The 140,703-nt window shown below is 48.2% G+C and overlaps 5 protein-coding genes and 1 long non-coding RNA gene across 14 annotated transcripts; 2 read left to right on the top strand and 4 right to left on the bottom strand.

The window, feature by feature from the left end:
- Positions 1–75,207: 75,207 nt before the first annotated feature.
- ZBTB9 (zinc finger and BTB domain containing 9) lies at positions 75,208–78,229 on the bottom strand. The gene is made up of 2 exons (XM_019985236.2): positions 77,966–78,229; positions 75,208–77,710 (listed from the first exon to the last, which is right to left on the bottom strand). Exon 2 carries the CDS (start codon positions 77,702–77,704, stop codon positions 76,319–76,321), a length of 1,386 nt encoding a protein of 461 aa, XP_019840795.1. The 5' UTR covers positions 77,705–77,710; positions 77,966–78,229; the 3' UTR covers positions 75,208–76,318.
- A 119-nt stretch (positions 78,230–78,348) lies between these two features.
- Positions 78,349–82,814, top strand: LOC139178933 (uncharacterized). Its single transcript, XR_011563339.1, has 3 exons — positions 78,349–78,697; positions 81,068–81,170; positions 82,693–82,814. It is a non-coding gene; the product is annotated as an uncharacterized lncRNA (long non-coding RNA).
- Positions 79,000–109,174, bottom strand: SYNGAP1 (synaptic Ras GTPase activating protein 1). Of its 3 annotated transcripts, none has more exons than XM_070777832.1 (19): positions 108,780–109,174; positions 105,512–105,633; positions 103,304–103,409; positions 97,200–97,291; positions 96,679–96,800; positions 94,802–94,955; positions 94,483–94,581; positions 92,493–93,119; positions 92,214–92,358; positions 91,855–91,999; positions 90,135–90,371; positions 89,810–90,011; positions 89,451–89,629; positions 88,869–88,910; positions 87,484–88,561; positions 86,965–87,138; positions 85,651–85,862; positions 84,491–84,581; positions 79,000–80,893 (listed from the first exon to the last, which is right to left on the bottom strand). In XM_070777832.1, exons 1-19 carry the CDS (start codon positions 108,844–108,846, stop codon positions 80,747–80,749), a joined length of 4,041 nt encoding a protein of 1,346 aa, XP_070633933.1. In that variant the 5' UTR covers positions 108,847–109,174; the 3' UTR covers positions 79,000–80,746. The 3 variants fall into 3 exon arrangements, with proteins under 3 accessions (XP_070633933.1, XP_070633934.1, XP_070633935.1); XM_070777834.1 differs by lacking the exon at positions 79,000–80,893 and adding an exon at positions 83,552–83,631 and having other exon boundaries at positions 108,780–109,169; XM_070777833.1 differs by lacking the exon at positions 88,869–88,910 and having other exon boundaries at positions 85,651–85,856.
- A 1,799-nt stretch (positions 109,175–110,973) lies between these two features.
- On the top strand, positions 110,974–112,569 carry CUTA (cutA divalent cation tolerance homolog). 3 transcript variants are annotated; one of them, XM_019985242.2, is made up of 7 exons: positions 111,000–111,086; positions 111,168–111,219; positions 111,478–111,686; positions 111,838–111,897; positions 112,008–112,053; positions 112,182–112,231; positions 112,348–112,569. In XM_019985242.2, exons 2-7 carry the CDS (start codon positions 111,178–111,180, stop codon positions 112,472–112,474), a joined length of 534 nt encoding a protein of 177 aa, XP_019840801.1. In that variant the 5' UTR covers positions 111,000–111,086; positions 111,168–111,177; the 3' UTR covers positions 112,475–112,569. The 3 variants fall into 3 exon arrangements, with proteins under 3 accessions (XP_019840802.1, XP_019840801.1, XP_019840803.1); XM_019985243.2 differs by lacking the exon at positions 111,168–111,219 and having other exon boundaries at positions 110,974–111,086; XM_019985244.2 differs by lacking the exon at positions 111,000–111,086 and having other exon boundaries at positions 111,203–111,318.
- Positions 112,570–112,674: 105 nt separating this feature from the next.
- Positions 112,675–118,433, bottom strand: PHF1 (PHD finger protein 1). Of its 3 annotated transcripts, XM_019985233.2 has the most exons (15): positions 117,901–118,148; positions 116,990–117,164; positions 116,825–116,906; positions 116,631–116,726; positions 115,755–115,855; positions 115,512–115,660; positions 115,254–115,349; positions 115,007–115,075; positions 114,728–114,851; positions 114,554–114,621; positions 114,290–114,394; positions 113,992–114,181; positions 113,815–113,909; positions 113,465–113,545; positions 112,675–113,310 (listed from the first exon to the last, which is right to left on the bottom strand). In XM_019985233.2, exons 2-15 carry the CDS (start codon positions 117,146–117,148, stop codon positions 113,022–113,024), a joined length of 1,704 nt encoding a protein of 567 aa, XP_019840792.1. In that variant the 5' UTR covers positions 117,149–117,164; positions 117,901–118,148; the 3' UTR covers positions 112,675–113,021. The 3 variants fall into 3 exon arrangements, with proteins under 3 accessions (XP_019840792.1, XP_019840791.1, XP_019840790.1); XM_019985232.2 differs by having other exon boundaries at positions 113,465–113,542; positions 113,992–114,394; positions 117,901–118,433; XM_019985231.2 differs by having other exon boundaries at positions 113,992–114,394; positions 117,901–118,155.
- A 136-nt stretch (positions 118,434–118,569) lies between these two features.
- Positions 118,570–134,054, bottom strand: KIFC1 (kinesin family member C1). Of its 3 annotated transcripts, none has more exons than XM_019985227.2 (11): positions 133,879–134,049; positions 126,669–126,809; positions 126,487–126,580; positions 125,912–125,965; positions 125,746–125,796; positions 125,157–125,554; positions 123,713–124,492; positions 122,401–122,691; positions 122,233–122,306; positions 122,042–122,117; positions 118,570–119,355 (listed from the first exon to the last, which is right to left on the bottom strand). In XM_019985227.2, exons 1-11 carry the CDS (start codon positions 133,888–133,890, stop codon positions 119,311–119,313), a joined length of 2,016 nt encoding a protein of 671 aa, XP_019840786.2. In that variant the 5' UTR covers positions 133,891–134,049; the 3' UTR covers positions 118,570–119,310. The 3 variants fall into 3 exon arrangements, with proteins under 3 accessions (XP_019840786.2, XP_019840787.2, XP_070633932.1); XM_019985228.2 differs by having other exon boundaries at positions 118,571–119,355; positions 126,669–126,806; positions 133,879–134,054; XM_070777831.1 differs by lacking the exon at positions 133,879–134,049 and adding an exon at positions 131,870–133,781 and having other exon boundaries at positions 118,572–119,355.
- Between the last annotated feature and the right edge of the window lie 6,649 nt (positions 134,055–140,703).

Below are 140,703 nucleotides of genomic sequence, written 5' to 3'. Positions count from 1 at the left end.
TCACAGCTTCCACTTTTTCCCTTTCTATTTGCCATGAAGTGATGGGGCCAAAATACACATTATATGTACATGTACATACTATATTCTTTATATAGTTTATCTTGTTTAATTTTCACAACTTTATGAAATATACCCATTTAGAAGATAGAGAAATTGAGGTTTAGGATGACTAAGTAACTCTCCCAGAGTCTGAGTGAAAAAAACAAGCATACTACAAACTAGCACTTGCCAAGGGTATTTGCCTGTGACTGAACAACAAGGGCATTTGTCAGCTGCCTCTGCAGAGACTGAATCCTGTGCTGCTGCGGCTGCTGACTTTCAACACACCCGGAAGGGAGTTCAGTGTGGAGAGTGAGGCACGTTGTGCTCCAGAGAAATTGGTGAAACAAGACTTCAGATAGTTACATATTCTCAGGAACTGATTTCCCCTTGCATCTCCTCATTTGGGCTTCCCTTATAGCTCAGTTGGTAAAGAATCTGCCTTCAATGCAGGAGACCCGGATTTGATCCCTGGGTTGGGAAGATCCCCTGAAGAAGGAAATGGCAACACACTCCAGTATTCTTCCCTAGAGAATCCCATAGACAGAGGAGCTAGGCAGGCTACAGTCAGTGGGGTCGCAAGAGTCCAAGAGTCGGACACGACTTAGGGACTAACCCACCACCATATTTTCAGGCCCTGATTTCATGACCCTCTTACACTCCTCGTATCTGGAGAAGCACTAAATCCCTTCATGATGACATCAGCTCCTCGTGACTAGCAGATAACTTTTTGTATGAATAAAATAAGTGCTTGATTGTATTGAACTCCCCCTTCACCAAAATCATATATATTGCCTTTCCATCACTACCTCTTTGGAGCAGTTTCTCAGAGCTATCTGAGGTGCTGTCGGCTGCAGTCCTCATTTTGAACCAAATAAAACTTAACTTGTAACTCTCACGTTGTGCATCTTTTTTAGTTAACATATTAGAACCTAAGATTTCTCTGAGGTCTATGATCTTTACCGTTATGTTATTCTGCTTTCTTTTTATTATAACTGGGAAACATAGTTATTAGGGATAACAGAAGAAAAAACTAAAAATCACCACAATTCATTTTTCTTAACATTTGTCTAGTCCTTTCCTAATCTTTAAAAAATGTACATTCATAACCAATAACCATGTATCAGGTAGTTATTGCTACGTAACAAAACTATCCCAAAGCTTAGCAACTTAAAACAAAAATCATCTATTAGTTCTGTGGGAAATGTTAGGTAGGTAGAATAGGGAAAAGGAGTCCAAAATGGCGGTGGCTAAAAGACAAGGAAGGTCAAAGGGAGGTCCAAGGACCAGAGTGAAGACTTCAGGCAGAACAAACAGCACTCCTGGCTAAGCCCAATTTGCATAGGGCAGGCCCAGGTGGAGGAAAAAAACGTAAAAGGAGGAGGCAAAGAGCTCTCTCACCGACTCTCTCTCCCACGTGCGTGCGCCGGCTTGCTCGCGCGCTCTCTCTCTCTTTCTCTCTCTCTCTCTCTTTCTCTCTCTCTCTCTCTTTCCCCCGTGCGTGCGCGCTCTCTCTCTCTCCCCGCCCCGCCCCCCCCCCCACGCACTCCTCCATTCTCTTCTCTTCGAGTCTTGGGTTCTCCTGCTATCTTCTAAATAAAATGGAGCTGTAACACTGATTTGCCTAAGAGCTGTAGCACGGTTTGTCCAAGACCCGAGAGCTGTGACGCGCCGAGGACTTTAATGTCCGTCGCTCCAAATCTTTGTTGTGACGAGACAAAGAACCGAGGAACATATACTCGCGTGACAGAAATATTTATTTTTTTCCACAGATTATGGTTGAAGTGGACAATTCTGCTGACTGGGCCAGGCTTAGCTGTTCTTAGTTGGGTACATTCATGCCTTCGTCATCAACCGGCAGGTCTGCTACCATCTGGCTTGTCTAAGATAACCTCAGCTGGGCCAGCTCAGTTTCCGTCACGCGTCGTCCCTCCGCAGCTTAAGCTTGGCATGACCTCACATTCACATGTTCTCATGGCGGTCACAGAGGACCAAGAGAAGTAGCAGAATCACACTTGTTCTAGCCTCTACTTTCGTCAAGTCGGCCAACATTACTACAATGGCCACAGCAGGTCACATGGCTAAATTCTAATTCTTCAAGAGGTTGGGGAGGGACTTCCCTCGTGGTCCACTGGCTAAGACTCCATACTCGCCATGCAGGGGGTATGGGTTCGATCCCTGATCAGGGAACTAGATCTTGCATGCTGCAACTAAAGGTCTCCCATGCCACAGCAAAGACCAAAGATCCTGAGTGCAACAAATAAGGCCTGTCAAATAAATAAATATTTTTCATTTATTTTATATATTTTTATAAATATGCAATATATGTTTTATATAAAATACATATTTTAAATAAAGGTGCAGTCAAATAAATATTTTTCAAAAAAGAGGGTGGGGAAATTGACTCTGCTTCTGTTATGCAAATGAGAGAGTTAATTCTTAGGTTGATAAGAAGTCCTCCACTCCTCTGAATGGGGTTCAGAGGAGAAAAGGACAAACTTTCTTTTCTGCATTGCTTTCTCTTAGTCACTTAAGACATTATTTTCTTTAAGCCCGGAGCTAATGATTACACAACAAAACTCATCTTTCTCAAGGGTATGTTTTTCCTTAAGTTCTGTGCTAATGATTATACAATAACAATGTATCTTGCTTGAGGACATGTTTCTGCTTCTTAACAAGAACCTTCTGACTAATCTTGTTGTCTTAAGACCTATGTTGTGGGAGTGGGTCTGGTAAAAGTATATAAGGCCTTGATAAGGAGGGCACTCTCCGTCCCCCTTCTGACGTCTATGTCAGAAGCTTTCTCAGTCCTTTTTCACTTTAATAAAACTCTGTTACCCAAAAGCTCTTGAGTGATCAAGCCTGTTCTCTGGTACCGAAGCTAAATCTTCCAAGATTACGAATCCAACATCGTTCACCATAAGCTATCACAAGAAACCACAAATTTACAGGACAAAGGAAGTGGCTATAGGGAAGAGTGATGAGTTGGAGCCATCAATTAAATCAACCTACCAATCTGTCCTCCAACAATTATTTCTGTTCTCCCTCCAGGCAAAGTATGCTCATCCCCACTTCAGGAAGCCATAAAGAGGCATCAATCATGACATTAAGCCCAAGGTCCAGGATCTTGTGATCTACATCAGGTCTGAACGCAGCTCTTGAATGGAATGCCTATGATCTAAAAAGGCAAGTTATTTATCTCATACACACCCAAAATACCATGGTGAGTCTGGGCCAGAATAATCACAATAGACACTCCTCTGAAGAAGAATAAGGAAGAATAGTTGGCATACAGAAGTCACTGGTCCAGAACACTTCTGAAATTGTTGCAGGGAAGGGCCATTTCTGACTCCAGGGTGGATCTGTTTCTTTAACCTCCCCCCCCACCCCCCCCCCCCCCCCCCCCCCCCCCCCCCCCCCCGCCCTTTGGTGCTTTCGTTATTACAATCATATATAATGGACTGCCTCAGGGAATCCTGCCCCTCTGCCTGACTGTTAAACTAAAAGTGACTTTGTTCAGCTCAGAGGCAGATCTGACAGGTACCCACCTGTGAATGGCTACAAGAATGAAGCAACACATCCCCTCCTTGAAGTTAAACATTCCAAGAGATCAGTTCAGTCCAACTCTTTGCAACCCCATGGAGTGCAGCGTTCCTTGTCCATCACCAAGTCCCAGAGCCTGCTCAAACTCATGACCATTGAGTCAGTGATGCCATCCAACCATCTCATCCTCTGTCGTCCCCTTCTCCTCCAATCTTTCCCAGCATTAGGGTCTTTTCAAATGACAGCTCTTTGCATCAGGTGGCCAAATTATTGGAGCTTCAGCTTCAGCATCAGTCCTTCCAATGAATATTCAGGACTGATTTGCTTTAGGACTGACTGGTTTGATCTTGCAGTCCAAGGCGATCTCAAGAATCTCCAGAACCACAGTTCAAAAGCATCAATTCTTCGGTGCTCAGCCTTCATTATGGTCCAACTCTCACATCCATACATGACTACTGGAAAAACCATAACTTTGACTAGATGGACCTTTGTTGACAAAGTAACGTCTCTGCTTTTTAATATGCTGTCTCAGTTCAGTTCAGTCGCTCAGTCGTGTAAGACTCTTTGCGACCCCATGAATTGCAGCACGCTAGGCCTCCCTGTCCATCACCAACTCCTGGAGTTCACTCAGACTCACGTCCATCGAGTCAGTGATGCCATCCAGCCATCTCATCCTCTGTCATCCCCTTCTCCTCCTGCCCCCAATCCCTCCCAGCATCAGAGTCTTTTCCAATGAGTCAACTCTTCACATGAGGTGGCCAAAGTACTGGAGTTTCAGCTTTAGCATCATTCCTTCCAAAGAAATCCCAGGGCTGATCTCCTTCAGAATGATCTCCTTGCAGTCCAAGGGACTCTCAAGAGTCTTCTCCAACACCACAGTCCAAAAGCATCAATTCTTTGGCGCTCAGCCTTCTTCACAGTCCAACTTTCACATCCATACATGACCACAGGAAAAACCATAGCCTTGACTAGACAGACCTTTGTTGGCAAAATAATGTCTCTGCTTTTGCATATGCTATCTAGGTTGGTCATAACTTTCCTTCCAAGGAGTAAACATCTTTTAATTTCATGACTGCAGTCACCATCTGCAGTGATTTTGGAGCCCCAAAAATAAAGTCTGACACTGTTTCCACTGTTTCCCCATCTATGTCCTATGAAGTGATGGGACCGGATGCCATGATCTTAATTTTCTGAATGTTGAGCTTTAAGCCAACTTTTTCACTCTCTACTTTCACTTTCATCAAGAGGCTTTTTAGTCCCTTTTCACTTTCTGCCATAAGGATGGTGTCATCTGCATATCTGAGGTTATTGAGATTTCTCCTGGCAATCTTGATTCCAGCTTGTGTTTCTTCCAGTCCAGCGTTTCTCATGATGTATTCTGCCTATAAGTTAAATAAGCAGGGTGACAATATACAGCCTTGACGTACTCCTTTTCCTATTTGGAACCAGGCTGTTGTTCCATGTCCAGTTCTAACTGTTGCTTCCTGACCTGCATACAGGTTTCTCAAGAGGCAGGTCAGGTGGTCTGGTATTCCCATCTCTTTCAGAATTTTCCACAGGTTATTGTGATCCACACAGTCAAAGGCTTTGGCATAGTCAATAAAGCAGAAATCGATGTTTTTCTGGAACTCTCTTGCTTTTTCAATGATCCAGCAGATGTTGGCAATTTGATCTCTGGTTCCTCTGCCTTTTCTAAAACCAGCTTGAACATCTGGAAGTTCACAGTTCACGTATTGCTGAAGCCTGGCTTGGAGAATTTTGAACATTACTTTACTAGCGTGTGAGATGAGTGCAATTGTGCAGTAGTTTGAGCATTCTTTGGCATTGCCTTTCTTTGGGATTGGAATGAAAACTGACCTTTTCCAGTCCTGTGGTCACTGCTGAGTTTTCCAAATTTGCTGGCATATTGAGTGCAGCACTTTCACAGCATGATCTTTCAGGATTTGAAATAGCTCAACTGGAATTCCATCACTTCCACTAGCTTTGTTCGTAGTGATGCTTTCTAAGGCCCACTTGACTTCACATTCCAGGATGTCTGGCTCTAGGAGAGTGATCACACCATCATGATTATCTGGACTGTGAAGATCTTTTTTGTATAGTTTTTCTGTGTATTCTTGCCACCTCTTAATATCTTCTGCTTCTGTTGGATCCATACCATTTCTGTCCTTTATCGAGCCCATCTTTGCATGAAATGTTCCCTTGGTATCTCTAATTTTCTTGAAGAGATCTCTAGTCTTTCCCATTCTGTTGTTTTCCTCTATTTCTTTGCATTGATCGCTGAGGAAATAGCATTAATGCTATTTCTTTGCATTAACCGCCTGCGCTTAGTCAATATGCTGTCTAGGTTTGTCATAGCTTTTCTCCCAAGGAGCAAGTGTCTTTTAATTTCATGGCTGCAATCACCATCTGCAGTGATTTGGGAGCCCGAGAAAATAAAGTCTGTCACTGTTTTCATTGTTTCCCCATCTATTTGCTATGAAGTGATGAGACTGGATGCCATGATCTTTGTTTTTGGAATGTTGAGCTTTAAGCCAGCTTTTTCACTCTCCTCTTTCACTTTCATCAAAAGGGTCTTCAGTTCTTTGCTTTCTGCCCTAAGGGTGGTGTCATCTGCATATCTGAGGTTATTGATATTTCTCCTGGCAGTCTTGAGTTCAGCTTGTGCTTCATCCAGCCTGGAATTTCACATAATGTACTATATATAAGTTAAATAAGCAGGGTGACCATATACAGCCTTGACATACTCCTTTCCTGATTTGGAACCAGTCTGTTTGTTCCATGTCCGGTTCTAACTGTTGCTTCTTGACCTGCACACAGATTTCTCAGGAGGCAAGTAAGGTGGTCTGGTATTCCCATCTCTTTAAGAATTTTCTACAGTTTGTTGTGATCCACACAGGATTCCAGGAGATACTTGCAAGATAATGGCCTTTTAACTTTACTTCCTCAACTCCTTCCCCTCCCTGTTCTATAAAAGAAACTGGCCTCCAGGCACCGACAAGATGGTTATTTTGAGACACTAGCCTGCTATCTTTACATCAGCTGACTTTTCGAATAAAGTCATTTTCTGTCCTAAACACCTCATCTCTCAGATTCATTGGCCTCTTGTGCAGTGAGCAGAGTCAGCTTGGACTTGGTAACAAAATCAGCTAGGCAAATCCAGCCAGGTCCCCCTTCTCTGGGGTTGGGGAATATTCCTTGATGAGACCTGGTTTTTCTCCTTCAGAGTGGCTTCCCAATCTGTTGCAGGAAGGGAACTCCTTCCAGGGCCTAAGAGTGGGCTCTTGTCTAACAATCAAAAGACATGCAAAAAAAGCAAAAGACTTTACTGTGAAGGGGTGCCCGGGCAGATAGCAGCAGGGCGAGGGAACACAGGAGAACTGCTCTGCCACATGGCTCACAGTCTTGGGTTTTATGGTGATGGGGTTGGCCTTGTAACAGGAGAGAAAAGGGCAGGGCACAACTTTTGAAAGAATGGCATAGCCCAAAGACACAATATAAACCGATTAGAATCAGATGAGTCCAAGCTGGCAGATAAGTCTTTGAACGTCAACTGGCAAGCTAGTGACATGCCAGAGGTGCCATGACAGCTCCAAAAGTGAAAGTGAAAGCCGTACCCAACTCTTTGTGGTCCATGGACTATACCATGGAATTCTCCAGGCCAGAATACTGGAGTGGGTAGCCATTCCCTTCTCCAGAGGATCTTCCCAACCCAGGGATCAAATCCAAGTCTTCCACCTTGTAGGTGGATTCTTTGCCATCTGAGCCATCAGGGAAGCCCAAGAATAATGGAGTTGGTAACCTATCCCTTCTCCAGAGGATCTTCCCGACCCAGGAATCAAATCAGGGTCTCCTGCATTGCAGGTGGATTTTTTTACCAGTTGAGCTACCAGGGAAGCCCTATGACAGTTCCAAGGCACTGTCAAAAGACCAGGGAGCGGGTGGTGGCCCAATTACTGGAAATCTCTAGCCCTTCCCCAAAACAATTGGAATAATCCTCCCACTTATTAGGAGGTGAAATTAACTAGCCCATAAAAACTAACCATGCCACATTTTGTGGCTTCACTCGCCCTCTGCGATGGCCCACACTCTGTCTGTGGAGTGTGCTTCTCTCTGAATCTGAATAAACCCACTTCTTACCTATCACTTTGTCTCTCACCGAATTTTTTCTGTGATGAGACGTCAAGAACCAGAGCTTCATTAGGACCTGAAACCATGGGTTTTGGCTGGGTTTGAGTCCCAGCACAAGGGTTCAAGTCCCAGTCTGAGGTAAACAGTTTCAGTTTCTGAGTTGTCTCTGGCCAATGACTCCAACTCAGTGTCCTTCCTGGTGGCACACATCACTCATCCAGGATGGAGTCCAGTGAGAATGATTCTGGGAATTTGGTAAGATGTGTGGACTGGAGTCTCCTCTCTCCTGCCCTTTCCTGAATGCTTCTGTTCTTGACAGCATTGGGCTTCACTTTCACCACTAGACATCCACAACAGAGCATCGTTTCCACTTTGGCCCAGTTGCTTCATTCTTTCTGGAGCCATTAATAATTGCTCTACACTCTTCCCCAGTAGCATATCGGGCACCTTCCAACCTGGGGGGCTCATCTTCTGGTGTTATATCTTTTTGTCTTTTCATACTGTCCACGGGGTTCTCTAAGCAAGAATATCAGAGTGGGTTGCCATTTCCTCCTCCAGGGGACGACATTTTGTCAGAACTCTTCACTGTGACTCATCTTGGGTGGCCCTGCCTGTCATGGTTCATAGCTTCATTGAGTTATGCAAGCCCCGTTGCCACGACAAGACTGTGACCCATAAAGGGGAAATTGGACGTTGTCAAGCAGGAGGTAGCAAGAATGAACATCAGCTTCTTAAGAATCAGTGAGTTAAAATGGGTGAGAATGGGCGAATTTAATTCAGACAATCAATATATCTACTCCTGTGGGCAAGAATCCCTTAGAGGAAATGGAGTAGCCCTCATAGTCAACAAGAGTTCAAAACACAGTCCTTGGATGAAATCTCAAAAATGACAGAATGATCTCAGTTCATTTCCAAGGCAAACCATTCAACAGCACAGTAATCCAAATCTGTGCCCCAACCATTGATGCCAAAGAAACTGCAGTTGATTGGTTCTGTGAAGACCTACAACACCCTCTAGAGCTAATACCAGAAAAAGATGTCCTTTTCATCATAGAGGGTTGAAATGCAAAAGAAGTCAAGAGATACCTGGAATAACAGGCAATTTTGGCCTTGGAGTACAAAATGAAGCAGGGCAGAGACTAACAGTGTTTTGCCAAGAGAACACACTGGTCATATCAAACATCCTTTCAACAACAAAAGAGATGACTCTACACATGGACATCACCAGATGGTCAATACCAAAATCAGACTGATTATGTTCTTTGAGTCAAAGATGGAGAAGCTCCATACGGTCGGCAGAAACAAGACCTGGAGTTGACTGTGGCTCAGATCATGAGCTCCTTATTGCAAAATTCAGGCTTCAATTGAAGAAAGTAGGGAAAACCATTAGGCCATTCAGGGATGACCTCAGTCAAATCCCTATGATTATACCGTGGAGGTGACCAATAGATTCAAGGGATTAGATCTGGTAGACAGAATGCCTGGAGAACTATGGATGGAGGTTCATAATATTGTACAGGAGGCAGTACCTAAACCGTCCCAAATAAAAAGAAACGTAAGAAGGCAAAGTGGTTATCTGAGGAGGCTTTAGAAATAGCTGAAGAAAGAAGGGAAGTGAAAGGCAAGGGAGAAAGGGAAAGATACACCCAGCTGAATGTAGAGTTCCAGAGAATAGCCAAGAGAGATAAGAAGGCCTTCCTAAAGGAACAATGCAAAAAAATTAGAGGGAAATAATAGAATGGGAAAGACTAGAGATCTCATCAAGAAATTAGAGATAGAAAGGAAGTATTTCATGCAAGGATGGGCACAATAAAGGACAGAATTGGTAAGGACCTAAAAGAAGCAGAAGAGATTAAGAAGAGGTGGCCAGAATACACAAAACTATTCAAAAAAGATCTTAATGAACTGGACAACCACGACTGTGTGGTCACTCACCTAGAGCCAGACATCCTAGAGTGTGAAGTCAAGTGGGCCTTATGCAGTATTACTACAAACAAAGTTAGCAGAGATGATGGAATTCCAGCTGAGCTATTTTTTTTCCTTTGTTTTTCTTCTATTTTTGGCTGAGCTATTTAAAATCTTAAAAGATGATGCTGTTGAAGTGCCCCACTCAGTATGTCAGCAGATTTGGAAAACTCATCAGTGGCCACAGACTGGAAAAAGTCAGTTTTCATTCCAATCCCAAAGAAGGGCAATACCAAAGAATATTCAAACTACACTGTAATTGTGCTCATTTCACATGCTAGCAAAGTTATGTTCAAAATCCTTCAAGCTAGGCTTCAGCAGTACATGAACTGAGAACTTCCTGATGTACAAGCTGGGTTTCAAAGATCTCTGCAGAGGAAGCAGAGATCAAATTGCCAACACTCGTTGGATCATGGAGAAAGCAAGGAAGTTCCAGAAAAACATGTATTTCTGCCTCATTGACTACACTAAAGCCTTTGACTGTGTGGATCACAACAAACTGTGGAAAATTCCTAAAGAGATGGGAGTGCCAGACCACCTTATCTGTCTCCTAAGAAATCTGTACGTGGGTCAAGAGGCAACAGTTAGAACCGGACATGGAACATCCTACTGGTTCCAAACTGGGGGAAAGGAGTACGTCAAAGCCGTATATTGTCAGCCTGCTTGTTTAACTTACATGCAGAGTACATCATGTAAAATGCTGGGCTGGATGAATCACAAGCTGGAATCAAGATTGCTGGGAGAAATATCAACAACCTCATATATGCAGATGACACCACTCTAATGACAAAAAGTAAAGAGGAAGTAAAGAGCCTCTTGATGAAGGTGAAAGAAGAAAGTAGGAAAAAATGGCTTGAAACTCAGTATGAAAAACTAAGATTATGGCATCTAGTCCCATCACTTTTCGGCAAATAAAAGGGGAAAAAGTGGAAGCAGTGACAGATTTTATTTTCTTGAGTTTCAGAATCACTGCTCACAGTGACTGGCATGAAATTAAAAAACACTTGCTCCTTGTAAGGAAAGCTGTGACAAACCTAGACAGTGTATTAAAAACCAGAGACACCACTTTGCTGTCAAGGGTCTGTTTAGTCAAAGCTTGGTTTTTCCAGTAGTCTTGTTTGGATGTGAGAGTTGGACCATAAAGAAGGCTGAGCACCAAAGAATTGATGCTTTCTAACTATGGTGCTGGAAAGGACTCTTGAGAGTCCCTTGGACTGCAAGGAGATCAAACTAGTCAATCCTAAAGGATATCAGTCCTGAATATTCATTGGAAGGACTGATGTTGAAGCTGAAGCTCTCATACTTTGGCCACCCGATTTGAAGAGCTGACTCATTGGAAAAGCCCCTGATGCTAGGAAAGATTGAAGGCAAAAGGAGAAGAGAGTGGCAGAGGATGAGATGGTTGGATAGCATCACCGACTCAATGGACATGAGTTTGAGCAAACTCCATGAGATAGCAGAGGACAGAGGAGCTTGGGGTGGACATGACTTAGCGACTGAACAACAACAAACTTTGTCTTAGACTTGTGATTTGAAGCTGAAAGTTATTAGATAATTTGATTTCATTTGTAAACGGCATTGAAATCTTGACGATAACTTGACTTTCCATAAGTAGACTCTTGAATTAATAGGTTTTGGGGAATTATTACATGATTAAGAAGATTTTTTTCTTGCTTGACTTGTAAATCTGTCCTACGAGGCATTTGAAGTGCTTGAAAAAAAGCAAGTATATTAAATTTGTAAATGCAGCTTAAATATTTAAGAGAACCTAATTAACTAACTTTGTAAATGGCATGAATAATGTTCAAGCAAATCTAATATGTCAAATCCACTGACTAATTGAACATTAATCAAGGAACAAGCTCTTGCTCTAATTTTTACACAAAATTTATAATATTTCTAAATAGAACATCAAAGTTAGGTAAGTTAAACTTAAGAAAATTTGTTTGTAAATTTACAACTTTAATTAATTGAAAATTAATTTAAATAGAAGCAACTACAAACAGTCTTTTCTGCTCTCAGATGTGTTCCTAGGATGCCCGCCTCCTTGGCACTGGACTACCTCCATCTCTCAGTACTGCCCTTCCCCTGGTCTGTGACAGCCCTTATCACTGGGAAGTCTTTCACTGGGTCCTGTCCTTTATGGTTATGTAACTTTTATCGGATTGCACATTCATGGATTTGGAGAGCAGGACTAACGTGAGGAGTTTGGCAAGTACCTGACTTTGAATAAACTCTCAAAAAATGTGACATCTCCCCCTCACCTAATCATCTCTCTATCTGGCAGCATCCACAAGTCTCAAGAAAGACTCACTGAGCACTTCCCTGGGGGTCCAGTGGTTAAGAATCCACCTGCCAATGCAGGGGACATAGGTTCCATCCCCGGCCCAGGAAGATCTCACATGCCACATGGAACTAAGCCCCTGTGCCCCAACTACTGAGCCTGTGTTCTAGGGCCCAGGAGCTGTCACTACCGAAGCCCGGGCACCTAGAGCCCATACTCCCCAACAAGAGAAGCCACTGCAATAATAAGCCCATAAATTGCAACTAAGAGGAGGCCCTGCTTAGCACAACTAGAGAAAGACTGTGCTCAGCAACAGAGACCCAGCACTGCCAAAAATAAGTGAATGAATAAATAATTTTAAAATTTAGTTAAAAAAAAGAAATACTCATTGAATGTCCTTTATCTTGACGCAGCATCTTCTAAGAGTTTGGCTTACAGAAAAACCTTATTAGAAAAAGCACTTTATGGTCAAAAATGTTCATCTGTGGCAAAATTTCAAAGAGTTAAATATTAGAACTGTCTATTTCACCACTAGGGAATTGTTGAGCATTTTTAGTTATTCCTTTATATACTGCTGCTGCTGCTAAGTCGCTTCAGTCATGTCAAACTCTATGCAACCCTATGGACAGCAGCCCACCAGGCTCCTCTGTCCACAAGATTCTCCAGGCAAGAATACTGCAGTGGGTTGCCATTTCTTTCTCCCCTTTATATACTACCTTGTTTCAAAAGGGCGCACAGCGGCCTAAACCAAAGAAAAAGGTAAAATATGCTTAAGGGCTTCCCTGGTGGCTCAGTGGTAAAGAATCCACCTGCCAACACAGGAGACGGGATCCCTGGTCGGCAATGCCATGTGGTAACTAAGCCCGTAGGCCACAACTGTTGAGCCTGTGCTCTAGAGCCTGGGAGCCGAAAATACTGAGCCCGCATACATCAGCCTGTGAAGCCCATACACCTCTGCTCCACAGCAAGAGAAGCCACTGCTATAAGCGTGCGCACTGCAGGGAAGAGTAGCCCCTGCTCGCTGCAACTAGGGAAAGCCTGTGGGGAGCAATGGAGACCCAGCACAGCCAAAAATAAGTAAATACATAATTTTTTTAGAAATTAAAAACAAAACACTTAAAACAAACAAGAAGTATAAGGCAAAAGGATAAAAAACAAAATCTGCAAAGCAGGAGAGGGGCTAAGACTACCACTAGCAATACAAAAAAATACACGTGCTAAAGTCGTATATTCTTGATCCAGAAGACTTGCTTTAAGCTTTCTAGCAGCCAACACGACTCAAATTCAAAACTCAAAGGATCCACGTGTCCAAAACTAACAAATTGCTTTAGAAAAGTTCAACTCTTCTGGAAAGCTAGATAATAAGAAGGTCCACCTTTGAGTAGAGAGAGGCTGAGTAAGAACTGGCACGATCGTCAAGAGCTTTATGGAGAAAACACAAAAACAAGCTTGAGCACCTCCCAGAGGACAGGTAAACAAACTCAGTGCCACCACTCTAAAGAAGGCTGGCACTCCCAGATCAATCCACGTGATCTGACATAGAATGAGTAGATGAAGGATGTGCAGTTCAGTCGCTCAGTCATGTCCAACTCCTTGCGACCCCATGAACCGCAGCACGCCAGGCCTCCCTGTCCATCACCAACTCCTGGAGTCTACCCAAACCCATGTCCATTGAGTCGGTGATGTATCCCACCATCTCATCCTCTGTCATCCCCTTCTCCTCCTGCCTTCAATCTTTCCCAAAACCAGGGTCTTTTCCAATGAGTCAGCTCTTCGCATCAGGTGGCTAAAGTATTGGAGTTTCAGCTTCAACATCAGTCCTTCCAATGAACACTCAGGACTGATCTCCTTTAGGATGGACTGGTTGGAACTCCTTGCAGTCCAAGGGACTCTCAAGAGTCTTCTCCAACACCACAGTTCAGAAGCATCAATTCTTTGGCACTCAGCTTTCTTTATAGTCCAACTCTCACATCCATACATGACCGCTGGAAAAACCATAGCCTTGACTAGACAGACCTTTGTTGGTAAAGTAATGTCTCTGCTTTTTAATATGCTGTCTAGGTTGGTCATAGCTTTCCTTCCAAGGAGTAAGCGTCTTTTAATTTCATGGCTGCAGTCACCATCTGCAGTGATTTTGGAGCCTAGAAAAATAGTCAGCCACTGTTTCCACTGTTTCCCCATCTATTTGCCATGAAGTGATGGGACCAGATACCATGATCTTAATTTTCTGAATGTTGAGCTTTAAGCCAACTTTTTCACTCTCCACTTTCACTTTCATCAAGAGGCTCTTTAGTTCTTCACTTTCTGCCATAAGGGTGGTGTCATCTGCATATCTGAGGTTATTGATATTTCTCCCGGCAATCTTGATTCCAGCTTGTGCTTCCTCCAGCTCAGCATTTCTCATGATGTACTCTGCATAGAAGTTAAATAAGCAGGGTGACAATATACAGCCTTGACGTACTCCTTTTCCTATTTGGAACCAGTCTGTTGTTCCATGTTCAGTTCTAACTGTTGCTTCCTGACCTGCATACAGGTTTCTCAAGAGGCAGGTCAGGTGGTCTGGTATTCCCATCTCTTTCAGAATTTTCCACAGATTATTGTGATCCACACAGTCAAAGGCTTTGGCACAGTCAATAAAGCAGAAATCGATGTTTTTCTGGAACTCTCTTGCTTTTTCAATGATCCAGCGGATGTTGGCAATTTGATCTCTGGTTCCTCTGCCTTTTCTAAAACCAGCTTGAACATTTGAAGTTCTAGGTTCACATATTGCTGAAGCCTGAGAATTTTGAGCATTACCTTACTAGCGTGTGAGATGAGTGCAATTGTGTGGTAGTTTGAGCATTCTTTGGCATTGCCTTTCTTTGGGATTAGAATGAAAACTGACTTTTTCCAGTCCTGTGGCCACTGCTGAGTTTTCCAAATTTGCTGGCATATTGAGTGCAGCACTTTCACAGCATCATCTTTCAGGATTTGAAATAGCTCAACTGGAATTCCATCACCTCCACTAGCTTTTTTCATAGTGATTCTTTCTAAGGCCCACTTGACTTCACATTCCAGGATGTCTGGCTCTAGGAGAGTGATCACACCATTGTGATTATCTGGGTCATGAAGATCTTTTTTGTACAGTTCTTCTGTGTACAAAGGATGATGATCCAGTAAATGGGCAATTATTACTTGGGTCATAGTACGGGATGTGGAGAAGGAGTGCTCCCGTGAAAGAATTAAGTGTGAAAATTGGAGATGACAAAAACACAAAAACATCAAACTATGTGTAGAATATCATCAGGGTAAAATTCACTAAGATAACATACGTTATTTCCATATGTTAGGGATATCATTGCTTTTTTGTTTCTATTTATTATTATTTTTAAGGTGTCCAGTGGGAATTACACTGGGTAAAAGTATTTTGAAAGATGACTTACTTAAAATGTGACTAGGCCAAGGCTTGCAGCAGCGTCCGGGCAGCACGTTTCAGGTTAAGGCCCGGACTTGCGGTACCCACGCATCCCACGCCGCCCACAGACACTCGGGGTCTTCCAGGCACCCTGGAGAGGACCGGAAGTCGACTGGGGGCGGAGCCGAGGTGGTCGGCTGGTGACACCACGTTTGACAACTGGACAGGCGTTGATAGAATCCATGCAGAGGACAGGCTGGCTGCGTTCTACCCCCATGCACCCCTTGACCTCGCCTCCCAATGCTGCCTGTGCCCCAGGTAACAGTGGGCGTGGGTCCCGAGCCCCCAGGCTTGGGGTCACGGGGGTTCTACCCCTTCAGTGGTCCCTGTCCATCTCCCACTTCTCAAGTTTGCAGCCCTGCTGATCCTTGGCAAAGCAGGTGATGGGATGACCCTGGGCCATACTGGACAAACCTCCAGTTCCAGGAGCCTGACCTTGGATGATGTAGCCATGGACTTCAGATACAAAGAGTGGAAGCCTCTGGACTCCCCTCAAGAGGCCCTCTACAATAGACTTGATGCCCAAGAATTTTGGAATTGTTATCACACTGAGTAAGGACTTTCCTCTGACCCACAATTGGTCTAACTGGAAGGCTTAACTGTTTTTTTCTAATGGATCTTCCTTCTGCCTTCCCCCTCTCCTGTGCTATGAAATGTTTCAGGGACTGGAAAGCTTCCAGAATTTGTCCAAGTAGACCTCTGAGCTTAAGTTTCTAATTTTTTTTTTTTTTGGTCTGCATTTGTTTTTTCTGTCTGTATTTCTTTTCTGCTTTATTTCTTTTTATGTCAGGCAAAAGGCTTGGAATGTGCCGGTGTCCCTTATTGACTTCCCTGGTGGCTCAGACAGTAAAGAATCTGCATGCAATGTAGGAGACCAGGGTTCGATCCCTGAGTCAGGGAAGATCCAGGGAATGGCTACCCACTCACTTCAGAATGTCACAACTGAGTGACTTTGACTTCCACTTATTGGTATAAGGGCTTCCCTGGTGGCTCAGTGGGAAAGAATCTGCCTGCCATTGCGAGAGAGGAGGGTTTGATCACTGGGTTGGGAAGATCCCCAGAGCAGGAAATGGCAACTGGCTTCACAACTGAGCACGCACACACACTTACTCTGGTGAGAGTGTTGCTGGCTGAAGCCGTACATTTCTTGATCCCCCAGGAAAGACAGAAACCATTGAGGGGCTCCTTGGCCCTGAGGCAAGATATTTCTACTCCTCAACTCATGTCTCCAGATTCTTATCTGTTAAAAGTGTGCAGTTTTTGAGCATTCTCAGTTACTGCCTTTCTTATACCTGCAGTTCTTTATAAACAGGATCACAGGCCTGGGAGCAACTGGTAGGTTTCTAGGGTGGCTGTCCACGGCTGTTGTCTTTCACGTCATCCCAAGCACTCAGAGGGCTTCCCAGGTGACTCAGTGGGTAAAGAATCCACCTGCAATGCAGGAGACACAGGTTGGATCCCTGGGTCCGGAAGATCCCCTGAAGGAGGGCATGGCAAGCCATTCCAGTATTCTTGCCTGGAGAATCCCATGGACAGAGGAGCCTGGTGGGCTACAGTCTTTAGAGTTAAAAAGAGTTGGACACAACTGAGCTGCTGAACATACTTGCACACAGTCATACAAAAAAGATGTGCTCACCAGGACCACACTGGTTTCCCGGCCTCAGTATATTCTGACCCTCCAGAGAGAGTATATTTTTCCAAATTCCCAAAATATAATAGATGTCTGCTGGGAATTCCTTGGCAGTCCACTGTTTAGGACTCTGTGCTTCCACTGCAGGGGGGCACAGTTTTGATCACTGGTCAGGGAACTAAGATCCTGCAAGCTGTGTGGCATAGCCGAAAAAAGAAAAACAAAACGAATCCTTAGTGCCTTTTGTTACTGTAATCATGTAACAGAATTATTTAATTAGATTAGATGGAGGGGGGGACATTAAGGTGGAAGACTCCTTTGCCAGCCCCTCTTACTGTGAGTTCCCACGCCAAGAGTTGGAGAAAGTAGTTAAGAATGGAGTGATAAGAGATTCCCAGGATAGCATCTTAAAAAAGGAAAACCGGGAACTTCCCTGGTTGTCCAGTGGCTAAGACTCTGAGCTCCCAAAGCAGGGGGCCTGGGTCCAATCTCTGATCAGGGAACTAGATCCCACACACCACAACTAAGACCCAGGGCAGCCAAATAAATAAATAAATGAAAACCAGAAATACGGTAGACCTTTGAACAACTTGGGTTTGAACAGATTCATTTATAAGCCAGATCTTTCCCTAAATACCTCTTGCAGTACTACTTGATCTGTGGTTGGTTGAATACGCAGATGCGGAACCACGGATAGTGTGGCCTCACTCTATAGTTATAGGGGATTTTTGACTCTCAGAGAATTGGTGCCCCTAACTCCATGTTCAAGGGTCAACCATAAAGACAAGACTTTACTTACCCGTTGTCTGTATTTCCATAGTGACCAGCAGAAAATTTTTATCTAAGATTTTTTAGGTGAGAGTGGACGGCAGAAAAGCCAAAATCTGGAAAGTCTTCAGCTTGTTCTGGGGAGAAAGGACAGAAGGAAGGAAGTGAGTATCTAGAGCCTGCAGGAAGGAGCCAGCAGCAGGGACAAAGAGGACAGTCTTCTCAATTGGAGCCCTGGGATCAGGGGGCTCCCCATCAGAGTTGCCCTGATACCCTGATTTCTTGACATACTGACCCTTTTCCTTACTTACAAATAGGGTTTGCAGTTTATAAACCTGAAGTGTTAAGCCATTTGGAAAAAGGGGAGGGCTTGTGTGCCTAGACACAAGGGCTGGACAAAGAACCTGAGCCAGATGGGTGAGTGCAGGAAGGTCCTGGGGCCACTGACCGGCCCTGCCTTCAACTCGTGCTGATTATAGTAATTCCAAAGCAACATGAGTTCCGTTGTTAAGGATATAGGCTCATTTGTAAGAACACAGGCTCCTCCTGGTTGATCTTACCGTTGCCAGTGATTATCCAGCCTTTCTCTCTCAGGTCTCACTCTGGTTCACGGTTCCTATGAAGGAAGACTCAAGGTGGGGTCTCTTAACACCTTCATCAGGGCCCAATGGACTTAGGATTTCTAAGCGAGCAGAGTGTAGCATTTACAGTTTTTGTGTGCTCTATTTCGAAGCTGCATTGTCAGTTTCCTTTGGAAATAGAAGCAGAGTTGAGAATGGCTCTTGGATAGAGAATCCCCACATTCTCAGAACCTCCATGTTCAAATAATCTGCTGGTTCTGAATCCAGTGGTCTCTTTTCTGACCCTGGACTGAGAAAAGGTGTCTGCGTGACGGTGACGGGACCTCTAACAGCCCTCCTCACCTCTGTCCTCTTGGTGAAGCTGAGGCAGAAGGTAGGTGGACCCCAGGCTGGGCAGCCACAGTTTGTGAACAGATACTCCAAAATAGCAGGAGCGAGAGAAGAGCTCAGCCCTGCCCAGTTAAGAGGTGAAAGTCCACATAGTCCTCATTCTTGACGTCAAGGAGACCTTCCTGACTACACATGCGCAGAAAGTCTCCTTGATGGTCAAGAAGGGAGAGAGCGGCACCTTGTAGTAAGTGATGGCAGCCTACTCCCAGGCCTCTCCGCTGGAGTCCGCCTGGGCTGAGATGTGTGTGCACACACGGAAGGCCCCTGAGATACACTAAACATGGACTCAGAACCAGGCAAAGCAAGATGATTGGCCGAGAGGAACCTGGAAGCAATGCCCCACAGAAGTGAGTCAAACAACCACGAGGGTGTGTCTCTTTCTCTCTTGGCCGACCTGTGTGTCTGTCTACCCGGACTTCCCACCTCTGTGAAAATTCCTTTCTACACAGTTGATGGGTCACAGCCTTGTCACTGGCCACTGGTCCCTGTGTCCCGTGATTAGGATTTGTCACTCTTACTGCCGCAGCCTGACATGGATCTCTGAATAGTAACTGAAATCCTGTTTCCAGGGGAATGGGAAGAGGACTGGAAAGTTCTCTCAACAGGAAAGGCTGTTTTGGCCTTTAAAGATGGAGACCTTCCCTGGTTTCGTGGAGGACCAAGAGCCCTCGCCTGTTTAAGGCACTCCTGGTTGCTGAGGAATTGGCCCTGGCTGTAGTGCAGGACGGATGTGCTCCTGTGCAAGAGAGACAACTTGGGTTCATCCTCTCCACAGGTCTCCTAAAGGTAAAGGATAACTCCAACCACCATTTAACAGTTGTGGCTTTATTGCTGATAAGGTTAACCTAAACATTCGACTTACATTGATTAGACTTTGGGGACTTCCCTGGTCGCCCAGTGGCTAAGACTCCCACTCCCAGTGCAGGGGGCCTGGGTTCGATCCCTGGTCAGGGAACTAGATCCCACAAGCCCCCAACTAAGAGTGTGCATGCTGCAACGAAAGATTCCACGTGCCACAGCTTGAAGATCAAAGATCCTGTGTGCCGCAACTAAGACCTTGAGCAGCCAAATAAATAAATAAAAACAAATATTTTTAAAAAGTGATTAGACTTTTAACAACTAAATCTAATAAAGTTATTGTTTTTATTAATTTTTGTCTCCACGGTCTTATGAGTAGAGGAGGTTGCCAACACTGACCCTTTCCTGGCTTAAGAATGAAAATCACACCTTCCAGAAAACCTTGTATATCTGTTTAACCAGTGCCTCCAGGACTACAAATTATCAAGTAACCAATCAGAATCAGAAACTTTAAAAGTTAAAGATCACTTTCGCAGCATATATTAATAGTAACAATCTCTGAAGTCCAGGGGTCTTGAAAGACTACTTAACAATAACCTTGGCAAGAGCAGCTTTACAATACTGAATAGTATTTGCTTTTCAGCAGCTATAGGAGAATAGAGAAACTTTTTTTCCCCTTGCTGAGACTTTTTCACCAGCAAAGTCAGACTTGGTATCCTGGTAGTTCTGGTAGTTAGGACAGGAGGAGGGAAAAGAAAGGCAAATCTGAGAAGCTCAAACTTCACAACCAAGAAAGGAAAAGGGCTGAATGGGATAATTATCAAACGGAACGTGGGGATGTAATGGAATCCTGTTTTCCATCTGTCAAATGTGGAAGATTCTTGTTAGGTGGAACACACACCAAACTTAAGCCCCAGCTGATCCCAGCCATTCACAAGCTCTTTAGGTCTGTAATCATGACCTCTGCTATCACTGCTGTATCAGTGGGTTTTGAGCCAGTGGCTGACCCGTAAGCCCTGGGGTCTAGTGAGGAAAGGGGAGCAGAGGCTGGCTCATGGGGTGGCCCTTGGCCCGCTGAGTCCATGTGGAGCTTCTGCTCAGACCCTCTCCTGCCCTCCCCCAGGCTGGTATGGGGTCAGGAATCTCAGGAGGGACCAAGGAACTGAGAGTCACAGATCAGCTCATCACTGCTGCCTTCCCTTCTGTCCAGGATGTCCAGAGGGAGACCCCAAACTTGTGTGCAGTCGAACCTTGAAATGCATCTTTGAGTTATTTACTTAAGATCCAGTGTTTTGAAGAGAACTCTTCCCGCCACCTAAGTAGACAGTTTTGGTAAAGAATATGCCTGGCAATGCAGGGGACCCAGGTTCAATTCCTGGTCCAGGAGGACCTCACATGCCACAGGGCTAAGCCCAGCCACCAAAACCACTGAAACCCCTGTGCCCTAAAGCCCATGCTCCACAAGAGAAACCACTGTGATGAGAAAGCTGAGCACTACAATCAAGAGTAGACCCAGCTCATTGCAGCTAGAGAAAGTCGGCGAACAGCGGCAGTGACCCAGCACCGCCAGTAAATGAATTAATTTACAGAAATGAAGAAGCAAAATGAGTTGAATTATAACACACCATTGTAAATCAACTATACATCAATCAGTCAATAAGCAAACTGAACTGAGGTACTTTTGGGCAGTCCCCCATCTCCAGGGATCCATACTGCTGCTGCTGCTGCTAAGTCGCTTCAGTCGTGTCTGACTCTGCGACCCCATAGACGGCAGCCCACCAGGCTCCCCCGTCCCTGGGATTCTCCAGGCAAGAACAATGGAGTGGGTTGCCATTTCCTTCTCCAATGCATGAAAGTGAAAGGTGAAAGGGAAGTTTTTCAGTCATGTCTGACGCTCAGCGACCCCATGGACTGCAGCCTTCCTGACTGCTCCATCCATGGGATTTTCCAGGCAAGAGTACTGGAGTGGGGTGCCATTGCCTTCTCTGCCAGGGAGCCATAACCTCCCACCAATTTGTCCGATTCCAGCTGCTTCACTCACATTCACCTTTACAGCCTAAAGAACTGCGAATTTGTCAGCTCAGCTCTAAGCTTCCTTTTCTGTCTGTTACCTGTTGTTCACAGGAGGGAGAAGCCTGCTGGTCTCTCGGCCTGGTTTGACAAGCAGGGTCCCCCCAGGTGAGACAGACTGGTGTATCCGCAAAACTATGCTATTTTCATTTCAGCGCTACCCACTAACCATCGCTGAGCAACGCCCGCCTGCCCAGGGCTGCTCTAAGTGAAGCATTTACCTGTCTGGGTAACCTTAAGGGGGAGGTGCTTTTATCCCTATTTTACAGTTAAAGTAATTGGCATGGAGAGGTTGATTATCTTGCCTAAAGTCATCCAAATGATAATTTTTAAAATTATCATTTTAAAATGACATAATTGCTTCTTTTCCGATTGTAGAAGTAATTCTTGTTCATGACAGAAAGTGGAAAATACACAAAAACAAAGACATAAATTTATAAAATTACAAAATAACACGGATCATCCCTAACTGCACCCTGAGACATAACCCCATGTTAGTAAGATTCTACCAGGTTTTTTCTTCCCTGAGTATATATATTTTTAAACATAGCTGGGATCATTTGGTACATCTGTTTTATAACCTGATTTTCTAAACATCCTCATTTGTGAACATTTTCCCATGGCAGTATCTACTCTTTTACGTCATGTTTTTTAACGCCTGCATCGCCTTATATATATGCACTATAATGAATTTTGTTCTTAACTGATTCCCTATTGTTGGACATTTATGTAACTTCCAAGCTGTTATAGTTCACCAACTTGCAGATTTACAATGAGAAATATATCTGGCAAGCAAACAAGACTATTTCTGCAAGTTGGTCACACATCTTTCCCTCTAAGAAAGTATGTGGAAAATCAAACTATATCTCTGAATTCAGAAAGGGGGCTTTGACCTTAATAAGCAGGGTCAGCAAGCCAGGTGGTAGCCTGTTAAAACCTGTTTGGATACAACTGTCTATACTGCAGCCTTCCAAGCTGCATCAAAGACCATGGATGTTAGGGTCTCCTCATCCATACCTTTGTTGACTAGTACACAGGGGTTTGTCTTCCTTCTACATAGTAGATAGTTTCCAGGTGAAGAGCTGGCATTTTCCCTAGGATTCTGTATTTCTAACAAAGTATCACATTTCAAAGGCTTTGAAGAGCTTTCTGCAAGTTGTATCCGGTGACTCCTGCTTTCATCTTATGGCCAGAACCATACCCTAGAACCAGCTCTGACACGGGAGAGACTGGGAGACGCGGTCTTTTTATTTTTTAAAAAATATTTATTTATTTATTTACTTAGTTTTTGGCTGTGCTGGGTCTTTGTTGCTATGAGCAGGGGCTACTCTCCAGTTGCGGTGTGCGGGCTTCTCACTGCGGTGGCTCTGTGGGGCTCGGGCTCCCAGCGCACGTAGATTTCTGTAGCTGTGGTGCACAAGCAAACCCGGGTCCACTGCATTGGCAGGTGGATTCCTAACCACCGGACCGCCGGGAAAGTCCCAGATGTGGTCTTTTTAGGTGAGCACTTGCTCACCCTGAATGCAATGTGTTTCTGTTAGTGTGAAAGGAGAGAGTGGTATTAGTAGGTGACTCAGATCACATTGGAAACTTAAAAAAAAAATTTTTGTCCCATTAATAGCTGCAGTTCATTTTTGGTAGAAAGTGCAATTTCCATTGCCTTTCCACTATAGAAATATTTTCCCAAGGATGTTTTCCATGAAACCAAAATAACTGTAATATTAAGTGATGGACCTTAGCATTCTCCCTGGCTACAAAGTCTCTTTCCTAGAGTTTCCTATTCTGATTCGTGGAAAAATGTGGCCTTTAGGAGGGGCCAAGATGAGCTAAGAGAGACCAGCTCTCCTGCTTGACTTTGCTTATATGCTTTCCTTTTACATTCAGCCTGTAATGTTATTTTTCTTTTTTAAAACTCACCTGGATGCTTTATTTGTTCTATTTTTTTCACCTCACCTCAAAGCTTGCAGGATTTTAGTTCCCTGACCAGGGATTGAACATGTGTCCCCAGCAGTGGAAGCGGGGAATCCTAGCCACTGGACCACCAGGAAATTTCCTGTGATGCTGTTTTAACTCCAGATACGAAGATCTAATACCTTGTAGATTTATCACTATGTCAATATAAAGGGCAAAAAAAAAAAAAAAAAAAAAAAAATCTCCAAGATCCTGATCCAGCTGTAAGAAATCTTTTTGAGATATTCTCAGTCATTAAGATCTGATAGATGGGGACCACCCCAGTGGTTCAATGGTTGAGGCTCTGCACTTCCAATGTAGGAGGCACAGTTTGAGTCTCTGGTTAGGGAACTAAGATCCCACATGCCAAAAAAAAAAAAGAAAAAAAGAAAGACCTGGTAAAGGAAATAAGAATGGCAGAATGTTTACTGCTGCAGTTAAATTTTCCATGCAAAAGTCTTTTTTAGAAGTTTTTAAAAATTGAAAGATATCCAGAACATATAAAGTACTCCTACAGTTCAACAACAAAAAAGCTCCATTAAAAAAAATGGGTAAAGGACTCCAATAGACATTTCTCCAAAAGAAGATATGCAAATAACTAATAAGCACATGAAAAGAAGCTAAACATCACTAGTCATTAGGGGAATGCAAATCAAAACCACAGTGAGATACCACTTCACACCCATTAGGATGGCTATTATGAAAAAAACAGAAAATAACCGGTGGTGGTGAGGCTGTGGAGAAATTGGAACCCTGAGCAGCGCTAGTGCAGCTGCTGTGGAAAATGGTATGGCAGTTCTTCTGAAAAATTAAAGATAGAACTACCATATGATCCAGCAATTCTACTTCTTGGTAGATACCCAAAAGAACTGAAAACAGGGGTTCCAGCAGATAGTTGCACACCCGTGTTCATAGCACTGTTTTAACAATAGCCGAAGGTGAAAGCAACCCAGGTAGTCAATAGATGACTGGATAAACAGTGTGATATATATATGTATAAACAAACAAAAAAAGCGGAATGTTATTTGGGCTTAAAAATGAAGGAAATTGTGATACATGCTACAACATGGGTGAGCCTTGAGGACATTATGCTCTTGAAATAAGACAATCACAAAAGGACAAACCCTGTTTGATTCCACTTATATGAGGTACCTAGAGGAATCAAATTTTTTGAGACAGAACATAGAATTGTTAGGGGAAGCACACTGGCTTCCACCCACCCACCCTAGCCAGGCACCCTAGTAACCATTTGCATGAGTTGCTTTAGGACAGGAGATCCTGGTAAAGAACAGGGAACAAATAAGCCACCACCAGGTGGAAGAGTTCAGGAAAAGTCTAAAGGAGACACCATATGTCCGACCACCTCCCCGAATCCCTCTCGCTGGCCTCCATCTTGGCTGAACAAGGCTTGCACCACCAGGAAGGACTCTGACTCAGAATGATTGGCTAAAGACAACCCGGAAACGAATCCCATCACATAAAACCCGAGAGTGAGCCATGCGGCACAGCAGTCCTCCTGGGTCCCCTCACCCCACTGCTCTCCGCCCGGGCCCCTTCCCAATAAAGTCTCTTGCTTTGTCAGCTCATGTGTCTCCTTGGACAATTCATTTCCGAGTGTTACATAAAAGCCCAGTTTCAGGCCCTGGAAGGGGTCCCTCTTCCTGCAACAGAATGGTGGTTACCAGGGACTCAGAATGATAGGGACAAATAGGTGATTAAGATTAAATAGTTAATCCCACTAGGGAATTGTAAGTAGAAAAAATATGGGTGATCCCTGTAAGTTAATGATTACTCAAGAAATCAGGTTTGCTTAACCACGAAACCATACAGGCTTGCTTAGCAACATGAGATACACACCAAAACAATAAAACATTGGTGGTATGAGACCTACATGCTGCCCGTGAGCTCAGCAAGTTAGTGATCCTAGGACGTGCTCCCTGCATACATTAAAAAAACAATAATTTGTGGATCTAGCTTGACCATGTAGGAACAAGGAAATTTCCCTGCCCAGCCTGGAGGAGGAGCTGATGATGGAAGCATGATGTCTACTCAGGAAAGACAAAGGTCTTCTCCTCCGCTCCACTGTTCCTTTGATTATAAAACTGTAACCCAGTAAGTTCCACCAGTTGGCTTGTAAGCCTCACCAGTGTGCCATTCTAATCCATCACTTCTTATCTACAACTCTGCTGCTCATTTAATTCTTTTCTGCGTTGAGACATAAAGGACTATGGTATCGGAGCTCTTCAGAGCCCCCCAAAATGACATCCAATCAGTTTCAAGAAGAAAAAGGGATGAGGAATTATTGCTTAATGAGAAAGGCATTTCACTTTGGGAAGATGAAGAAAATTCTATCGAGATCGGATGGTGCTGATGGTTCTATAGCAGTGGCAATGCACCCGATGCCACTTAACTACACACTTAAACATCATTAAAGTGTAAATACATTTTGCCACAACTTTTTAAAAAAGAGTGATCACTGGTTGGGTTCAACCATGACAAAGCCTGCTTTGGGATTGTTCTTTCGGCATGGATGCCGTGGAGCAAAGCCATAGCCAATTACAGCCCTCACGTGATATGAGTGAGAAATCAATCTTTGCTGCCGTTTAAAGAGTAAATATATTTCATGTTATATTTTTAAACATCTTCAAAAATATTTATTATTTATTTGGCTGCACCGAGTCATTTGTTACAGCACGTGGGATCTAGTTTCCTGACCAGGGACCGCACCCTGGGCCCTCTGTATTGGGAGCTCAGAGTCTTAGCCACTGGACCACCAGGGAAATCCTGATGTTTTTATTTCACTATAATAAAAATATTTGAAAGAAAACTTTTTTTTTAATGAAAGTAATACAGGTTCTTCTTCTTCTTCTTTTTTTTTTTAAATTTTGCCAAGCCATGTGGCTTGTGGAATCTTACTTCCTCAACCAGATATTGAACCTGAGCCCTCAGCAGTGAAAACGCCAAGTTCTACCTACTGGACTGCCAGAAAATATGCATGAAAATAGTACAGGTTCTTCGTGTTTAAAAAAAAAAAATACTGAAAGCGAATACTTCTCTCAATCCTTCTTTTCAGGAATTTAGAGTAAATTCGTCCAGATTTTATATGAATGTATATTTTGTAGAAGGACCAAGTTGAACCTTGTTTTTCCACTTAGAGCAACTTCCTGCATCATGAAATCATTTCCAAGTCTTTCTATAGAGATCTACTTTATTCTCTTTATAGTGCGTGGTATTTCACTATGTAGATATGCTATATCTATTTGACCAATGGAGGTTTATCCTTTGTGATACTTTTGTTTACTTGTTTAGCCTCCTGAGTTAGGCTGGTTAGGGCGTATACGGGTAGATTTTAAAATTCTTAAAGAGTGAGGCCTACCTAACTTATCCTCCCACTTGAGGGAGGTGGGATGCTTTAGAGTTTCTTTCTGAAGTGGGTTTGGGTGAGGGTTCAGAACTGCTGGGCTGTGCACACTCCTTCCCCCCAACCCCACCCCCATAAATATTCCTGCTTTGTGCGTGTGACCCCTCCCTGGTCATGGGAGTTGGTCAGTGTACAAAGTGGGGGGACTGCTTTTTTTTTTTTTTTTCATCCAAACTTTTGCTCCGGCCTCTACCAGTTGTGACCCCAAAGTGCCCACCTCCCCTCTGGTCATGGCAGCTCCCACCTTAGCACTTGGGTCTGGGAAGCCTTGTTTCTGTGGTTTCTTTCCCAAAACTTTGCCATGCCACTCAACCAAGGTTTGCATTCCTTCCTGTGCTTAGAATATACTTGGCTTTTGTGCCCAGTTCCTAGCAGAGAAATCTCTAAGCCTTGGAATTTCCTGATTGATAGGAGTATCTTTTGTTAGCGGGGAGGAGCCAAGATGGCGGAGGAGTAGGACGGGGAGAACACTTTCTCCCCCACAAATTCATTAAAAGAACATTTAAACACCGAGTAAATTCCACAAAACAACTTCTGAATGCCGGCAGAGGACATCAGGCACCCAGAAAAGCAACCCAAGTCTTCGAAAGGAGGTAGGAAAAAATATAAAAGACAAAAAAAGAGACAAAAGAGGGAGGGACGGAGTTCTGTCCCGGGAAGGGAGTCTTAAAAAGAGAGAAGTTCCCAAACACCAGGAAACCTCACTGCCGAATCTGTGCCGAGCTTTGGAAGCACAGAGGGCAACATAACAGGGAGGAAAAATAAATAAACAATTAAAACCCGCAGATTGCGAGCCCTATGGTAACTCCCCCAGCGAAGAAGCAGCACAGACGCCTGCACACACCATTAGCAAGTGGGGGCTGGGCAGGGAGGCACGGCGCGGGCTGCATCGCTTAGAGTAAGGACCAGGCCTGAATACCCTGAGCGCTATCTGAGCAAAATAATCTGGGCTAGCAAACCAGACTGTGGGATATCTATCACGCGAAAAGCCAGCCCTAACCTAAGACACCGCCAGGCCCGCGCACGGAACAAAGGACTGAACAGAGATAGCCGGCTGCAGACCGTCCCCCTCCGGTGACAGGCAGCAGAACCGGAAGGGGGCAATCGCAGCCCCAGAGAGACATTATCTATAAATCTGTAAGCAGGCTTCTTTGCTAACTAAAACTTCTTAGGGGTCTGGACGGTCAACATCTGCCTGAGAAGATGCACCAGTTGTACACCTAGATAACCAAGCGGTGGGGAGGCGATAAGTTGCAGCAATTGTGCTTGCCAAACACCTCATCACCTGAGCTGCTCGGACCTGGGAAGGGCACAAAACTCAGGCCCAACCGAGTCTGTGCCTCTGAGGACTACCCAAGTGCCTGATCCTGAGTGGCTTGGACCTGGGAGATGCAGGCAGCCCAGGGCCGGCCACGGATGGTTCCTGGCAGAGCAACCTAGAGCCTGAGCAGTGTGGGCAGGGAAGCTACACGCGCCATGAGCGGGGGCAGACCCAGCGTGGCTGAGGCACTGCGAGCACACGCCAGTGTTATTTGTTTGCAGCATCCCTCCCTCCCTCCCCTCAGCGCGACTGAACTAGTGAGCCTAAAAAAAAAAAGTTTCCTCCACCGTCCCCTTTGTGTCAGGGCAGAAACCAGACACTGAAGAGTCCAGCAAACAGAAGAATCTATAACAGAGGGAACCACCTTGGAAGCTACAGGGAATAGATTAAAACCCTGTGGTTACTACTGACTACATAGCAAGGGGCCTATAGATCTTGAGAAATATAAGTCGGACCAAGGAACTAGCCAAAAATGAACTGAACCCACAATACTCACAACAAAACCAGAGAAAGTCCTAGGTATATTTTTACTATTTTTACAATCATTCTTTCTTTTTAAAAAAAAAAAAAAATTTAAGTCCTCTATTATTCCTTTAATTTTCACTTTTATAACCCATTACTTTGCAAAAAAAAAAAAAAGACCTGTTTTTTTTTACAGCAAACTTCATATATATTTTTTTTATAACTTTTTGACCTTGTTTTTTTTTTTTTTCCCCTTCTTTTCTTTAACATTGTATTTTTGAAATTCCAAACTCTACTCTAGATTTTTAATTTTAGCCTTTTGGTATTTATTATCAATTTTGTACCTATAGTTGTTTTTATAATTTCTGTGACTTTTTTTTTCTTTTTTTCTCTCTGTTTCTTTCTCTTCTTCTTATATATAACATTGTATATCTGAAATTCCAAACTCTACTCTAGATTTTTAATTTATGCTTTTTGGTATTTGATATCAATTTTGTACCTGTATTTTCTTTATAATTTTTGCAACTTTTTTTTTTTTTCTCTCTCTTTCTTTTTCTTCTTCTTTTTTTTTTTTAACATTGTATTTTTGAAATTCCAAACTGTACTCTAGGTTTTAACTTTTGCTTTTTGATATTAGTTATCAATTTTGTACCTATATTTTCTTTATAATTTTCACAACCTTGTTTGTTTTTGTTTGTTCGTTTTTTCTCTCTTTCTTTTCCTTCTTCTTTTCTTTAACATCATAATTGTGAAATTCCAAATTCTACTCTAGATTTTTAATTTTTGCTTTTATGTATTTGTTATCAATTTTGTACCTTTAAAAACCCAATCTTCAGTACCCATTTTTCACTAGGGAGCGAGATTACTGGCTTGACTGCTCTCTCTCCCTTTGGACTCTCCTTTTTCTCCACCAGGTCGCCTGTGTCTCCTCCCTAATCCCTCTCTACTCTACCCAACTCTGTGAATTTCTGTGTGTTCCAGACGGTGGAGAACACTTAGGGAACTGATTACTGGCTGGATCTGTCTCCCTCCTTTTCATTCCCCCCTTTTATCCTCCTGGCCACCTCTGTCTCCTTCCTCCTTCTTCTCTTCTCTGTATAACTCCGTGAACATCTCTGAGCGGTCCAGTTGTGGAGTGCACATAAGGAAGTGATTACTGGCTAGCCCACTCTCTCCTCTATTGATTCCACCTCATCTCATTCAGGTCACCTCTAACTCCCTCCTCCCTCTTCTCTTCTCCATGTAACGCTGTGAACCTCTCTGGGTGACCCTCACGGTAGAGAAACTTTTCATCTTTAGATGTTTTATCAATGGTGCTGTATAGAAGGAGAAGTTTTGAAACTACTGTAAAAATAAGACCAATAACTGGAAGCAGGAGGCTTAAGTCCAAACCCTGACTCCAGGGAACTCCTGACTCCAAGGAACATTAATTGACAGGAGCTCATCAAACACCTCCATACCGACACTGAAACCAAGCACCACACAAGGGCCAACAAGTTCCAGGGCAAGACATACCAAGCAAATTCTCCAGCAACAAAGGAACACAGCCCTGAGCTCCAAGATACAGGCTGCCCAAAGTCACCCCAAAACCATAGACATCTCATAACTCATTACTGGACACTTCATTGCACTCCAGAGAGAAGAAATACAGCTCCACCCATCAGAACACCGACACAAACTTCCCTAACCAGGAAACCTTGACAAGCCACCTGTACAAACCCACACACAGCGAGGAAATGCCACAATAAAGAGAACTCCACAAACTGCCAGAATACAGAGAGGACACCCCAAAATTAGCAATTTAAACAAGATGAAGAGACAGAGGAATACCCAGCAGATAAAGGAACAGGATAAATGCCCACCAAACCAAACAAAAGAGGAAGAGATAGGGAGTCTACCTGATAAAGAATTCCGAATAATGATAGTGAAATCGATCCAAAATCTTGAAATCAAAATAGAATCGCAGATAAATAGCCTGGAGACAAGGATTGAGAAGATGCAAGAAAGGTTTAACAAGGACCTAGAAGAAATAAAAAAGAGTCAATATATAATGAATAATGCAATAAATGAAATTAAAAACACTCTGGAGGCAACAAATTGTAGAATAACAGAGGCAGAAGATAGGATTAGTGAATTAGAAGATAGAATGGTAGAAATAAATGAGTCAGAGAGGATCAAAGAAAAACGAATTAAAAGAAATGAGGACAATCTCAGAGACCTCCAGGACAATATTAAATGCTACAACATTCGAATCATAGGGGTCCCAGAAGAAGAAGACAAAAAGAGAGACCATGAGAAAATACTTGAGGAGATAATAGTTGAAAACTTCCCTAAAATGGGGAAGGAAATAATCACCCAAGTCCAAGAAACCCAGAGAGTCCCAAACAGGATAAACCCAAGGCGAAACACCCCAAGACACATATTAATCAAATTAACAAAGACCAAACACAAAGAACAAATATTAAAAGCAGCAAGGGAAAAACAACAAATAACACACAAGGGAATTCCCATAAGGATAACAGCTGATCTTTCAATAGAAACTCTTCAAGCTAGGAGGGAATGGCAAGACATACTTAAAATGATGAAAGAAAATAACCTACAGCCCAGATTATTGTACCCAGCAAGGATCTCATTCAAATATGAAGGAGAAATCAAAAGCTTTTCAGACAAGCAAAAGCTGAGAGAATTCTGCACCACCAAACCAGCTCTCCAACAAATACTAAAGGATATTCTCTAGACAGGAAACACAAAAACGGTGTATAAATTTGAACCCAAAACAATAAAGTAAATGGCAACAGGATCATACTTATCAGTAATTACCTTAAACGTAAATGGGTTGAATGCCCCAACCAAAAGACAAAGACTGGCTGAATGGATACAAAAACAAGACCCCTACATATGTTGTCTACAAGAGACCCACCTCAAAACAGGGGACACATACAGACTGAAAGTGAAGGGCCGGAAAAAGATTTTCCATGCAAATAGGGACCAAAAGAAAGCAGGAGTAGCAATACACATATCAGATAAAATAGACTTTAAAACAAAGGCTGTGAAAAGAGACAAAGATGGTCACTACATAATGATCAAAGGATCAATCCAAGAAGAAGATATAACTATTATAAATATATATGTACCCAACACGGGAGCACCGCAATATGTAAGACAAATGCTAACAAGTATGAAAGGAGAAATTAACAATAACACAATAATAGTGGGAGACTTTAATACCCCACTCACACCTATGGATAGATCAACTAAACAGAAAATAACAAGGAAACACAAACTTTAAACGATACAATAGACCATTTAGACCTAATTGATATCTATAGGACATTTCATCCCAAAACAATGAATTTCACCTTTTTCTCAAGCGCACATGGAAACTTCTCCAGGATAGATCACATCCTGGGCCATAAATCTAGCCTTGGTAAATTCAAAAAAATAGAAATCATTCCAAGCATCTTTTCTGACCACAATGCAGTAAGATTAGATCTCAATTACAGGAGAAAAACTATTAAAAATTCCAACATACAGAGGCTGAACAACACGCTGCTGAATAACCAACAAATCACAGAAGAAATCAAAAAAGAAATCAAAATTTGCATAGAAACTAATGAAAATGAAAACACAACAACCCAAAACCTGTGGGACACTGTAAAAGCAGTCCTAAGGGGAAAGTTCATAGCAATACAGGCATACCTCAAGAAACAAGAAAAAAGTCAAATAAATAACCTAACTCTACACCTAAAGCAACTAGAAAAGGAAGAAATGAAGAACCCCAGGGTTAGTAGAAGGAAAGAAATCTTAAAAATTAGAGCAGAAATAAATGCAAAAGAAACAAAAGAGACCATAGCAAAAATCAATAAAGCCAAAAGCTGGTTATTTGAAAGGATAAATAAAATTGACAAACCATTAGCCAGACTCCTCAAGAAACAAAGGGAGAAAAATCAAATCAATAAAATTAGAAATGAAAATGGAGAGATCACAACAGACAACACAGAAATACAAAGGATCATAAGAGACTACTACCAACAATTATATGCCAATAAAATGGACAACGTGGAAGAAATGGACAAATTCTTAGAAAAGTACAACTTTCCAAAACTGGACCAGGAAGAAATAGAAAATCTTAACAGACCCATCACAAGCACGGAAATTGAAACTGTAATCAAAAATCTTCCAGCAAACAAAAGCCCAGGTCCAGACGGCTTCACAGCTGAATTCTACCAAAAATTTAGAGAAGAGCTAACACCTATCCTGCTCAAACTCTTCCAGAAAATTGCAGAGGAAAGTAAACTTCCAAACTCATTCTATGAGGCCACCATCACCCTAATACCAAAACCTGACAAAGATCCCACAAAAAAAGAAAACTACAGGCCAATATCACTGATGAACATAGATGCAAAAACCCTTAACAAAATTCTAGCAATCAGAATCCAACAACACATTAAAAAGATCATACACCATGACCAAGTGGGCTTTATCCCAGGGATGCAAGGATTCTTCAATATCCACAAATCAATCAATGTAATACACCACATTAACAAATTGAAAAATAAAAACCATATGATTATCTCAATAGATGCAGAGAAAGCCTTTGACAAAATTCAACATCCATTTATGATAAAAACTCTCCAGAAAGCAGGAATAGAAGGAACATACCTCAACATAATAAAAGCTATATATGACAAACCCACAGCAAACATTATCCTCAATGGTGAGAAATTGAAAGCATTTCCTCTAAAGTCAGGAACAAGACAAGGGTGCCCACTTTCACCATTACTATTCAACATAGTTTTGGAAGTTTTGGCCACAGCAATCAGAGCAGAAAAAGAAATAAAAGGAATCCAAATTGGAAAAGAAGAAGTAAAACTCTCACTATTTGCAGATGACATGATCCTCTACATAGAAAACCCTAAAGACTCCACCAGAAAATTACTAGAACTAATCAATGATTATAGTAAAGTTGCAGGATATAAAATCAACACACAAAAATCCCTTGCGTTCCTATACACTAATAATGAGAAAACAGAAAGAGAAATTAAGGAAACAATTCCATTCACCATTGCAACAGAAAGAATAAAATACTTACGAATATATCTACCCAAAGAAACTAAAGACCTATATATAGAAAACTATAAAACACTGGTGAAAGAAATCAAAGAGGACACTAATAGATGGAGAAATATACCATGTTCATGGATTGGAAGAATCAATATAGTGAAAATGAGTATACTACCCAAAGCAATTTATAGATTCCATGCAATCCCTATCAAGCTACCAATGGTATTCTTCACAGAGCTAGAACAAATAATTTCACAATTTGTATGGAAATACAAAAAACCTCGAATAGCCAAAGCTATCTTGAGAAAGAAGAATGGAACTGGAGGAATCAACCTACCTGACTTCAGGCTCTACTACAAAGCCACAGTTGTCAAGACAGTATGGTACTGGCACAAAGACAGAAATATAGATCAATGGAACAAAATAGAAAGCCCAGAGATAAATCCACGCACATATGGACACATTATCTTTGACAAAGGAGGCAAGAATATACAATGAATTAAAGACAATCTCTTTAACAAGTGGTGCTGGGAAATCTGGTCAACCACTTGTAAAAGAATGGAACTAGAACACTTTCTAACACCATACACAAAAATAAACTCAAAATGGATTAAAGATCTAAACCTAAGACCAGAAACTATAAAACTTCTAGAGGAGAACATAGGCAAAACACTCTCTGACATACATCACAGCAGGATCTTCTATGACCCACCTCCCAGAATATTGGAAATAAAAGCAAAAATAAACAAATGGGACCTAATTAAACTTAAAAGCTTCTGCACATCAAAGGAAACTATTAGCAAGGTGAAAATGAGCAAGCCTTCAGAATGGGAGAAAATAATAGCAAATGAAGCAACTGACAAACAACTAATCTCAAAAATATACAAGCAACTCCTACAGCTCAACTCCAGAAAAATAAACGACCCAATCAAAAAATGGGCCAAAGAACTAAATAGACATTTCTCCAAAGAAGACATCCAGATGGCTAACAAACACATGAAAAGATGCTCAACATCACACATTATCAGAGAAATGCAAATCAAAACCACTATGAGGTACCATTTCACGCCAGTCAGAATGGCTGCGATCCAAAAGTCTACAAGCAATAAATGCTGGAGAGGGTGTGGAGAAAAGGGAACCCTCCTACACTATTGGTGGGAATGCAAACTAGTACAGCCACTATGGAGAACAGTGTGGAGATTCCTTAAAAAACTGGAAATAGAACTGCCTTATGATCCAGCAATCCCACTGCTGGGCGTACACACTGAGGAAACCAGAATTGAAAGAGACACGTGTACCCCAATGTTCATCACAGCACTGTTTATAATAGCCAGGACATGGAAGTAACCTAGATGTCCATCAGCAGATGAATGGATAATAAAGCTGTGGTACATATACACAATGCAGTATTACTCAGCCATTAAAAAGAATACATTTGAATCAGTTCTAATGAGGTGGATGAAACTGGAGCCTATTATACAGAGTGAAGTAAGCCAGAAAGAAAAACACCAATACAGTATACTAACGCATATATATGGAATTTAGAAAGATGGTAACAATAACCCTGTGTACAAGACAGCAAAAGAGACACTGATGTATAGAACAGTCTTATGGACTCTGTTGGAGAGGGAGAGGGTGGGAAGATTTGGGAGAATGGCATTGAAACATGTATAATATCATGAATGAAATGAGTTGCCAGTCCAGGTTCGATGCACGATACTGGATGCTTGAGGCTGGTGCACTGGGACAACCCAGAGGGATGGTATGGGGAGGGAGGAGGGAGGAGGGTTCAGGATGGGGAACACATGTATACCTGTGGCGGACCCATTTCGATATTTGGCAAAACTAATACAATATTGTAAAGTTTAAAAATAAAATTAAAAAAAAAAAGGAGTATCTTTTGTTAGCTTGAAGGAGCCCCTTTTGAGCACACTGGAGTTTATGCTAATGAGGTGACTTAGGGTGGGGCCCCTAGATGGCCTCAGGATGAGGCTAGACCCCAGAAAGACCAAGTGATTAGGTCACACCGCTGAGAAGGGGGTGGTGCTGGATCTTAGGCTTCATTAAAAACTCTTGGACAGTGAGATGTGATGAGCTCTTCGAAGCTGGTGAACAAGAATACACCCACGTGGCAGGAGGGCTGCTTGCCGAGGTCTACCCGGGGCAGAAGCGCCTGCGCTCTGCCTATGTGTCTTGTCTCTTATCTTTTAACGCCCTTTACTGTTCTTCTGAGTTCCAAGAACTGCTCTAGCAAATTAACCCAACATAAGGAGGGGTTCGTGGGAAGCTCAGGTTTATAGCTATTCAATCAGAAGTGCCGATGACAGACAGCCTGGACTTGAGACTGGTGTCGGAAGAGGAGGAGGTCTTCTGGGACAGAGCCCTTGACCTGTCCCAGGTAGAGGTAGTGTCAGAACTGAGATAACTGTGGGGTGAGAACTGCTTGCCGTAGGAACACCCCACTCCACCCAATCCTTCCCTCCCACACACACCTGGTGACCAGCGGTGTTGAGAATAGAGAAGGAAAACAGAATTTTTGCCTTGACCTTCCTTTGCTGGGACATTTGCTGAGCGCACAGACCTGACCGTGGCCCTCTCTGTGGAAGAGTCTTCCTAGACGTGAGCCCTGGCTTTTTGTAGCAGAGTTCTTGCTCATCAGACACAAACATGAGACTCAGTGCCGCTCCCTACTCTGCTGAATCTGGCTGTGCCCCTCAGGTTCTTCCCCCTGGTGCATTAGAAACCACGTGCTTCAGGATCATTTGAGGAAGTGGGGCCGTGGTTATAACCCTCCACGCATGAGGACGGGCACTGACCCCTCTGAGAAGAACCTCCATTAGGACGTGATGGAGACTCAGGGGAATGTGGTCTGACTCAGCTCATCCCTTGCTAACCAAGTCTTTACTGCCACCCATGTGCCAGTGATGTGGTCTGAAGTGTCCGTTTAGTTGGTTTCGTTTCTGACTCCTTGTAGGCGGCGTGGTCCCTTCTGATGAGGGCTGTTTCTGCTTCTCCCTCATGTTCTGCTCGGATGTTTTCCTCACTGGGGTGGGCAGCTCTCCTGTGCTCTGAGTCTGCCCTCACCTCCCTGGCACTTGCGTCATCAGCCTTTGTACTGAACACCCTGCCCCTGGGAGTCTTACTTCTGTTGGTTCCTCCAGCCACATCAGGTTCCTGTTGAGAGAAGGGTTAAGGCTGGTCGTGATCCATTATCTCCCCTTTCTTGTTTTCAGTGCTATGAATGGAATTTCATTTTTTTCCCAACCTAAACTGATCATCCTCCTGGGAGAAGGGGAAGCATCCTGGGTGCTACACCTGCAGGCAGCTGAGGATGGAAAGCCTCACTCACAGGTGAGGGGGGTCTGCTAGACCCCCCACCTTGTGGCAGCTCCTTCCCTTGTGCCATTTACAATGTTGAGGAACCCATCGTAGAGCGTTAATTCAGATGAGTCTCTGTCTCTGCTTGGTCTTTAAGCCAGCAGATGGGAATCTGATGGACACCTCCACAGAAACACCTCACCATGTGTTCCCCTCCTCTGGGTTAGCTGCCTGCACAGAGGGGACAGTGGCCTGATGCCTGGTCAGTCTGCAGGTGGTGAAGACGCCAAGGACCTTTGGCTCCCAGCCAGTCTCCTTCCCTGCTGGCAGTGGACTTGATTTCTGCATATCTGCTAACATCCCTGTTTCTTCCCCATGCGTTTCATCCTGTCCTTTGTCTCCTCCCTCTTATTCTTCATGTAGCACCACTACACACTGTCTGTGGGTTGTTGGAGGTTTCTGTTTTTGGCCCCATCCCTTGTCCTTACTAGTCAGGGTTGTGAAGATACGTGCTGAAGCTGTCATTCTCTCTTGGTTGTACTTGATTATTCTGTTCTTCTCACATTGATTTTTGCTCAGGATCAGGATCAAGTCACGTGTTATTTGTCAGATGGTGAGAGCAGACCAGGAATCAACTTAATAAGGCAGGGTGTTTCTGAGGACACAAGGTCTGGAGGCAAGACATCAGGAGGACCCCTAGAAGCAAGGCCCCAGAGGGCTAATTTTGTAGAATCTCATGGGTCCCAAGAAACCACAAAAGGTCTTAGAAGAAAGGATTCTGCAAATACAGTGTGTACAGTAAGGGATCCACTAGGAAGTCACCACTTGCTGCCTGGCAGAGGAGCTTCACTGGAAAGAGGTTTGTTTGTACCTGTTCCTGCAGCCCAGAGGACTTGCACTGGCAAAGAGTCCTGTAGATGTGAGGGGTGTGAGAAAGTGCTGAGAAACAGACATGTGTTCTCACCATCCATGTGCTCACGCCAGAGGGAAACCCCACACCAGCAGCCAGTGTGGGGAATGTTTCCAGGCTAGTGCTGTGATCGTCCCCTGCAGAGTGAAGGCCTGAGAGTGTGCGTAATGTGGCAGAACTGTAGCCCTGGTCCCCAGCCTAAACCGTGTGGGGACAAGTCTGAGTGCTGAGGGTGTGGAGAAAGCATCAGAAGCCACCACTCAAGCTGCCCTTCCGTGCTTCATAATAGAGAATGCTCACTGGTGTCACAAGTGTGAAAGAACCTTCTGAGACATGAGGCCCTTTCTTCTCATCAACGAGCACACAGGATTATTATTCGGTCACTCAGTTGTGTTTGACTCTTTGCGACCCCATGGACTGCTTGCCAGGCTTCCCTGTCCTTCACTATCTCCCAGAGTTTGTTCAAACGTATATCCATTGAATCAATGATGCCATCCAACCATTTCATCCCCCTCTCCTCCTGCCTTCAATCTTTCCCAGCATCAGAGTCTTTTCCAATGTGTCGGCTCTTCACATCAGGTGGCCAAAGTATTGGAGCTTCAGCTTCAGCATCAGTCTTTCCGATGAAGATTCAGGATTAATTTCCTTTAGGATTGACTAGTTTGATCTAAGGAACTCTCAAGAGTCTTCTCCAGCACCACAGTTCGAAAGCATCAGTTCTTCAGTGCTCAGCCTTCTGGGAAGGAATATATCTGCCAGGAGGAGGAGGTTACTCTAATTGTTGGTCAAACAGTCCACACAAGAGAGAAGCTGAACAGAACATAAAGACTGTAGGAGAGATTTCAGAGAGAGGGCACATCTCATCACACACCCATGTTTACACCCCAAGTAGGCCATGTGCATATCATAGGTGTGGAAGAGCTGTCATATATATCATATTAACCTCTGGTCACTGCAGAGTTCACAGGAGAGAGAAGCCCCATGAGTACAAAAGCTCCCAATGCTTGGTTTTTCTGAGTGTTCACTCTGAGGAAAGCCTTGCATGCATGGTGAGCAGGGAAAGCCCTTTGGGGATCGACCCCATGGCATTGCCCATCAGAGAATTTATACTATAAGGAAGTCTTAAGAATGGTGTAGAAAAGCCCTTAGCCAAAACTGGACTCTCGGGGCCCATCAAAGAGTCCCCCAGGAGAGAATCCCGGGAGAGCAGACGTGGACGGACACCCACCTGATGGATCATCAAAGATTCCACTCTGGGGAGAGGCATCGGCCAGGAGGGAGGAGGGTGCGAAGGTTGCCAGTAATCATGGAGACCTTCACTGACATGGCAGGATTCATGTCTCCCATGAGTTCAAATCCCACAAGGGTGATGAGCAGGGAAGGGGAAGAACGTTGAACCTTCCTCTAGCCAAGAAATGATGTCGGAGATGGAAGGACAGACAGAACAAGGAGTGGAAAGCCTCCACTGTGGCTCACCTGTCCCAGAGCAGGCCAGTGAGCTCAGTGAAGGGCCAGCGAGCGAGCATGCTAGACCTGTGGGCTCTGCCGTTGGAGCATGGAAGCCGCCAGACAGTCAGTACACGGATGAGTGCGGCTGCGTTCCAGGAAAACTACAGAAACAGGCAGCCAGCCAGATGGCCCACAGGTCATACTTTGCCAACCCGTGTTGTAGAGAAAGCCTCTTAGAAGCCTTAATGATCCAAAGGTGGAGTCATGCTCGACTGGTTCCTTCTGCAGAGAAATTCTAGAAGAGCCTGATCAGCGGAGCAGAACCTTCCCAGAGGGGGTCCGGGTCAGCAGGCCACATGTGGACGATCCCACCACCTGGGTTCTACCACAAAATCGCTGAAGGGCTGGTGCCCAAGGGCTTGTCAGAGAAGAGCAAGACAGGATATCTAAAAGTGCTTTCAAAGTGAATGTGGTAAACACATAAAAATGGCGATTTATGTGAAAAGACCCACTCTTCAAGGATTTTTCTTTTTTTTCAGCTTTATTTTTTGGATTTTCTTTATTTGGCTGCAATGTATACAGTCTTGCAGTCTTAGTTCCCTGGGCAGGGACTGAACCTGAGCAATGGTAGTGAAAACCCAGAACCCTAACCACTAAGCCACCAGGGAACCCCTCCAAGTAGTGCCCCTACTGTGTGCCAAGCTCCTGCCGAGGTAAGTTTGGAAGAGTCATCACACAGATGGTTTAGAGTCAGGAACTGGGTGCTTTTACCAAGGGCATTTAAAAAAAATTATTTACACTATTTATTTGGCTGTACTGGATCTTTGTTGCGGCATGTGGGACCTAATTCCACAACCAAGCATCAAGCCCTGGCCTCCTGCATTGGGAGTAGAGTCTTAGCTACTGCAACACCAGGGAAGTCTCTCACCGAGGGGATGCATGAAAGCTGAGCTGGGGGCCTCCAACATTTAGAAGTCAGGATGAGGAAATGAGGGATCCAGCGTGAAAGACTGTGAAAGTGTTCTGTGGAGTCGGGAAGCAGAGTGAAAGGAGTGTCTGAAGGGTGGGGCACTCACCCCCATGTGCTGCCATCGAGTGGCTCAGGGCAGGGCGTGGATTGGGACACCGGGTTTGTCGAAGGGTAGCATATTAGCTCCCTGGGGCCACCGTGACAGATCTCTACCAGCTGGTGTCTTAAAACAACGGGAATTTATCTTCACCATTCTGGAGGCCAGATGTCCAAGACCAAGGTGCCAGCAGGGCCAGGCTCCTGCCGAGGCTCTAGGGGGTCTCATTCTGCCTCCTTCAGCACCTGGAGGCTCCAGATGTCACTTGGTTTGTGGCTGTAGAGCTCCATTCTCCTCCTCCTTCACAAGGCCGTCTATTCTTTCTTTCTTTTTTTTAAAATTTATTTTTGGCTGCGCTGGGCCTTCGTTTCTGTGCACCAGCTTTCTCTAGTTGGGGTGAGCAGGGGCTCCTCTTTAGTTACAGAACGCGGGCTCTAGGGTACTCAGGCTCAGTAGTTGTGGTGTGCAGGCTTAGTTGCCCTGAGGCACGTGAGATCCTCCCAGACCAGGGATGGAACCTGTGTCCCCTGCGTTGGCAGGGGGATTCGTAGCCACTGGACCCCCAGGGAAGTCCCAACAAGGCCCTTTCTTCTGCTTGTGTCTCTCGGGACACTCACCATTGGATTCAGAGATTACCCAATAATCCAGGACAATCTCAAGATTCTTAATTATATCTGCAAACACCTTTTTACCCCCAGAGTAGTTAACATTCATAGGTTTCTGGGGTTGGGATGTGGAGGCATCTTTTGCAGGGCACCATTCAACCCACTCACTACAGGTTGTGTCAGTGCAAGGATGGTAGTGAAGCATGTGAGCTGTTCCAGAGAGAACGGGGGCAGAGGGAGTGCAGACGGCGAGCGTGTGTAGAGCTAGAGGCTAAGACTGAGTCACGCCTGCCTGATGAAAGCAAGGATCCTGTCTCACCCACCTCTCTGTGTCGGATGCAGCGCCCACACACACACACGTTCTCAGAAGGAGGAGAAGGAGGCGGCAGGGAGGCAGTTGTAGCACGGTATTCCTGTTGCACAGCCGTGGCCTTTCTGGAATCAGCCACTGCAGTGGGCGTCAGGTCTCTAGACACCTGGAAGCCACACGAGCTTGGCTGGGGGTTGGGGAGACAGCATTGGCAGGGCAGGTGGGCAGGAGCTAGAAAAGAACAAAGGTAAAATGTGCCGGAGCTCCTGTGAGCACCTCAGGAAGCCCTGAAGACTATGTTGAAGGCTTGCAGAGACTGCACTGCCTTTGGTACTGAGGTGGTCATCCATAAAATAGATTGCATGTCCTCCTGCAGCCAGAGACTTGTCCTCCCAGACTACACCCACTTCCCCAGCTTCCAGGAGAAAGAGATGGTCTTACCTGCAGGACACCTACACTAGGTTTGGCATTCAGGCCAGTGTCCAGATCTCCAATGGTAAAAGCCCACCCCAGGTCTTTGCACAGGATTGCTTAGACAGGGACTCAAACAGGGGTGCCCTTTGGGGAATGGTAGCGTGACTCTCAGCCTTGAACAGAAGAGAACAGCAGGTCTTAAGAAGGGGCCGTGGCCAGAGTAGGCCAGGTTGTGATGTGCAGACAAAGATGTTGATGCCAGGATAAAATGACTCACTGGAAAGGGATAGCACCTGGAGGAAAATGGCTTGTGGGGGAGGATGTATTTCAAGTTGGTTGAAATTTAATTTTTTCAAAAAGATTTTCTGAGGCACACCCCCAAGTAAGCTGCATACCTTGTTCTTTCAATCCACTTGTTTGGGGCCCATCATCAGGCTATGAAGGTAACTCCGTGATGGCAAGGATCGGCCACCATCCTGTCTAACACAGCTGATGGAACAAACTGGAGGAGAAAGGAAGGGAGAAACAATCAGTTCTCTTCTGCATCTTTGTTCTGAGCAGTTGCTAGGTAATGTCTAGGAGAACCACTACCACCAGCTAGCTACAGGAGCTGTCCTGTGAGCTCCGGCCCCTGCACAGCACTCGGTGGGGGTGGGGAGATGCAGACGGAGGGTATCTGGCCTTATTTGACTCTCTGACAATGGACTGCATGCCACCTTCCTGCCATAGGTTTGTCTTGCCATTTTCTACCATCCCCAGCCATCGCTTGCCACCTCCCAGCTCTTCCCCTTCTCTGTCCTCATTCCCAGCCTGAAGGATGCCAAACTGAAGGGTGTCCTTTGAGTCCCCCTCCCCTCAGTTTTCTCTTCTGTCCCTTTCAGCCAGCCCGAGCTGAAGAAATGCTGCAGGGGCTGGTGGTATGTCACCTCCAGTACCAGCGCCAGCCCCATGACCTCCTTCCATCCTCCCACCTTCAGATACACTTTAAGCCATGAAATGGATACAAACACTTCTACTTATTAAGAAACGGACTATTTCCTGCCATAGCAGTAAACAGGGATGTCACAGTCATCAGCGCTTCCAGCCCTCCAGGGCACTCAGGAAGGAGAAGAAGACCTGCGTGATCAGCAGCCATTAGCTGCAGCCACTCCCTACGGTGAGCACTGAGGAACTCAGGATGTGAAAAATCACAGGACACTGACCCCAGATAGCTGAGATGCATGTGAAAGGAATGATATCAGTGAGCCCAGACTCTTGCATCTTCCCATATATAGAAAAGTGCTAAATTCCTTAACTTGAGGTATCTGGTTTTCTTTAATTCATAAAAATGCTTTTGACGTTCAGACTACCTGCCCTTTGTAACAAACTTCTATATAACCTGATTCCTTCTCTCGTCTCCTGGGAGCAGTTCTCCCAGGGTTACTTGAAATGCGGTCTCCTGGGCTTGAAGTCATAAAAATCCCCACTGAATAAAATGTAACTCTTAACATTCAGGTTGTGACTATTTTTAAAGTCAACCTCATGTTATATACACTTCTTACTGAGGATAAGATAGGCCGGGGACTCAACTCTAATGTTTGAGCAGAGCATTAGGTCTCTGCTCAGCTGATCTTCCCATAATGAACATCAATTTCTTTTGGAACTGAATGTGACACACAAAGTCCACATGACTGGTAAAGCACAGATTTTTTTTTAAACATAACCTATTTTTGGCTAAAGAAAGGTTGTAGAAAAATATCTATTTTTATTAGATAAATATCTAATCAAATAGTTACTTTATAAAGATCAAAGCCTAGCTCTAACCATGCCTTTTGAGAAGAAAAACAATGAGAGGAGAGTTAGCCTAAAGATATCAAGACTTTTCATGAAGCTACAAAATTCAGACAATGTTGAACTGGTACAGAGACAAATGGCCATAGAAACAGATCCACGCATATGAACGCCTGATATAAGAGGTGGTATTGCAGAGAAATTGAGGAAAGGTGAAGTTTTGGTAAACAGTGCAGGGAGGAATGGCATTCACATAAAAATAACTTAAAATGAATCCCTACCCCACACCAAACTCAGAATTAAAAATCTAAGAATTTTTAATCCAAGGATGAAAAGCAAACCTATAAGGGTTTTAGAAGACAATATAGGAGAATATGCTTATGATCTAGGAAGGAGTCATCTAAAAATTCACATAAAAGCATAAACCATACAGGGAAAAACTCATGAATTAGACTATGTTAAAGTAAAGAATTTCTACATGAAACCAAAAAGGAAATGAAAAGAGAAGCCACAAATGAGAAAAGACAATTGCAATTCATGTAATAAAGAACGGGAATCCATAATATGTAAAGAGCTCCAATAAGTTAAAGAGTAAATAATTTGTTGTTATTGTTGTTAAGTCACTAAGTCGCATCTGACTCTTGTGCCACCCCATGGACTGTAGCCCACCAGACTCCTCTGTTGATGGGATTTCCCAGACAAGAATACAGGAGTGGGTTGTCATTTCCTTCTCCAGGGGATCTTCCAGACCCAGGGATCAAACCCAGGTCTCCTGCATTGCAGGCAGATTCTTTACCAGCTGATACCAGGGAAGACTTCTTTACTGCTATCGCAGTAACAACACCTTGTTGTCGTTCAGTAACTTAGTCGTGTCCGACTCTTTGAGACCCACGGACTGCAGCACGCCAGGCTTTCCTGTCCTTCACCATCACCCTGAGCTTGCTCAAACCCATGTCCATTGAGTCAGAGATGCCATCCAACCATCTCATCCTCTGTTGCCCTCTTCTCCTCCTGCCTTCAATCTTTCCCAGCAACAGGGTCTTTTCCAAGGAGTTAGTTCTTTGCATCAAATAGCCAAAGTATTGGAGTTTCAGCTTCAGCATCAGTCCTTCCAATGAATATTCAGGACTGTCTTTAGGATTGACTGTTTGGATCTCCTTGCAGTCCTAGGGACTCTCAAGAGTCTTCTCCAAAACCACAGTTCAAAAGCATCAATTCTTTGGAGCTCAGCCTTCTTTATGGTCCAACTCGAAAAACCATGGCTTTGACTAGATGGACCTTTGTTGGAAAGTAATGTCTCTGCTTTTTAATATGCTGCCCAGGTTTGTCATAGCTTTTCTTTCAAGAAGCAAGTGTCTTTTAATTTCATGGCTCCAGTCACCAACCACAGTGATTTTGGAGCCCAAGAATATAAAATCTGTCACTGTTTCCATTGTTTCTTCATCTATGTGCCATGAAGTGCCAATACTGCCACCTGGGAAGCCCTAAAAAGACTTGATCAGATCTTTATATATAAAAAAGTGGCCAATAAACATAAAAAAGACACATGCTGAACTCTTTAGTAATCAAGGAAATACAAAGTAAAATCATGAGATGCAAAAGCACATCCATCATTTAGCAAAAACTAAAAAGCCTTACAATACCTGTTGAATTCAAACTTTTATTATGGCATTTTTTTAAAGAAGGTGTATAGCCTTGGATTATTTGAGAAGTTTACATTTCATTGCCAACTGATACACCAATTGCAAAGCTTTTTCTGAGTGATGCTCCTTGGCTAGCTGTGGAGAGAGGAGAAAGCCCCACAGTCACTTTTAGGGACCTGTCTCCAGAAGTGGAGTGGACTTCTTTATAACGCAGGGTTTTGTTGGTATGATGTTGCATTCGGCATGGCCTCCAAGTGATGCCCCAGCATCCTGTGACCCTCTCAACACATGGTACCAAATATGTTATCTGAAAATAAAAATGAGGATTGTTCCTGTTTTATATACAACTTAAGAGGAAAACCCTTGAAACGGTACCAGTCCTTTTAAAAATCAAACTTTGCCCCTTAAATTTCTTGGATCCTGATTCTGTTCCTTACTTTATAAATGCTAACATATTTGATTTTTAACATTTTTAATTGAAATATATTTGATTTATAATGTTGCGTTAATTACTGTTGTATAGCAAAGTGACTCAGTTATATATACATTCTTTTTAAAAAAACATTATTATTATTATTTTTTAAATGTTTATTTATTTGGCTGTGTTGGGTCTTCGTAGTGGCATGCAGAATCTTTTGTTACGGTATGTGGGGGATCCAGTTCCCTGACCAGGGATGGAACCCAGGCCTCTGCATTAGGAATGAGAAGTCTCAGCCACCGGACCACCAAGGAAGTTCCTATATATTCTTTTTAAAAATATTATTTTCCGTTATGGTTTCTCGTGTGTTAGTCTCTCAGTCTTTGCCACCCCATGGACTGTGGCCCACCAGGCTCTTCTGTCCATGGAACTCTCCAGGCAGGAGTGCTGGAGTGAGTAACCATTCCCTTCTCCAGGGGATCTTCCCAACCCAGGGACAGAACCCACGTCTCCTGCACTGGCAGGCTGAGAAGCCTGTATCCACCGCACCAGCTGCTTAAATATTTTGAGGGGCGGCATTAAAGACTTGAGTTTTTTTAAAGCAGGGATCCATTCTTAATCACCTTGTATCCTCAGCACTTCATGTGAAGTCCCTGATTGAATGAGGGGCTGAGTTAGGCAGGAGCTTTCACGTGGGCCATAAAGCACCAACCAGGTGCCTGCTCCTGGGAGGAGGTGGGCTTGTAGTCAGACTTTCCTGCCCCGCAGGGCCGGGAGAGGGGTTACCGCTGGGCGCCCTCCAGCGCCCCCAGCCCCATAACAGTGAGGGCGGTGCCTGAATCGAGCTGGGGCGATGGGCTGAGCGCACCTCAGCCCGCCAGCCCGCGCCAGGGGGCTGGGATGCTGGGAGGAGGAGAAAGAAGCACCTTGAACCCCAGGAGTCGGGAGAAAGCTTACAAGGATGGGAGGAAGGGCTTCCGTCAGAGGAAAAGGAAGGAGAAAACCTAGGTTTGAAACAAAGCAGTCATCATCACCCCTACCCACGTAACCAGAGGGGCCCCGGAAGGCTGAACTCCAACTGCAGACGGTGGGCCAGGCGCGCCGGACCGCCCCTAAAGTGCAGGCGGCGCCAGCCTCGAGCCGCGGAAGAAGCAGGTTTACGAGCCTTGAAACCCTCTGAGATAAGATAACATCCATAAAATCCAGGATTGCTAGAAAGTCGCAGACTTTCTTCTCCAGACTGCCGAAAATAGAAGGTAGGAAGTGAATTAACAGCGCTGGGAATGAGAAACGAACAAGGCCAGGCGCGCTTGTCTTTAAAGCATCTTCTGTACACATTCCATTCCGGGTGCTGAACCAAGCAGTTTTCACTTCTTGTGTCATTTAATCCTCAGAACAACACAAGGAGATGGATGCCCCAATCTTGTTTGACCGATGAGGAAATTCTGTTAGGTTGAGTAATTTGCCCAGAGTCCCCTGGCTGACTTGAGAGAACCGATTTAATCACTATGCCAGTAACTTTTAAACTTTTGGGGATGACCTTCAGTAAAAGAGATGTATTTTAGATCCAGAACACATAGGTATAACTGAAAGGAAATTTTATAAAACATGTACTCCTGCTAGCTACAGTGCTCTCTGATTCTTTCTATCCTTTGCATTTTATGTAAAAGGAAACACTGGTCCCGACCTGCTTAATGAGTTTCATAATTCATTAAAGGCGCAGGGACACCCCTCCTGCCCCCCACCCCTCCCACTGGAAAAACACTGTATTACTGCCTTCCAGAAGCAGAGAGGCTGGACTGGACTCTGAAGAGGGCTTTACCAGGCTAGTGATTGCTGGTGTGAAGGATAAATACCCTCCTCAGATAAACAGTGAAGGCTGCAAGTCTTCTTGAATCTCCTGGCCCTGATGAATTACATCCCAGCCGAGTGAGAGAACTGCCTCAGAGATCTTGGAGGAATTGCCACCAACAAAACTGGGAGTGGATTATGAACAAATCCTTAATAAGCACTTACAAAGGGGCACTGCATACATTCACAAGGAACAGGTCTCTGTCCCGGTGGAAATACTTCTGCTGTTACTGTAGACACCTGAACTTCAGCAGAGTGTTGGACTAATATCCTAACAGCCCTCAGGAGAACATGAGAAATGTGGGATGGCTGGATTCCTCTGGAGGTCTAGTTGCTAAGACTCTGTGCTCCTAATGCAGGGGCCCCGGGTTGGACCCTGGGTTGGGAAACTAGATCCCCCATGCTGCAACTAAAAGATCCTGAATGCTGCAATGAAGACCCGGCGCAGCCAAGTAAATAAATATATTCTTAAAAAATAAATAAAATCAGGCTTTTCTGGTGGCTCAGTGGTGGAGAATCCGCCTGCAGGAGACACAGGTTAGACTCCTGATCTAGGAAGATTCCACATGCCGCAGAGTAACTAAGCCCGTGCACCACGCCTACTGAGCCTGTGCTCTAGAGCCCGGGAGCCGCAACCACTGCAGCCGGCACGCCCCAGAGCCCGTGCTCCGCACCAAGAGAAGCCACTGTGGTGAGAGGCCCAGGCACCGCAACTAGACGGTAGCCCCACCCACTGCAACCAGAGAAAAGCCTGTGCAGCAACGAAGACCCAGCACAGCCAGAAATACATGAATAAAGTTATATTTTAAAATAAAACAAAAAATTAAAAAAATAAAATCTTTTCATACATAAAGAAATGTATTCCCAGTTGGCTGCCTATCCTAAACAGGGCTCAAAAGAGATAGTCCTTGCAGGGAGTTCTATGTAAAATCAAAAGTACCAAACAAGTGTGTTAGAATTTATATTTTTTATTTTTTAAAAAAGTTTTATTTATGTATTTATTTCTGACTGTGCTGGGTCTTCGTCGTTACATGGGCTTTTCTCTAGTTGTGGCAAGTGGGGGGTTACTCTTTGTTGTGATGAGTGGGCTTCTCATTCTGGTGGCGTCTCTCTTTGAGGAGCATGGGTTCTAGGTGCGCAGGCTTCAGTAACTGTGGGCCAGTAGTTGCAGCTCCCGGGCTCTAGAGCACAGGCTCAGTAGTTGTGGCCCACAGGCTTAGCTGTTCTGCGGCATGTGGGATCTTCCCAGACCAGGCATCGAACCCAAGCCTCCTGCATTGGCAGGCGGATTCTTTACCACTGAGCCACCAGGGATGCCCAGAATTTATACCATATTTAAATGCATCTGTCTCCTCCACTAGAATGTGAACCCTCTGAGACTGGAGAACTTATTTCATTTGCCACCTTTGTATTCTCAGGGCTTAGCCCAGGCTCAGGCATTCATTTATTCATTTATATTAATTTTTAAAGTATAGTTGATTTACAATGTTGTGTTGGTTTCTGCTAGACAGCAAAGTGAGTTAGTTATACATGTATATATATATCCATTCTTTTTTTTAAGAGCAGGCTCAGGCATTGAGATGCTTCTCAGTCATTCTTGGTGGAATGTGACCATCAATTGATCAATAGCTGCCTGAAAGAGAACTCCAGGGACATGGTCCAGGGCTCTGGCCTGAATCCTCTCATGTTCTACATTCTCACCAGTTACTTGGACGTGGGAATGGATGACATATTTATCAAAGTTTCAGGTGGCACAAAACTGGGACAGCCAAAGCACCGGATGACAGAATCAGGGCCCAAAAATAACTCAGCAGCCTGGAATGGTGGGCTGAATCAGGATGAAAAATAATAGAGATCTGTATCCTGCCTGAAGGTCTAAAACTTAACTTCCTAAACCCAGGATCTGGTTTAACAGCAACACATGTGAGGGACATGGGGGGTTTATGGGAAGCTAACAAATGAAGCACCAATGCAGTGAGGCTGCTGACACTGCAGACTCGGCTTGGTCACCACTACAGGGAAGGCAGCGCCCCTCTACATGGTGCAGGTCAAAGGAGGCTGGAAGAACCGGCTTGGTCTAAACAGTCATGAAGGATGAGACCGACACAACTCTAGAGGCGGACAGTACAGAAAATTTGCCCACATCAAAACCCAAGATTTTGTTTAGTGAAGGACACCATCAAGGTACTGACTAGATGGAGGGCAGATTAGAAAAACATATATTAAATGGAATGAATACCTAGAGTATTTAAGGAACACGTGTGAATCAACACGAGAAAGGCAGGAGGCCAAGAGAAAAGAGGGCATTTCACAGAAGAGGAAACTTGAACTGCTACCAGCTTCAGAAGAGATGCTGGGATGCACCACTAATCAAAGAAATGCAAATTAGAGCAACAGGATTTCTCTTTCTGGTAATAGCAGGATAACGCTCTCCAGCCATCTTCCTGCTGAAAACAACTAAGTAAGCTGGACAAGACGTTGAAAACATCCTCTGTAAAGAACTCACAAGGCGGACAGCTTCAGTCTGTAGGTCACCAGTACCAAGGTGGGAGGAGCCCAGAGGCTGCTGTCCTGCTAAGGAAGGGCCTTTGTCCACTAGGGGAGGGCTGACCTTCCCTTCTGATGACATCTGGAGAAGAATGGGTCTCCATCACAGCCCAGGGGCCTGCCCGGTGGGAAGTCAAACAGGAGACCCTTTCCCCCGAATAAGGCAGGATGAGGATAAACTATTTTATTTTATTTTATTTTATTTTTTTTTAGGATAAACTATTTTAAAGTGGACCAACTTGCCAGAAAGACAGCCTGGTTCTGTTTACCTGGGTTACCCAGGATATCCCAAGCCTTGACTTTGTGTGGCTGAGTATGACAAGGTACCCAGGCTCCTGGAAGAAGCAAAAGAAATTCTCTATGGAAGAAATTACCTTCATCCTGGTGCTCAAATTATCCCTACAAACAATTTTTCCAATATAATGACTAGCATATAGTCAAAAATAACTTAGGGCACAAGGAAATCAGGCTCCAGCCTGTTGCCGTAGAAGCCCAAATTCTGCTAGACTCCAAACCAGACACCTCGGGGCACAGGTGGCACAGAGCGCTTAGCCATCAGCAAATGTGCCCAGAACCCAGGGACTGGGGAGGGGGTGACAGTGTGGGTGCGTGTGTATGCCACAGAGTGCAGGAAAGTTCTCCCTGGCAGAGCTGGTCAGGTTTTCTGATAATCTTCTCACTTTTCCAAAAGTGTGCTTGAAGAAACGTGAAAGTGTTAGTCACTCAGTCGTGTTTGACTCTTTGCAACCCCATGGACTCTAGCCCACCAGGCTCCACTGTCCATGGAATTCTCCAGGCAAGAATACTGGAGTGGGTAGCCATTTCCTTCTTCAGGGGATCTTCCCGACCCAGGATTTGAGCCAGGGTCTCCTGAACTGCAGGCAGATTCTTTACCATCTGAGCCATGAGGACCACATGCTTGAAGAAGGGCCACTTTTTCTAATTTGCTTAAAGGTATCCTGTGGCCTAGGGGCAGCCCCATGCAAAGACTTTAGACATTGAAACTATCTTATACAGGCTGTAAAATAATGAAGTGTATGATCATAAAGAAATAGGTTGAACACATCTGCGAGAAATAGAAAATTAGAAAAAGAGATATGGTGGGTTTGAAAAAGAACCAAGTGGGACTTCTAGAAATGATAAATGCAGTAAATGAAATGAGAAATCATTCCAGTGAGATAACCACTATACCAATCAGAGAGACAAGTCAGACGGGAAGGAAATATTCAACACTGGCTAGGATTCAGGGAACTCAGATCCTTGGCCAGGGCTTGTGGATATGAGTAGAAAACTATCTTCTGGAGAGGCACCTGGAATACTTTGTGCAGTGGCACACATATGCCCTGTCACCTAACAGTACTAACCCTGGGGTCAGAGCTCAGAGAAACCCTTGCACGGGCCAGTGTGGAAATGACCTTGAGGGCCACCATCCCAGCCTCACACGGGCTGCAAGCAGCTGGGATGTGGCCCTCATGCAACTGGCGGTGGCTTTATTAAGGCAGATGTGGAAAGCAGGTTTTCATTTGGGATAACTGATACTATAGCCTGTAGAAATTGAAAAAGGAAGAGGCTTTTTTTTTTTTGCCATGCCACATGGCATGTGGGATCTCAGTTCACAGACCAGGGATCAAACCCACACCGCTCGCCTTAGAAATGCGGTCTTAAGCACTGGATCACCAGGAAAGTCCCAAGAAGGCTTGTCTTTAAGGGGTTCTGACTAAATAGGAAGCCAAGGTGGTTTTTTAAATTGAGATGATTACAAAATTCAATTTTAAAAATATTTTATTTGTATTGCTGTCATAGTATTAAAATCATCTAATTTGTTTTGTTAAAGTCAGTACACATTTGTTATAGAAAAAATAATCCAGATTATATGGCATGGCTGTTTTAGAAAAATAAAATAATGTCAGTATTTTTGGGGGGGGGAATGGTGGTTGATCTTCTCAGAGTCTGGCAAAAATAAACTCATAGCCAAAAAGGAAATCTGACCAATTAGTTCCAGAGAGTTAACCTCCCAGGACTCTATTTATTTGCATCATCTGTTTTTGCTAAATATGTTAACAAAATCATCTTTCCATTCTTCTGTGTATACTTTTGCAAAGTTAATGATTAACTTTAATTATTTAGTTAATTATTTAACAGCATTAAACATTTTAAAGTCCTTATAATAAAATGTAACCTACAGCCAAATCTGAGATGTGAAGATATTAAATTTTTTTAAACTCTTTTTTTTGGTTGCACAGCATATTGGATCTTAGTTCCTAAACCAGGGATTGAACCTGTGCCCCCTACAATGGAAGCACAGAATCTTAACCACTGGACCACCAGAGAAGTCTTGAATCAAGTTTATACCAAATGACAAGTACCAACTAGTGACAAATAGTCAGTTGGTGGATTGTTGATTAAATCAAGAGACCAAGACTAGTACCTTAAATAAACTCATACCATATATTTTAAATAGTGAATTGAGTCTACCTTATGAAAATCAAATCACCTAACTCCAAATGCTAGGTACAATTTATGTTGACAATATTTAAAACAGTTGGTAATTCCTGAACATCCTGGCTCTTCCTTGGAAGATGATCCTGGAAAGAGCTTGACAGACAAGACGGGCAGACCCAGAACCTAACATTCCTAGTGGGCACATCCCATCAGCCTGTGTGGGGCTGGGTAACATACACTGAAATACGTTGGCACCAGTCGGCTTTAATGCTGCCTGGCTTGTTGATGTAAAATAATATATGTTGAGGCTATGTTGGAAATTCCTTATTCAGGAATTAAATTCACACTTGTTTGCTTGGTTGGTTTTGGAATGCTCAGCTCAGATATCTTTTTATTAGATTCTCAGAGCTGTAGGTATTTCTCATAAGTAAGCTTCTTGTTGCCTTTTTTGTACATAAATGAAATCCCAAATTGGAAAAATGAAAACTAACTTTTTTCTACTTAAAATGCAATTCTTTTCTAGTTTTATGTGTTCTTTTCCCCTTTTCATTAATTATTTAACACATTTAATGATCCATGGGGGTAACTGGCCTGAACTGAAACTGGGGAAAAAAAATACATATGTAGTACAAATGATTATTTTTTTCCCTAAAAATTGTTTTGAGAAATAATGGAGTGAATTTAAAAGAGCATGAACTTTACAATCATTCCGACCTGGGTCTTAACTGGGGTTCCCCAATCAGCTATAAATTAATGACCCTGTTGCTGTTTCTGTTCCATAAAATGGAATATCACCGTCCTCACAGTTGTTATAAAGTGTAAAGCTAATGTGAGTAAAGAGCTTGGTGTCTGGGATAGAGTTTTTGATATTATTCCCTGTGTGATTCTTGCCAGGGTTTGATGGCTTAAGCATGTAACTCTATTTTATTTTGTTTGTTTATTTTTACACAGCATGACCAGGTGGATCATTCTGGCCCTTCAATCTATTCTTTTCAACGTGATTTAATTTTCACCTGTACTTGAGACATACCATCATATGAGTTAATTTATCCAGTCTTCACAATAGCCTATGAAGGTCTGTCTCAAGGCCATCAACATAAGCTCACAATCCAAAATTAGAAAACCCACAAGGAAATAATCCACACTGAGTAAGAGTTTGCCTACGTAACAAATAGCAGGATTAGACTCCCAAAGCACAGACAGTAGTTACAAGATTCAAACTATAAGTGTGATAAAAACGATTAGTCATAAAACAGAGAAATCAAATGCATGAAATAAACAGAATATTATAAAAAGATTAACTAGGTATCAATGATTACAAATAACTAATATAATTCAATATATAAATATAAACTCAATGGATGGGTTAAACAGGTTAGAAGTAGCTGAGGTTAGAATTGGGCACTAGAAGATAAATCTGACAAAAGTATCTAAAATGTAGACAAGAAAGATAAAGAGATGAAAAATGTGTAAAGGAGAGGAAGAGGCATGGTAGATAGAATGAAATGTTCTAACAAATATCTGAAAAAATTTTGAGCAGGAGAGAATAGAGAGAATGAGGGGGAGTGCAGAAAAATGCTCACTTATTTACAAATGCATTCAACAACTATTTATAAGCACCTAATACGTGCCAGCACTATTTTAGGCTCTTAAAACAGATAATGAGATGATGAGAACAGATCATGATTGATCATCATCCAGAACTGGTTTTGCACAAGAATTCTCTCTCAGTCTCAGGAAATAAGTCTCAAGATACACTAAATCCTCACCCAGATACATCAGAAAGAAACTAAAGAACTCAAAGACGGGGGGATGGGGGGATATTTTAAAAGAAACAAGAAAGAAAACGTGTGTTCCACAAGCAATGAATCCAGGACAAATAGCAAATTTCTCAACAGCAACTATAGAAACAAGAAGACAGGGCACTGCTGCCTTCCTAGGTCCTGGAGGGAATATCCGGCAACTTACACCATTACACCCAGGTGAACTATCATCTGAGAATAAAGCTGACTTGAACAAACCCCCAGGATACAGTCGACTCCTGTTCAGGTTTACCTAAATCCTTACTGATCTTTTTAGACAGTTGGAGAAATATGAATATAGATTTAGTATTAGATGGTGCAAAGAATTATTATTTTATTAGTGATAAGGAAGTTGTGGTTAAGTAGGAAATATCTATTTTTATAAGATAAATACTCAAGAATTTAGGGGCAAAATGTCATGATATGTGTAATAACTTAAAAAAATCACAATGAGATCTTATTTTACATAATGATATTGGCAAAAGTAATGAAAAAAAAAGAAAGAAAAATCTGCAAATACCAAGCACTGAGGAAAACAAATGTCTAGATGCTGGTGGTAGAGGAGTAAATGGGCTAGTTGGAGAGTAACTTGGTATCAAAGAAATTTGATAAAGCTGAAGATACAATTTCCTCCTACCCAGTCAGATTTGTATCATAGAAAAATTCTCCTACCTGTGCAGAAGCCTATTCCAAGTGGTCCCAACTCATGCTAGTTAGAAGTTAAATGTATATGCCCGCCATCTTTAGCATACCCTTTTCCAACCCTCTTCACAGTCTCTTATTGTATCCTGACTGAAATCTATCACACAGAATATCTGTCTAGAAAAAGTCTAAAGCAAATTATTAACAATACAATCTTAGCATATAACTATGTACAGGAATACTTATATAACAGATGGCTGCTGCTAAGTCACTTCAGTCATGTCCGACTCTGTGCGACCCCATAGACGGCAGCCCACCAGGCTCCCCCATCCCTGGGATTCTCCAGGCAAGAACACTGGAGTGGGTTGCCATTTCCTTCTCCAATGCATGAAAGTGAAATGTGAAAGTGAAGTCGCTCAGTCGTGTCCGACCCTCAGCGACCCCATGGACTGCAGCCTACCAGGCTCCTCCGTCCATGGGATTTTCCAGGCAAGAGTACTGGAGTGGGGTGCCATTGCCTTCTCCACATAACAGATGGATAAGTAAGATATTATTGTTTTCTGATAGGAATATTGCATCACCTGTAATGTGATCTAGTCAATTAAGTTTGATTTAAATCTAAACAAGCCTTTGGATCTAACTTGCAGTTTAAAGGAAATCTAGAGGAAAGAGAAACATGCTAAACACCCCTGTATGGAAGCAATCAGACCCAGGAAGCGGGCTACGTCATAGGAAAGCCAGCCTTGTCAATTCAGTTAATCAGTGTTATGAAAAAAGGGACAGTTCAAAACTTAAAGAGGCTTAAGGGATACAATAAAGAAACCAATGCAGTATGTGGTTCTCGATTGGATTTGATTGGAAAACCAGATATTATTGGGATAATTGAGAAAATCAGAATATGGAATGGATATTAGATGACACTAAGAAATCACTATTTTGTTAGATATGTTAACATTAATTTGGCTATGTAAGCAAAAGTTTTTAAAAATGTAGATACAAACATTTAAGATTAGAATATCAAGACATCTAAATTATGGATTTTTAAAATATAAAGTAAGTTAATTTTTTATTGAAGTATAGTTGATTTACAATATTTCAGGTGAACTGCAAAGTGATTCGGTTATTTTTTTTTTTAATATTTTTCTCCATTATAGATTATTATAAGATTGAATATAGTTCCCTATGCTATACAGTAGGACCTTGTTTTTTATTTTATATACAATTGTGTGTATTGGTTAATCCCCAATTCCTCATTTATCCCTCCCCTTGCTTTTTGCCTTTAGTAATCATAAGTTTGTTTTCTATATTGGTGATTCTGTTTTGTAAATAAGTTCATTTGTATCTTAGATTTCATGGTAAATTAATTTTTTAGGTGAGGGTGAAATAAAGTCACTCTGAGAAAAACTCAATGTTTATCACTTACGCAGTCTCAGTGCAAGATTCCTAAGGGATATATTTCTGGATGAAGGAAACAGAACACTGAAATGCGAGAGAGAAGAGCTTACAAATAAGGACTTTACATTTAAACAGGTTTGACTGCATAAAGCAACAATAATAACATCAATATGGAGGATCTAAAAATAAGCCATATCTGAATGCTGGACATATTAATGTACCATATGGAAGGGAGAGGGTCAGTGTAGTAGCAATCAGAAGCCCCTTTACTGTTATGGAAAAAGGTACATAAATAACCTCCTTTAGACTATCAAGTATGCACATTAAAATAGAAAAGAACTTACTAAAAGAATAGAAGAAATAGGAAGTATAACTTCCAAATCATTACAGAAGTAATAAAGGAAAAAGAAAATACAATCATTTCAAATGCAAGCAGGAAAGCAGAAAGTAGCAATTTAGGAAAATCACAATATAAAATATTCATTATAAGATAGTAACAAATCCAGATATATAACTAATTGCAATAAATATAATTTTCCATTCCCCAAGGATTGTTGTATTTAATGATTTTTAAATATAGAGCTATATGCTATATATTAAAGATATCCTTTTCATCATAGGGGACTGGAATGCAAAAATAGGAAGTCAAGAGATACCTGGAATAATAGGCAAGTTTGGCCTTGAAGTACAAAATGAAGCAGGACAAAGGCTAACAGAGTTTTGTTCTTTTAAAATTTATTTATCTGGCTGCACTAGATCTTAGTTGCTGTGTGGGATCTAGCTTCCTGATCATGGATTAAACCCAGGCCCCCTGAATTGGGAACATGGAGTCTCAGCTGCTGGACCACTAGGGAAGTCCCGCCAACAGGGTTTTGTCAAGAGAACACGCTGGGCATAGCAAACACCTTCCCACCCACCCAAGAGATGACTCTACACATGGACATCACCAGGTTAATACCAGAATCAGGTTGATTATGTTCTTTGCAGCCAAAGATGGAGAAGCTCTACACAGTCAGCAAAAACAAGACCGGGAGCTGACTGTGGCTCAGATCATGAGCTCCTTATTGCAAAATTCAGGCTTAAATTGAAGAAAGGAGGGAAAACCATTAGGCCATTCAGATATGACCTCTAATACCTTATGATTATACAGTAGAGGTGAAGAATAGATTCAAGAGATTAGATCTGGTAGACAGAGTGCCTAAAGAACTATGGAGAGAGGTTCATAACACTGTACAGGAGGCAGTGACCTAAACCGCCCCAAATAAAAAGAAATGTAAGAAGGCAAAGTGGTTGTCTGAGGAGGCTTTACAAATAGTTAAGAACGAAGAGAAACAAAAGGCAAAGGAGAAACAGAAAGATATACCCAATAGAGGGCAGAGTTTCAGAAAATAGCAAAGAGAGATAAGAAGGCCTTCCTAAAGGAACAATGCAAAGAAACAGAGAAAAACAATAGAATGGGAAAGACTAGAGATCTATTCAAGAAAATTAGAGATACAAAGAGAATATCCATGCAAGAATGGGCATGATAAAGGACAGAAATGGTAAGGACCTAAGAGAAACAGAAGAGATTAAGAAGAGGTAGCAAGAATACGCAGAAGAACTGTACAAAAAAGGTCTTAAATTTGGGATAACCATGATGGAGTGGTCACTCAACTATAGCTGGACATCCTAGAGTGTGAAGTCAAGTGGGCCTTAGGAAGCATGACTACGAACAAAGCTAGCAGAGGTGATGAAATTACATCTGAGCTATTTAAAATCCTAATGCTGTTAAAGTGCTGCACTCAATATGTCAGCAAATTTGGAAAAGTCAGCAGTGGCCACAGCACTAGAAAACGTCAATTTTCATTCCAATCCCAAAGAAGGATGATGCCAAAGAATGTTCAGACTACTGTACATGTGCACTCATTTCACATGCCAGCAAGGTTATACTCAAAATCCTCCAAGCTAGGCTTCAGAAGTACATGAACTGAGAACTTCCAGGTGTGCAAACTGAGTTTCAAAGAGGTAGAGCAACCAGAGATCAAATTGCCAACATTCACTGGATCAAGGAAAAAGCAAGAGAGTTCCAGAAAAACATCTATTTCTGCTTCATTAACTATGCTAAAGCCTTTGACTATATGGATCACAACAAACTGGAAAACTCTTAAAGAGATGGGAATACCAGACCACCTTACCTGTCTTCTGAGAAACCTGTATGTGGGTCAAGAAGCCACAATTAGAACCAGACACGGACCATCTGACTGGTTCCAAATTGGGAAAGGAATATGACAAGGCTGCATTTAACTTATATGTAGAGTATATCATGTGAAATGCCAGGCTGGACAAATCACAGCTGGAATCAAGATTGCAGAGAGAAATATCAACAATCACAGATATGCAGATGATACCACTCTAATGGCAGAAAGTGAAGAGGAACTAAAGAGCCTCTTGATGAATGTGAAAGAGGAGAGTGAAAAAGGTGGCTTGAAACTCAACATTCAAAAAACTAAGATCATGGCATCTGGTCGGTCTCATCATGTCATGGCAAATAGAAGGGGAAAAAGTGGAAGCAATGACAGATTTTATTTTCTTGGGCTCCAAAATCACTGCAGACAGTGACTGCAGCCATGAAATTGAAAGATGCTTGCTCCTTCAAAGGAAAGTTATGACAAACCTCAGTTCTGCTACTGCTAAGTCGCTTCAGTCGTGTCTGACTCTGTGCGACCCCATAGACAGCAGCCCACCAGGCTCCCCCGTCCCTGGGATTCTCCAGGCAAGAACACTGGAGTGGGTTGCCATTTCCTTCTCCAATGCATGAAAGTGAAAAGTGAAAGTGAAGTCGCTCAGTCGTGTCTGACTCTTCGCGAACCAGGCTCCTCTGTCCATGGGATTTTCCAGGGAAGAGTACTGGAGTGGGGTGCCATCGCCTTCTCCTTCTTCTTCTTCTGAACTGAACCTCAGTTCAGTTCAGTTCAATTGCTCAGTTGTGTCTGACTCTGCAACCCCATGGACTGCAGCACGCCAGGCTTTCCTGTCCATCACCAACTCCTGGAGCTTGCTCAAACTCCGTCAAGTCAGTGATGCCATCCAGCCACCTCATCCTCTGTCGTCCCCTTCTCCTCCTGCCTGCAATCTTTCCCAGCATCAGGGTCTTTTCCAAGGAGTCATTTTTTTTGCATCAGGTGGCTAAAGTATTGAAGCTTCATCATCAGTCCTTCCAATGAATATCAGGACTGATTTCCTTTAGGATTGACTGGTTGGATCTCCTTGCAGTCCAAGGGACTCTCAAGAATCTCCTCCAACACCACAGTTCAAAAGCATCAATTCTTCAGTGCTCAGCTTTCATTATGGTCCGTTGGCTATATTCCTTGTGTTGTATAATATATCCTTTTAGCTTAGTTATTTTAGACATAGTACTTTGTACCACTTAGTCCCCTATCCCCATCTTGACCCTTCCCCCTTCCCCTTTGTCACTGGTAACCACTAGTTTGTCTTTGTATCTGTGAGTCTGTGTCTTTACTACAGTCATTAGTTTTATTTTTCAGATTCCACATTTAAGTGATATCATATAGTATTTGTCTTTACTATGTTGTAAACAAAAGTGCTGTCACCCAGGCTTTGTTATTCCACTCATAGAGCACAGGCAGAATAAATTTAGCACAATACTTAAGGGCCTTATGGTTTTTAGAAGGGCAAATGAGCACTGGCTTCAAATTAAAGTTACCAGTTGCACCAGCCCCTAACAAGAGTCACCCTGTCCTTTGAAACTTTGAAGCCAGGCACTGACTTCTCCTCTCCAGCTATAAAAGTCCTAGATGGATTTCTTCTTCCAGTGTAAGGCTATGCGTCTGCACTGAAAAGGCTATTTGTTTAGCACAGCCATTTCTATGAATTAGCTAGATCTTGTGCAGATCTTCCTTCGGCTTCTACATCAGCACTTGCTGCTTCACCTGGCACTTTTATGTCATGCGGATGGCTTCTTTTCTGAAACCTCATGAACCAACCTCTGCTGGCTTCAAACTTCAGCTTCCTCACCTCTCTCAGCTTTCACAGAACTGAAGAGAGTTAGGGCTTTGCTGATCAAACTATAGCTGATTTGATCTTTTGAGACCACTAAAGCTTTCTCCACATCAGCAATAACGTTTATCATGTCCAGAATTATTGGACTCATAATTGTGCACCAATATGAGATACCCTTGAATCTGTATTTAGTTTATCTCTTCACTTCTGGTATACTTGTATCTTATGGCAGCATCCAGGGTACTTCTTACTCCCTGGTGTAAGATGTTTTCAATTTAAAGGATCAGTATAATATTCTGGAGAATATCTAGATGATCAAGGTCATGTTAGCCTATATTTTGACAGAGAGAGCAAGAGAGGGTGCAAGGGAGTAGTCCTGGGAAGGACCATGACTGGATACCGAAGTCTATTCTGTGTGAATGTAAACTGTTTCTGATCTTCCTTCCTGATAGAGATAGAAAAAAATATAATTATCAGGTCAAAAGCCATATACTAGGGCTTCCCTGGTGGCTTAGTGGTGAAGAATCTGCCTGCCAGTGCAGGGGACACAGGATCAATCCCTGATTTGGGAAGACCCCCACACACCTCAAAGCAACTAAGCCTGTGTGCCTTAACTGTTGAGCCTGTGCTCTAGCGTCCAGTAGCCACAACTATTGAGCCCACGTGCTGCAACTACTGAAGCCCTTCCCCCCTAAAGCCTGAGCTCTGCAACAAGGGAAATCGCTGCAGTGAGGAGCCCGTGCACCACTAGGGAGTAGCCCCTGCTCTCTGCAACGAGACAAGCTCGCACAGCCAGACCCAGCGGAGTCAGAAGTAAATAAATACTTACAAATAAAGGCAATATACCAAGAGCCAGAGGCTATGTTGGATTATCAAACAGTCCACCACCATCCACCATAATCAATCTGGTTTTTACAGGAGCCATTAAAGTTACAATTCAGTTGCTCAGTCATGTCCAACTCTTTGTGACCCCCCAGACTGCAGCATGCCAGGCTTCCCTGTCCATCACCAACTCCCAGAGCTTGCTCAAACTCATGTCCATCGAGTCAGTGATGGCATCCAACCATCTCATCCTCTGTTGTTCCCGTCTCCTCCTGCCTTCACTCTTTCCCAGCATCAGGGTCTTTTCCAATGAGTCATTTCTTTGCATCAGGTGGCCAAAGTATTGGAATTTCAGCTTCAGCATCAGTGCTTCCTGTGAATAGGAACCATAGTAGTGAAAAAAAATAAGAGGAAATATAACCATATAACCACCACATTCTTTGAAGTATTTGAGGATGATATTAATGTCTGCCATTCTACATAGGATGCAAAACTACTTCTAATTGATCTTGGCTTGGTAGGGGTAGACGATACTGTTTTGGGAGCTTTTACTTGTCTTTTCCTACCATTATGGCTCTTACTCCATAGATCAGGGAACTCCTAGGAGGGTTCTACCAGAGTCTAAATAGATCCTTTCTAACTATGCTTTTGGGAATTACTGATATCATCAGAGGATTTCTGCATAGACCCATGAGACTTACTGTGAGAAATACTTAGGCCAGGACTCCATTTATCGCTCAGCTTCCCTATACCACTTACTACGGGTGCCATGATGTTGCTTTGGTACCCTAATACCACTGTCAGTTCACATTCTAAAACCCACATCTCTTAGAAGATCCTGTGTTCCTCCTTTTTCCTATGTACAGTTCCTTTAATAAATTAGAACAGGTCCTATTAGGATTAGAGGAACTTCTAGGATGTTGTCATAGAGTTTTTCCTCAAGATAATTCTCTGGGTCTGAGAACTGGCTCTGATCTGTCAGTTGAGTGAGGGATCATGATTCTTCTCTTCAGTAGCAAACATCAGCCTTTGGCTCATTCACTCTTGATCTTTTTGTTTTGGCTATGTAGGTTGCGTAATGTCCTACCTGGCTATCTACCTTGCAGCAGGAATACCCTGACCTATTAGCTGTTGACACAGACCTCTATCTGCCTCTTCCCTCTAGTTTCCATTATGCTTTGCTGCCTATCATGGTAATTACGCCTGCCTTGCCCCTGACAATTAAGTCAGGGCCTCTACTCTTTCAAAATTGTATCTCTCTATTGACACTGGGGACTCCAGTTCCACATCAGCCTCCTCTGAGATGAATCCTAGCTGTCAAAGAACAGCTACTACTGATAATCTCAACAATGTCAGTGTTCATCTCTAGCAGACTTATTGCTTTATTGAGGGGAGTTGCCTCTGGCCTCCAGGAAACACAGTCAACTGAGGAGTTTTTTTTTAATTTCCATTTCTGATTGTTGATAAAGCAGCGCTTTTTTGTTTAGTTATTTTTGACTATGTTCCATGGCATGCAGGATCAAAGTTCCCTGACCAGGGATCAAACCCTCCCCTGGCACTGGAAGCCCAAAATCTTAACCACTGGACTGCCAGGGAAGTCCTATGTTCTCTGACAGTAAAGCAAATTTAATCTAGCATGTCTACATTTTAACTTTTCCAAGGAAGTTCTAGCATCTCCTCCTCTCTCACTATGGGGTGTTGCCTTCCTGAGCCTTCAAGGAGCTTTCTCAGTGATGTAATAGGTTCAGTTCCAGGTGTCTTTGCCAGGATATTAAATCCTAAGTCAGAAGAGAGTGTCTTTTTATTAACATATGCTTCCTTATCCAGTCTTATATTCCAATCTTGCTTCAGCACCCTTAAGATCCCCTTCCCTTGGTACATGCTCCCAATTCCTACTGGTACATATTAGCCAGGTTCTGCAACTCTTCTGGTGAATAATTTCCTTTCTTCCAAAGTAGAGTCAGTGTTTCCCCAGCTGGGCCATAATAAAAGATCCAAATTTTTAGCCTAGAAGTCATGTAGGAAGTTGCAGGCAAATCTTGAAGAGGGCAGGTGTCACTTACAAGGCGTCTGTCTCAGATGCTGAAAGTGAAAGCTAAGAAAGAGTTGTAAATGGCCTGGTTAAACACTGAAGTTTTCTCAAGCCAGAGCCAACCTAAAAAGACCTAGAGAGTAATTTTCATTTTCTGGTTTTTTTGTTGTTGTTGTTGTTGTTACCCGTAATTATCAAGGTATCCAGTTTTCAGAACTTCCCTGGAAGTCCAGTGGTTAAGACTCTGCACTTCCAAGGCAGGGTGCATGGATTCAATCCCTGGTTAGGGAACTAAGATCTCGCCTGCCTTGCAGCATGGTCATGTGTCTTTAACGTATTATTTCACTGTTCATTTACATTACTGCAAACATTTGTTACAGTTAAAAGGAAAACATGATTTGTACCCTAAAGGTTACTGCACAAAGTCATTAATGAGTTAATTACGTGTTGAACAATTAGAGAGCTGGTGTTTTAAAGGCTTTATTTTAAGCAGAAAACCTGGTTGATTGTTATATACATATATGTATTAGAGTGTTTCAAGTACTGAAAGAAATTGGTTGGGGCTTCTAGATGTGCTGGGAATATGTATGTTTTTCTATTTAGAACAATGATGTACAGACTCCCCTTCTTAAAAATTCACTATCTAACATGTTTTTAGGAATGGATTAAATCTCTGAGGGATGCCTGAACTAGAATATGAGATACTAAGAAGAATAAAATCATATTGTTATTACATTGTTGTGAATATTGCAGTCCATTAGAGACACATGCTCAGCCACTAGTGATGCTAACATTGATCATCTGATTACAATTAATGCTTTCCCTCTTGAGATTGGAAAGTTATCTCTGCGGTGGCTCTATATGAATGTTTACAACAATCAATCATCTGGTTTTAATACCAGTTGATAATCCTTAGCTGAATCAACAATTTCATTGGAGTTTGTTAAATTATGTTTTTCTGATTGTTTCCTTATACTGTTTACAAGAATTCTGTGAAGGTTTTCTTCATTAACTGGGACTATGTGGTTTTCCTAAAATAAACTTTTACTAGAAGAGCAAAATAATGCTTAATAGTCTCCCTTTGGACTTCCCACGTGTCTCAGAGGTAGAGAATCCACCTGCCAACCAAAAGATACAGGTTTGATCCCTGGGTTGGGAAGATCCCCAGAGAAGGAAATGGCAACCCACTCCAATATTCCTGCCTGGGAAATCCCATGGACAGAGGAGCCTGGTGATGGGGTTGCAAACAGTCAGACATGACTTAGCGACTAAACAATAACAACAATTTTCCCTTTAATTACCAATTTTCAAAGCAAATGTTTTAAAAGTTACCCCAAATGGCAATGAGTGAAGAGTTCTTGATTTATTCTCATTTTGAGTATCATCATAAAATAATGAATTTCATTCAACCAATGTGTTCAATTTGATCATTATTCTTTTAGTTACTGAGATTGTGATAACTTTGTTCAGTGGGGACATTTTCATGTAGGCTTCTGGGTTCTTTTGACATGACAAACTTTTATCTTCTAAAGTTTTCTTGCTTCCTAACACAAAAAGGTGTCTCAGGTGCACTTTGAAAAATGCCTACTTCTAGATGTGGAATCAGCAATTTCTTCAAGAAGCCATGCCTTCTTTTAGTAGGCACTAGGGTTGCTCATTGTTTCTAGTCCCTTTCAGTGGACAAGACCAGAAAATATATATTTGAAAACTCATAAGTTCCTCCTGATTTTTCGTTTTAAACATTATTTTCAGTGGGTTTCCTTGGTTATACAATTGTATATCTTTTCTCTTATGCTAAAAGCATTGACTCCTCAGGGGCTTCCCTGTGGTCCAGGGATTAAGAATGCACGTGCCAGTGCAGGTGACAGGGGTTCGATCCCTGAAGATTTCACACGCTGAAGGGTAACAAAGCCCAACTTCCCCAACTACTGTGTGCCCACAGCCTGTGCTCTGCAACAAGAAGCTGCAGCAGTAAGAGTCCTGCACACTGCAAGGAAGAATAGCCTCTGCTTGAAGCAACTAGAGAAAACCCTCACACAGCAATGGAGACCATCATAGCCAAAAACAAACAAATAAAAACACCGACTGCTCCCACTTTTAATATAACCATGTCTTTTGACCTATTTATTGGAAAATACTTTATTTTTTAAATTCCTGTATTGGTAATACTTCAAACAACATAATTTCAGAGACAAGTTTAAAGCTTAAGAAAATTTCACATTTAAGGGCTTAAAAGTTTAAACTTTTAGTCAGGGATTTTTTTGTCCTTAAGAGTACATCCCATTAAGGATGGAAAGTCTTCAGAACTAACTCTCTTTGTGATTATATTGCCAAGTTGATATGGTTCAGTTCATTTGTTCTCAAATTGAAAGAATTTTAAAATTTTTATTTTTTGATTAGGTAATTAAATTACATAATTCAAAAACACACAGGCACTTCCCTGGTGGTCCAGTGGTTAAGACTCCACGTTCCCAAAGCAAGGGGTCCAGGTTCGATCCCTGGTCAGGGAAATAGATCCTGCATGCCAAAACTGAAAAAACAAAAGATCAATCCTGAATGCCACAACTAAAACCCCATACAGCAAAATAAAAGCAAAAAACCCCAAAGTACACCTACAGGAGTCTTAAAGCACATATGGTCATTTCTGTCCTTACCTCAACTTCTTTTCCCATTTTTACTGTTTTCTTATTTATCCTAGGAGTGCTTATTTTTACAAATGTAAGCAAATATTATACCTTTCTTATTTCCTCTCTACCTTTCAGTTCAGTTCAGTTCAGTCGTTCAGTCATGTCTGACTCTTTGCGACCCCATGAATTGCAGGACGCCAGGCCTCCCTGTCCATCATCATCTCCCGGAGTTCACTCAAATTCATGTCCATCGAGTCGGGTGATGCCACCCAGCCATCTCATCCTCTGTCGTCCCCTTCTCCTCCTGCCCCCAATCCCTCCCAGCATCAGAGTCTTTTCCAATGAGTCAACTCTTCGCACGAGGTAGCCAAAGTACTGGAGTTTCAGCTTTAACATCAGTCCTTCCAATGAACACCCAGGACTGATCTCCTTTAGAATGCACTGGTTGGATCTCCTTCTCTTGAGAGAAGACTCTCAAGAGTCTTCTCCAACACCACAGTTCAAAAGCATCAATTCTTCGGCGCTCAGCTTTCTTCACAGTCCAACTCTCACATCCATACATGACCACTGGAAAAACCATAGCCTTGACTAGACGGACCTTTGTTGGCAAAATAATGTCTCTGTTTACTGTCTCTCATACAAAACATAGCATATTATGTATTAATATATCGTCCTGCACTTTGCTTTTTACACTCCGCAATATATGCTGGAGATCACTCTAAATCAATAAAGAGAGCAATGAATTATTTTAAGAGTCAAGTAGAAAGTTTTATTAACTTTGACCAGAACACCAACCAGAATGTGCTTGTAAAACAAGATTCTTGACTCAGTTCAGTTCAGTCACTCAGTCGTGTCCAACTCTTTGCAACCCCATAGACTGCAGCACGCCAGGCTTCCCTGCCCATCACCAACTCCCAGAGCTTGTTCAAACCCATGTCATCAAGTTGGTGATTGATTAGATGCTCTTAATGTGCATTAACTATTTCCAAATTTCTCACTCTTTTTAAAAAGTGACTATATATACAAAAATTATAATTAATACAATTCTCTAGAATGCATATGTGTATTTGGCATTTTTATTCAGTCTACATCTATGGATACACGCATTTTTCTGTAAATAACCAAAGAAAGGGCTCCCTATTTTTCTAAACTCACAATACCATTATCACAACTAAATTTTTAACAATAATTTCTGATATCTTCAAATGTCTAATCAGTTGTCTCATAAAGGTGATAATATATTTTTTTAAATCTTAAAAATAAAAAACTATGATCCAAACAAGGCCCACACATTACGATTACTTAGTCTTTTAAAATCTTTTAAACTGCAGGTTTCCTTCCATCCCTTTTTTCCCCTTGCAATTTTTAAAGAATAGTGGTTGTCTAATCCCCAATTTCATACAGTCTCAATTTTGCTGACTGCATCACTGTGGTATGGCTTAACATGTTTCCCTGCCTTCTGCATCATCTGTGAATTGGTAGTTGTATCTTGAGATTTGATCACATTCAGGTTCCATACTTTCGGTTAGACTAATAGGTGGTGGCAGTGTTCTCCAAAAGCAACATATTACACAGACATATGGAATTTAGAAAGATGGTAACGATAACCCTATAGGCGAGACAGCAAAAGAGACACAGATGTATAGAATTGTCTTTTGAAAGTGAAAGAGGAGAATGAAAAAGTTGGCTTAAAGCTCAACATTCAGAAAACTAAGATCATGGCATCTGGTCCCTTCACTTCATGGGAAATACAGGGGGAAACAGTGGAAACAGTGTCAGACTTTATTTTGGGGGACTCCAAAATCACTGCAGATGGTGACTGCAGCCATGAAATTAAAAGACGCTTACTCCATGGAGGAAAAGTTATGACCAACCTAGATAGCATATTGAAAAGCAGAGACATTACTTTGCCAACAAAGGTCCATCTAGTCAAGGCTATGGTTTTTCCAGTGGTCATGCATGGATGTGAGAGTTGGACTGTGAAGAAAGCTGAGCGCCGAAGAATTGACGCTTCTGAACTGTGGTGTTGGAGAAGACTCTTGAGAGTCCCTTGGACTTCAAGGAGATCCAACCAGTCCATTCTTATGGAGATTAGCCCTGGGTGTTCTTTGGAAGGAATGATGCTAAATCTGAAACTCTGGCACTTTGGCCACCTCATGCGAAGAGTTGACTCATTAGAAAAGAGTCTGATGCTGGGAGGGATTGGGGGCAGGAGGAAAAGGGGACGACAGAGGATGAGATGGCTGGATGGCATCACCAACTCAATGGACGTGAGTTTGAGTGAACTCCGGGAGTTGGTGATGGACAGGGAGGCCTGGCGTGCTGTGATTCATGGGGTCGCAAAGAGTCAGACACAACTGAGTGACTGAACTGAACTTGGACTCTGTGGGAGAGGGCGAGGGCGGGATATGAGAATACCATTGAAACATGTATATTATCATATATGAAACAGATCGCCAGTCCAGGTTTGATGCATGAGACAGTGTGCTCAGGGCTGGTGCACTGGGATGACCCAGAGGGATGGGATGGGAGGGAGGCGGGAGGGGCATTCAGGATGGGGAACACATGTACACCCGTGGTGGATTCACGTCAATGTATGGCAAAACCACTACAATATTGTAAAGTAATTAGTCTCCAACTAAAATAAATTTTTTTAAAAAGCAACATATTTTTATTGTCTGGTTGTTTCTTTTTTTATGGTGTTAGCCACCACTGATGCTCAATGTCTAGATCCATTAGCTCACTAAGGGTTCATTTACTTTTTACTGTGGCTAATATACCTAACAAAATTTACAATTTAAGCCATTTTTAAGTGTACAGTGGCATTAAATAATTCATGTTGTTGTGAAACCATCACCACTATCAATCTGCAGAACATTTCTCATCTATCCAAACTGAAACTAGGTACCCATTTAACAATAATTCTCCTTTCCTGCTCTCCCCAGCCTCTAGCAACCACCATTATACTTTCTCTATGAACTTGACTGCTCTAAGTCCCTTATATAAGTGGAATCATAACAGTATTTTTCGTTTTGTTCCTGGCTTATTTCACTTAGCATAGTGTCTTCAAGGTTCACCTATTTTGGAGCATGTGTCAGAATTTTCTTCCTTTTTTAAGGTCAAGTAACATTCCATTGTATATAAATACCACTTTTTGATCATCCACACATCAATCAGTGGACAGGCTGTAGATGTGGTACCATTTCTTAAAAGGCAAAAAGAGCTTATATGGAAACATATCAATAAACCTCAGCAAAATCATTAAAGTTGTCTGAATTACAGGTAGAGTCAAGAACAAGAAGCAAGATCTCCATCCCCACACAAATTTGCAACAGATACATATTCTGAACTCAAACTGTGGTTCCAGCAATAGTTTTCAGACCTCAGTGCAAGTGCAAAGGAAATTCCTATATTTCATTTAACTGTGCAGTTGGAGAGCCTCTACCTATCCTTCAACTGGATGTGCTTAATTGACAATGTGGAAAACAGTGAAAAATTCTTAAAGAGATGGGAATATCAGACCACCTTACCTGTCTCCTAAGAAATCTGTATGCAGGTCAGGAAGCAACAGTTAGAACTGGACATGGAACAACAGACTGGTTCCAAATTGGGAAAGGAGTATGTCAAGGCTGTATATTGTAACCTTGCTTATTTAACTTACATGCAGAGTACATCATACGAAATGCCAGACTGGATGAAGTACAAGCTGGAATCAAGATTGCTGGGAGAAATATCAATAACCTCAGATATGTAGATGACAGGACCCTTATGGCAGGAAGCAAAGAGGAACTAAAGAGCCTCTTGATGAAAGTGAAAGAGGAGAGTGAAATAGCTGGCTTAAAACTCACCATTCAAAAAACTAAGATCATGGCATCCAGTTCCATCACTTAATGGCAAATATACGAGGTAACAATGGAAACAGTGACAGACTTTATTTTCTTGAGCCCCAAAATCACTCCAGATAGTGACTGCAGCCGTGAAATTAAAAGACGCTTGCTTCTTGGAAGAAAAGCTATGACAAACCTAGATAGCATACTAAAAAACAGACATTACTTTGCCAACAAAGGTCCATATGGTCAAAGTGATGGTTGTTCCAGTAGTCATGTATAGCTGTGAGAGTTGGGCCATAAAGAAGGCTGAGCGCCGAAGAACTGATGCTTTTGAACTGTGCTGTTGGAAAAGACTCGAGTCTCTTGGACTGCAAGGAGGTCCAACCAGTCAATCCTAAAGGAAATCAGTCCTGATTATTCATTGCAAGGACTGATGCTGAAGCTGAAACTCCAATACTTTGGCGACCTGATGAGAAGAACTGACTTACTGGAAAAGACCCTGATGCTGGGAAAGATTGAAGGCAGGAGAAGAGACAACAGAGGAAGAGATGGTTGGATGGCATCACCAACTCAATGGACATGAGTTTGAGCAAGCTCCAGCAGTTTGTTATGGACAGGGAAGCCTGTCGTGCTGCAGTCCATGGGGCTGTGAACAGTTGGACATGACTTGAGTGACTAAACTGAACTGAATTGACAATGTAATGATATGATAAAAGGCAAGTTATCAAAAGAATATAAATGATAGAAGTCTATAAATGCCTTTCAAGTGATGAATATGCTCAATTAAAATCACATGCTCTTAGACTGATACCAGTTCTGGCAGTATTACCTATGTGAAGACATTTTCAAAGATCAAATATAAAAAATCTCACTATAGATCAGCACTAACAGATGAATGCTTGCAGTTGATTATAATGATAGGAAACACTGCTTCTAATTTTTTTTTTAGCTGCACCATGCAGCACATGGGACCTTAGTTCCCCAACCAGGGGTTGAATCCATGTCCTCTGCACTGGAAGCACAGTCTTAACCACCGGATCACCCTGGAAAGTCCTAGGAAACAGTAACTTTGATCCCCAATTAAGCAGCTGACTTGTACAACAAAAATTTGTACTCAATTATTATTTTGAATTTTGTTAATAATACAAAGAAATTGTGGAAATGTGTTTTCCTTAATTTATGTACCTATATATCCTTGATTTTGCTTCTTGGCATGTAAAGCTTGATATTTACTATGTGATCCCTTATAGAATAAGTTTGCCACCCCCTGGTCTAGAAGAACACTTGTCAATACATCCAGCTGCTTGTGATCTCTCCCAAGTTCTATTCCTGTCTCCCACTCATTAAATGGCCTCTAATTCAAGCCAAAACTCTAGAAATCTTGGTATTTTACTTTCCCACAATCTCTACATTAAGCTGTTAAAATGTTGTGTGTCAGTCCTGCCTCGAAAAATTGTAACTTTAATGCATCTCCTTCTCTCCATATCTGCTTTTACTCACTTCTTGTCTGCACTAATGAAATAGTCTAATTGGTCTCCCTGCTCCCGCTCTTGCCCTCTGTATAAAATTTATTTTTGGCTTCAGTGAGTCTTTGTTGTTGCGTCCTGGCTTTCTCTGAGGTGCACGGTCTTCTCATCGCCGTGGCTTCTCTTGCTGCCGAGCACGGGCTCTCAAGCGCAGGCTCAGTAGCCGCACACAGGCTTAGCTACCCCAAGGCCTGTGGGATCTTCCTGGACCAGGGGCAGAAGCCACGGCCACTGCATTGGCAGATGGTCTTTACCACTGGACCACCAGGGAAGTCCAGTGAAAGTGTGAAGTTATTCACTCACGTCCAACTCTGCAACCCCATGGACTGAAGCCCACAAGGCTTCTCTGTCCACGGAATTCTCCAGGCAAGAATACTGGAGTGGGTACTCAGTCCCTTCTCCAGGGGATCTTCCTGACCCAGGGATCGAACCCGAGTCTCTTGCATTGCAGGCAGATTCTTTACCATCTGAGCCAACAGGGAAGCCCCGGAATCTCTTTAAAATGTGAAAAGATTATTATTTCCCTAAACCCCTTATTGCTTTCTCAATGCATTTAGGATCAAATCCAAATTCCTTATCATAATCAAGGCTTCATATAGTCCAGTCCACCTCTTCAATCACATCTGCAATGAACTGAATGTTTATGTTCCCCAAAATTCATGTTAAAATCCCATCCCCAAAGTGGTGTCATTAGAAGGCTGGGCATTGGTGAGATTAGGTCATGAAGGTGAGGACCTCATGAATGGGATTAGTGCCCTTATAAAAAAGGGACTTCAGAGAGAGCTCCCTTTCTGTTTCCACTGTGTAAAAATACAGCAAGATATATGAGTCAGGAAGCAGGTCCTCATGACACCAAATCTTCTGGCACTTGATCTTAGACTCCAGCCTCCAGAAGTGGGAGAAATAATTCTTTTGTTTATAAGTCACCACATCTGTGGTGCTGTTAGAGATGCCACAATGGACTAAGACAACATCTCATTCCTCTCCAGGTTCCCACTCTCATCAAATACACCTCCTATCTCTTCCTTGGCCTTTACAACTGCTAAATACTTAACTGGAACCACTTTCCTTGCCCTGTTTTGCACGTCTGGTGTAGTGGGAATTCCTAATAATGTACTTCACAGCCTTCAGAAATTTCACAGAAATAGTACCTGGAAAAACAGCATGTATTAAGAAACTATATTGATGATTATTTTTCATGTCTTTCTTAGAATTACAGCCTTGTTACAAACCCCAGGGTCAGACCCAGAAGGGGTTATGACTGGGATCATGAAAGCGTGGACCTTGGAACACCCAGTCCGTGTCAGGCATGAATGCTGCCCATGCACTTGCTAACGGCTCCCGAGACCAGCCCAGAAGGGAATGGCCTGGGGTAAACACACGGAGATCTGGACTGTGTCAGCGTAGTCCATGATGTTTAGGAGTATGTGATTGATATGGCCTGTGTGTTGAGAAAGATAAGATCTGAGAAAGTCTTGAGGTCTGCAGTTATGAATAAAAGCTGGACTCAGAGTAGACTCTGCACCTCAGTCCAATAGAGGCCACAGGTCCCCTGACCCCTTGCACCAGGTTTCATGCTCTGTCTTTCTTCTTGTCACTCGCTCCTGGACCATTAGAGCAACAGTCTGGGTCTTTCTTTTGCTTTGGATACTAGATAAATATGTACAGTATACCTTCCTTTCCTGTTACTCTCCATCTTATTGCCTGTTGTATTTCCTTTCCATCTATGAAGTATGTACACAATGGTTTAAACATCTGTCTCTTAAAGCAAAAATCCAGGCCCAAGTCCTTGTGATACTTTCTGCTTTCATCAGTGCCCGGTATACAGTAGACGCTTATTGTTGAAGGAATAAAGAGGGAAGAATCTAAGTGGTTTGGGGGTTAGGAAAACTGGATATATAAAACTAAGGGTCACCAGTATTTAAATGCTTTAACTCAGAAAAGTGGATAAAATCATCCAGGAGTTTATCAAGTTAGAAGACAGGGGAAGAGCCCTGAAAAACTAGCATTTATGAGAAAGGCAGTAATTAAAATGGTAACATCTAATCCTTACTGAGTGCTGTATGCTTCATTTCCCTTTTAGTTGAAAACATTTTCCCTTTATGGATGTGAATGCTCCCTGAGAGAACTGATCCCTGAGTGTGGGGAACTGATGCTCTCACTCTATAATAAGAGCTGACATTTATTGAATTTACTGAGTACAAGGCACTGTTTTAAGCATTTTACATGTATTAATTCTCACAATACCATGAACATATTAACTGTTAATGAGAAACTAGAGACAGAAGAGTGAAGATACAGGATAGAGAGGATAATTAAGAGAGCAAAGGCTCTGGCAAGGAGCCTAGCCGTGCACAGTAGAAGGGACATTTCCTCCACTATAAAAAGGAAAAGACAGAGGCAGAGAAGTGCACGTTTACGTGAGTTTAAACCACAACCTTTCATCATGGAACTCGATTTCTCTATAATTCTAATAACTTGATAAAAAAAAAACTTCTAACATGGAGTTTTAATGGGCTTCATAGGAAGTAATAAAGAGCTGGGGGGAATAAGGAGCAGGAGGAGGCAATTCTGCTATATGTCTAGACATCTATTAAGTGCTAGGTATACCTGAAGCTTTACAGATCCCGAGATGGGAAACATGTGGAGACTGTATGGGTGGACCTCTGTTTTTGGATGGGCCCCCTTCCCCACTCTTCTGTGCCAGAACTTCAATTTACCCTTGAGGATTCCAGGACTTGTTGCCTCAGTGAAATGCATGGTCACCGTGCTCTGGCCAGAGGGCGGCCCTGAGGCAGAGTCCACTCCTGGGAAATTTCATCATAAGACGGGAGACACGAGACATAAGACTGACTGGGTCTTCCCAAAACATACGACCTCAAGAAATCCCCAGTTTCTGCTCCCTGAAGCCCTGGAGCTGACCCAGGTCTCATCCTTCCAAAGGCTGGTCTTTTAGCCCTTCCTTCCGTTCCAGGAGCCACCCCACCCTTCAGATTCCTGTTTTGATAAGGCTAGTCAGAGCCAGCGTCCGTTGCTTGCAATCCAAGGATCCTAGCCAACAGATACACTCACTCACAGAATGTGCGCCGAAGAATGACAGGTGGGTGGCATGGCAGTAGATCCAAGGGCGGCAGCCTCCAGCCCTGACCCTGTACCCAGTGTGGTCACAGCCCTTATAGTGGGGATGGTTCTAGAAAGACTGACAGATCCCAGCTAGAACTCACCTTCTCAGCCACGGTCATAGTTTTAGCCCCTTTAGGCTCCATACCTAATAACTTCCGAGGTACCTGCTTTGGCAAAGGTTGTCAGTCTTGGCTCTACAGTTCTCATGCTCACCATTTCCACATCAATTCGGCCACCTATCCCCACTGCCACACTCTGGCAATGTGGTCTTTGTGAAACCTCTGGTGATCTATAATAGGTTCTTTACTCAGCTTCCTTTGTGCCACTACAGTAGCTTGTACTGTCCCCCATCATGGACTTACTATACCACATTGTCATTATGTCTAGCTTTGGTAGTAGCTGCAAACTCTTCAAGGCTAAGAGTGTAAGTCAGGGTTGAATACAGTGCTTTGCAATAAATGTTGAACAAACCAAACAATACACATAATATATGCAGTCAGGAGGCAACATTATAAAATCATGTGAAAAATCCCTAAAGAAACAACAACAAAAAACCAAAGAATCAGTTAGAAGGTACGTAACACCCCACACCTCAAAAAAAAAAAAAAAAAAAAAGGCAGGTGAGGACTGAGAATCTGGCCCACCAATGTTCAGGATTGTGTTCTCTGCATCAGTGTGAAACTATCTGATTCTTCCCACTGACATAACCCAGCTGCATAAGGAATACATCCAGGTCTTTGCAACTGTTTTCACATGTTCTCTCCCATATAAATGACTCAATTCAGTTCACAGTTAGCTTAGATTTCATGGCAAAGTTTATTTGAAGAAATAAAGAGAACTACGACAATCTCCCCATTCCAACATCTACCCTTCTATGTGTGGACCAAGGGGCTGTAATGTGGGTGAGGATGGACAGGGAGGAGGTATGGTCCCACTGTGCAGTTATTTCTCTAGTTTTCAGCATGTGCCACCTCAGCCCTGAGTCCCTCTAACCTCGGCCTCTTGTTCAGAGCAGTGGCACTACCCTGAGAGTGTATTAGGTCAGCGGCCATCTCCTGAGTTCACTGATCACATTTCAGTCCCTGTGATCAATGTGAGTGATGAGTGGTGGTCAAAGGTAGACAAGAGGCACAGACTGTGGAGGGAATACCTCTATTAAAGAGGGTTCTAAGTGACTCATGGAATTCTCAATTTGTTAAAGTGCTCAACTACAACATACAAAATAAAGGTGTTGAAAAAGTACCTACTGGTGAGAAAGTAATTTATAGACTGAAGGGTTTCCAGAAAATCATAACAAAAAAAAAGTATATAAGATGACCTTTACTCGTAAAATTTCAGCAATGATGAGAGAAAAGTAAAGCTTAGAGCTTAGTCTCTGGATTACTAGAACTCTGAATCAAACACATCTCTAGATGGAGACCAGCTCCCTTAACTTCTCATAGAGACTGAATTAAACATTTATCATAATTTTTCTTGCTCTAACTCCTCTCTCATCAAATACCTTCTAATTGGAAATTTAATCCAGTTTCCTGTACGAAAAGATCTATTACAGGCAACTGATCAGTATATCTACAGCCTGTAAACCAGTTCCCGTAGGACAGTTAGCAAAAACTTGCAAATATGTCAGGTTGAGGCCCACACCCAAGAAGAGATCCGTAATATATCTATCCTTGTGGAATAATTAACAAGATATGGGACGTTGCTGCTAGTCCTGTGGTTAGGACTCTGCACTGTCCACTGCTGGGGTGCAGTTCAATCCCTGGTGGCATGCTACGAGGTATAGCCAAGAAAAACCACCAACACCAACATCAAGATACAGGATCAGGGTACTGTGGTAGTGAGGGGTAATAAGTATCCAGCAGCAGCAGTGGCTCCCTTGTCCTGAAAGTTAGCATATGGCCTCAGCAATCACTTGTAAGTCCAATGAGCAGTGGCCCAGCCCTGACCCTTGCAGAGGTCCCTATGGCGAAGGAAACAAGCATGGACTCTGAACCGGCGACCACAGTGAGGACAGGCATGTAGGGCTCCAGCATGCGTCTTCATATGCTCTGTCAGATGGTGCTTCAGCTTGAAACGCTTGTTGCAGATGCCACAGCCAAAGGGTCGAAGGCTGAAGGTCAGCATGATGTGTCGGTCGCGCTTTGGCTTCACTGCAAAGCGCTTCCCACACAAACAACCAAAGCGTTTTCCATCTGCAGGGGGTGCGCCACCTAGCTTCACAGGCCCATGCACAGCCTGCCCTGCTCCTCCAGGTCCCCCACCCCCTGATAGGATTTCATTCCCATGAAGATCCACTGGTTTCCAGGATGGACCACCTCCTCCAGATGTTGTCCCTGCTCCTGAGGGCAGTAGGAACCCTAGTTCTCCATTCTCTTCAGTGTTCCCTGCTGGAAACACTTTGGTCTCCTCCTTTGCTCCTACAGACTGACTTCCGCCTCCTGCTATCTCCTCCTTGGACTCAAAGGGTTCCTGCTTGATGTAGAAGACTTTGGGGGGCAATGCAGTATGAGGAGCGGGAGGCTCAGGTGGGGCACTCTCACCCTCTGGAAGCCTGCAAGGAGTAGTGGATGTGGGCAGGGGGTGGGATACAGGAGGGCGAGGAAAACTCCCTGATTCTCTCTGAGGCTGAGGAGTCTGAGAGGGTGCTGCTGACCCTTGGTCCTCCTCATCTTCCTCCTCTTCCTCTTCAACCTGAAGCTGTAACACATCTCCCAGTTCACTCCCCTCCCCTCCAATCGGGCTCTGGGTAGAAGGAGAAGACTGTGCCGGGGTCTGGAAAGGGGAAGAGCGGATGCACCAGCCTCCTGTGGTGGAAAGAAGTGTGTGGAAAGGGGTCGCTCCTCGGGATGAAATCCCACCACCGGTGTTTTCCAGTTCTCTAAGGATCTCTGAGCACTGATCTACCACTTGCCACATCTGCAGGCCACTGGCCACAAGAAGGTGCGCAGGGAGAGCATCCAGGGGCAGACGGAGGTGCCCCGAATAAATGAGCTGGAGCAGCCCCTCGAAGGCATCGGCTTCGATAACGTTGGGTAGGGTGAGACGCGGTGCATCCCCCAGAAGTAGTTTGTCGTGGAAGTAAGGAGAAGCGGCGGCCAACACTGCTTTGTGGGCCCTCAGTTCGCGGCCCTGCACCAGGAGAGAGACGTCACAGAACTTTCCCTCCAGCCTGTGGCGGTTCAGGGCCTCCAGCAGCAAAGAGCTGTGCTGAGGGAACTCGATCTGGATCGTCCGTGGGGCTGGGTTGCAGGCTGGGGAGGGGGCTACGGGAGGCAAAGGCGTCGAGGTATCCATGGCCTCCTGAGGAAGAAAAAGACCCCAGAGGGTCGGGTACAAGAGGTGAGGGGGCGGGGAGAGCCCCTGCGCGACGAGGGCTGTGGAGGAAAGAGGGGGTCACAGAAGCTCTGGATAAGGAAAATCGTATCTCCCCAAGCAACGTCCGCCTCCGCTGCACCCCAACGTGTGGGAACTTTTCGGTCGCCGGTGGTTCGGGCAGAACAGTCCCACACACTCCCCCGCCGAGAAAACTAAAACAAACCACAACAAAACACCAACCGGGGCTTGAACTTGCAGGGCCTGTGGCGAGGAGGAGGTCCTTCAGCCGTGAGCCGGATCCCGCCGGCCCGGTCGGCTTCTTCCCGCCGTTCTGCTTCCCAACTCACGTGCCCGCAGAGTCCAACTCCCTGGCAGGCACCCGGGGACCGCAAGCGCCAGCCACTTGGCCCTTCCTGCCGCCACGCCCCCACGGATACACACGCGGTCCTGCGTCCAGAGCGGCTCTGCAGCAACCGCGCCGCCTCTGCCGGAAGCCACCTCCTCCCCGCCGGAAGTGGGCCCCGGGGAGTTGGGCGGGGCCAGGGAGGCAGCCAATAGGAAGGCGCCGGCCTACAAGCCTCACGTCGATTGGTCACGCCAGCTAGAAGGCGGTGCGGGCGGGAGGCAGTAGACCGGGCCCAGGCCACAGAAGGGATGAGAAGGCGCAGCCGGTACCGAGGGCGCGACCAATGAGCCATGCCAGTGATTAAATGCAACGCCTGCCCCCGATAGGTGCTGAGATTAAGAGGGCACCTAGCATATGGGCTAGGTATTGTTCGCATCTCCTTCTATCCCACGCCCCCTCCCCCGACCTGCCACCCGCGAGGTAGGAGTTCCCATCCTTTCCTCAGGGAAAGCCGAGACGGCAAGTGCTGGCCCAGAGGCCGACTCCACAAGGCTGAGGCACCAAGTTCTTTCCTCCGTTCCGTACGGGAGCACTTTAACCAACAATGAAATAATCTTCACTTCTAGGTAATTATTTTTAAGGGACATGTAGATGTACACTTGTGTTTTATCAGATACTGCTGCTGTTCCTTAACCTCTTTATTCTTGGGGTTAAGTGGCGCAGTGGTGAGACACATGGGGGAAATTTGGCCTGTGCAAAACCCCTACTCTACAGTGCTGGTTGGGAGAGCGATATTCTAGGGCCAAGACTATGGCGGCACACAAGGATACAGAATTTCTCCCAAGCTGTCAGCTTCCTCTCAGAAAGCAGTTCCTGTCACCATGCTGATCCTCCCGGAGGTCCGAGACTAGGAAAGTCAGCACCGCGATAAAAGAACAATCTCCGTTTATTAAACATGATTTTTGTTTCACCACACACTCCAGAAAAAAAGGAAATGGGGCTGGGAGTGGAAGAAAAGGGGCAGTGGTGGGGGAAGAGAGTAGGCTGGGGGTGGGGTGGGGTGGGGAGGGAGAACGAGAAAACAAAATAAAACAGGTAGGAAGAACATCTCCCTACCCTTATGAGGGGAGAGAGAATCGTGGTGGGGAGGGGGCCAGGAAGCGCTGTACAGAGGGGTTGCCCCCAGCCCACACACACACACCCCGGATATGTACAGTACAAATCCCAGATAATTACAACAGCCAAAGAACAGAAGAGGAAAGGGGGTCCAGGGGTAGGGTCTGAGGTTGGGAAAGCAAGGAAGGGCACAGGGATAAAATTTCACATATTTACAACTTTTATATAAGTATAAATTTGGCCCCGGCTGGGTGTCTGTGTGTAGGGGGATGGGACTGAAGGGGAACTGTCCATACAAAAGAAAGAAGGGTGGAGTCCGAGAAGTCTCAATACCAAACGCAAGAAGGGATGAGGGGGCAAGGCTGGGTAGAGGACAGCAGTCAGGGAAGAGGGGGTGCCAAGGAGGGCCTTCTCTCCTCCTATGACCGACCCACCCCAAACCCCATCCATCCTACCTCCCCTATCCCGCCAGAGAGCTATGTACAGAGAAACACCGAAAAATTGTGGAGCTGGCGGGAGGGAGAGATGTGGAGGGAGATTGGGGGGGGGAGGATGAGAGGGAAGCCCAGCCCTGTCCTACCTCCCCCAGGGGACAGAGTCATGGAAGGGGGCCCCCAACACCCCTCCTCCAACACAGGTCCCCCTTCCCTGGGGGAGAGAGACATGGCTTTTCCTAGAGTAAGTTCCCCCCTCCCCCTGGGAGTAGAGACCAAGGGTGGGGGGCAGGGGGGCTGTGTGTGTCAGGGTAGGGCAGATCAGCTAGTCTGTCCTCCCCAACATACACCCCCCTCCTAAACCCTAATCCCTCCCCTGAACCTCAGTTCCACCCCACCCAACACACTGGGGGAGGGGGGGGCCTGAGCCCCCTCACCCCGCTCTGGGACCAGCCAAGAGCAGATCAGGTATGGGAAGAAAGGGAGACAAGTCCCATTCCCCCTTTGCCGCCCCCTCCCTGCCCCGGTGGCCCCTCCACCCCATCTGGGTTCTGGGTGGGGAGGGAGAGTATTTGAGAGTGGTAGGAGGAGAAGGAGTTTGTGCGTGCTGAGCCCCCCCAGACGCTCCTGAGAAATCAAGGGGTAATAGGACCCCCTCACCTGGGGTCCCCTCCCCGTAACAAGGGGGACAGGGGAGGCCAAAATGGGGCGGTGGAGGGGAGTTAGATTGTCAGCTCTGGTTACTGCTAAAAAATCACCCTGAAGTTGAAAGTTTGGAGGTGCCGCACCCCCAGGGTGGGGGTGAGGGTCTGTCCCCCAGTGCTCAGGGGAACGATGAGGCAGAGGATGGGGATAGCACCCCGGAGTGAAGGGGTCTGTGTCCTGGGGCAAGGGTCCTTGGGGTCACAGGGGACAGCACCCCAGCAGGAAGGAAAAGGGGGCAGCTGAGGGTCCCCGCTCTCCCTCCCAGAAATGGTGCAGTGGGGGTGGGGGACTGGTGCCCCGCAAGGAGGCGTTCAAGGAGGCGATCCCGCTGTCCCTCGGCGACGTCCAGTCCTGGTGGTTGGTGCCGTTCCAGGGTGGGGTGCACAGGGAGGGAGGAGGAGGTCTGAGATGCTGGGTGGGCTAGTGGTCTGCGGTGTTTCGGAACTCGCCGTTCTCAGTGATCTGCAGCCGGGGTGGGGGAGGTGGGGCTGGGGGGGCCAGGCCGTTCCAAGGTGGGGCCAGCGTCACACGCGGGTTTGTTGGACCCAAGGGGGGAAGCTGCCTCTCCTGCAAGATACCAAAGAGGAGAGCGCGGACTTATTGAGACGCTTCGCGGGGGCCTGGCTGCCAGCCCCCAAGCAGTGGCCTCCCCCAGAGCCGGCCCCCTCCACCAACTGTCCCACCCCCTTCCCCAAGGAGACCCCTCCCACCCACATCCTCCTCGTTTGTTCTCACCTGCAGGAGAAGGTACATCATCTGGAATCAGGGAGAAGAGACTCTCACCCCGACTCCTAACTGGGGCCTTCAACCCCAGGAGTCACACCAGGAACCCATTTCAAAAGAGGTCAGTTTCCTATCTCACCCCCAAGCTAACCCTGGCACCTTCCACTGCCCAGGGCCCCCTCCCAGGCCACCACCAACCTGAGGTGGGAACTTAGTGCAGAGGGAACAAGGAAAGGCAGTACAGCAAAACCTCATTAATCCAAACCCCCATGGACTGGAATTTTTTCATAATTTGAACAAAAACTGGCTTGAGTTTTCCTTTATCTGTGAAGAAAGAGTGTGCTAAGCAAATTAATAGTAGAAACATGTCTGTGGGAGGGAATATTTAATCTATATCAGAAAATAGGCTTTTCAATCCTATCCATTCATTAACACATGCTCCCTGAGGGCCTCGAGTGGAAAAGCCTCGTTCATGGAGTTCTACTTACTGTATATATTCTGAAGACATGCATTTCATTAAACAGATACTGTCATTCAGTTTTGTCACTTATTCAGAGTGGCCATCTCCTCAAATACAACATTCTAAATTAGAGAGGTTTAACTGTACTGGGGTGAAGGAACAGGATTCAGGGAAGTAATGTGGGAAGGGAAAAATACTGTGGGAGGGCTGCCTCTCTCTCATGCTGATGTCAGAAAGGAAGGACCAGGAGCTCCTGCAGAGACGCAGCATGCCCCAAGCTCTGCGTCCCCAGGAAGCAGAAGGACTTCGTTCCTCTCCACCCCCACATTCCTTTCGTTCCCTCACCCTGGGCTCCCAGTTACAGGGTGAGCGGGACTCCCACCCCTGGTCCTATTCTACCGCTTCCTACCCTTCCTGGACCAACTCCTGTCTCCTCCCCTCAGCTCTGGCTTCTGTTCCTCTGCTGGGAGCGGAGAACACCATGTATTCTATGCTTCAGGTCGCTCATTTGGCTTTTAAAAATACAGACATAAAATTAATTTTTATGTTAATGGTTGAGTTGCAGAGGGACCAAAACCTGAAGGGGGTTTATAAAAAGTGTCCAAGTTATTTCCTGGGATATACAGCACTGAAGCCTAGCAACCGAGCTGTGTCTGACCGAATCGCTAAAGACGTTAACAACATTCCAGGCAGAAGCTCCCGGATTAGTCTTCTTCACCTCTCAGAAGGTCACCCAAACCCAAGATTTAAGCAAAGCTGCCCTCTTAGCTACGGAGTATCTCCCACACTTTCCAGGAGTCAGCGAGAGAGGAAGTCACGTGCAGTAGGGCATCCTGAGTGTGGCGGGAGAGCAGGGGAAGGAAACCTCAGACTCCCTTCCCTCTGCTTGTCTGCATGCCCCCTACACCCTCAGGGACCCAAATTTAGAAAGGAGATAAATTAGGGTGCCATTATTCATTTTACAAAAGAATTCGCCACAGGAGTCCTTTAAATGGTGAGGGCCCCTGGTGCCTGGCAGCATCTGTTTTCAGCTCACTAACTACTTTGACAGAGAGACTGGGCAGGCAGAGAGTTAAAATTACAGAGTGAGGAGCCACTGCCCACTGCAGATCCATCCTGCAGAAAATAAAGCCTCTCAGAAGTGATGTCGCTGGTTGACAGTTCCCATTTACTGGCTTTTCAGGTAGGGTTCTGTGTCCAGCAAGGCCACTGCGGAGCAAGAGACGGGGAGTGGATGGCATCAGCAGCCAACCTAGCATCTCTGCCTGAAATCAGCACGGCTCCCAGCCCATGATTTTATCTAGGAAGACATCTCCTGCCACTGCCAACTCCCACACCACGTGGGCAGGTCCACATCCTAACATCTATCAGGGTCTCCTTTCTTGATCCTTCTCCTTGCTCCACTCACCCTTACTGTCTTGACATCCGAATGGCACCCTTTCCAAGCCCCCCAAAGTCTCCCTGCATTAACTACACAATCTTAACTCCCACCCAGCAGGGCCGAATAGGAGCCCCAGATGCTGTCTACCTCACAGATGTAGGGAAGGAAAAAGAGAAACAGGTGAGGGGTGGAAGGAAGGAGAGCTCTCCACAGAACCAGAGGAAGGGAGAAGGAAGAGGAAACCCCAGGCTACCTGCTGCAGCCTCACAGCCCCTTTAGCCAGCGCCCCCCCAACCCAGCATCACCACCCCTCCTTAACAAACCCTACCCCAACGTCCCAACCCCCAAGAACGCTTTGGTGAAATGGGGGGTGACAGACATACACTGGAGAGGTTAGAGGAGGAGGCAGGGTCGGGGGAGGTGTGGGGAGGCACTGTGATCTAGGGGTGTGCAGGCATCTAGGGTAAAGTGCTTGGTAGGGGGCAGGGATCCCTGAACAGTTCTAGGAGGCGGCAGGGAAGTGCTCTGGGGCAGTGCCTGGGAAGATGGGTCTGTGCAGGTGTCCGGAGGGTCGCATCTGGGGAGGTCCTCAGGTGTGGGGAGCAGCCGTGAACCGGGGAGGGGCTCTGGAGAGTCAGAGGGAGTGGGCTTCACGACCAACCTGTAGTGGTCCGGAGTCACCTCCCCCTGTGTCCTCCGCCCGTGGTCAAAGCGGAACCAGGAGAATTACCTGATGAGGAGCTGCAGGGGGAGAGAGTGGGGTCAAGGGGTCAGGAGCCTTGGTGGTTCTAGGGGGGAGCCTGGAGGTCAGAGCAGAGGAGAGAGAAGCACGGGTGGGCAAGTGAGCCGAACTGGGGGGAGGGAAACAAGGGGTTAGAGGACGGGAGGGAAGTCCTAAAAGCTGGCTGCGGGGAGAGAGGGCGGATGGCGGGAGCTGGGGCAGTTGGGCAGGTATGAGGACCAGAGGGGGTGCAGGGCCGAAGAAGGCGGGCTGGGCTTTAAACACAGGCAGGAGGGGAGGGCTCAGAGTGTGGGGCCGGGGGGTGGGCTTCAAGATCCCAGAAGCTGGGAAGAGGCCTAGCGAGCTGTCAAAGACAAGGAGAACTGAGGGGCCCAGGAAGCAGTGGTGACGAGCACGCCCAGGGCACCGGCTGGAGCCCAGGACACAAGCACCCCTAGCGCCTGGGGCTCTGCGCTGGTGAAGCACCGCTTCCGGCCCCCTGGCCTGAGAGGCGTGGGGAGACTGTGCCCCCTGACTTTTTCGGGGGCCAGCCCAGAAGGGGCCGGGGCCAGGACTCAGGTCTGGGGGCAGAGAGGCTGAGGTTCTGGCTGGAGGTCCTGAAATGCGGCTGAGTAGGGGAGGCAGGGTGGGGAGGCACAGGGCAGGGTGGGGGCTGACACTGCCGGGAGTGACGAAGGCACAGACGACGGGATGAAGATGGGGTCGCGGGGACGGCCGGGAGCAGCCGCTGGATGAACGGAGGACGACAGGAGAGACGGCGGCAATGGGCCCGGGGTGGCTGGCGCAGTGACCGCACGAAGGACAGTGGGATGGATGGGGATGGGACACGGAGAAGATAAATGACATTGTAATTTCCACCTGAGCGTCGAGCAGCCTCTTCTTGGGTTCGGGCAGCGGCTCAGCCATGGTGGGGTGGTCCCGGCGCAGCTCCTCCTCCACCAGCATCAGCCTGAAGGGACGGGCTTCAGTGGGGTTAGTGGCGGGCACAGGCGGGGAGCCTGCCCAGGGAGATCCCGACCCTGGGGGCCCTGCCACTCTCTCGAGAAGCTTTGGCACTTTTCTCCCCTGCACTTAGAATCCCTCCATTCCTCCGACCCGCTTTCTGGAATGCTTGCATCTCTCTGCTAAGGAGGACCTCTGTGCCCTGGGAGCACCCCCCCCCCCCCGACCAGGCACACAGCACTCAGCACTCTATCCATGAGCAGGCCCTTCCGCAGACACTGCAGCTGAAGATCTGGCTCCTCCATCCCCTACGCCACCTCACGGAACCGAGACTGTCTCCAGAGCAGCCCCTGGACACCCTTGGCCCAAGAGGGTCTCTACAATCATCATTCCCAGCTTCTCTCTACCTTCAAAGAAGGTTCTCAAGGTGATTTCTCATAAAGGATATCACAGTAGTGGTTTGCAAAAAAGTTTCAAGTCAAGCTTTTCTAATTAATCTTCCTGAAAAATACACTGAGAATAGATGGCAATGGAACTGGCCCTGGTTGGAGTGGGGTGTGGGGTCCTACCCAGCTCTCAAGCTAACTGACCCCTTGTTGAGACACTTCCTCTGGAGCTCAGGGCTTGGCAGAGCGCAAGGGAGAGCGAGCATCGTTCACTCCAGGATGGAACACCTCTCCAGGATGGGAAGGTCAGGGGCCACTGTGGCTAAGGGACCTCTGCTTAGATTTGGGGTGAGCATCATAGGCTGGCTTGAGAATAACCAGTGGGGAGTCCCAGCCTAGGCCAGTCCAGACACACAGAGATGGCTGGACAGTAAGAGGTACATTTCTAAGGGCTTCAGACATTACTCTACTAGGAGAGAGAGCAACGTTTAGTAAAGGGACATTTAATGCACTAAGCATGAGATTTCTCTTGATCTGGTAAATGGTGGAGGAGGTGGCATCCCTAGGAGGGCCCTGGGCTTTCCTCCAGGTGTCCTGAGCTGGGGGAGTGGGTGGGACTGGAGGCGGGGTTCGCTGACCCTCTTCAGCCTCAGGCTTTTCCTTACCAGCCCTCCCCGGGCCGCTCCTCACCTGCCGATGATACTCTTGATCTGGGAGTCCTTCTCCACCTGCTGCTGCCGTAGCCTCTTCTCGCTCTGCTCCAGCCGGGCCTGATACTGCATCAGGATTTTGCTGGTCTGCTCTTCCTGGGACAGCAATCTCCGCTCATACTCCTCCAGCTTCCGGTTGGACATGTGCAGCCGCTCCTTCAGCGAGTGGATCTCCTCCTCATACTCCTTCACCTGCCCGCCGGGCACACGACCCCGCACTGTGAGGGGGGCTGGGCCTGACCGTGCACCCAGCCTCTACCCTGCCTGCTAAGCACAGCACCGTGTGGTGAGGGATCCTCACCAGTCTCCTCCAGCTGTTCCCTGGCTCTTGATCTGCCCCCCTACCTCTCTCTCACACACACACTTTTAAGAAAGTCCTCACATGGGGCTGAGGCTCTGTCAAGACGTAACAAGACCGTGGACTCCCCCATCCTAGAGGTATACACATGCCCTCACGCGTGCACCTGGACACAGGAAAACCAACACCGAAGCCTAGACAGACTCACGGACACAGGCGGAAGGCACTTTGCCCTTGGTTTGTTAAATGGTGCTGGAAATAGTTTATAATAGGCCTAGAGATATTCTCTTAGCGCAAGTCTATCTACATCAATCCCAACGTTTTTCTTTGCTCAGACTACTTCTCCCCAAAACCCTCTCTGCTCCCCAGGTTGGAATCATGTATCCTGTATGTACAATCTAACCCTGCAGTCACCCTCTTCTTCAGGGTCCTTGAAGCAATGGCTCCCAAGCAGCTTTCTGCTAAGCGAGTAAAGGCCAGAGCTTCGGCTAACTTTTGCTTGGGGCCACCGGCAGCTGAGAGTCTGGACAGTCTTCCCCACGTGCGCCACTTTCCTGCACGAGACCTCTGATGGCTACCCGTCACCGGAGCCTGTGGGACAGTGATGGGGGAAGCCGTGCATGGCTCGTGGTGTAACTGCCCTGCCCTCGCCCAGTGGCTCAGCTCCCACTGCTACTGCAGTGACTCCCCTCCTGAGAAGTCACAGAACCCAGGGCTTATGCTCTCCCTGGGGAGGAACACAGAGGCGGTCTAATACAGAGCATGCTTCCCCCGACAATCTACCATGTGTGGAACCCACAAAACAGAGCTGAACAGGGCTTTTCAATGGACTGATTGTATCTTGCATCCCCTGAAAGAATGAGGGCTTCTCAGAAGGGATCGGGTCTTTGTCCTTTCTTCTCATAACTACTTGGCCCCAGGTGTTGCCCTTGGAAGGGACTAGAAGCCTGCCCTGTGGGTAATGACAGGGCTCAGGGTGGGGAGGGCCCCCCGTACCCTGTCCAGTCGGCTCTCGTCCATAGACTTGGAATACTCCTTGAGTTTGTACTCTTCCCGCTCGATGTGGGCACTCTCAATGTCAGCCGACAGGTGAGGCATGTTGGAGACCCAGGCCACCGTCCGCTCGGAGGCCGGCATCGTGGGGTTCAGCGTGGACGGCGTCTGGGAGTGCTGGGGCAGGGGAGAGGGAAGGCGGAAGGAGGTGGGCGCTTTGAAAGGCAGGGAGCACGGCCCAAGGAAATGGGAGTCCCCCGACTGATCCCCTCATGAATGCTGTTCTCATCACATCTGCCCTGGGAGCCCCAAGAGGGCAGGGAGGCCTGTCTGTTAACTGACAAGCACACAGTGCCCAGAACAGCACATGGAGCAAAGCAGGCCCTCTGTGCACTTTGCTTAATGAACGAAAGGAGGTGAGAAAACTGTGACTTCAGACCACAGAATGTTGTGCTCCCCTCGACCCATCTCCTCCTCCTCCCCTCCCGCTCACTGCCCTGCCAGCCCTCCCGCCCGTCCTACCTGCTTGGTGATGGAGGGCTTGAGCCCCCCGCCGCCGCCACCACCACCGCTGCCCCCGCCGCCCCCGATGCTGCCCTCCTTGCTGAGGCTCTGCTGCCGTGGGCGGGCAGGGCCATAACTCGGCTCTGGCGACTGCAGCAGGTTCCCACTGGACGGCCGAGGTTTCTGGGCAGCGCTGACTGTCAACTGCTGAGACTTGCCCCTCTGCAACGGGGGCGGCTGGCCCCCGCCGCCCCCACCACTGCCCCCACCACCGCTCCCGCCTGCAGGCCCTGAGGGGACAGGCCTCTGGGGACCAATGGTGATCTGGGGAGGGGACAGCATGTGCTGCAGGTTGTCCTGGAGTGAGAGCTGCCGACGGGTGAAGTCAGTGCCAGAGGGTCCAAACTCATCACTGTAGCTGTGGCTGTGAAGGATGGAAGCGGCAGGGGGCTTAGGGACCCCTGAGGAGAGGTCCTCGCTCTTGCTGTAGCCGTGGAACGGGGCAAAGGTGTCCCCTGGGGGCTCTCCGCCTCGGTGGTGGTGGTGGTGGTGGTGGTGGTGGTGGGAGGAGGGTGGGGCGTGGCCGCCGCCCCCTGCGTGGCCCCCTGGGGGGCCTGGCCCATCAGCGGCCATGTGGAAGAGAGGATTCTGGAAGGAGAGGGGGATGCGCAGTTGCTGGGCAGGGACACCGTCTGTGGTGACGCCCATCTGGCTGAGGCGCATGCCGGCCGCGGTGATGGACGAGCCGCTCCCCTGGGAGAGGCGGCCAGCAGGCGCAGGCCGCAGCCCCAAAGCCGCGGTCAGGGAGGCCTGGCTCGAGTGCAGCAGGTCCCCAACAGCTGCCAGGTTGGACACGCTGCTGCTGTTGAGGCGGCCGCCGGGCCCGTCGCCCTGCAGGTCCAGCATGGAGACACTCTTGTTGACACTCAGCATCTTCTGCTCCGGCTCTGTGATGTCCGAGCTGCTCGTGCAGTAGGCGGGGGAGGACCGGGCCAGGGGTGGGCGACTGACATAGAACAGGTCTTTCCCCCCACCAGGCGGTGGTGGCGGGGGCTTCTCCTTGGTTGGGGAGGGGAGGCGAGCCATGTCCATAGAGCTGTGGGAAGGGAAGGGAGCACACGAGTGGGAGGTCAGAGCGGGCCACCGGCAGGTGAGCCTCTGTGGTCAGTGAAGGCCTGGGGTGAAGAGGGGGCCACAGGGCAGGAAGAGAGGGCGGCGGGCAGGGGGCAGAGGTGCGAGAGGAACAGGGTGGGACGGGCCTCCGGCAGCAGGGGCAGATGGGGCAGCAGGAGGAGGGATGAGGCCGGGTCTGGGCAGACGCTGGGGAGATGAGGGATGGAGAAGGCTGGGAGCAGGCGGCAGACAGCAGAGAGAAGAGGGCGGGGGAGCGCAGAGCCCCTCACCTGTTGAGGCCTCGAGCCATGAAGGACTGAAGGTCGATGGAGCTGGAGAAAGATGCAAGAGGGGCGAGCACAGGCAGAGAAGGAGAGAGGGGGCGGAGGTCGGACGCGTGGAGGTGGGCGGGGTGGCGGATGGGAATGGTGTCATGGAGAGGAGGGGCAGGGCGGGCAGTGCCCGGCGGCGCAGGGGAGGCCCTGCGAGGCAGGGCCAGAGCGGGCAGGGTCTGCGGGGTCCCGGAGGAGACTAGGACAGAGCCATCTGCACGTCCTGACACCAGGTGGCTGGTCCCAGTGTCCTGGCTGAGCCCCGACCCGGGGCAGGCCCGGGCAGGCTGAAGGCCCCCAGGCTCCTAGCACGTGGAGCTGGAGGGATGCTTTCGGCAGGGGATGCTCTGTGCTGCTTGCTTCCTCTGACTTAAACAGGCTCTCAACCTAACCACTGGACCTGTCTCCTTACGGTTTTCTCTAAGAAAACGCTTCTCTTTCCTTTCTTTCAAGTCCTTGACAGAGGCACACGGACCCAGGAGTGTATCCAGGACAGACGTGTGGGCTCTTAGGGCACAGCCGGGGGCTCCCGGGGCTCACCTGTTGAGGTCCCGCATCATGTAGCCCTGCATCTCGGCCGAAGGGCCCCGCAGCACCATGGGCTGAGGCCGGGGCCGCTCGCTCTGCCGGCTCGGCTGCCTCTGGATGTTGGGGTTCCTCAGAGCCGTGCTGATGTCATTGAGGAGCCGGGGTAGCGGGCCCAGCTTCAGGAGGGCTTCCTGGAAGAGGGAGGCTGTTACCTGGGGGCCTCAGAGTTCAGAAAGGGAAAGGTGTCTGAGCCCAGGAAGTGGCTGTGACGTGTCCGGGATCAGACAGGCAGCAGAATCTGCTCAGGGGATGGTCTCTGGGCCACAGGAGCCTCTGGAGACCTAAGGATCCGCCAAGGGGCCCATGCTGACCTTGCTGAGCTGGGGCAGCACCTCCCACAGCAGGGCGTGCAGCGTGGAGAGCTCTCGGCCCAGGTCGATATAACCCTCAAAGCTACTGCTGTTAGTCAGCGTGTCCAGGTTGGAGATCTCGTACAGGAACTGCTGCATGGAACCCCACTCCAGCTCCAGAAACTCGTTCATGAAGCCCAGAAAGTCCTCCTTTGAGGTAAACCTGGCCAAAGTATCCAGAAGGTACAGGTCACACCCAGAAGGCCCCAACCCACGCCTGACTCTAGGGACTCAGGAGACCCTTCCTGCCAGCCCCACCCGACCCCCGGCCTGAGGCTTCCCTCACTTGGAAAAGTTGGCCAGGTTCTGGATGACCTTGGCGATGAGCGTGAGGGTTCTCGAAGTTTGCTCATCTGGGTACTCCTGCATGAGCCCGAAGAGGCTGGGCGACATGATGGCCGGGCAGAGGAAGCGCAGGAAGAGCGAGGCGCTGATCAGCCGGTCCGCAATGTCCTCTCGGCCCCGCTCTGCACAGCGCAGTCGCCAGGACGCAAACACCTCCTTCAGCTCCCTCGGGAACACGCTGGCGGGGAGGGGCGGGGAGACAGAGAGAAAGAGAGAGAGAGAGAGAGACCGGGACTGAGCCCCAGAGACCCTCAGCTTCCAGGGAACATGCTGAGGGGGGTGTTAGGAGGCGAGGGTGCAGAGGCAGAGGTGAGAGTGACAGGGCATGAGGGAGGGCGTGGGGGGAGGATGGGGGCTGAGGAGGAAAAGGGCTGCGGCGGGGACAGACAGCGGAAAGCGGGCCGGAGGGGGAGGCGGGGGACAGGGACACACGGGGAGACAGCGCGTGTGCCAGAGAGACGAGGAGAGCAGGAGAAGAGAAGAAGACACCGGGAGAGACAGAGATGGGAGAGAGATGGAGGGTCACTTGAGGTACAGGGAGCTCGGACCCCCCAACTCTTCTGGATTCCAGGGAAATGGGGATGGAGGCACCCCAGGCATGGCCCCAATCCCTGGAACAGCTCAGAGTTCAAACCCCCCCACTCCCAGGCCCTCCTCTGCAATGTCCCATTGACACCTTAAACTTCGAACCATGGAGAGTAGAGCTGAGCGTTGCTCCCACACCTCCAACCTCCAATGAGTTCCCCCTCTTGACTCCCTGGTTCTGTCAGTTAGGCCACTGGTCGCCCAGCCACCAGCCTCACGGCCTCAGGACCCCCCCAGACACAGCCCTTCCTTTCCAATTAGCTGAGGACACCCGGTGATCCTCTCTGCAGAGGGTCCTTACAGCGGCCCCTTTCTACTTTTCCTGCCAGATCCTGACTCAGGATCTGATTTCCATGCCTGACACAGTAACAACAGCCCCCAACTAGCCTGGACTTCATCTCCCTATCCAACCGCCTCTGCGCCCATTTCTACTGAAGGCCTAACCTTCACGGTCACGATATTGCACACCGTCACAGGCGTCCCCTGACCTACTGAGAACTCAGGCTCCCTTACTGGGCAGTGAGGCCTTCACACGCTAACTTTCCTCACCCCGTCCCACCACGTGGCCCTCCATTCCCCACTGAAGTGAGCCACACGCTCCACTAAACCACTTCTGCCTGCTGCCCCAGGACCTCTCGCCCTCACGCATAGGTCTGCTCCACAGCCTTCTCCGGAGGCAGCTTCTCAACCCACCATGTTCTATAGGTCAGAACCTGGCCCAATCTTCTAAGCCCATCCCAGGAGCACCTCTCCCATGAAGCTGTCTCTGCTCATCTCCAAGCTCTGCCTTCTCTGACCTTATGTGTGGAGGCGGGATGGAGGGTCCCCTTCTTGGAACTTAACACATACTACACTGCCCCTTGGCTTTCTGCATCTCTGATATCCCGCCCCCTCTGGTGCAGGGCCTCTGAGGGCAGAGGCCAAGCCTCGCAGCTCTCTGTCTGCTCTATACCACTGAGCACAGCACTCTGCCCACAACTGGTTCTTGGGTCTCTTTGAAGATGGACAGATGGATGAACAGATGAACACACGACTCCCCCAACCCTGGCCCCCCAACCCAGAGTTCCCAGTCTCACCAATGGGAGTTGACCACCTTGCACAGGGCCAACTCACAGCACATCCGCAGGTTGGCCTGGTGCTCAGCCAAACTGGATGCCGTGCACTTGATGGGGTCCACCTCACAGTTCTCCTCAGATTCATACAGAGCACGGATGAATTCCCCTGCGGGGTTGGAGGCACAGTGGGGGTCAGTCACACTTTCAAAGGGCAGAGACAACTGGGGTTTGGGGATTCTCAGAATCAGGCTGGAGGCTGGGGACTCTGGGTCTGGAAGCACCGAGCTGAGGCAAGGTGGACTTGGGGTCTGGAGGAGCTGTGTTTGGGGCTGGACCGGGTGTCTGTAGGTTTGGGGAGAAGGCCTGCAGGAGGGCCGTACCGATGGCATCCTTGAGGTATTTCTGACCAATCAGTCTCATGTACTCTTCTATGGCTTTAGTGGCGAGCGTGTTCTCGCGGAATATGAGGTGTTCTCGTTCCATGAACCGGTCCACCTCGGACATGGCCATGTCTGAAAGGAAGTCCTGGAGTCCAGGAAGAGCCAGGGGTCAGCCTCTGTTCAACCCAAGCTCATGAAGACACACATGCCCTCCCCTTACTGTCCCCACAAGCGAGCGCCCATGCCCAGGTCACCTTGTCCTGAGGGCCCAGCACTCACCTTGGCCTTGCCTGTACTCTGCAGGATGTGAACCAGAGCACTGGCGACCTCCTCCTTGCCCTTGACGTTCAGGGCGGGCTCCAATACCGCACAGAGCATCCGATAATGGTTGGTGACGTACTCAGCGAACTCCTTATACAGCTCCATGGGCAGGATGCTCATCGTCTGGTAACGCGCTTTCAGCCGCACCGCTGGGCAACCTCCTTTGCCCTTGCCCCCTGAGCCACCCCCAGAGCCCCCTCCCCCACCCGAGCCCCCCATACCCCCAGAGCCCCCGCTGCCCGTCGGCAGGGTCACAGGGTACCACTGCTCTGTGAAGTGGCGCCCGGCCAGGGTGGCCACAGGCACAGTCACCAGGCCGACATAGCCTGCCTTGTCCTTCTTGCGCTTTTTGTCCGAGTCACGGTATAGGTGCAGCCGCAGGGCCCGGACGGCTGGCAGGTTGTTGAACTCGAAGTGCTCACCCCAGAAAACGGTGTCCCCTGAGGCTGAGCGGGGCTTAGAGGTGGTGCGTGCATACAGCATGTCATCCAGGCAGAGCTCACAGTAGTACCGCTTCTTGGGAGGCAGCTCCCGGGCCTCTATGATCCACAGCTTCAATACGTTGTCTACCCGGCGGCTGTTGTCCTGGCAGGGTAGGGTGGGTGAAGGGGAAGGGCCAGAGAGCCAGAGACACCAAAAGAGGAGAGACAGTCAAAAACCCAGTCTCTGAGACCAGCAATCACAGAGTTGAGAAGGTGTGTATGGAACTGGACTTTGTCTCCCTCAAATTCGGTCTACTCGGAACCTGGGAATGTGACCTGTTTTGGAAATATGGTCCTTGCAGATAAAATCACATTGACATGTGGTCAATACTGGATTAGGATGGACCCTAAATCCCATGACTGGGGTCTATGTGGAGAGGGAAATTTTGAGACCAGATACACATGGAAAGGAGAAGACCCAGTGAAGATGGAAGTAAAAATTCTGCAGATGGAGCTATAAGTTAAGGGATGCTGGAGACTGCTGGCAATCCCCAGACAGTATGAAGGGGAAGGGGAGGATTCTTCCTAGAGCTTCCAGAGGAGCAAGGCCTTGCCGACACCTTAATTTTTGACTTCTGGTCTCCTGACTACCAGAGAATAAATTTCTGTTATTTGAAGTAGCCTAGTTAGTGGGAGTTTGTTATAGCAGCCAGAGCAAATAGATATAGACTGAGCTCATACATCAGTTGATAGAATTCGTATTGGGAAAAAATTTTTTTTAAGTTATAATAATAAACCCAAAATATTAAGGTGGGATTTGAACAGGAGAACTGAGGAGTCTTTCAAAGACAATCAGAAGTTAATTGAAAAAAAAAAAGGCATAAATGCAAAAGGTGAGAATCTACAGTTAATGCAAAAAGGGCCTGGAGGCTGACAATGACCAGTGAGGTTTCAGTGTGAAAAGAGCCTGGTATCTGGACTCTGCAGCAGGGAAGATTGCAGCATCTTGGGTCTAGGTTTTAAGGAGGACATTGACAAACAAGGGTTTCCAGAGAGGAGCTCACTGGAAGCTGGGACACAGAGAACAGCAGACGGAACTGGGAGCGTTTCTCCTGGGAAGAACACAGACTCACAGAATTTTTGAGCCAGAGGAACTTTAGAGATATTCTACTTCAACCCCACTCCTACCAGTTGTACAGAGAAGAAACCATGGTTTCGAGATTCAGCTATGTGACCAATCTGTGTGTGCTACAGAAACACTGCAAGCGGGGCTGAGCGCCCACCTGTCAGGGTATTAGGGGGACATCCCTGCTTGCAGGGAAGATGCACTGGAGGAAATTCCAGAGCCCTGTCAGCTCTCTATCTATGACTTCTATGGAAAGGAAACATCATAAGGCAGAAGAAAACAAAAAGAAACGGGGGGTCTCCTTCTACTCCTCCACCTGCCCCCCTCCCCTCTCGCCAAGGACCCCGGCCCCCTGGACATCACCCTGCCCATGCCATCTGGAGCCCCAGACACGCAGTACCTTGTTGGGCTTCACTGCCCGCTGCAGGTTCTCGATCCATTTGTCCCTTTCAGCGGCAGAACGACAGGCAAAGCATTTTGTTCCTGATGATGTTGTTACCTGAAGAGGGGTGCAGGGTCAGAGGGGCTCTAGAAGAGAGAGGACTCCCAGGGCTGGGATCACCCCACCATCTCTTCCTCCCGGCCCATTCCACCTTCCTCCCAGCCCCAGAGGCTTCTGTTTGCCTGACATCCCACCTCTGCCACCTTCTCCAGGCCTCTCTGCCTCTCCCTCCTGGACCCCGACCCTTGGGCCTGCCCCAGCCCCACACAGCCAGTACCTCAAAACAGAACTCCTGGCCCAGAATGGAGCTGTGCACTGGCTTGATAATGGAGTCTTCATCCAAGTTGAGCTCCAAGGCCTCGGCCGCGCTACTAGGACTCAGCAGGGACTCGTGAGAGTGCGACTCCTTAAAGCTCTGCATCAGCCGGGCCCTGGCAGGGTGGGGGTCCAGGAGGGGGGATCAGGGCCCAGCCTGCTTACAAACCCAGACGGCTGCATCACCAAGCAGGCTCTAGGAGGGACAGAGACCTGGGGAAAGCGCTCCTACACCCACTTCCCACAGACACAGAAACCCAGCCCGTACAGGGAAGGACACAAGGGGTGTGAGACAAAGCCCCTCCCCTCAGTCCACCACCTAAGGGGTTCTGAATACTGGGGACACCCAGAAGTATCTCAAGCCAGAAATGAAAAAAGTAAACAGGTGGGCTTTGGACAGTTCTAGATGGGACTTCTAGGTGATCACCCCCCTAAAAAACCCCACAGCTATGGGAGTCTTGATTCTTGGGAGTCAACGTTACAAGTACGAAGATGTTGGTCTGGGCCTGCCACATAGGTATGACCTAAAAACCACTTAATAAATCCAAGAATGAATGAGGTAAGAGAACACATTTTAGCAAAACTGAGGGAACGAATGAGGGAAAATAGTAAGAAACGCGAGAAGGCTGTGGGCAGAAAACTGAGAGCAGGAGCATGGGTCTGAAAACGAGGACTAGGGAGGAAGAGATGGGGAAAGGAGAAGACGAAGAGGGAAAGGGAAGAGTGGAGACAGGGCGGCAGAAGGTGAGCAGGGGCCCTACAGCGCGGGCTGAGGGCACAGAGGGCAAGCAGGGGGGAACTTGGGAGCACCCCTCAGGAGAGCAGAGGCCCACGCGCTGAGGGGAGTGGAGGCCGGAGTCACAGGACCCAAGCTCTGGGAGCCAGCAAGGGGCTGAGGAGTAGAGAGCAGTGGGGAAGGGAGGGGGAGCTCGGGTGTGGGAGCCTCCGTGGAGCTATTTATAGCAGCCCCGTCATCTTGGGCTCCATTGCCGTCAGCGCGACGCTCCCCCGGCCCCCCGCCCCCGCGGCCAGGAATACCAGGCCCTCACCCCCTGCCGGCCCCAAATCCAGCTCCGGGGACACGGAGGGGGAGGGGAAGGTGTGACTCACCTAGCCCAACTCCCTACCTGCCCTGCCTCGGGGGCGGCCAGACGGGGGGAAGGAAGGACAGGTTTCTCCCCTGGGAGGAACCGGGTGAGGGGGGATCCCAAAGAGGGACCCCAAGAAGCAGACCCCAGGAGCCCAGGAGCAAACGACGTTTCCTTCCAGCCCAGCCCTGGCGACGGTGCCCTCTGGCCTGTCTGCGGCCTTCCTCCTCAGGCTCAGTCCGTGATGAACCCTCCAGCCTCCCCCCCCCCCGCCCCCCCCACTCCCCGGGCTGTGGACCTGCACACCTGTGCTGCCTGCCCTCCTCCACACGCTCCACATGCACGTGCCGCCCCGCCCCACCCCGCCCCCCCTTCCCTGGGACCCTCCACCCAGATCCCCCAGTCCCTCCCAGCCCACCACCCCTTCCCTGTCCTCTCCCGGGCTGTCACTCCATCTCTGTCCTGTGCAGCTCCGTCCATCCCAGCCTGGAGACCATCCTTCCCCAGCCAGGAGAGCCCCTCCTTGGCTTCACCTTCATCCCCTTTTGGCCGCTCCCGTTCCCCGCCCCCACTCCCCACCTCCTGCTGCCCCTCCATTCTGGCTTCTGCCCCATAACACCTCTCAGTCAATCTGAGGCCATCAAGCTCTGCACTCTGATAGCCCCCACAGAATGGGCAGTGGGCACTCCAGAGCCCCCTACTCTGCATCCAAATCATCCCACCCTGGTCCAGCCCACTTCAGACCCCATACCGGTCATGGTCAGCACTTCGGAAGCGAGGCAGGATCTGGCGGAAGCTGCTGGTCCGGTCAAGTTTGGGTTGTGACTTCGTGCGTTTGATGGAGCTTTTTAGCCTCCGGCTCAGGAAGCCTTGCTGGGTGGGGGGAAATGGGGATAGGGGTGGGCTGGGGTAGGGTCAGTTCCACCTGCTCACTGCTCAGCTGGTAAAGAGCCCCTGGATGAAGGCGGGATTGGGGGAAAGGGAAGTCTCCAGGGTGAGAAAAAGGGCACAGGAGCCCTGCTACCAGTTTGTCTTCCTTTGCTCCCACGGGTGCGAGTGCACACACAAACACACACACACACCAGCCTAGAGAAGGTGGGAGGGCTGGTCTGAGAAGCAGGGGGGGCAGAGCCAGGAAGGGGGGAACCAAAGAGGTGGGGGGACACACGCACAGATTCTCTCTCCTGCCCCCTTTCTCACAGTCCAGGGGCTCCAGCTGGGACTGGCGGGGAGGGGACCAGCTGAGCCACATCTGGCAGGGCCTTCACTCACCGAGGGCCGGAAGGGTGCGGCGGGGGCGGCCTCCATGCTGTACTGCTTCCCCCCTGGGACACTCTTCCTCCTCGAGCGACCCAAGTGGTATTCTGGAGGGGAGGAGAGGGCCAGCAGGGACGTGGGAGGGGGTCACTGGAGCCCCGGGTCCACCCTGGCCCCAGCATATCAGCCCCCTCCCTCTGCCCCTCAGCTCCAGCCTCACCTACCCCCCGGGAAGCAGCAGGAAGAGCAGCGGCGGCTGAGAGGCTGGCGGCGGGAAGGAGGGGGCAAGGAACCTGAGCCGGAGCCCCCAGAGGGGGACGGGGTGGGGGGCCTCAGGCCCATGACTGGGGTTGGGGCTGGCAGTCAGCAAAGGGGCATGGCTGAGAGCATCAGTTAAACTCCAGGAATAAAGGACACCGAAGAGCCACAGCACCTAGGTTCTTGGTGCCCACACCCCCAGGAAGGGGTCAGCTGGGGGGGAAGTCGGGTTAAAGGTCATGGGCCAGAGGCAGGCTTTCCTCCTCTTTCAACTGGGCACATCTTCCCCCGCGACCCCACTCATGGAAGCCCTGTCTGTCTGGAGGGCCAGGACTGCCTCCCATGACCCCCTCCCTGGCCTGGAGGGGGAGGTCCTGGAAGGGACCTGTGCGGAGTGGAAGCGGAAGCAGCCTGGGGACAGCAAAGGGCAGGGGGGAGGGGAGAAGGGGCTGGCTCCACGTGCACTGCAGATGCAGGGAGTCAGAAGGGAAGGGGGAAGGGGAAGGGGAAAAACGCAGGGGAGCGGGGAGAATGGGCAGTGGGCACTCGGGAGACTCCCAAGTGAGGGCAGGGCGAAGAGGAGGAGGGGAGGTGAACGCGGAGGAAGCTCGGATGGCTCTGAGTCTGGAGGGGTGGCAGCTCGGAGGAGGGAAGCTGAGGCTCTGCTGCCAGGGAATTGAGAGGGGCTGAGGAGCTAGAGGAGAATGAAAGTGGGGGGATGCCAAGCTCGGGCTCCAGCTCCAGAATGGCTGCCCAGGCCTGGGCTCCCCCCTCAGCCCCACAGTCACCACTGCAGCCAATGGGGGGGCAGGTGCTGCATCAGGGGCGGGGCTACCATCTCCACAGCAACAAGAAGCTACAGGCTGGTGGGGGGGACCGGAAGAGCCGCCTGTTAACCCTCTAGCGTCCAAAACAAGGGAGGGCCAGGGCCACAGCCATAGCTTCACTGTCAGCTTCCTGAACTGCAAATCGCCTGCAAATTGCCCAGCTTCCCTATGCCTCTAAAACCCAGGTGTTAGGAGATCTACACACAAAAAATGTGGATCCCATGACATGGAAACCCTTGTCAGTCCCTCAGCAACACATGTGTAGAGCACAGAAACATACACTGAGCTATGTCGGGAGGGGGACATATATACATGATAACCACAATACGAAAAATTAAGAGGAATCTAGGTGCTTATGAGACATGCAGAGAATGGTGAGGTGGCGGTGCCACAGGTCCACATCCTGAGGCCCTGGGGCCCACATACCCCACAGGACACATGCTTAGACATATGTGAGCACTGCAGCAGGGGAGTGCATACTTGACCCTGACACTCATGAGAGCTGCTGGTGTGGACCTGGGGCAGTTATGTAGGCAGCACATTACAGAAAAGGACATTTAACCCAGAGACCCACACAGGGCCCCCACACAGAGGGGGCCACTTTAACCTCTAAGACACATGCTTAAGTAAACCAAGATTCTGACTGCATCAAGGTACCCCCATACCCCCAAAGCACAAGCATCTTTCATTCACAGGAAAAGTACAACCACAACCATTCTATCTCAGGACAACCCCTTCTTCCCCAGCCCTTTCCTGACTCCAACACAGGAGTCCCTGTGTTGCTACCAGAATAAAGAAAAATCAAGGAACAAATGTATTAACTACCCTTCTGTTACACACTCAACAGTGCATCTAAGGGTTCAGGGTATTTCCTTCCTAAGTCTTTGCTTTTCTCAGGTCTGCTCGCCTCATTCTATGCCAAATAATGCAGTTCAGCCATTATGTTCATATAAAAGATCCTGTAATAAAGGCAGAAAGTCTAACTTCAAATCCACTAAAATTCTGCTTTAGAACTAAAGAATTAACAGGAGAATGGATTTGCTAATTGGTTTGCTTGATTCTTGGAAGTAATATAATCTTACACATATAACTAAGTACTAAGAGGCACAAACTCATTTAAGTCAGACGTACACAGAGACCACATACGCATATGCTTACAAAGACCCTCACTGCCACAATGAAAAAAAACCAGAAACACAGGATATCCTGTTCTTAGTGCTGCATGCAGTGACATGTTCAGAACACATGCCACAGGCCCATGTCCACGCAGAGAGCAAACCTGAAAAGCACACACCGAGATCCTGGGCCTCCGTGTCCCATCCCTGCACGATGTATACACGCATGCACACGCATAACAGCCACCTACACAGACCCGTAACACAGGCATTGTGCACACACCCACACATGTACACACCCTGTATACACACACAATTGCACTCACTCACACACACAGCAAGGGCTTGCACTCCCACCTCTCCAACCTCTCTAATCTTGCCATCACCCACAGAATCTCCCCATATCCTCCAATCGCCCAAACCGCTAACCTTCCCTTTGGCCTTTCTTCCCCGTCACACCCTGCTGGCAGCTCTCAAGGGGAGCCCCGGAGGAAGGCTGCCAAAGCAGGTGGAGGAACAGAGCTGGAGAGGAACGGGCACCTCTACCAGCAGGTCCTGCTGTGCCAGGCCTCACTGGGAGCCGGCCTCTAGGATGGCCTCTCCTGAGCCAGCCAAGCCCGATCCTACAGGCCCACACAAGCCCCAGGCCTAGCCGCCACTCTCCTCTCAGCGACCGCTTCATGGGAAGGCCTGACTCTCTTGCCCCTGCGCTGCCCCCCCACTCCCAGGCCCCTTCTCCACCAGCTCCAGCCAGTTCCCCACCTTCTCTCTCCTCTCTTCTCAACCTGACACCACCAAGTCCCACCTGCCCAAATCCTCTTCAGCCATTCCCTCTCCTCGCCAAGCCTCTCTCAGTCCTCCTCTCCCCCAACTCCCCGCTTTTCGTCTTTACCCCACTCTTTCCCTTTTCAGCTAGCTTTCCTGTCCTCACTCCCTAACGGAGCAGGGGCTCACACCTGCTAGCCCAAAGGTGTTTCATACATGGTAGGATTCCAAAGAATACACTCACACACACTTACTCTCTCCCCCCACTTGCATACCACCCACATCCAGACACACCCTGGACACCCATGCTGGGACTGACACAGATCCCCAGGCCAATGATGGAACACACATGCAAAGACACACACCTGCCACCAGGGACACAGAAATCCTCCTCATGCAGCCACACATCCCCACACACAGGAGACTGACAGAAGGCGAGCCCCAGCCAGGGACATGCATTCTCAGGGTCAGAGGTGACAGGGACCAGTATGGCCAAGGGCTGCCCCCCAAGCCGGGGCAGCCAGCAAAGCCTTAGGTAGGAAGCAAGCCGAGGGCAGGACAGGTTGCAAAAGGCTGGCTGCACATGTGCACGCGAGGAATGGGCCCCGTGTGCACATGGCACTAACACACAGGAGACACAAGCCTGGACACCGACACACACGCGGACACCAGGGCTGCCGCCTCCACCGAGGGGCTCCAAGACCACCCTACACCGGCCGCCCCCGCGCGCTCCGGAGACTGGTCCTACGAGGCCAGTTTCCGACCCCCCGCCTCCGCTGCCCCCCGCCAGTTACCATAACTCCCCCCACTCGGTAGATGCAGCGAGAACATGCGGAGGGAGCAGCCGCCGCCGCCGCCGCGGCCTCCCCACCCCCGCCCCGCGCCCACGCACACGCGCGCCCCCTCGAGCGCGGCGCCCCCCCACGCGCTCCTCGTCCGCCCGGCCCCGCCCTTACCTCGCACCGCCCCCCGGAGGGTCGGGAGGGGGGGCTCCCCAGCGGGGGAGGGGCGGGTGCGGCAGGAGAGGGGGCGGCGCGGCCCGGCTCGCGCCGCCCGGCGCGGTGGGGGCGGCGGCGGGGCCCGGGACGGCCGGGACGGCCGCGCGGTGACGGCCGCGGGAACGGCTCCCTCCGCCGCCGCTCCCGCCGCTGCCGCCGTTGCCCGGGCCCCGCCGCCGTTGCTAGGCGACCGCTGCTGCCGTGGCCGCCTCTGTCACGAGCCCCGTCGCCCGGAGACAGAGCGAGAGAGATGCGGGAGGGGGGCGAAGGGACCCCCAAAACCAACCGGGCCTCCCACCATCCCTTCCTGAGCTGGACCCCCCATCGAAACCACGGAGGGAATGAGGGGCGGCGGCTCCACCCAGGAGAGGAGGAGCCCTGAATGCCGATGCCCCTTGAAGGTCCGGCGACCTCTCCTGGGCTCGAGAGTCCACAGCCTCTACACAGACCTCGGACCCAGGCCCCCAGGGTCCCAAAACTTCTAGGTTCCTTGCACATTCTCCACTCCCTTTACACACTCCACGTCCCCCTGAGAACCCCAAACGTTCACCAGCCAGCAACTCTTTCACTAAACACTCCCCCCAAATATATATATCCCTGGACCCCCTCCCAGCCCTTACTGAACTTCCAACACAAACTCCTCCACACACCATCCCCAGTTCCAAACATACATGAGTGCCCTCCTCCCTAACACACAAGAGACCCACACGAGAGACCCCAGACCCTGAGGAGTGACAGTAAGAAGATAGAAGGGGAATATGTGGGCAGAGACGCCCACCACCAGATATATAACAAACATGCTCCATGAGCATGTGACCATTCTGGCCTGGACACACAGGTATGCACACATGGACACAAACCTTTCCCAGGCATGGACATGACTGACTCTCTCTTTCACACACACACACACAGATGTGACAGACATCACACACATTCTCTATACACATTCCACCACCACCAGCAGCACCACCTGGCTTTGCCTCACAGAAATGTGCTACCCACACGCCCCCATGGTCACAAGTTTCCATGACAATGACACACACCCCTGGCCAGCGATCCACCCAGGGTCCCAGAACTGGCCCCCAAGAGCAGTAAGGCCTGAGCCTATCAGAGAGGGCTGAAGGGAGCCAAAGGATGGAGACAGGCCACTAGCTCTACGGAAGAGAAACTGGAAGCCTGGATCCCTGAGGGGAGGGGGGATGCTGGTAGAATAAAGGGGTCACCAGGGATTGAGGGGATGAAGGACCTGGACCCTTGGTCCTGGAAGGGGGACACAGTGGTAGGGGGCAGTGACAAGGGGGTTTCTGGGGGCTGAGGGCGTCTCTCTGCACCTTGGCTGCAGATCTCTGTTCTCTGCCTTCATCTCCCCTCACTGTTCCCATGGAAACCTTTTAAGCGAACTTCTCAGGAAGACAAAAATCTTTTTTTAAATGACTAAAGAGGGGGGTGGATGGGGGGGGCAGAAAGAGGGAGGGAGGGGAAGAGACAGATGGAGAGAGGGAGAGTTGGAGAGACAGACTGAGCACATAGCTCCACAGACAGACAGAAAGGAGATGAGATGGGGGTCTGACGGAGTTCCACCGAGAACACAGGGGAGAGGCAGACGACCCAAGAGCGACAGAGAAAATAAGAGAAATCAGGGAGGAAAGCAGAAGAGGGTGACAGAATTGCAGAAAAATAAAAACAGCTGATGAGAAAAAGAAAAGGGGGCAAGAGGGAGGGTCCCCAGGCCAGAAGGTCTGGGAGAAGAATCAGGAGCGTGGGGGGTGGGGCAGAGGTCTGGGGGCAGGGCGGGAACTAGGTCATTCTCTCCAAGATCCCAGACCCAGGCCAGGGAGGGGCAGGGGCAGCCACACTCGGACAGGAAGCGAAAGATCTAAGCAGACTATTTTTACAAGCACCGGGGAAACAGTCAAACTTCGCTGCTGGAGAGGAAAAAGAGAGCGAAACAGCGAGGACCGCTGAGGCCTCTCACCCACAGCCTGCGTCCCGCTCAGACCCCAGACGAGGGCGCCGGCTCTGCCCGGGCTCCCACACGGTGCGAGACTTCGTCTCCGCCCCCTCCCGGCCCCGGACGCCCCCTCCCCTGCACCCAGGCCCCCGCAGCCCCCTCCCCGCGCCTGTTCGGGGTACGAGAGCCTGCTCGGCCGCCGTACCATGCTCGCCGTGGGGCCGCCCCTCCACCGGCACGGAGACCGTGCGTCTCAGCAGTTTGTTGCGACTGGACTCGCTCCTCCGGTCCCGGATCAGAAGGGGGTGTATCTAGGGGATGCGGTGGAGGGGGGGCGTCAGACCTCGCGGGCCCAGGCCGTCCCTCTTCTTTCTCTTCCCCACCAGAGGAGGCTGAGCCTCCCTTCCCACCAGTCTGACCACCTGCCCCCGCCCCTCCGTACTCTTTTTAGGTGTCTCGGGGTGAGTGGATTTCTCATTGCTTTCTCTCTCCGAGTCTGCTTATCCCCTCCCGTCCCACCCTCCTCTTTTCTTCCACCATGTCTTTTGAAACACCCTCCAGGGAATCCCCGCAACCACTCTGGCCTTTGCTGCTCCCCAAATCCACTTTCCCCTTGACCTTCAGTTCCTCCATTCTCCCTGTTCTCCTCCCAACCTCCCACCGCCCTCACCCCCTTCCCTCCCTCCGTGGCTGTCACGGGGGTAGCAGAAGCTGCATTTATAATCAGGATCCACAGCTTGTCTCCCTCCCACGGCCAGGCTTGCGGCCAGAATGGGACCCAATCTCCCCACCCCCTTGAGGGCCTGGTCACCTCCCCCCCACCTTTCATCGCCTTCCATGGCCACCCCTTCAGCCTAGCTCACCTCGCTTTAGCCATTACCTCTCCCTAAGCCTCATCCCCAAGTCTCCCTGGCCACCTCCTTCCTAACCTTCCCCTCTCCACCCCGCCAATCTCCACCCCTTCAAGAACCACCCACCCCACTAGTCCCAGCCTGGGCTCCACAACCCAGCCAATTCCAGTTCCCTGTGGCCCTGCACACTGCCATTCCAGGCCCCCCTCCACACCCTTCCTACCTCAGTTTCTAGCCACCAGTCCTCTGGACCTGTCTGTCCCCATCTCTCTCATTCCTTCATTCTCCCACCCACTGTCCAACCTCTTCATTCTCACACAGTCTCCAGTTTCCCCCATTCATCCTACAGACCCCAAACGCTTGGCCACGACTAGTGACCATTCAAATTGGCCCCCAGTGCCTAACACTTGGACTCCCCAAAGCACCCTTCCCTTGAGTCACCATGTCCTCCCTGGACGAGGCTTCAACTTGACTCTGTGCCTGGGAAGCTCTCTACCCAGGCCTCTCTCCACACTCACTTGCCCCCCAGATTCCTCGAAACTCTGGTTAACCTCAACTCCAGTTCTAACCCTGCCTCACTACACCCTTCCCGACAGCTTTTGGGACATATCTCTCACCACCTCTCTGGTCTTGCAGGTTATCCTATCACTCTCTAAAGCTTACCTAAGTCACCCCCACCGCCTGAATCACACCTCTGGGGATCCATTCTTCAGAGTCACATCTTCTGTTTCCTCCGATGGATGCTCTACTGCTGACCTGACTCCAAAACCAGAACCCACACTCCCCTGGATCTCTAATCATACTGCATGGCTGCTACCTCCAAGGATGCTCTGTTCATTTCACATCTTCCAATTTGGCTGGTCCTTGCCTCTATCCCACTCTGACTCCTTTAGACAACTTCCCATATTCCCAGTTCCCCTCACCCCCCAGGTATCTCTTCCCTCATATTCCTTCCCCGTGTCCCTGGCAAAAGCCCTCTCAGCATCTCTCTAAACCCTGATCTCAGGCTTCCCTGTCTTCACCACCATCGAGGCCCAGACCTACTGCTCTCCATCATCTCTCCTTGTACCCTGCAGCCCCTTCCCAGTTCCCTCAGAGACCCCACTCTGAGTCCATGCACTCTGCCCCATGCCAGGGAAAGGATGGGGAGTGGTCAGTGATGAGGCTTGCTCAGTATGGAGAGAGGAGAGGGAGCTGTTCCCTCCAAAGTGATCCATGTCTTCACCCTCCTCCAAGCCCTTTTGTTTCCATTTCTTAGCCTAACCTATCCCACAATAGGAGCAGGGTGAAAACAGAAGGCACCCCCAAATCTTTAGAACCATAGCTCCTCCCCATCACTGCACATGGCCCTCAAAGACCCCCCTGGCCAAGGGAAAGAACCCCTGCCCCTTCTGACGTCTCAACCAAGTCTCAAGGCCACCCTCCTCCCACCACTTGCCAGTATCTTTCCCTTTGCCATCTCTGTGTCTCACGTCCCTTTGCAAATGAGGATTCTCCCATCCTTCTCTCACATTTTCCCATGCGACCCAGAGGTCTCTTCCCAGCCTTCCCACCCTGCTCACCTCGTCCTCATCCAGCATGAGAAGCTGGTTCCCCGAGATGATGCAGAACCGAGGGTTCCAACCAGGACGATCATACGGGGAGTGAACGTATTGGGTTCGGTGCATAGGGGGTCCCCGTACATCTAGGGGGCAGAGATACACAGAAACCGTAAGGGAAGCTCTATGCGTTCAGGGGACAGAAGAGTCCATAAAGGGGAACAAGGGGCCCCCACCCACCTTAAGGAGATCATAGAAGGGGGTGAGGCCCCTGAAAACTATAGAGGAACAGAAGATAAGCTTCTCTGGCTGGGGCGGTGGGAGCTGAGGGGCTCAGTAGACTTGGCAGAAGAAAATACAGAGGAGTGGTTCAGAGGGGAATGATATCCTGACAGAGTGTGAGTTTGGAGGCAGAGAAAGGGGAAGGAGCTCTCCATCCACTTCTGAAAAGTCAAAAGGCGGAGGGTCCAGCAAAACTGGCGGAAGAAAAATACCAGAAGGTTGGTGGCAAGTGTCTGGGAAGAGGAAGGGCAACCAGATAGCTGCAGAAGACGAGGATTTGGAAGGTGGCCCCACCCATCTGCAAGAGAGTACGGAAGCCTACAGAGCTATGGGAAGAAGGATGGGGATGTAGGAACATTTGGGTCATGAGACTAAAAGCTAAATGTCTAGAAAAGAAAGGGAGTGAGCAACTGACTTATTCCCAGGGTCAGAATCCTGAGAGGGCCTCCTCTCCTGCCTCTCTGCTTTCCTTCACTCCCTCCTCCCCAGCCCAACTCTGCTTTATCCTTCAGGGAAAGAGCTGCTTCTGCTGGTGGGAGAGGAAGGATGGGTCTTGTTGGTATCTGGCTGTGGAAGGGTTGGGGACTGAGGAGGCAGGAAATATGCCCTTGTTTGCATGAATACTGAGTTGATCTCTTCCCCTACTCCATGCCCAGAGGTCAAAGATTCAATACTGTCCCCTATCCCACCTCCCCAGTCTCCATGGACAGGATGGAAGCCAACTCCTCAAGTAGGAACCTCCCCAAGGCACCGTGAGAAGCCTGAGGAAGGAAGAGGGGAGGGAAGAATGAAAGACCCAGGCCTGTGACATAGAGGCTGGGGATGGGGACAAAACTTCCACAAGTAGTAGACTAAGGGTCGCCCCTCCCCTGATTCTGCTGTTCTTCCACACCCCTGTGCGTGCAAAGTGCCTCTCCTTTAAACCCCAGTGCTACACACCATCATGGCGGCATAGTGGGCAGGCCCTCTAGAAGTCAGAGAGATCAAATTGATGACATCAGCGTGATAGAAAAGAAGCTTAAGGAATGAGGGTGACAGAGAGTTTAGAGGAAAAAAGATCAAATCCCCTTACCTTTCCAGGATAATTAATCATGGGAATATTGCAGGAAAAGAACTGGCCAGTGAACTTCATTCCAACTAAAAGCTATGAGTAGCAGAGTGTTAAAAAATCTAGCCCCTGTCTGTAAACATGGTTCAAATTTACCCAATCTGCAGGTCAGAGACAGAGGTGAACTCCCTGAACACAGGTATATAAAAACCCCAATCCTCTTGAAACTCTGTCAGTGCCACCTCAGAGACATACCCTTTAGATAAAGAGATCACCAAAACTCTGAGACTCTGAGACTGCAGATACTGCAGGAAACATGCCCACTGCAGTCAGACCCCGAGGACTCCCAGAGGGGACATCTGTTGATTCACATCATCATTATAGGAGGGACTGGGTCAGACAGCAGCCACAGGGAGGACAGTTAGACTTCAGGGGACACCCTCCTCCTGGGAGTGGGGAAGGACACGGGGAACTTCACTTAGGAGCAACTCTGGAATACACACATACACAAACACTGCCTGGACGCAGGATGATTCTGGGAGGCAGATGCAAGAGACAGAAGGACGCAGTTAAGAAAGGGGGAAGGTTTGCTAGGATGAACACTTCCATGGGGCTCAGATGGGGATCTCTTGTAGGTCCTGTTCCAACTGTCAAAACTGGTGTCTTTGCTCCCCAAATCTCCAACAGCCCAGGAAGGAGAGGAGACGAGAGAAGAGGAATGGGTGATAAGAGATGGGGTCTTAGGGGAAAGTAAGTAGGCACAGACTTGTGATAAGATAGGGAATGGGGTGGGGAAGAAGGGATGGGGTGGAGAAGAAATAACAGGAATGGATCTAAGGGAGTAAGAGTCAGAGATGATGGTAAATCTTTAGGGACAAGGGAATACACCAGAAGGGCCCAAAGGAAGTGAGGGGGACATAATAGGGACATTAAGACGAGGGGGCCAAGAAGGAGGGGGTGGAGAGGTGGTAGAGATATAAAGGACTACCAGGCGGAAGAGAGGGAGAGAGAGAAGGGGCACCAGAGCAGGGACTGATACAGGGGAAGGACAGAAGGGGGACTCATATAAGGAACGGACACCATATGTGGGGAAAGATATAGGTGGTGGACACCAGAGGGAGGGGGAATGGAAATAAGGACTGGAGGTGGGGGAGGGGTGAAAGTGGTGAAGTGAAGGAAGTGGATAAGCCCCCAGGGATTACGTTTCAATGCTCAAGGGCCTTAATGAGGGCCTGAGTCTGGGGCCGGGTCTTAATCTGCCCCTACTACCAGCACTCAGTTTCACTTGTATTGCCCCCCTCCCCACCAATAAACACATACCGAATTTGGCCCTCCCCCTGCCCTGGTCTCTCCTCCCCCAAACCCATTCCCCATTCTCTCTCCTCTCTTCCCTCCATCTGGACCCTCCATTCCCCGCCACCCCCCCTACTGCCTCCCTCTCTCTCCATCTGGCCCCCTCTCTTCTCCCTCCATCTCCTGTCTTTTTCTACCCCCTACCATACTCTGAGACCCCACCAGATCCTAGCCCTCATCTTCTTGGCTGCTATTTTCACCCCTATGTTTTAATTTTCTTCATTTTCCCCTCCTAGTCCCTCTCCTAAGACTCTGTCATTCTATTTCCTTGATATTTTCCTCATCTCTCAGCTCCCACCTCCAAATTATTTCTGCAGCTCTTCCCCCAACCCTACCCTTCTATCTTCCCACCTTCTCTGGCGATCTCTTTTCCCTTCATCGTTTCCCCCTCAGCCCCCTTCAAGGCCTGTTTCTTGGCCCCTCCGGTCCCTATTTACCCCTATCCTCCAATCCCTCCTTCCCCATTGCTCCCATCCCTGCCTTCCGAGTCCTCCTCTCTCCTTCCATTTCAGCTGCTCCCCTCCCTGGCCCCAGTTCTGCCCAGCCCCCCCCCCGCCCCTCCCCCCTTCTCCCCCCCAACTGGTCCTCCCCCTCCCCTCACCACCGTACCTCTGAAGGGGGCATAGGACATCGCGGGGATGCTCCCCCGATGGATGGAGGCGCGAGACCTGCTCATCAGGCCTGGGGGGGAGGGGGCGGGGGGGCCAGGGGAGAAAGAGAAGAGAGAAAGAGGGGGAGAGAGAGGGGGAGAAGGAGGAGGAGGTGGAGGAGGAGGAGGAGAGAGGAGGAGAGAGGAGCGGAGAGAGGCAGAGAGGTGGAGAGAGAGGAGGAGGAGGAGAAGAGGAGCCAACGGCAGCAGCGGCAGCCGGGAGAGAGAGAGAGAGAGAGGGGGGCGGGGGAGCGAGCGAGAGGAGAGCAGGAGGAGGAGGAGAGAGAGTCCCTGCAGCCCCCACCCCTACTCAGTGAGAGCCAAGGAGGGAGAGACCCCGACTCAAAAACTCTCCCGACAGAAAGAGAACGGTTCTAAAGATGCAGACCCCAGACCCTGATATGGGGAGGCTCCAGACCCACAAAGATACCTTGCCACCTGGGGGTGGGGGGGGGGGGGTGGCGCAGGGGATAATCTGAGGCACAAACCCTAAGCCTAGAGGAAAAGAGGCCCCAATCTCAGAAAACAGACCCCAGACCACCCCCCCAGATGGGTCAAAGGTCAAAATCTGAGCATTCAGTCTCAAAAAGCTTCTTCATAGCTACAGAAATCTTAAGACACCAGACTTAAACAGTGATTTCAGGGACTGAGATCTAAGACCTAGACTCAAAGGAAAAGATGAGACCAGATTCAGAAAGAATCCAGACCTGAAATTAGGTCTTTGAGAACTCAGACCCACTGAGAGATATCAGAGACCCCAGACTTAGATCTCAGAGAAAAGAAACTGCAGACTCAGAGGCTGATAACTCAAAGACACAGAAACTCCAGACCTTGGTTGGCGGGGTGGGGGGCAAAAGAGACACTCTGCTAGCCCAGAGATGAACTCAGAGACCCCAAACACATAAAAAAGAAATTTTAATACTTCAGAGAGAGGGTGATTGCAGACCCAGAAACCTCCCCCCGCAAACAAAAAACAAGGACATTCAGTCCCATAAAAGATACGGATACTAAAAGACCCCATAGAGATCCCTCAGAGACAAACTCCAGAGACAGAGATCTCAGGGAGACCTCCAACCCAGAGTGGTAGGTATGAGAGAACTCAGCCTGGGAAATGCCCAGTTATACCCATCCAGCAGACCAGAGACCCCAGACCCAGGAAGGAGGGGGAATACTAGGTAGGGAAAGTGGCAGAGCCTTTTTCTCCCTGCCTCCTCTCACCTATTTCTCCTCTCATTGGCCCCTCCATTTTTGGGTCACAGGATGTGCTTGGGCCCCAGGGAGGTTATGTAGGGCAGGTCCTGGCTCCTAGGGGGATGGGTTAAGGGAAGGAGACCCAAGGCTGAGACGTAGACCAGACCCAGAGAGTGAAATAGGAAGGGGTAAGGGATAAAAGGACCATCACTACTTCCTGGTGTCTTCTTCATACCCCCAACCTGCAACCCTCCTCTCCCCCACCCCCTCTATCGATTCACAAGTCTGCCTGCAGTTTTGGGGCTTCAGTTAAGGCTGAGGCGCCCCATTTTAATCACTGTCTATCCCACTTACAGGGTCTTACTCCGTTCTTTTAAAATGCATCTTTCCACCTAGCCGTGGTCTTGCCATGCCCTGCCTGCCTAATCACTTCCTCCTATAACCAGAGACAGATGGTTTCTCAGATTATACTTGTGCATTCCCCAACTCAAGAATCTGTCAGTCCTAACCAAAATGGCAGGGGGCGCTCTCTTCACCCCCCCAACCCCCCCCCCCCCCCCCCCCGGCCCTGAGGTTCAATCTCCTAAGACCCTGTCATTCCTTAAGGCCTCAGGAACAGGGCTGTTACTAGGCACATTCCGGGGTTTAAGGATGAGCCCCGACTCCACAACCTGACGCATAGATTCTGCGGGGTCTCCAGCCCCCCTTTCCCAGCGCTAGGGCTCTCATCATGTGGCCTGCGGGGCTGCCCCGCGATTGGTCTCTTCGCGTAGTTCATTGAGGTACCGCTGCCTGAGGCGACCCGCCCCCTCACGTGACAGTGGAACGCCGCTGCGGCTCGCCTCAGCCTGCAATTGGCCGTTTCCGGTTTACACGGAAATGGGCGCTCCATTTCCGTGCACGTCTGCAGATCCAGGTGTTGATTGGTTGGATCCTTCTTCGCCCCTCCCGCCCCCGGAGGCGGGACAAACCGGGCCACGTGGGAGCAAGGATTGGCTGGCTTTGGAGGTTAGGGTTGTCCGGCTTCTACTGTCACGTGGTCTGCGCTGTTTTCTTATCACGTGGCTGCTGCCCAGGTAAGAAGAGGCCTCTCTTCCTGGCTTTGGGGTTCTTTCTCCGCGTAACGTGTGGTCTCTGATATTCAACCCTCCTCCCAGCATAGGCTGCATGAGGCGGGGGCGGGCTCCCACATTCCTGCTCGGCGGAGGGGTGAGTGACCGGCCCCGCCCCTTCCGGTCCTCGAAGCTTTGCCCATGACCCGTACCCCAAAACCCAGATGTTGGCCTCCGAGGAGAGAGTGAAAACTGAGTATTTTGCCTTAAATTTTCCAAGCTTCTCTTGGTTTCAGGAATATTTTCCTTCGGGATGCAGAAGAGGGAGGGCCTGAGTGTTTATGCAAGCGAAGTGTTCCGGGGTGCAGTTTTGCTGGGGTGTTTATACGACCCCGAATCCACCCCCTGCCCTTAGGCCGCTCTGCTGCTGTCGCTGTTTTGGATGCCGACACTGCTGCCTGCAGCCTCTCGCCTTCTGTTGCTACCCCGAGCCCTGCTGTCCATGGCTTCAGGAAGTCCCCCGGCCCAGCCCTCGTCGGCCTCGGGCTCCGCCTATGTCCCCGGCTCGGTCTCTGCGGCCTTTGTCACCTGCCCCAACGAGAAGGTCGCCAAGGAGATCGCCAGGTGGGGACTTTAGTGTGAAGCGAGGAAAGGTGCTTATGAAGGGAGAGTTGGGGGAGCGCCTCCCGCTGCTTCCCGCCTGTCTCTGGGAATTTTTGCCAGTGCAAAAATCGGGTCATGGGGCCTTTAAACGGTGCTCTCTCTTCACCTTCAGGGCTGTGGTGGAGAAGCGCCTAGCAGCCTGCGTCAACCTTGTCCCTCAGATTACATCCATGTGAGTCAATTAGGGGTTGGAGGGTTAACCTAACTCAAAGGGCTGACTGGTAGTCTTTTACCTTGAGGGAAATCTTTGCTCCCACAACACTCTCTCCCTGACCTTTTCAGCTATGAGTGGAAAGGAAAGATTGAAGAGGACAGTGAAGTGCTGATGGTGAGAAATGTTTCCTACCTGACAAAAACTTAATTCCCTGACCATTTACTTTGACCCCTTATCCCTCATCCCAGATCCTGGAATCAAGTTCACCCCCTGATTCAGCCATGTTTATCTTCACCCCTCAGATGATCAAAACCCAAAGTTCCTTGGTTCCAGCTCTGACGGATTTTGTTCGGTGAGAACTTTGACGTGGGTAGAGGTGAGGGTGTAAACTGTGGGGTGAGCCTTCCTGGGCAGTCTGAGGGGATGGACTCCTTTGGGTAAGTCTTTGATCCCCTATCGTTTCCACAGGTCTGTGCACCCTTATGAAGTGGCTGAGGTGATTGCATTGCCTGTGGAGCAGGGGAACTCCCCGTACCTGCAGTGGGTGCGCCAGGTTACAGAGTCGGTTCCTGACTCCAGTACAGCCCCGCTGTGATGAACCTTTGTTCTTGCCATGGTTTCCCTCATAAATATCAACACTCCTACCTTGTGATGACTGGACTCTTAATAAATCCCGTTTTTAGTTCTCTCTTCCATTTTCTTTTTTCTTTGTCAAAAAGTGAATTTGGTTGGGAAGATCAGAAGTGCTTCTAGTCCTTTTCTTCTCGTTTTTTGGAATGACTCAGGGCTGCTTAGTTTGTTTATTTATCTTTATTTCAATGATACAGAGCCCAGGATCTGTTCTCCTCCCCTCCTCAGTCTCCGTCCCCAGGGGTTAAATAATTTTAAAAAATATTTAAAAAGCTGTAACAAAATAACATCAAAGGAAATGAGGGAATGGTTGGGGGGAAGGGTCAGGAACCGTGAAGGGAGTAGAGGAGAGTGAGCCTCTTCCCCAACCCCCAACCTGGATTCCAGCCTGGACAGTAGGGGGACATACCCCTCCTAGTGCCCCAGGTACATCCCAGCTGTAGGTGAGGTCAGAGGTCAGGGTATGAAAGTGCCGGTGTGTGTCAATGGGCAGTTGGGCAGAGGCAGGCTGTTCAGAAGATGCCCCCACCTCCCCACTCAACCAGGTACTGCACAGAGCCATCAGGCCGCACTCTCCGAGCAAGGACCCGGACAGGATCCCCACGGGACAGGTAACCGACCCCACCTCGGACTCCACCCCCAGCCCCAGGAGACAAACTACGGCACAGGGGAGAAGGGGGTGCTGAGCGTCTGGGAACACCTGGGGAGGGGGCTGGGACTGAGGAAGATGAGGCAGTCATCGAGTGGGGGGCACTTTTAGGGAGGTCTGTGGGGAAACCAATGTGAAGTTCCAGGGGTGACCTAGGTAAAGAAAGCAACTGTCAGTCCAGATGGAGATAAAGACTGACCAGAAACGGAGGCCGTGTGGGGATCAGAGGAACAACAACAAAAATGCTTAAGAGACCAAGGAGGTTAAGAGTACAGAGGTATCACAGGTAAAGGAGTAAAATCTCACCTGTCTGGGGGTTCACCATCCCCAGAGGTCCCTGCGGTGCTGGCAGAGGGGTGGAAGGAAGCGAACATCCGGATGGGACTGCTGGGTTGGGAAGGAAGAAAGTCAGGACCCAAAGCAGGGGAATAGGACCCTCTCCCCCTGGGAAGGGCAGAGCGCAAATACTATCCTCAAGGAACCCGGCTCTAGAATACTGGGGAGCAGACACTGGTCTCGAAGTCTCTAGGTAAAGAAGTGGGCAGCCAAAGGGGAGAGGGAAAAGAATATTGGGTGAGGAAATCCAGAAGCTTGTAGGCAACTGGAAGAGAGGTTCCAAGGGAGTGTGTCTGGTTGGAGGGAGGAGGCGCACTGACCTGGGCAGGCAGCGGGCATCTGTGGGCCGGAAGTTGTAGCCGCTGCTGCCCTGGTAACTCTGGTTAGGGCTGGAGGGTGGTGGAGACACTGAGGCCTAGAAGGAGCAAAGGACTGAGAGATCATCCTTGATTCCTTCCCACACCACCATCTGCCCACGGGTGCCCCTGCCCCTGTACCTGCAGTGCCCTTTGCAGACGAGCCCGCTCCCTCTGCTCCTGGGGCTCGGGCTGGTTGCGCACTGCTGAGGGTGGCCCCAGCTCCTCCATTTTCCCCTTCTGCCTCCTCCTCAGGGGCTCTGGCTCCGGCCTCCGGCGCTTCCCCAGGGGACGTGAGACCCCTCCCCCAGGGCCCTGCCCTGAAGGGAAGCTGTAAGAGGCCTCCTTATCCCCCCAGCCCCCTCCCGGACACCCCAGAGACCTCCCTGTCTCCATACATGCACCCTGAGAACTTCCCCATGCCCCCTGGACCAGTGACCTGGTGGGGGCTCCGTCTCCAGGAGGGGGCTCCACAGGGGGAGGGATCCGAGCATGGAGACCAAACAAGCATTTCCTCTTCTTAATCTCCCTCCCTGAAATGAAACTGGGATGAGGAGAGAAATGATACAGGGTCAGTGCTGGAGAAAAGGGACCCTCCTGTGCTGTCAGTCCTCAGAGGGCATCTTCCAGGTGGGCTGCAGCCCCTCCCTCTCAGGCTGCGTCTCCACATCTCCATCTCCTCCTGAGCCTCCCTCCGACTCACCGGTCCTTGTGGCTGTTGAGAGCGGAGAGGAGCTTGGAAGACCGTTCTCCCTTGGGGGTTTCTGAGAGCTGGGGGAGGGGATAGGAAATGGGGTCAGGAGAGCAGTGATTCCCTCCCCCATTTTTCCACATCTCCCTGGCCCACCCTGACCCCCAGAGGTTCACCACCCCTTACCTCTCCAAGGAGCAAACTGTCCCAATTCTCAGAGGTGAAGGGGAGGATCTCACGGTCAAAATCAAAGTATTTTTTCTTACAGCAAACACTGAGATGGTACAGGACAAGATGTGCCACATCCACCCTGGAGAAACACTGACTTGTCAAGGTGGTGGAAGCATTACAAGACAGGGGGCAGGCAGGGGTGTCCCCCAGGTAGGGGGCTGGGGCCTGTAAAGTGAAAAACTAGGGGGACGGAAAGAGGAGTGATGCTGAGGTCGTGCCCCATATCCAGCTCACCAGCGAAGCTGTAGCCTCCGGACCTTCTCAGGGCCCCCCCGACACACACAGCACTCAAACTCATAGAACCTGGACATAGACAAGAAGAAGAGAATACACCTTTTACAGGAAACTACACCTGCCCACGGGGGAGGGAGGGGTGTTCCGAGCAAGGATGGAGCTAACCGGTAAGCAAGGCTTCAGAGGTCAGGAAGACACCTGGTCTGGGATGGGGGGCAGAGCTCCTGGAGGGTCTGCCCAGGCTCACCTGTCCCCGTAAAGGAGGGGCTTGCTCAGACACTGGGTGCAGGCCTCATGGAACCACTGCAGGCAGCTCCGGCACTGCAGCATCTTCAGGTTCCACCTGAAGGGAAACGGGACCAGTGACCCCCAGACACGCCCTCCTTAACTGCCCCAAACCCTGCTCACCACTCTCCCGCCGCTTCAGCACTCCCGCCACCCTGCCAATTCTCCTTTGTTCCCACCCCCATCACTTGTTCCCTAACCCCCGCCCCTCACTACTCACTCCCCAGGGCCACCACAGTAACAGTAGCTCTGCTGCCGGTTGCTCAGATGCCCAGCGTCCCAGTCCAACCCCTTCAGTCCATACGGCAGGGAGAGCTTCATGCCCAGCATGGCCCGGGCATAGGGGCCCTTCTTCAGCGCACCCCCCCTCTGCAGGTGGAACAGACAGGTGGCCTCAGAGGTGGGGGAAGGAAGGGTTCAGGAGAGGCTGGGGGTGGGAGGTCCCACAGGAAGGGGCCCTTACCTTGGTGGCGATGGCAAAAACGCACTGGCGGCAGACCCAGGATGCGCCCTCTCCCTCTCCAGGGGCTGGGGCCCTTGGAACGTGGCAGTCCTGGTGATAAGCTAAATAATGAGAATATTGACAGTAGACCACTTATTGCATTGCATACCTGTGTGCGCTACGTATTGGGACAAAAGTCTTACCCCATCTCATTTTGTTCTTGACCATGGTCCTGCTGGGTGGGCGTATTACCTTTATTTTAAAAGCAGGTGAGGCAGCTGTGATTCTTAGAAGTTTAGGGACTTGCCCAAGGTCAAATGGTTAGAAAAAGCCGTACTGGAACTACCCTCTGCCTGCATTTGGGGCTTCCTTGATAGCTCAGTTGGTAAAGAACACCTGCAATGCAGGAGACCCCGGTTCGATTCCTGGGTCAGGAAGTTCCCCTGGAGAAGGGATAGGCTACCCACTCCAGTATTCGTGGGCTTCCCTTGTGGCTCAGCTAGTAAAGATTCCGCCTGCAATGTGGGGAACCTGGGTTTGATCCCTGGGTGGGGAAGATTCCCTGGAAAAGGGAAAGAGTACCCATTCTAGTATCCTGGCCTGGAGAATTCCACGGACTGTACGGTTCATGAGGTCACAAAGAGTCAGACACAACTGAGAGACTTTTGCTCATTCACACCCTCTGCCCGCAGAGCTCATACATCCTATCCCAAGGCCGCCTCTCCCTGTGCTGGAAGGGAGTGAGGTTACAGGCTTGTGGAGACTGGCCAGAGCAGTAGCTTGGGGACTCAGACCAGGACAGACAGTATCAGGACCAGTGCTGGAGGGAAGGGTCAGAGGCACCCTGGCAGACCTAGGGCAAGCTAGGCCATTCAGGTGTCCTGCCCTCTCACCCACCATGGCGACACTTCTCACAGCTGACCAGCCGGTTCCCAGGGACCACAGTCTCAGAGCGACATACACAGCAGAGGAGTTCCTCCCCAGGGAGCGCCGCTGTGAGAGAACAGAGTGTCAGAGGGCCTGGCCTCCAGCCCCTTTCTGTCCCCCATGCCAGGCTTGTTTTCCACTGGATCCAATCTCAGGCTTCTCACCAGGGCTAATGTCTTTCCATAGAACCAGAAACTGGGAATCATCCTCAAACTGAACCAGACACACCTCCCGAGCACTGTCCACCTGGAATGGGTGAGCACAGAAGATGGAACAGAAATCAGACTAGATAAGGGGAATGAGAAAATGTGACAGGTCAGAGGTCTTACCTTTTTGATGGTCCCCAAGTATAGCAGCCCATCTGTCCATCTGGCCAGCACATCTTGACCCTCCCAAAGTCGAGGCCGGGGGCCTGAGGTGGGAGCAGGGGAAGCTGGGTCCCAAAGTGGGGGGGCACCAGAGCGGCTCAGCCGGGGGGGCTGTGCCATTGCATCCTGGGGGGGCCTAGTTAGAGGTGAGACGGTAGGAGAAAGTTACGAATATTGAGGAACCAGCCCCCATTTTCTTTGCCTGTTTTTCTGTCAAAGACTTGAGCAGGTGTGCCCAACCTCCATTTCCCTGAGACACCTGGGTAGGAAACCCCTGGGCACCCCTTCCGGCCTTCCTGACTCCAGCTCTCCCAACAGTCATCACTGGTTCTTTTCTCCCCACCGTCCCCCCACCCCACCAACCTAGTTCTCTAGTTTCCCAGCTGCCAGAGTTCCCCTGGGACGTTGTATCCCGGCCTTGAGATTTTAGCAGAAACGATGGTTGCAGAGGCAAAGGTTGCCACTCAGTTTCTGCTGTCACCTTCTACCGCTGTTTACAGAGGGATTACAATTGGGGTGCTGTTTCCCAGAGATGTGTTTCGGGAGCTTTTTCTGGAGATGTTTTCGAGTGGAAAAGGTTGCCTCCTGGGCCCCCGTGTCTCATTCAGAACAATCATCTTGGTGCTAGGTTATGTCAGGTCACCCTCAAATTCGGGGCTCCCTGCCCCCGGGTTAGATAACTTCCCTGAGTGCCCCGGGAGGGGGGCGTGTCCCAGTCCGGGTCTCTTCTCCCCAGGACCGCGAGTCCGAGAGGGGACTTGAGTCGGCCCAGCCCGACCCGCCGCCCGGGCGGCGCGGCTCTCCCGCCCGCGCCCTGCGCGCCGACCCCCGGCTCCCTGCCCCCCCACGGGCGCCTCCCGCCGCCTCCTTACCAGTGACAGCTGGGGCCGCCGGGAGCCGGGCAGAGGCAGACGTGGGAGACTGAGGTGAAACCCCCGCGCGGGGAGGGCACGGCTGGGCGTCGGGGGGGCGTGCAGGCAGAGACCGGGGGGTCCCCAGGCCCAGCCCCTCCGTCCCGGCGGCTCTGGGGCGTATGACGCAGCAGCCAAAGCAGCGGCAGCGGCAGGAGGAGGCGGCGGGGGGAAGGAGGGGAGGGGAGGGGAGGGACAAACCGGCTCGGGGGGAGGGGGGAGGGAGGGGAGGGCCGGGGGGAAGGAGGAGCCGGGGGGGGCGGGCACCTCCTCACCCCACCTCCCTCACGGCCAGCGGGCCTGGAGGGCGCGGAGCGAGGGGAAGCGTCTCCGCGGATGGGGCGGGCGGGCTCTCGGACCCGGCGGGAGAGGGAATCCCCGCAGCCCCTTCCTCCGGAGGGAGGCCTGCCCTCGGGGCAGGAGGGAATCCCCCGCTAGGCCGCCGGCCGGGCCGCCGCCCCGCGCCACATCCGTTAACTGCCCCGGGCCCCGCAGGGTCACTCCGGGCCCCGCCCCGCGCTCTAGTTCACGACCCCGCCCTCCATTCACCCGTCCCATGGCCCCCGCCCCGCGGGCCCCGCCCCCTCCCGCCTTTGCCCCGGCCCCGCCCTCCCCGGAGCTAGTTGCCCCAACCCCCGCCCACTGTCGCCGCGCCTCTGCGCACGCGCGACCCCTCCCGCGCGCGCGGCACCTGGGAAGACCCAGCCCTCCTCTGACGGGGCGGCGGCCCTCGGCGGTTGGCGCGAGGGAGTTAGCCCATGCGCCCCGCCCCGCGCGGCCAAGGCGGGTGCACCGACTAGGAGAGCTCGGACCGAGGCGGTGACGCCGCCGAGAGCCAGCCAATGGCGGCGGGCGGAGCTAGCCCCGGCGGTTCGAAAGGGAAGGAAGAGAAAGAGCGGGAGGAGAGAGCCCGCAGCTTGTGGGCGGGCGCGCCGGCCCCACCCCGGACTCGGGCTCCCACCTTCCCGCACTCACCGAGTTCCTGCCCCGGGCGAGGGTGGCCTGTGGCGGAGGAAGCGGAACTAGTGACTGAAGACCTGGTGCGCACACCCCCCAGAAAGTGGATAGGGACGGGAGAGGGGCAGGGGGCTACCCTGACTCTGGAGTGACCCGTTAGAAAAGCTGAAGCCCTGTCCCCGTGAAACAGACGTCTGGCAGAATGGAAGAGCCACAGCTCCCATCTTCATGGATATGACAAATATCCCCCTTATTGGACAACCGCTAATAAAACCTTTATTTAAAAACAACAAAAAAATTCTCTTCTTTATTTGATAGGCCCAGGTATCAGCGTCCACTCCCAATAAAGCACACCCACCCACTCCCACCCCGCCGTGTGTCTCACACATACACACACACAATCTAGATCCATCTTCATTTCTTGTTGGCCTGGGCAGTGCCAATAACACACTGGTTCACCTGCGGGCAGGGGATTTAGACAAACAGGATAAAAAATTTTCAGAGCAACCAAAAGAACAGTTTCCCCAAAACCACCTCTGAACCCTCAGTGTTAGGGCTGCCCTTAGAGTCCTGAAATAAGGGCTCTGAAAGCAGGTTCAGGCTGGTCCCAGTTCTCCCGCGCCCACTGGGCACACTAGATCTGGAAGAGGAGGAAAGGCCAGAGAAGGGACAGAAGCCCCTCACAGGAGCAGAGAGAGCACTTCTCCTCGACACCCCTAAAGCCCTCCCATGACTAGTGCTCAATAAGCTAGATAACACGTCAACATAAACATAGGAACCAAAGTTCCTTAGAAAATTAATGATCTTCAGTCTATGGCAGGAAATGTACAAGATGAAAATGTACAAGGAGAAAGGACTACTGGGAACTTGTCTAAAGGGCACAGGAGCCAAGTTGGAGCTTCCACTGGCCAAAGGCGGGCAATTTGGCATCAGAAAGAATGATTTCAAAGGGTATATATCAAAAGTACAGATAAGATGTTACCTCCTGGATAAAAACTCACTGGTCACCTTTGGAAGTTGCCAGGATACCAACTTGGAAATTGATGAAGAATATAGCATTTATCCCATCTTACCTATATGGACTGAATTTCAGAATAACCAAATAGATGACAAGGGAGAGTTCTCAAGAATTGTGATTAATAAATGTAGAACAGCTGAGAAAATTAGAAAATCACCATTTTAAAACTCCCTAATGATGGACGTGAGTTTGAGTGAACTCCGGGAGTTGGTGATGGACAGGGAGGCCTGGCGTGCTGCAATTCACGGGGTCGAAAAGAGTCGGACACGACTGAGCGACTGAACTGAATAATAGATCTAGGGCTCCCATGGTGGCTCAGTGGCAAAGAACTGCCTGCCAATGCAGGAGAGGTGGGATCAATCACTGAATCGGGAAGATCTCCTGAGAAGGACATGGCAACCCACTTCAATATTCTTGTCTGGAAAATCCCATGGACAGAGGAGCCAGGTGGACTACAGAGTTGGACATGACTTAGTGACTGAACAACAACAAACAATAGATCTAGACAGCATCGCTGATAAAATCATTAGGGGGGAAAGTTGAAGGGAGTTTCTAAATGGATAGATTGGGCTGACAATACCCAAGTGCAATGATCAATTTTTATATCATTAAAGGTGAAACAACTAGCAGGAGGGGGAAAAAATGGAACAACTCAATACTAGGTGCTTCCTGATATGATGCAATAAAATGTATCATGCCATTTTCTTGCTAAGAAATTTGAATCTGATTCAAATCAAGCCTCCAAACCTAATTACAAGAAAACAAAAATTGTGGAGGAAAGAGGAAGCAACCAGCCAAAATATAGAATATGATATGTTCTATAGGACAAATCACCCCACTTCAACAAATAAATGTGGGGGTGAGACTATTACAGATTAAAAGAAACTCAAAAGACCATTTCAACTAAAAAGGGTGGTCCTTGCTTTGATCCTGAATGGAACAAATCTTAATGTATAAAAGGCATTTGAGACAATCAGGGAAAATTTAATATAAACTGGGTATTAGAGGATATCAAAGAGTTCATGTTTTTGGGTATTAATGATGTTGGTAGAATTTTAACTGAACTTGTAAGGTAGCAAGGGAAATCCTGATTAAAGCAGAAGACCACGGCAGGGCGCTAAGGTGGTCGATTACTTCCACAGCAGCAAGAGTGCAGAAGAACATCTGCAATCTGAGGCCCTGAGCAAAGCCAGAAAGTATCTCAAGGCTATATCCTCAAGAAAATGAATTATCAGAGGACTCCATTACTCTCCAAGGCAGTCTGTAAAGAAACTTCCTGACTTAACTCTTGTGGAGGGAGCTTAAATTTCTTAGAGAATTCATAGCCTGAACACAGCTGACCCTTGTGGGGACTGGAGCCTGAATTCATGCTGTGTATTTGGAATAGCCTGAAAAACCTGTATGTCTTTGATCCAGGAATCCCATTTCAAACAATCTCTCTCTGGATAGTTAGATGTAACCAAGCAAATATAGAATGATATGTATAAGGTTAGTCAACATAGGCTTGTTTGTACTAGCAAAAGGGTGGAAAGAATCCAAGTGTCCAGTAGAGGGAACTGGTGGATAAACTTTGGTGCATCCACACAGTGGAGTCCTAGAAATGTAAAAATAATGGGATGATCTCTGTGTGCTGGTGGGGAATCATCCTGGGGCTGTCTGATTTTCTTCTTTTCCCCCACTCTCCCTGGCCACCGCCCTGTCCTTAAGGTTGTCTTGTTAATCAAAAACAAAAAAAAAGGCAGGACAACATATAATACATGAGAGAGAGGGGAAGAGATGTCTTCTGTAAGAAAGAGGGAATCCCACGCATATTGCTTGTATTTGCAAAAAGAAACACTGAGAAGAGAAGTAAAAGGATAAAGGATGAGAACGACTACTAGGAGAGGGAGAACGCGGTGGGCGGGGCAGAGGCTAAAGCTCACTTGTATACAGCTTTCTACGTAGGTTTGACCTTTCAACCACCTAGTTTTAAAACCTTAATTCACACCCCCCCCAGAAGTCAATAGTTAAATGCCTGGCAAATGTACATCCTTTCAGGATGCACGTGCCACTGGCCCCAAGGACCAGGGTGCAGAAGTCTACAGTCAGCAGGAAGCCTGACGGGGACGGGGCTGCTAGTGACCGCACCTTGGAGGCGAAGCGTAGGGAGTTGAGGGACTCGGAGACGTTCTCTTCTAGGGGAGAAATGTTCACAAACATGAGCCTGTGGACAGAGGAGAGGGGGGGCAAACCCCAGAATCAGTGTCCAGGTCTCCAGTACGTCGCTGCCCCCACCCTGACCCTGACACAGTGGCTCCCAGCCCACCCCTTCTGCTCACATCTTGGCACTGCCACCCAGAGAGTTCTGCAGCAGGTAGGTGAGCTTGCTGTTCCGGTAAGGCACATGGGACTCCTACAGGATAGAGGGACAGGCAATTAGGACAGGGCTGGGGACAGCCAGCCTCAGCTGCTTCCCAGGGCCCACCTGCCCCCACCCCCATTCCTACCTTGTTGCTCAAGGCCATGATGACCAGCCCCAGCGTGGACAGGCTGCTGTTAATGGCCTGTGTTTCCCGAAGGCGTTCCCGCTCCCCAGGGCCGAGTGCTAAGCCGGGGTCTAGCCGCTCACTCCCAGCCAAGTCCACCAGGCTGAGGGGGGCCGCACACTGCAGGCCTCGGCTAGCGTGCTCCCCAGAGATCTGCAGCTGGAACACGCTGTGACTACGCGACGAGCGCTCATTCTGGGCTGTGCGGGCCACAGCGCGGTTCTGGCGGGCTAGATGGAGCAGGGCTTCCACCTGGGGCAGCAAGAGGTGCAGTCAGGCAGTGGTGAGCACGTAGCCAGGTCAGGCATGCATGGTCGCTTCAGTCTAGTCCGACCCTTTGCAACCTGTGGACTGTAGCCTGCCAGGCTCCTCTGTCCATGGGATTCTCCAGGCAAGAACACTGGAGTGGGTTGCCATGCCCTCCTCCATGGGATCTTCCCAGCCCAAGGATCAAACCCCCGTATCCTATATCTTCTGCACTGCAGGCAGATTCTTTACCCACTGAACCACTTGGGAACCCACAGGTCAGATATGGCAATAAGCAAGACCCAGCACCTGCCTTCTTGGTGCTTTTTTTCTAGCCAGTGAAAGACTAAATAATTAAAATACACAGTGTATCTGAGAGTATCAAGGAATTAAAAATAGAAAAGCAGTGTGCGATGGTGAGGGTTTCAATTTTAGAAAGGATAACCAGCAGTAATTTCCTGACCGTCTGGTGGTTAGGACTCAGAGCTTTCACTGCCAGGGCACAGGTTCAATCCCTGGTTGGGGAACTGAGATCCCATAAGTCATGCAGTGCAGCCAAAATTAAAAAAAAAAAAAGATGGTCAGGGATGGCCTCAACACCTTAAAATCTTTAAGGTGGTGAGGGAGCAATCTAACCCTGCTGGGAAAGGAACGTAAGACCACATGTCAGGCAATGGAGAGGAGGTACAAAGCCCTGATTCAAGGGTGTGATGAGCAGGCTGAGGAAAAGTCCAGAGGCCAGTAAGGGTGTCGTGAACCTAACAAGCAGCATGGGCGGAGATGAGACCGAGCTCACCGTGCGGGGCCCAGGGTCACCTGCGTATGAGGCACGCCACTGCTCTCCACGCCTTGGTTCCATGAAGGTGGATGCACCTCACAGCCCGCCAGCCAAAGCCAAACATCCGATCTACCGTCGCCACTCGCCCTTCCTCATCCTGGCCCGCTCCCCCACCTGTGTCCTGTGTCGCTCTGCCTGCGCCCCAGCCCTCCAACCCCATGTCCAGGCCTAGTGGCCCTCAGCGCTTACCTCCCTCTCACAGGAGACCGGAACATAGCGCGCGTTGGTGACAGTGAGCTCCTCGCTGCCTGGCCCTGCCCGGCGAATCTCACACTCACCCCCCTGGCCCTTCCGGGTCCCAGTGGCCAGCAGGTCTCGGACAGTCTCGTTGTAGATCTCTACGTAACTTGCCACAAAGCTGTAGGTCCAGCCCTGGCCACTTAGCTCCTGGGCCACAGAAAAGAGGTGTCGCAGGGCACGAGGGATCAGCCCCTCCATCTGGGGGTCTCCCCCAGGCCCACCCTCCATGGTGAAGGTCTTGCCACTGCCTGTCTGGCCATAAGCAAAGATGCACACTGGATAGCCATCCAGGGCTGACTGGACAAGCATGGAAATCTCCTCAAACACTTCATCCTGTCCACTCCCTGGTGGGAACACCCGGTCAAAGGAGAACTCATGGCGGGTAGGGCCAGCTGGCGCCCCACTCAGGGTCCCACGCCGCTCGTCAGACCGCGAGAGGCTGAGGCGGGTTGGAGGGTCAGAGGGTCCACAGGGGCCAGAGGGAAACTGGAGGAAGCCAGGGGATGGGGTGGACTCCCCTGGAAGGACGGGGCGGACCCGGCAGAACACACGGATGTTGCCTTTGAGTTCCTGCAGCTGGTTGTGTAACCGCCTGCGCTCCATCTCGAGCCCGTGGAGACGGTCTTCCCGCTCAGCCAGTATGGCCTCCCGGGCTGCAGCCTCCTGGCGCAGAGATGCCACCTCTTCCTGGCTGTCCGACAGAGAAGCTTCTGAGGTCTGCAGCCTCCGCTGTCCAGAACAGAACATACATGCATGGTGAGACGCTGCAACCAAGAGTAAGAAGTTTCACGATAGGACTGGGGGTGAGAGGTAGGCTGGCCCCTGACCCCAAGGACTTCAGAGTCTGGTAAAGAAGAGATAAGTGAATGTAAATCGTAGTATTAGAATAAGGAGTACATGGAGCACCAGAAAGGGCACAAGGACGAGGATATCTAGGCTGACACCCCAAAGCGTGGGAGTAAACCAAGAAAGGATGGGGTGCAGAGAGAATATTCCACAAAGAGGGATGTGCACACGCCAAATGCCCTGAATTGAGAATCGAGTCATTTGACAGACTGCAAGTAACTCATTCTTAGCTGGTGCTCACCAAGGAGCCAAATGGATGACAAGCAGGAGAGAGAATGCATGGGGACCTTTATCAGTGAAGACAGACAGAAAGAAAAGAGGTGGAAAAGTAGAGGAGACGCAGATGGGAGAGGGGTGGGTTATGGCAACAGAATGGGATGAAGTGGGGCAGGAAACAAGACAGTCAGAAGTGCGCAGAGCGGGGGCGAGCAGTGAGCAGGGTGGGGGACGGTGCTGCTGGACAGAGGCGCTCAGGACTTCAAAGCCCCAAGCGACTTCTGGGCCACCTAGAGAGAAGGGTGGCGTTAGACGAGAAGCCAGCCCTCACCTCCTGCTCTCCCAGCCGGGCAGCCAGTCCCCTGCGCTCCTCCTGCAATCTCAGCTGTTCCTTCTGGAGCTCTTGCACTAAGCCCTCCTGCGTGCCCAGCCGCTCTTCCAGCTCCAGGACACGGGCACTCAGGTTCCCCAGCTCCCGCTGGCCCTGCTCAGCCTGGGCCCGCACCCTGGTCAACTCCTCTTCCAGGGTCTTACGCTCTGCCCCCAGGGCCAAGGCCTGTTGCTGGGCCTCCTGGAGCTGGTCCCGCAGCTGTTGGTTCTCCTGGTCCAGCACCTGCTTCCTCTCACGGTAGCATTTCAGCTCTGCATTGAGGTCACATAACTGCCCCTTTAAGTCCCAGGCCGGACGTTTGGGTTTCTTCCCTCCCACCATGGGAGGTGCGGCTGTCGCTAAGATGGACACAGAGAAGACAAACGTCAGGGCAGCCCCAGTTCTGTCTCCCTCCTCCCTCCTCGCCTTAGGGCTCCACACCTGAGGCTCCGGCTCCTCCTTCAGGCAGGGGAAGGACCAAAAGGACTTTTCTGGGCACACCTCCTCTCCCCAGCCCAGCCTCTCACCCAAGATCTTATTTGTTACCTACTTCCAGGCTTCTGGACGGGAACAACAGGACCTGGCTTCTGAGTCTTCAGCACTAGAGAACCAGGAAGGTGGCATCAGGGGTGATAACACCAGAGTCCCTCCACCTCTACCCACCTCCCTTCACCCCCAACCCCTTCTCAGCCCTGGCTCTCACACACTATTATTACCTGGGGCAACAGCCGTGGAACATCGGGGTGCTGGCTTCCTGGGAGCTTTGGGCACTGTTGGGAGACAGGGGAGAGGAAAAGCAGAGTCATGACTCGCAAGGATGGGAGTGCGTCCAAAGACAGAGGAGTTGCTTTTTAAGAAGATTATAAATAAGATAACCTTCCTCTTCCTCTAAATCTGACCAACTCCTAAAGATATCCTTCCTAGGACCAACATGCCAAGAAACAAGCTGGACCAAGACAAGCGAAAAGAGCAGGGCGGGGGGTGGTGAACGACGTGTGAAGTATGTTAGAATGTGTGTAAAACACACTGGGGAGCATGCCCATATCTGCTTGCAGACCCACGGAGCACCCCTGGCAGGATTCGCAGCTGCCCCCAGGGAGGGGGCTGGCTGGCTGGGGAACAGAGGCAGGAGGGAGGCTCTCACTGCATAAGAACTCCTGTGCCTTTGGGACTTTGAAACCCGTGAAGCGTGTTACCTATTCAAAATCAGCTACGACTGAAAGAAAAGACAAAGACAGACGTGAGCTCAAGAGAGCTGTGGACCGGCTCTCTCTCCAGCCCTGTAGCCCACCTGCGGTCTGGCCTTGTGTCTGTGGCGCGGAGCTGAGGGCTGCTGCTCTGGGGTGGGTCGTGGTCACTCTGGTGCCCAGGCCTCGTGTTCTTTTCTGGGGAAAGACAAGGGTTGGGTGGGGTCCACAGCTCCATCCGTGATGGTTTCACACACACATCCATGGATCTCCAAACCCAGCTCACCTTCTCCGGCTCCAAGGCCTCCTCCATCTGGTCAGGCCCCCTCTTCAGCCTGCGTCCCGAGAGAGGCAGCCGGGAAGCAGCCTTAGCCAGGGGTCTCTTCAGCTCTACGTTCCCCTTCACTTCCAACAACGGGGACCTCTGCTGGGAAGAGAGAGGCCCTTCAGAGCACACCCCGAGGCCCAATGTCCCAGAGTTCCCCTTTATGGCCCCTGAGCCTGACTGTCAACATCATCTCCAACACGCATTAAGTCAGTACCCCTGGGGCCACACCCTGGGGCTCTCAGATGAAGTGCCAGCCAAAAACCACGGAGGGAGGTGGGACATGACACAGTCCCTAAGGGACAGGACGGACAGACACATGCTGGACTTCAGCTAACTTTAAGGGGAGGACCTAAACAAGCAGTGAAGGAACCCTCCTTTTGGAAGGCAAAAACTCGGCCTGCACATGGCATGGCTGAGAAACCGATAAACTCTTTAGTGAGAGCTGAGAATCATAAACAAGGGAGTGACTTAGAAAATAGACCAGGCTGAGGCTGGGTGGGAGGAGTAGGTAACATTTATTAGGAACAGTTTCAAACGTTTTACTGTATCAACTGACTTAAACCTCACAGCAGCCCACCCAGGAGATGCTATTATTAGCCCCATCTTGCAGATGAGAGAAGGAAGGCTCTGGGAAGTAAAAGAGCTGGTCTAAGGTCATTGATGAATAAAAGGCAGAGCTGGGGTTAGAAGCCAGACAGTCTGGTTCTGGAGGCTGTGTGTTTAACCACTGGACCACACCGTCTCATAGGGCACTGATGCCACATTAAGGAGTTTAGGTTTGGGCCCTGCATGCATGGAGAGTCAGATACAGTTTCTGATAAGGCATGTGAAAAAATATACACAAGAGGTTGTTATAAATAATAATAATGAGGTGGAAGTAGGCTGACTGGCAAGGGGAAGATAAGAAAGTAGCAGCATGACCAGTTTGGAGAGTACCAAGGACAGGGATGCAGTGGGGGTAAGGGAAAGGAAGAGCCTCTCCTCTGAGCAGCCCAGCTCAGGGTCTGGGGATCGTGCCCAACCTCTGCTTACTCCTGCCTTGGGAGACCAACCATCCTGGTTCGCCAAGGACTGAGGGGTTTCTTGGGACACAGGACTCTCAGTGCTAAAACCAGGTCACTCCTATGCAAACTGGGACACGTGGTCACCCTTCTCCTATCCCCTCAGGAAAGCACCACGGATAGATCAATTTCTGATTTTCACTATGGATAACTATTAATTCCAAGGCCAGTTTCTCTCTGCCCTTCAGTTTCCTTCATTCATTCAATATTTACAAAATACCTATTCAGTTCAGTTCAGTCGCTCAGTCGTGTCGGACTCTGAGACCCCATGAATCACAGCATGCCAGGCCTCCCTGTGCATCACCAACTCCCGGAGTTCACCCAGACTCATATCCATTGAGTCAGTGATGCCATCCAGCCATCTCATCCTCTGCCGTCCCCTTCTCCTCCTGCCCCCAATCCCTCCCAGCATCAGAGTCTTTTCCAATGAGTCAACTCTTCGCATGAGGTGGCCAAAGTACTGGAGTTTCAGCTTTAGCATCATTCCTTTCAAAGAACACCCAGGGGTGATCTCCTTTAGAATGGACTGGTTGGATCTCCTTGCAGTCCAAGGGACTCTCAAGAGTCTTCTCCAACACCACAGTTCAAAAGCATCAATTCTTCGGCACTCAGCCTTCTTCACAGTCCAACTCTCAAATCCATACATGACCACTGGAAAAACCACAGCCTTGACTAGATGGACCTTTGTTGGCAAAGTAATGTCTCTGCTTTTCAATATGCTATCTAGGTTGGTCCTAACTTTTCTTCCAAGGAGAAGTGTCTTTTAATTTCATGGCTGCAGTCACCATCTGCAGTGATTTTGGAGCCCCCAAAATTAAAGTCTGACACTGTTTCCCCATCTATTTCCCATGAAGTGATGGGACCAGATGCCATGATCTTCGTTTTCTGAATGCTGAGCTTTAAGTCAACTTTTTCACTCTCACTTTCATCAATTTTTAGTTCCTCTTCACTTTCTGCCATAAGGGTAGTGTCATCTGCATATCTGAGGTTATTGATATTAAAATGCCTATTACATGCCAGGAAATGATCTGGATTCTGGAGTAACAGTGGTCCCTGTCCTCAGGATGGCCACAGGAAGGTAGGCAAGTAAAACATAAAGAGATGGTTAAATCTTACTAAGTGCTATCAGAAAAGGACCCCAAAGGAGGGAGTGGGCATCCAGTTTAGATGGGGAGAGAGCGTTAGACACAATCCTACAAAGTATTTTTAGGCTGAGCCTTGAGGATGAGAAAGAGTTGGCTTGATGGGCTTGGGCCAAGGAGGAGCATTCCAGGCAGAAAGCAAGGAGAGGGATGTGCAAAGAACGACAGATTATTCTTTTCAGCTGAACACAGGGATGTGCAGAGAAAGTGGGGAGAGGAGGGTAGAGGCAGGAGGGAAAGACTGCAGCAGCTGGGATGCCAGCATGGAGTCTGGGGTCTACTGAAAGCAAGAGGACTCTGACATTTTTAGTCAGGAGAACAGTATGATTCAATTTGTACTGAAAAAGTGAACTGTGGACTTCCCTGGTGGTCCAGTGGTTAAGATTCCGTGCTGCCACTGCAGGGGGCTCAGGTTCGATCCCTGGTCAGGGAACTATGATGCTGCATACTGCACAGTGCAGCCAAAGAATAAAAACATTAAAAAGGTTTAGGGGCTTCCCTGGTGGCTCAGTAGTGAAGAGCCCGCCTGCCAGTGTGCAGGACACAGGTTCCATCCCTGGTCTGGCAGCTATTGAGCCTGCGCTCTAGAGCCCGAGCTCCACAAGAGAAGCCACCACAATGAGAGCCCACACAGCAACCAGAGAGTGGCCCCCACACACCACTCGAGAAAAAACCCGAGCAGCAACAAAGACCCAGCATGGCCAAAAATAAATAAATAAACACAATTATACAAAAAAAGATAAACTAAGGCATATTTTTAAAGTTTTTTTTTTTTTTTTTTAAAGCAAACCGTGTCCAGTGCAAAGAATGAATGGAAATAGAAGATGAGGGTTATCACAGCAGAGGGATGGCATCATTCCCTCATCCATCCATTCATCATGGGTCTGTCCTACTAGGTTTGTTGAACGATGCTCTGGACCAGATGCTGTTGTAGGCCCTGGGGCAAGAGTAACAAATGTAAAGTCCCTGCCTGCCCATAGCTTACTTTCCAGGGCAGTCTTTCCAAACTGGAGTACAAGAGAAAGCTCTACAGAAAATGAACTGTCCCCACTCCAGTATTCTTGCCTGGAAATCCCATGGACAGAGGAACCTGGTGGGCTACAGTCCAAGGGGTTGCAAAGAGTCGGACACGACTAAGTAACTTCACTTTCACTTTCAAGAAATAAATAAATGTATTTGTTGAAAAAAAAAAAACAAAGAAAGAAAATGAACTGTCTTCTCAATTCTCCCAAGAATGTAAACAGCTATCACCATTCTAACAGCTCAAGAGAAAAGTTAATTCATTAGATACAAAGATGCCTGAGGGCATTAGAGCTTACTTCCCCAGAACTCAGTAGAGAGGGGATATTCTAAGAGTCTGAGGGCTAAGCAGAGGTAGCATGGGGCCGGGGAGCAGAGGGCAGGCAATGAAGGAGACCAAGTCTGGCTGACTCTAAGAAGCCTGCCCTGCTTCCCAAGATCACAGGAGGAAAAGCTGTGTTTGTTTTTCAGTAAAACTTCTCGTTTTTAAATATTGTTGATTCACATGCAGTTGTGGGAAGTAACACGAAGAGATCTGAGAGTACATGAAGGCTAATTTTTAAGAAATGCTAAGTTGAACTTCAGGGAAGTGAGGCTGAACTACTTGTGATACAAAGAGGTTCAGGGATGCTCACAGAGAAAACTCTGAAACAATCTGATATCCTGTTTTTTTGTTTTTGTTTGAAGTTTATTGGTTTATTATCTTTCCTTACATTAGACTGTGAGCATCACAAGAATATGTCTGCTCTGTTTACAGCTACAGAACCAGAGTGTCTAGCACAATGTCTGCTGTACGGTAGGACTCAATACAGTTTTAAAGGAATGAAATTAGATAGCCACCAGCAGTGAAAGTGAAAGTGGCTCAGTCGTGTCCAATTCTCTGTGACCCCATGGAGTATATAGTCCGTGGAATTCTCTAGGCCAGAATACTTGAGTGGGTAGCCTTTCCCTTCTCCAGGGGATCTTCCCAACCCAGGGATCTAACCCAGGTCTCCCGCATCGCAGGCGGATTCTTTACCAGCGGAGCCACAACAGAAGCCCAAGAATACTGGAGTGGGTAGCCTATCCCTTCTCCAGCGGATCTTCCTGACCCAGGAATCGAATCAGGGTCTCCTGCAATGCAGGTGGATTCTTACCAACTGAGCTATGAGGGAAGCCCATCTACCAGCAGAGATTCAAACTACTGGCTCATATACAAATAAAAACGAAAAAAAAAAAAAGAGGTTGCATTCTTTTTTTCCTGCCACTTGCAGAATTTTGCACAAAAAATACTGATTTTAATTTTTAATTAAATGTAACATGAAAATTAAATTTTTCTTTTCAGTATTTCAAAGTCAAACATTCAATTTCTTAATCAGCCGTGCCCATTGTTCTCCCTATGCTAATATAGTGGATCACCGAAAGACCTATCTCCTGGGAATTTGTGTGGGTTCAGAAAATGTGTTCAAAGGTTTGTTTACTCAGGACAACTCCAAAGAGCACAGTATTTAATTTTCTCCCATCTATAAAGCTGCACAGGACAACTCCCAACTTTCCACATAAGCTCCTTCCATAACATCACCTTCCATAACATAAAAGCAGATTTTCATTGACCCCTCCTATACCACTTCCCAGGTTCGGAGATGGGCACCCTACTGCTAACTTATCCATGTGCACATCTGCTCCCACCCCTCATCCACTCAAGAAGAGCACCCAGTCAATCCTTCCTTCTCTGCACCATCACTTCCCCTTTCTCCCGGATCCTTCCAGTCAGTATACAACACATGCTGTTACTGCTTCCGACCAAAAAGAGTTTTTCTCTCCTAAACCCTATCAGGATTTCAATCCCACCATTCCACCAAAACTGCTCTCAAGGCCACAAGTCACCCTGTGTTGATCAGTCCCTCTTACTAAGTTCACTTAGCTCCTGGGAGACCATCCTCTCCTGGTTTCCTACCTCTCTGGTAGATCCTCTTCATCTCCCCAAATTTTAACAGCGGTCTTTCTAATCTCTGTGTTCTAGGCCACTCCTATGGCTTTGCATACTCATATGCTGCCACCGCCCAAACTTACTTTGACTTTACACCTTCAGCCCAGACTGACTCTGAAGTCATACTGCCTTCTCAATGTCACCACTTGGAATCCTAGTAAACAGGCCAAACTCTGACCGCCTGACATCTAATCCTTTCAACCTTGCAGCTTCCTCCATCTGTTGATATAACTCCCTCTTTCAGCTGCTCAAGCAAATACATCTAAAGTCCTCTCATTCTCTTATATACCACAAAGTCCAATGTCAGCAAATGTGGCCAACTCTATCATCCAAATAGATCCAGAATCGGACCACTTGTTAGCACTTCCCCTGCCACTCCCATGACTCAAATCGCCATCATCTCTCACCTGGATTATCACACTCCACTGGTTCTCAGCTAGGGATGACTTCATCCCCAGGAGATGTGTGACAGTGTCTGGAGACACTTTGACTGGCATGGTTAGGTGGGGGTTGCAACTGTCACCTAATGGGTAGAAGCCAGGAATGCTGCTAATCAGCCAATGAATAGGACAGCCCTCAACCCCCAATAAAATGTCAATAATGTTGAAAGCTGAGAAAACCTGCCCCATTCCTAACAGCTCTCCTTGTTTCTATCCTTGCTCCTTTACAGGCTAATCTCAATGCAGCTGCTAGAATGGTCCTCTTAAAATGTAAGACAGATCTTGTCTCTCTTTGCTTAAAACCATCCAGTGATTCACCACCTCACTCAGAGAAAAAAACCAAAGTCTTCACAGTGGCCTGTGCAAGAAGTCTGTTATCTGACTTCCCTTACCATAACATTCCCTCTTGCTCATTTCAATCCGGCTTTGCTATACAACTCTAGGGACTTTGCTCTAGGGGATTCCCTCTGCCTGGAATGATCTTAATAACCCCTTGCCTGTTTCCCTCACTTCCTCCAAGTCTTGATTCACCTCTCACCTTCTGCATTGGGAGCTTACTAAGACCACCCAGCTTACTAAGACTTGCCAGCTAGCTTCCCCTCTTCCCCTCCTAATCTGCTCAAACTTTTCCTTTTCTGGATAGCCCTTAAAACCTTAACAGCATTAGACGATTTACTTATCATATATTGTCTGTCTCCCCAAAGAATGGCAGCTCCATGACGACAGGGATCTCTGCTGCCTCCCAAGCACATCGTTAGGTGCCTGGTAAATATGTGATGAATAAATATGAGACGGCTTCTATTCTTTTTCATTGTCACAACACACTGCTCCACTGTCTGGCTGGCAGGATACAAAAACTATCTCTTTGTAGCAACTTGACTTTGGGTAAATCTGAATGCCAAACACTAGTAAACAGAGGATTCTGGCAGGAGCCCTTTTCTGGCACCAGACGTCAATCCACTCTGTCACAAACACACTTCTCTCCGCAGGAGGGAAGAGGCTGCAGGAGGTCCTGGGGTGCCGCAGGGTACTGATGAGAGAAGACATTAAGTTAACCAGTCCCACTGAGCAGAGATCTCTGCAAAACCTGGGGAAGGAGAGATAATGCAAAGTCCTCAGTTCAGAGTAGTACTCCATCCCTCTTCCCTTCCGATGCCCCCAAGCGGCTGCAAAAAGGAGAGAAAGGACACGAAAAGGCATTAGCAAGGATTCGGCTTCAGTCACCGTTTCCCCAGGGCCATCTCGGAACTCACACTGAATGAACGGGAGGGAACGTGTTCAGACAAGCCTGAGGATTCGAAACGGGAAATCCTGGATACATGAAAGTGAGGAAGGGTGCGGGGGCTCCCTGAAGCTGCAAGAAGGCAGGCCGACGTGCCCCTGCCCTCCGGGGCCGCTGCCTGCCTTCTCCGCTCTCCACTCCGCATCCCTCCCACGGAGCGGATCTGGGCCCCGCCGGCCGGACCGAGGCCTCCGGCCGGTCAGCGCTGAGGGGTGCGGCAGCCGGCTGTCGTCCCCGCGCCGCCCGCCACTCACCTGCGGCTCCATGTCCGGCTCGGGGCCACGCACGCCGGGCAAGCGCGGTGAAGAGGACACCGAGCCGGGGCTCTGGGGACCCGCGTTCTCTCGCGCGCTCGCGACACAGGGTACGCGCGCTCCGGGTCCCTGCGTTGCGGGCCCCTGCGCTGCCACACCCGCCACTTTTGAATTTCAACGGCCGCCACCCGGGCTCACCTCGCTCGGCCCGCTGGGGCCAATCGTCGCCGTCGCCACAACCCACGGCCAATCGCAGCGCCCGCCGCCTCCCGAGGCCACACCCCGCCTGGCCGCCACCGCCTCCCTCCTTCTCCCCCCTCCCGCCGCGGCAGGAGACTGAGCCCCACTTCCGGCACCCTTCTTCTTCCCTCACCCCACCCCTCCTTCAGCGGGAGGCGCGCGGCGCTTCCGCTCGGCTCCCGGCCACCGCTCGCAGCGTCAGAAATGGCCGGGAACGCGCCGCCCGAGCGTAACTCGTGTGGGGGCGGGGACGCCGGCTCCGAGGAGGCGCGCCTGCGCAGAAGTACCTGTGCGGGGCGCGGGACCGGACTAGCGCCTCCTAACGGTGGCGGCAGTAGGAAACGCGTTCGCGAGCCAAAAACTGGACCAGTGGGGTTGCGGCTGTTGCGCGACGTCCCCGCGCTGCTGAGAACTGATCCCCGAAGCTGGATCCCGCTTGCTGTTGTCAGAGTGAATGATTCTGCTCATTTCCCCGGTCTCTTTGGCGTTTCTCACCACATTTCAGGACCTTGAGTACTGCTGGCCGCTGCATGGAAGCTCGACGGTGGGGATTCGAGGTACAGAGGAAGGGGATTTTTCTCTGCGGTCACCCTTTACGCCTTACCTCCTCTGTGTACCTGGGCGCTGTTACTGGTGCTGGAGAACTGACTTGAGTGTTTCCGAGGCTAGAACGCACGGAGGATTTACTGCTTCCGTTTATGGAATATTTTAATGCTTTTCAGATAAATGGCTCCATTTACTGGGCTCTTAATATGTGTCAGGAGAAGGCAATGGCGACCCACTCCAGTACTCCTGCCTGGAAAATCCCATGGACCGAGGAGCCTGGTAGGCTGCAGTCCCTGGGGTCGCTGAGGGTCGGACACGGCTGAGCGACTTCACTTTCACTTTTCACTTACATGCATTGGAGAAGGAAATGGCAACCCACTCCAGTGTTCTTGCCTGGAGAATCCCATGGACGGGGGAGCCTGGTGGGCTGCCGTCTATGGGGTTGCACAGAGTCGGACACGACTGAAGTGACTTAGCAGTAGCAGTAATATGTGTCAAGTGCTTTCCATTTCTTATCCGCAAACCAGAAAAAGGAGACAGGTTCAGAAAGGTTAAGTTAACAAGTGCACAAGTAAGGAACCACACTGCTGATTGGAAGTGTGATTGAATCTAGATTCCACTAGCTTCAAAATGCAAGGTATATCGGTTATCTCACAATACTTCTAATATTCTTAGTAACAGCAACAACCCCTGACCTGTGAATAATTTGTAGAGTGTTTCTACCACCCCCTAGTCACCAACCAATCCTGGGGGTAGGCAGGGCAGGGATTTTATTTATTAGACTGAAAGCGGATTCTTAAGGGTTTTGTCTTATGCATAATTGGAGACACAGTTCAGTTCATTCCCCTTGTTGTGTCTGACTCTTTGCGACCCCATGGACTGCAACAGCCAGGCTTCCCTGTCCATCACCAACTCCCAGAGCTTACCCCAACTCATGTCCATCGAGTGGGTGATGCCATCCAACCATCTTATCCTCTGTCGTCCCCTTCTCCTCCCACCTTCAATCTTTCCCAGCACCAGTCTTTTCCATTGAGTCAGTTCTTCGCATCAGGTGACCAAAGTATTGGAGTTTCCACTTCAGCATCACTCCTCCCAATGAATATTCAGGACTAATTTCCTTTAGGATGGACTGGTTGGATCTCCTTGCAGTCCAAGGGACTCTCAAGAGTCTTCTCCAACACCACAGTTCAAAAGCAATTCTTTAGCACTCAGCTTTCTTTAGAGTCCAACTCTTATATCCATACATGACTACTGGAAAAACCATAGCTTTTGACTAGATGGACCTTTGTTGGCAAAGTAATGTCTCTGCTTTTTAATATGCTGTCTAGGTTGGTCATAGCTTTTCTTCCAAGGATCAAGTGTCTTTTAATTTCATGGCTGCAGCCACCATATGCAGTGATTTTGGAGCCCAAAAAAATAAAGTCTCTCACTGTTTCCATTGTTTCCCCATCTATTTCCCATGAAGTAATGGGACCAGATGCCATGATTTTAGTTGTCCAAATGTTAAGTTTTAAGCCAGGTTTTTCACTCTCCTCTTTCACTTTCATCAAGAGGCTCTTTAGTTCTTCTTCACTTTCTGCCATAAGGGTGGTGTCACCTGCATATCTGAGGTTATTGATATTTCTCCTGGCAATCTTGATTCCAGCTTGTGCTTCATCCAGCCCAGCGTTTTGCTTGATGTACTCTGCATATGAGTTAAATAAACAGGGTGACAATATACAGCCTTGACGTACTCCTTTCTCAATTTGGAACCAGTCTGTTGTTCCATGTCCAGCTCTAACTGTTCTTGCCTTGAGAATCCCATAAACAGTATGAAAAGGCAATTGGAGACACACCAAACTGGAATTCAAGCCACCTATCTTCTAATTCAGTGCTTTGACTGGAATTCAAACTTGTGCTTGTGGAGGGGAGCAGACTGTGTGGAAACACAGTGCCTCAAAAACCCTGTCAACATCCCCCAACCTTTGAAATCCTAGGAAACCTACAAGGAGAAGGAGCCTGAAGAGTGAGCAGTGATGAAGGAAACCAGAAAAAACCAACAGTGGATAGGTAAAGAGGATAGGATGCCTGATGAACTATGGACTGAGATTCGTGACATTGTACAGGATACAGGGATCAAGACCATCCCCAAGAAAAGCAAATGCAAAAAAGTAAAGTGGCTGTCTGAGGAGCCCTTACAAATAGCTGTGAAAATAAGAGAAGTGAAAAACAAAGGAGAAAAGGAAAGATATACCCATCTGAATGCAGAGTTCCAAAGAATAGCAAGGAGAGATAAGAAAGCCTTCCACAGTGATCAGTGCAAAGAAATAGAGGAAAACAATAGAGCGGGAAAGACTAGAGATCTCTTCAAGAAAATTAGAGATACCAAGGGAACATTTCATGCAAAGATGGGCATAATAAAGGACAGAAATGGTATGGACCTAACAGAAGCAGAAGATATTAAGAAGAGTTGGCAATACACAGAAGAACTGTACAAAAAAAGATCTTCATGACCCAGATAATCACAATGGTGTAATCACTCACCTAGAGCCAGATATCCTGGAATGTGAAGTCAAGTGGGCCTTAGGAAGCATCACTATGAACAAAGCTAGTGGAGGTGATGGAATTCCAGTTGAGCTATTCCAAATCCTAAAAGATGATACTGTGAAAGTGCTGCACTCAATATGCCAGCAAATTTGGAAAACTCAGCAGTGGCCACAGGACTGGAAAAGGTCAGTTTTCATTCCAATCCCAAAGAAAGGCAATGCCAAAGAATGCTCAAACTACCACACAGTTGCACTCATCTCACATGCTAGTAAAGTAATGCTCAAAATTCTCCAAGCCAGGCTTCAGCAACACGTGAACCATGAACTTCCAGATGTTCAAGCTGGTTTTAGAAAAGGCAGAGGAACCAGAGATCAAATTGCCAACATCCGCTATATCATTGAAAAAGCAAGAGAGTTCCAGAAACAACATCTATTTCTGCTTTGTTGACTATGACAAAGCCTTTGACTGTGTGGATTACAACAAATTGGAAAATTCTGAAAGAAATGGGAATACCAGACTACCTGACCTGCCTCTTGAGAAATCTGTATGCAGGTCAGGAAGCAACAGTTAGAACTGGACATGGAACAACAGACTGGTTCCAAATAGGAAAAAGAGTTCGTCGAGGCTGTATATTGTCACCCTGCTTACTTAACTTATATGCAGCGTACATCATGCAAAACGCTGGGCTGGATGAGGCACAAGTTGGAATCAAGATTGCCAGGAGGAATATCAATAACCTCAGATATGCAGGTAACACCACCCTTATGGCAGAAAGTGAAGAAGAACTAAAGAGCCTCTTGATGAAAGTGAAAGAGGAGAGTGAAAAATTGGCTTAAAGCTCAACATTCAGAAAACAAAGATCATGGCATCCACTCCTGTCACTTCATGGCAAATAGATGGGGAAACAGTGAGAGACTTTATTTTGGGGGGGTCTCCAAAATCACTGCATATGGTGGCTGCAGCCATGAAATTAAAAGACACTTTTCCTTGGAAGAAAAGCTATGACCAAACTAGACAGCATATTAAAAAGCAGAGACATTACTTTGCCAACAAATGTCCGTCTAGTCAAAGCTATGGTTTTTCTAGTAGTCATGTATGGTTGTAAGAGTTGGACTATAAAGAAAGCTGAGTGCTGAAGAATTGATGCTTTTGAACTGTGGTGTTGGAGAAGACTCTTGAGAGTCCCTTGGACTGCAAGGAGATCAAACCAGTCAGTCCTGAAGGAAATCAGTCCTCAGTTCATTGGAAGGACTGATGTTGAAGCTGAAACTTCAATACTTTGGCCACCTGATGCAAAAAGCTGACTCATTGGAAAAGACTCTGATGCTGGGAAAGATTGAAGGTGGGAGGAGAAGGGGACGACAGAGGATGAGATTGTTGGATGGCATCACCGACTCAATGGACATGAGTTTGGGTGGACTCTGGGAGTTGGTGATGGACAGGGAGGCCTGTCGTGCTGTGGTCCATGGGGTTGCAAAGAGTTGGACATGACTGAGCAACTGAACTGAACTGAAAGAGGACTGAGAAGGGAAAACTGGGAAGATATTTGTATCAAAAGGCATTTATCAAAGTTAAAAAACAAAATGTTAGAGTGGGAGAGATATGGACATTAAAGAGGAAAAAGTTTACTTATCTTAATTGATGGAGAAAGACTGCTCAAAATATTCAACATCCATTGATATTGAAGAAAAGACCATAACTTGATAAAAATCTTCAAAAATCCAACAGCACACATCACGATAATAATAAAATATTGAAAGCCTTCCTTTTAAGATGAGAAAAAAGGCAAATAAAACTGCTCTCAATAATCCTAGTCAATATAATAATGAAAGTTTTAGCTAGTCCAATAAACAGTGACAGCAAATATATAGGGATTGGAAAGGAACAAGAACATCAGTATTTACAGATGAAATTTTTTGTGTGTAACAACCCCAAAAGAAATTTCATGTAGAATTGGCAAGTGAGTTTAGTAAGATTTCTAATTCAAAAAAAATACAGAAAAAATATACACATAAAATTTTTGCATTTCTCATCAGCAACCATCAGTTATAAAGTGTAACTTTTAAAACACACTGTTTGGTTACATGACTATATACATATATAAAAGTCAAGCTCTGCACTTGACTTTGCATTTTATGTTATACTACAATAAAAATTTTAATTAAAAATATACCATTTGCAATAGGAACAAAAATACAAAGAACTTAGGAATAAATTTAACAATAGGAATGCAAACCCTTTGTGGAGAAAATGATAAAACCTATTGGAAGATGTTCTAAATTAATGAAAAGATACACAGTGTACTTACAGAGAAAGACTTGATATTATAAAGATGTCAGTTCTCTCCAAGGCCTTGGTGTTGGGCTAAGCGGGATGATAAAGCCTGTGATACCTGGTGCTGCTAGAGCCTGTCGCATCTGAGTACCGCAGGAGCAGGCTGAGTGGGACAGCCCTTGGTGGTCCTTTCCCCCTCCTCAGAGATCCTTCTTGCAAGCTGAGGAGGATTTCTTGTTTTGGAAATCACATTCCTGAACTCCACATCCCCTCCTCCCCCTGCTTCTTTTCCTTGCTCCTCCGAGGGATTTCCTTCCACCTGCCCAATGCTTTGCAGACCTCTTTGCAGATGGCAAGGTGTGCAGTGAAGTTACCTTATGGTTACCAAAGGCGAAAGGTGGGGAGAATAAGTTAGGAATTTGGGAGCAACATATTCACTCTATCTCAAGTAGATAAACAACATATCCACTCTATTATATGTAAAGTAGATAAACAACAAGGTCCTACTGTATAGGGAACCATATTCAATAAGCTATGATAAGCCATAATGGAAAATAATACACAAAAAAACTATATATATGTAATAACTGAATCACTTTGCTCGACAACAGTAACTAACAAAACATTTTAAATCAACTATACTGAGCGACTGATCTGATCTGATCTGATACTTAAAAAAGGAAAGAAAAGAAAATTTAGAGGAAAAGAAATCATTCTTCTAGCCACGGAAGCCACTGTGTACTGCCTTGCAGCCTTTTTTCCGTATGTGTTGTTGCCTAGTTGAAATCCCAAAGATAAGAACAAAACCGAGAAGCAAACCAAACAATGCTGAAGACTCTTCAGATAAAATGTAGTATATCTATAAAATGGGCTGTCCTTCAGCCATAAAAAGAAATAAAGTACTCATACATGCTACAACGTGGATGAACCGTGAAAACATGCAGAATGAAAGGAGCAGGAGCAGACACAAAAGGCTGCATATTGAATGATTCCATTTATATGAAATGTCCACAAGAGGAAAATCCGTAGAGACAGAAAGTAGATCACTGGCTCCAGAACCCAGGGAGGAGGAATGGTGGTTGGCTAATGGGTTTCTTTTTGTGATGATGAAAATTGTTCCAAAATCATATAATGGTGATGGTTGACCAGCTCTGTGAATATATTAATACTAAAAACCAATGAATTATACATTTTAAAAGGATGAATTTTATTTCTCAAAATTGTTATAAGAGGGCCACT

The sequence above is a fragment of the Bos indicus genome, chromosome 23, assembly GCF_029378745.1.
Source record: "Bos indicus isolate NIAB-ARS_2022 breed Sahiwal x Tharparkar chromosome 23, NIAB-ARS_B.indTharparkar_mat_pri_1.0, whole genome shotgun sequence".
NCBI lineage: Eukaryota > Metazoa > Chordata > Mammalia > Artiodactyla > Bovidae > Bos > Bos indicus.
This window is presented reverse-complemented; position numbering and strand designations above follow the sequence as displayed.

Excerpts from the sequence above, each read along its gene's own strand:
- ZBTB9 (XM_019985236.2), bottom strand. The coding sequence starts at position 77,704 with ATGGATACCTCGACGCCTTTGCCTCCCGTAGCCCCCTCCCCAGCCTGC.
- SYNGAP1 (XM_070777832.1), bottom strand. The coding sequence starts at position 108,846 with ATGAGCAGGTCTCGCGCCTCCATCCATCGGGGGAGCATCCCCGCGATG. Across the intron at positions 93,120-94,482 it reads GGGCAGTGAAGCCCAACAAG|GACAACAGCCGCCGGGTAGA; the intron begins GTACTGCGTGTC and ends CTACCCTGCCAG. Across the intron at positions 92,000-92,213 it reads ATACCTCAAGGATGCCATCG|GGGAATTCATCCGTGCTCTG; the intron begins GTACGGCCCTCC and ends CCAACCCCGCAG.
- CUTA (XM_019985242.2), top strand. The coding sequence starts at position 111,178 with ATGAGGCGGGGGCGGGCTCCCACATTCCTGCTCGGCGGAGGG. Across the intron at positions 111,220-111,477 it reads CATTCCTGCTCGGCGGAGGG|GCCGCTCTGCTGCTGTCGCT; the intron begins GTGAGTGACCGG and ends CCCTGCCCTTAG. Across the intron at positions 112,232-112,347 it reads GCTCTGACGGATTTTGTTCG|GTCTGTGCACCCTTATGAAG; the intron begins GTGAGAACTTTG and ends TCGTTTCCACAG.
- KIFC1 (XM_019985227.2), bottom strand. Across the intron at positions 122,118-122,232 it reads CTGGGTGGCAGTGCCAAGAT|GCTCATGTTTGTGAACATTT; the intron begins GTGAGCAGAAGG and ends CTCTGTCCACAG. Across the intron at positions 119,356-122,041 it reads CCCTACGCTTCGCCTCCAAG|GTGAACCAGTGTGTTATTGG; the intron begins GTGCGGTCACTA and ends CCCTGCCCGCAG.
- PHF1 (XM_019985231.2), bottom strand. The coding sequence starts at position 117,148 with ATGGCACAGCCCCCCCGGCTGAGCCGCTCTGGTGCCCCCCCACTTTGG. Across the intron at positions 116,727-116,824 it reads ATGGAAAGACATTAGCCCTG|CGGCGCTCCCTGGGGAGGAA; the intron begins GTGAGAAGCCTG and ends GTTCTCTCACAG. Across the intron at positions 113,546-113,814 it reads GATGCCCGCTGCCTGCCCAG|CAGTCCCATCCGGATGTTCG; the intron begins GTCAGTGCGCCT and ends TTCCCAACCCAG.